This window comes from Bidens hawaiensis, unplaced genomic scaffold (genome assembly GCF_021521415.1).
Source record: "Bidens hawaiensis isolate Kalapana, Puna unplaced genomic scaffold, B.hawaiensis_p1.1 tig00033215_1, whole genome shotgun sequence".
Classification (NCBI taxonomy): domain Eukaryota; kingdom Viridiplantae; phylum Streptophyta; class Magnoliopsida; order Asterales; family Asteraceae; genus Bidens; species Bidens hawaiensis.
In genome coordinates this window covers 54,649-198,827 of record NW_027495693.1, presented here as the reverse complement: position 1 = coordinate 198,827, position 144,179 = coordinate 54,649, and positions in this window count along the sequence as shown.

Sequence of the window (144,179 nt, the reverse complement as noted above, 5' to 3'; positions counted from 1 at the left end):
CCTCACTTATGTATTGTTCATATAATCAAGTGAGTAATCACTCCCCTTTTTACTTATTTTAAACCTTTTGGGGACATATGCGTATTTACAGTATTTATCTATTATCTAGAATTCAAAAGTGCAACGGTTAATTCTTGTGTGTATACCAGTTTATACCTAACTTGCTATTTTCTTACTTGCTTTATTTTACCGCATTCGGAGAGGTCCATCATTTATAGTATGATCATACGACCGTCGTAGTGGCCAGTGACGGGTGGTCCATGGGACAACCCTTAAGTGATTTAAAGTCGTTATAATCATGTTTTAAATTGGTTTATTTTGTGGAATTAGTTGACTATGGTTACTCATATAATTGCAGGTAGAAGAAGATAGAGGATGTAATTACGAGAACGTGGGCGAAAACGGTGAAGAAAACGAAGTTGAAACGAGAAAGTTATGACGAAAACAAGGTGGCTTTGTTAAAAGCCACCGTAGCTTACGGTAGCCACCGTATAAGCTACAGTGGGACCTGATGAAAATGGTCATCGTAAGGCAGTTTTAAGCCACCGTAGGGTTTTTGGAAGCCACCGTAAGCTACGGTGGCCACCGTAGCTTACGGTGGGACCGACGCTGAAACTTGTAACAGCCTTATAAACTCGTTTTAGGGTTGGCTTTTGACATTCTTATCATTATCTTTCATCTAAGGATGACCTAAGGGCGATTTGGAGGTGCCATAGCTTAATTTTGAGTGTGGTAATCATTAGCAACTCTATTTTGATTCATATGCAAACTATAATCGAAGGGATAACGAACTGAATCATGCTTGGCTAAATCCCTTTGTGTTTTCCCTCGGATTGTAAGGTTTATTATGTTTGTTTGGTTGAATGTTTAGACAATTTCTGAAATAATATTTGATCTTATTGATTTCATTATTATGGTGTTTATGTATTGGTTGATAGATTGTTAGTTTATCGATTTTGTGTTCTAAACCGTCAGTTCTTGGTGCTTTAAGTAATCGAGATTAATCGGGAGGGATTCAGGGTTGGATAAACTAATTGGTTTCGAGTGATTATCTTGCGTTGTATAATCCAAGTACTTGATCTTCAATTATCGCAATCGTTTACATAAACACGAACTTTATCTATTGCTCATCTCAGTTAAACATTAACTGTAACATTCATGGAAACCTGAAACCGAGGGAAGACATATTGTCTCATATTGATTAAAACTCGTTTAATTGCTTTAGTTCTTTTTGTTATTCAAATCAAACAACCGAATCATAAATCAAACAACCGAATCACTGAATTTACTTTTCGCACTTAGTTTAATATAGTTTAATTATAAAGCTACTTAGTAACACATTTTCCACAAACTCCTTGTGTTTGACACCCGCTTATCGCTATCTAATTAGTTATAATCGGTTTATTTTTAAGTGAGTCTTCGACCTCACGGAAAATTTTGGCGCCGTTGCCGGGGAGTAGTGCGTAACGTGTGTTAGCTTTAGTAGTTTTTGTTTGTTATTTTCGAGTTTATGCTGGTTGTGTTAGTGTGCAGGTACCTACAGGTGTATGCATACTAGAGGCTCTAACAATCTTCTTGGTTCTGTAACTGCATCAAACAACAACATGGATTCACCAGCTCCTACAACCGCTTAGATGATAGATCTTACTATATTTTGCGGCTCTATTCCATGCATCTTGTGTAGGGAGCCACTTCACCCTTGTATTGGTTGCCACGAGGCCCGATTTAGACGGGAAAAAGCAAAATTTGAAGATCCACTAATGCCTTGCTATGAGAATCCTTCCCCTCCTTCATATTTCTATGATTCTGATACAAAGGTGGAGGATGGTTATTACTCTAACAGATGGGATCGTGACGAGGATGCTTATTATGAGCCAAGAATGGATGGGCGATGTTTCTGTTGCGATCGTGATCATACTTTTGATTATGATGTGTGCTCGGTGTATTTGGAAAATTCAAAGTATTGGAATAAAAAAATGATGGATGCGTACATCTCAAGACCGTATCAGGGATACCAACAGTATCATCCCGAGGAATATTCTTTGCCCGAAGGTGTCTATACTTATCAGAACAAGGAGGAGAAAAGGCTTGCTATGTTGGAAGTGATTTTGTCCAAACTCGAGCAGTATTTATCATCACCCAACCTTTTCGATGAAGATCGAATCAGCTGTCTAGTTTCCAAGTGTCATAAGTTAAAAATGAAGATAGAAATAGAAGAGCGTCTCTCACCATTACCTGATGATATTAGAGATTATTCTCACATGGAGGAGAAGGTTGCGGAGGATAATACCACAACAACAAATCCTTTATCTGATGAAGAGTCACGGGTGGATCAGATGGTGTGTGAAGATGATGAGACAGAGCAGTTTGATGAGATGAATGTGTATACCGAACCTCTTCCCATATCCATCATTCCAATTAACAAGTGTGGGGAAGAAGGTTCGGGGAAGAATATGAAAAGGGTGAAGCTACACGACATCGGTGTATATCTCGTGAAGTGGATCAGCGAAAACCGCAGGTGCTTTCTAAACATGCCAGTTATACCGACAAACTTATGGAGATGGCATGTAATTTTCCGGGCATTCATTGGAAATACATTGGGTAAGTGTGCACTGAGACCACCATAGCGTATATCAGGTACGGTCTGGCTGAAGACCTTTAAACTTAGCGCTCTCGGGAGGCAGCCTAAGGATGTAGAATAGTGTATTTTGTTTGGTTTTTGTTTTAGGTGTGTTTGTGTTTTGACAGGTTCTGCAATTCAATCATCATGGATGCAATAATTCAAGTGTGGGGATGTTTGCAATATTCCCTGTGAGATATCAAAGAGTCTATGAAATGTGTTCATTCCGGTTAAAGCACAACAGCCACATCATTACAAACACATGATCAGGTGCATGTGTTTATCTATCCTGTGTCTTATTTGTTTTCGTGTACTTGGTGGTGTGAAATTTTTGTGTTGGAAATGGTGTTATTTGTTGAGTTAATTAGGTTGTTAGCCGTTCATGGTTTGCGGGTGGTATTTCTCGAGTTTATATTATAAATTGCACCATACATTGTGGACAATGTATCCCAAGTGTGGGGATGAGGAAAATTCTGTTTGTTTTGAAAAACTTCGTTTTAAAAAAAATTAAAGAAAAAAATAAAAAAAAATGTGTTTAAAAGAATCGGAAAGTGGTAAGATGGCGGGGTAAAGTTTTGGTCCCTTTTCATGGTCACAATTCCCTAAATAACATGTGCCTAGTTGTTTTAAAAAAAAGGAGATTATGTAGTTTTCTAATCAAGGTTAGCATGCTTTCGGTGTAATAACTTGCATAACACGTTCGTTACACTTGAAAGTTGAGAAAGCAAGAATTGGTGAAGTGGTTGATATTCTCCGATAGAACTTGTACAATTAGTGCATTTCGAGATCTTATCTTGGCATGAGTGCAAAAGTGATAGAGGCACTTAGGTTAAGCCTCGTCTGGATGAGCGAGAGTGTGGGTTTTGGGGGGTTGGGGCCTCATACATTATACATATGAGGATGGTTATGTGAGGGGCGGAGGGTTGGTTCCTTTAGAAAACCTTATTGGGCCTATTCTTTTATTTAATCAACCCCGGTGTTATATTGCGAAACGATCCGACTTAATAGGTTTCTATGTAATTGTTTTAGTATTTATCAGTTAGAGATGTGAAGCATTATGTTTATCATGCTAGTATGTAATGTTCAAGTATTATATTAGTTCAAAAAAAAAAAAGAAAAGAAAAAAAAAGTTTGTATTAGAATTGTAATGTTTATGTATGCAATGTTCAAAGTATTATGTATTGAGTGATATAAAAAAAAGAGAGAGAAAAAAAAAAGAAAGAGAAGTTAGTGATGTTTATAGTTGTTTATTTTATTGTTTACTTAGTTTGTTTGTAATAAGTCGGATCAGATCACTTGAGCTACTTTCAATATTCCCTTCCATACCCTTACACTTGGCCCCATTACAACCTGTTTTAAGACCTCTTGATTTGTATTCATGTCAAAAGCATTTACATAGGTGGAGATTTGATGATTGTACAAGCGTATGCGAGGAGAATTGATTAAATATGAAATGTATGGATGATCACCAATAAAAAGGTTAATGTGTAAATGTGTTATGTATAGGTAAAAATCGAAAGTATGTTAGGTTTGGTTAGAAATCTATGGTTTAAATGGAAAGTCAAGTAAACTAGTGCAACCGATAAAAATAAGGGAATAGGGTATGACTTGGGACCGTAACTGAACCGGATTTGTGGTAAGATTGGTGGATACAAGTTGAATGTAATAGATAGTTTGTGTTGAGATGTTTCTTGGGGACAAGCAACGTTTAAGTGTGGGAATGTGACGGGTGGTCCATAGGACAACCCTTAAGTGATATAAAGTCGTTATAATCATGTTTTGAATTGGTTTATTTTGTGGAATTATTTGACTATGGTTACTCATATAATTTCAGGTAGGAGAAGATAGAGGATGTAATTACGAGAACGTGGGCGAAAACGGTGAAGAAAACGAAGTTGAAACGAGAAAGTTATGACGAAAACAAGGTGGCTTTGTTAAAAGCCACCGTAGCTTACGGTGGCTACCGTAAGCTACGGTGGGACCTGATGAAAATGGTCATCATAAGGAAGTTTTAAGCCACCGTAGGGTTTTTGGAAGCCACCGTAAGCTACGGTGGCCACCGTAGCTTACGGTGGGACTGACGCTGAAACTTGTAACATCCTTATAAACTCGTTTTAGGGTTGGCTTTTGACATTCTTATCATTATCTTTCATCTAAGGATGACCTAAGGGCGATTTGGAGGTGCCATAGCTTAATTTTGAGTGTGTTAATCATTAGCAACTCTATTTTGATTCATATGCAAACTATAATCAAAGGGATAACGAACCGAATCATGCTCGGCTAAATCCCTTTGTGTTTTCCCTCGGATTGTAAGGTTTATTATGTTTGTTTGGTTGAATGTTTAGACAATTTCTGAGATAATATTTGATCTTATTGATTTCATTATTATGGTGTTTATGTATTGGTTGATAGATTGTTAGTTTATCGATTTTGTGTTCTAAACCGTCAGTTCTTGGTGCTTTAAGTAATCGAGATTAATCGGGAGGGATTCAGGGTTGGATAAACTAAGTGGTTTTTGAGTGATTACCTTGCGTTGTATAATCCAAGTACTTGATCTTCAATTATCGCAATCGTTTACATAAACACGAACTTTATCTATTGTTCATCTCAGTTAAACATTAACTGTAACATTCATGGAAACCTGAAACCGAGGGAAGACATATTGTCTCATATTGATTAAAACTCGTTTAATTGCTTTAGTTCTTTTTGTTATTCAAATCAAACAACCGAATCACAAATCAAACAACCGAATCACTGAATTTACTTTTCGCACTTAGTTTAATATAGTTTAATTATAAAGCTACTTAGTAACACATTTTCCACAAACTCCTTGTGTTCGACACCCGCTTATCGCTATCTAATTAGTTATAATCGGTTTATTTTTGAGTGAGTCTTCGACCTCATGGTTATAGACATTTTTGGATTACAGGTTTTAACTTCCAACTAATATTATTAGACACATTTTTTTAACATCCTGTTTGTGAACATATTTTTTTCGTGTCAGTGTGTTATAATCGTGTCAGTGTTTATATTCAAGATGTAAAGACAAACAACCACAATTCTAATCTTAACTATCAAATTTAACAAAAAACAATATACTATAACTGTGCAAATTAAATCTAAATCAAAATAACCATAACAAGGACATTACCCAAGTTACCAGAATCCATGTTTTGAAACACCAAACTAAAAACATAAACCAAAACATAACTAAGAAGTTAATAATATCTCAAACCAGCAAATACATATTGAAAAACAAGGATAACACAAAATACCCTAACACCCATTTTGACTGTGAATTTATCCAATACTCCCATTCAAAACCATAGCCTTGGACATGATCATCTAGTTCTGCTTGTTTTCCTATTGGTTTGCCACGTGCATTAGTTTATGCTGAGTTGTAGCAACCATAATATGTGTCCACCTCCATCAGTTATCAAACTTGTATTCTAAGTGATTCTTGGACTTTTCCAAACTACACAAATCAAAAACTTTGTTTTACTAACACCAAACATGCTAACACACCAAACATCCTTCAAATAACACAACTAAATTTTGTGTTAATAACACGTATTTTGTGTTAATAACACCATACAAACAAACATACACCAAACGTCCAACAAATCACACAACAACACTTTATCAGTTCAACACACACCAACAAACACGATACAATGAAAGGTCTTCAACGTATTGTTAACGACTATTGTTAACATTCCATGCAAAATAACACACTCAAACAACAACCGATCACGTATAAATACCATCTTGTTAACTACTCAACAATAAACTAAAAACACAATAAAAAAAACACTAGAAATTGGGGGGTTTTCTTAATCGACAAAAAATAAACAAAAACAACAACACACCTTGCCCATTCATCAACCGGGTTAACGCGTTGTCGTTGATTCCTTCTCTATTATCTTCGAAAAAGAAAAGCGAACGTTGATAAAGTTCCGAAATAAGCAAACTATGTGTTAAAATATATGAATATAAAACACAATTAAGCATAAAACGATTCATTATATAAAACTCCAATTGTTTCTAAATGAAATTATTATTGATTTATTTGGGGGAGAAGAATACAACTTTGTTTGTCCCTCAAAATTGAAAAAGAAATCTTTATAACAGGTGATTTTATTTTAAAGGAATAGATATTAAAATTGCTAAAACTTAGAAGTTAACATAATTAAATAATCATTTGATGCACTTGCATGTGTTTATAACAATATGGACTATTTTACCCATGATTCTCAATAACTATGCCATTAAAAAATAACGCACCTAGATTTTAAACAACTTTTCATCTTGGCCATTAGATCACCACATCCAATGGTTAAGATCTCTTATTAAATTTCTTAGACACAATGCACTTTTTAGAATAACATCACCATAAATCACCTATATCACATTATTTATGTAAGGAGAAAAAACTCCTCAAAACCAAAAAATCAAAAAAAAAAAAAAAAAAAACTGAAAAGGATATAAAATTGAAAAAAAAAAACGTAGAACTAAAAAAAACTAAAATGTTTATCAAGCACCCCCATTCCAAATAAATAAATAAATAAATAAATAAATAATTCTCGGCTTAGCCTTTGGGTTTAGTCTAGTTTTTAGGGGGTTTAGTTTTTTTTAGCTGGGGGGATAACAATTTTCAATTATATTTTACACGTAAATCAAACAAATTCCATTAACATTTTACATGTATAAGAACAGTTTTGTAAGGCCCCGTTACCAGTGCCCTACATTGGACGTTGGATTTACTCATAAACACAGTTTCAAATATCATAGTTAATTAAAACTTTACGCAGAATATAAAACTTTCATAAACATTACATAATAATTCATAACTTGTCTTAAAACATTCTTGTCTTTCAAAATTTAAACATTAAACATAAAACAACTTGCGTCTTCAGATGCCCAGACTGTTATTCTTCTGCCATGTGTCCCCACTCAAGCCAGCTGTCTCATTCTACTCACCTGCGTGCATACTAAAAGTCAGCTACGCTGAGTGAGTTCTAGTTAATCGTACATCATACAATACATATACTTACCTTCAATTATGCATCCGAAGATACATAATAATTACTTACTAATTTACTTCCATTACATAATTTCATACATACGTTCATACCTTATTACTTTCATACTATATAATTACTGTCCACTCTATCTCATATATTATTAGGGTCTGATCCCTCTTTCCTTGTCTATCTCATTTATTATTAGGTTCTGATCCCTTTCTGTCTATATCAGATATTATTAGGGTCTGATCCCTCTTTTTCTTCTCTATCTCAGATATTATTAGGGTCTGATCCCTTTTTTCTCTATCTCAGATATTCTTAGGGTCTGATCCTTACTTCTTCATCTTCGTACGTACTGTCTTTACATACCCATATACTTTCTTTAATCATTTATACATATTCATATGTTGTACATATATATATATATATGTATATATTATACACATTCATCTTTCATATACGTACCTCCCTTGTCAATACGTGCAATATCCGAAGATCGTTCACGTACCGACAAGCTTTCATTCACATTCATAACATAATATCTATCACATAAATCATACATGGCATACACTTACCATTTAAGATAGGTGTATTAACTAACACATCGAGTAAGCACACAGCCTCGAAAACATAACAAGAAAATGGGGCTAGAAACTCACCTGAATGCGGTTACGTTCACCGTTAATGGTTATTCCTTTCTTGAGCTGTGTGCGACTAACTGTATAACAATTACACGTATCAATTAACTATTGCCACCCATCTCGCGTTTCTAGTCTAGTTATTACCCTCAACGAACGGGGGTCCGGGGGCAGCACCCCTGGCAGCGGGGTTGTAGGGGCGGCAGCCCCTAGCAGGGGGGCTGGGTTAAGCTGCCAGGTCAGCTTGGAAAAATTTTATTTACATTATCTGTCTTAACACATTTTCCATTAGGATTTTTAAATTATTATCTAATTCGTTAACTCATTTTCTATAACGAATTATGGCTAATTCGTTAACTGATTCGTTGTCTTTGATGATCTGGTCCGTTAGCTGATTCGTTATTCTGGTTAATTATCATAACATGGTCTGGTTCGTTATCCTAGTTCGTCATCTTGTCATCACCTGGTTCGTCATTCCGATTCGTTATCTGAACATGTCTTGATTCGTTACCTTAGCATAGCGAATGAGCATATAACGAATTACCATATTCATTATTTTATCTAACGAATGGATAGGTAACGAATTAAAGGCTCATTCATTATCAAGTCACACGAATGTGTCCCATTCGTTATGAACGCGCAACGAATGATCAACCATAACGAACTATCAATAGTTCTTATCCAGATCTTTGACTCAAGGGTCAAAGTCAAAATCGTCAAAAACAATAACAGTCAACACAAACAGGTTTAGCAATTGAACCTCAAATCTCAACGAAATATCATGAATTCGGTATCATTGAACTCGTTATACTAGCGCATACAAACCCCAAGAGTCCAATCAACCAAACATTTGCGTTTAAATGACGTATTTGGTTCGTTTATATACGGATCTTAAGGCTGTTGATTTGGACCATCAAATATTAACGAATTTCAACAAGGTTTGATTTGTTGGATTCGTTTTGACCATTTATACTCAGATCTAGGATTACTAAACGAATCCAAACATAGATGAACAAGTTTCCACTATAAACGTACCTTAAACGAGTCAGTTTACAAACACGGTCTAGTCTTGATGTAGGTTTGGCTCGTTACGACATTCCAGCACCAACAATCTCGGGTTTTCACCTTCGGATCTTGGCTCGGGTTATAGGATAGTGTTTGTGTGTGTTTTTGGTGGTGTAGAGATGGATAGAAATGGAAAGGTTTAGGGTTTAAGGGGTATTTATATTCCCTTAAGCCCATGGACCTAAGGCCTATTCCATCTTTTAAAGTCCAAGCCCATCATCTTATAGTTTATTTATCTAAACTGATAAACGACACACTATAAAATAAACGAAATTTACTTTGTTAATTCTTATCCAAAGTAGAATGTTACACGTTTTTAATATTTTTAAGATTTTATGTCACATCCCAATCTACAGCGGAAATGCCGGGGCGTGAACTGATTGTCACAACTCTCAAGGTTACTATCATGCACATTATAAGTTTTAATATCTATTTAATATTTCAAATAAAACAAATATTCATTACAAAATCCAAATAAATGAAGTACATATATCAATCAATAACAATATGCCTCATTAAGTTTTCTTCTAGCATAATCCTTAAGTGATCTTGTACTTCAGTTACTTCACATCAAACGATAACCTGCATATGCGTTGAAAATAAAGTAGTTTTGTCAAGACAATGTTGAGTGAGCAACACACCGGTTTTGATATACATATAGTATATATATAAAAATAAGTAGTGCAACAAGTCATATGAGAACAACAAATTAACCAAATGAGCAAGTATAACTGAGATGTCGAGAAACACAAAGGCTATAACGACTGGCGTATGATCATACTATTATGAGATTATGTTGGACCTCTCCGAATGCGGAAGCGTATAAAGCAAATAAACACATAACACAAGTAAGGTATAAGTTGTTAACACATAAGACAATAGTTGCAGTTTTAAGTATAAGTATATATGAGAAATATAATTTACGCATACGTCCCTAAAACGTGGGAAAAAGAGGGGAATGTGGTACTCGCCTCAATAGAAAAACAAAAGTGAAAAGGGAAGTATTAAGATTGATGAATCGCGGAAATCACACGTTAACGATAAAGCCTAATAAAGAAAATAGAATACGAAGATACTAAGTAAACGAAATAGATCGGATAAGAGGGCTCGATAATTATAATTATTATTACGTTAATATTAAATTTCTTTAATATAATAATATATATATAAAGATTTATTATATAAAATCATATACCTTTATCATATACTTATAATTTGTAATATAAAATTATTAGTTTGGTTTATATATAGGTAAAACACATCTTAAAAATATTACTATTAGTTTTAGAAATATATTTATATATATAGTTTACTTGATTTATATATACCAAAATATTAGTTTTAAGCATTTATATATATATACGTATATGCTTACATATACATATGAGATGAAAACGTGAGAAAAACATGTATTATAGAGTCGGTTTTTATAAAAAAAAGCTTTAAGTAGTTATTATTATTAATAATATGATTATTAAAGGTTCAAAAAAAATGAAAATAACATTAAAATCCTAAAAATCAGGGGTGGATGGGGTCGAACCCGCGACCACCACCCCGGGATTTAAGTGCCTTAACCAGTTGAGCCATCTAACAGCTTGCAACATAAACTAACAACCTTTAATTATAAGCAGATGCGACTAAACAAGATCCAAGAACAAAACCCTAACAACAATCAATCGATTTAATCCGTGATTGTTGATCAGCTTTATGTTAAGGCTTTCGTTTAGGGTACAATGACGATCGTAATCTATAATCAATTACCTCAGAGGATGCTTGATGATGGGTTAAATAAATGAGCAGGTGGCGGCCAAGGAATGACGACGAACATGATTAACCTGACAACTATAATTCAATTAACTATGGGGATATTGTAGGCGACTATATAAGGGCCGTGTACACCGATTCGATTGAACTATATGGTCAAGTTATTGTATAGCAAGAAACGGGTTTAGTCGGTTTGATTATTAAGGAAAAACGAATCAATTTTGATACAATTTACTCGTTTAGGGTGTTGGTTAAGGCTGAAAATACCAAAAATAGATGATATGCACGATCAATTTCATCAAATAAACATGAATTGTTTTCCAAGTTAGTGATTATAGAATTCGGGTTCAAGAAAACTAATATGGTTCGGGTTTGGGTATTAGAATATCCAGTAAGGAAAATGGGTTATAACAAGGATATTACAATCTGATCTTGTAGAAAGTAGATGGGAACACCCTTGGCTAAAAGTTTAAGTTTTGGGTTAAAAATGCCAAAACAAGAAAAATATAATTATAAATGATTAAATAATAATTTTAATAATAATATATTAATAATTAATTAAATTAGATAAACACAATACATAAAAAGAATTTGAAAATCGAACCGAGTCGTGTATTTAATAAAAATATAAATCCGGTAAACCCGAGTTGTTACATTTTACATGTAAAAATGAATATTTTACATGTAAAATAACATTTTTTATTAATATTTTACACATAAATTACAAATATCATTAACATTTTACATGTATGTAAACTTGTGATTAATATATGTAATCAAATTTTTTTATATAAAATATGATAAAACTACTCTTAAATAATGTTAATAAATAAAAAAAAATAAAAAATTGTTTGGTTTTTAAGGGTTTCTAAGAGTTCTTAAATTTTTTTAAATTGTTGGTATCATTTAAGAACTCTAAAAGAGTTAAAAACTCTTAGGAACTCATAACAACTGAACGTTTTTAAAATTTTTTTATACATTAACATTATTTAAGAATAGTTTTATCATCTTTTATATATAAATTTTTTATTACATATATTAATCACAAGTTTACATATGTGTAAAAATTATAACTAATAAATTTACATATGTGTAAACATAAACATAGACATGTATAAAAACTAATTTTCAAAATTGAATCATAAATATAGATATAAAAAAAATGATAAAACTACACTTAAATAACACGAACATACAAAAAAATTTATAAAAAACTTTAGTTTCCAAGGGTTCCTTCAAGTTCTTATGCAATTTAAGGGTTCTGTAATGATACTCATCATATATATATATATATATATATAAGATGAGTATCATTACAGAAATGTTAAATTATTTAAGAACTTGAAGGACCTTTGAAAACTAACGATTTATATAAAAAATTTTGTATGTTAATGTTATTTAAGTGTAGCTTTATCATTTTTTTATATCTATATTTACAATTACAATTTTGAAAATAGTTTTTATACATATCTATGTTTTGTTTTATACATATGTAAATTTGTTAGTACATAAATTTTACATATATGTAAACCTGTGATTAATATATACAATAATTTTTTTTATATAAAATATGATAAAACTACTCTTAAATAATGTTAATATGTAAAGAAATAAAAAAATGTTTGGTTGTTTAGAGTTCCTAAAAGTTCTTAACTTTTTAAGAGTTCTTAAATGATACTAACCACACACACACACACATATATATATATATATATATATATATATATATATATATATATATATATATATATATATGGGAGAGATAATTTGAGAACCTTTTGAGTTGCAAGAACTTTATGAACTCAATATGAACCACACAATCAATTAATGAGTATTGAATATGTGTCTGATAATAGATCTGATTAAAAAATTAATCAGAAGAGAGAATAAAGATTTTTGATAATTACACAAGTTTAAATGTTAGTTACACATGTGTAATAAGTCGATTCGATGTGTAAAAAATTACTGTAAATTTTTTTACATTACTTACACTTACGTACTACATATGTGTAAAAAATTCAAAAAAAATATTGTTACGTTGAGTTCTTTCGAGTTCTTAAAACTCAAAATGGTTCTCAAAAGAAATCAATTATATATATATATATATATGTATATATATATATATATATGTATATATATATATATATATGTATATATATATATATATGTATATATATATATATATATATAGGGTTGGTATCATTTAAGAACTCTAAAAAAATTAAGAACTCTTAGAAACTCTAAATAACCAAACATTTTTTTAATTTTTTTTATGTATTAACATTATTTAATAGTAGTTTTATCATATTTTATATAAAATTTTTTTTATTACATATGTTAATCACAAATTTACATATGTGTAAAATTTATAACTAACAAATTTACATAGGTGTAAAAAAAAGCATAGATATGTATAAAAGCTAATTTTCAAAATTGTAATTGTAAATATAGATTTAGAAAAATGATAAAACTACACTCAATTAACATACAAAAAAATTTATAAAAAACGTTAGTTTTCAAGGGTTCATTCAAGTTCTTAAATAATTTAACAGTTCTGTAATGATACTAATCATATATATATATATATATATATATATATATATATATATATATATATATATATATATATATATATATATATATATTAAAAACCAACCTTCGGTTATCTCACGGAATTTAGTGTTCATAAACATCAACAAATTATGTTTCACGCGTGTACAAGAAAATGTGAGTTTCAATGTAACGGTTATAATTTATTTATATATGTCTTTCCACACCCTCACCTAAAAAAACCTAACCCCCCAACCTGGAAAACTTAAACCCCCTAAAAACTTACCCCTAACAACTAAATTAAACTAAACTCGAAAGCTAAACCAATATTTGTTTTTGGTTATGGGGGGATGCTGGATAAAAATTTTGGGTTTTTTTCTCTTACAAAAATGATGTGATGTAGGTGATCGAGGTGTACCATAAGGACGTGGAGAAATGATCAAGGGATAGGAAGAGAGTTCCCCAGTTCCCCATTTTTTGGAGTTCCCCAAAGAACTCACCCCTATACACACGAGCATATATATATATATATATTCACACACACACACACATATATACTAGGGGATGGTTCAAACAAGAAATCATTTTAATACGAGAAGTGCGAGATATCAATCTAGGTTATTGATTTTTTTATTCAATGAAATATAATTATGATGCCAAATTTGTAATAAATAAAAAACAAAATATGGAATGTTTTATTGGTCCTGATGTATTTTAATTATTAGCATCTACAATTTACTCAAAAAAATAATGCACGTTATATTTTAATATTTTTCCAATCTCAAATTAGCTAATTCAAGAGTATTCATATTTATATTTATAAAACAAAAATTCAAGAATACCATATTGTGCGTAGAATGTATATTATAGAAGATTATTTTAATGATTTTATGTTTTTGTATGTGTGTATTATATATATAACATATTTTTCATGTAGGATATGTTATATCGTTGGTGTAGGGTATGATTAAATACTATGGAGAATATTTATGATTAATCTTGTAGAATATATTTTGGTTATTTTGTGATGTGTAGGACTACCGTGTAGGAATTATGTTTATCGTTTATGGAAACCTATGCAAGTACAAGTGTGTTACTCTCCACCAACTATGTAAGATTAATGTTTTGTTTAGTGTGGAAACCTATAAAAATACAATTGTGTATGCTTTCCTTATATATAATATGTTTCCCTTATAGGAAATGCTATATCGTTTGTGTAGGGTATGATCAAATAATGTGTAGGATACCTTCTATTAACTGTGTAGGATATACTTCGGTTATTTTGGATTGTGTAGGACGTGTAGGAATTATGTTTATTGTATTATTTTCATCAACTGTGTAAGATTAATATTTTGTTGATTGTGAAAACCTGTAAAAATACAACTATGTATGTTTGATGGTGTTTGTGTAGTATATTTTTGTAGATGCAATACAATTTAAATTCGTTTGAGTTGGTTATTTTGTATAGGGTTTATAAATTAAAGTCTAAAATTAACTACTTTGTATAATACTTTATGCTTGGTTTAAGTAATATATGGTAAAGTCAAAGAATGTTGCAAATTATTCGGGCGTTGTATAATCAAGATCTTGTGAAATTGCTAAAAGAAAATTGGATTAATAATCAACACTTTATATTTGGTTAAAATCTAACTATACTATTAAACCAATAGACTTTAAGTCAACTTGGCTTATTTCTATTGTCTGTTTTCTAAACTTTTCATCTATATCTACCACTTCTTTAATTTTCATTTGAATAAATAAATCAAAATTAAATTAAAATGATCTACAATCAATTATCTTTAATGATTAATAATTATAATTATTAGTTATAAATTTCTATTATTTATATTATTTCTATTATTATGTATTCATTTTTCATTATAACATAACTTAACCTAAAAACCCTAACCAGTTATCTCCTCTTTCACGCCTCCATCCTCTTCCACTGATCTCAACCTTCAATTAATTTATCCGGCCAATTCACCGTCTACCATCTATGAAGCTTTTCACCATCCAGACGTTTAATCTACAGCATATCGGCCTACCCATTACTGTGTTCACAAACCAAAGTTACCACCGGTTGTAAGGCCCCGTTACCGGTGCCTCACATTTGGACGTTGGATTTACTCATTCACATCATTCTAATAAACAGAGTTAATTAAAACATTCGCGGAATATAAAAACTTTCATAAAACATTTCATAAAAAACCATAACTTGTCTTAAATCAACATTTCATCTTTCAAAATAAACAAAATATTATACTTAAACGTCTTGAGTCTTCCGATGGCAGCCTCTTATTCAATGCCACGTGTCCCTTCAAGCGAGCTGCCTCATCCTACTCACCTGCGTGCATACTAAAAGTCAGCTACGCTGAGTGAGTTCTAGTTAATCACATAACATACAATACATTCATAACTACATACTTTCATACTTTCGTTTATATTATACATACTTACCTTCGCACTTTCTTTCATATACTTACCTTACGTTTTAAAGAGCATTACGCCCTATAACCTTCGCATATAATTATTAGGGTATGCAACCCTTTAACCTTCGCATATATTATTAGGGTATGCAACCCTTTAACCTTCGCATATATTATTAGGGTATGCAACCCTTTAACCTTACCTGTCATTATCCTCTCTGTTATCACATTCATATATATCTTACATAATATCATACATATCATAGTCATACATACTTCCTTATTCACATACTCATATCATACATACTACACTATACTTTCCTTAACAATACGTGTAATACCCGAAGGTCGTTCACGTACTGTCAAGCATATATTTATAATTTAAACATAACTATCACATTCATCATTAAGACATACACTTACCATTTAAGGTAAGTGTATTAACATTCACATTGAGTATGCACACAGCTCCGAAAACATAACAAGGAAATGGGGCTAGAAACTCATCTGGATCCTGTTTCTTTCTCTGTTAATCGTTATTCCCTTCTTTAGTTGAGCTCTGCTAACTGTATATAAGTTATATGTATCAAAACTCGTCCTATCGTATCAGATTACTTTTACTTAGTATTAAGCGAACTTAGTGTTAAGCGAACTTAGTGTTAAGCGAACTTAACATTAAACGAACTTAACATTAAGCGAACTTATTATCTAAGCGAACTTATAATTTAAGCGAACTTATCTTTTAAGCGAACTTATCTACAGTAGCGAACTTATACGACGAAGTTGATCAGTAGGCGAACTTGCTTGCAAGCGAACTTGCTTGCAGGCGAAGTTGTACAGTAGCAGTTTCGGGTTTGGTTTTGAACCCATAAACATCTCAGTTTTAACGTGAAATCCTTTGATACGATGTTAATAATTCCCGTGAACATTCCCATGGTCATTTTCGGATAAGACTCGGCCCGAAAACGCATAAAGTTTGGATCTTTAAGCTTAAAACGTTTAAAACTAGATCTAAGGTCTATTCTAAATGAGTCGTTCATATCCATGAGTTCGTTAAGTTCACTTTAATCTTCAAGTTTGCAACTTTACGATTTATCTAGACCCGATCTATCATCCTACCAATTTTCATATGAATTCGTTCATGAAAAGTAAGTCTTTTTAACAAAAACGTACCTTTGAGGTTTTTGTATGAAATCAATCGAGATGCTCAAAACCATATCAAACGAACTCCGATTTGAGTGATTCAAGCGGTCACGGAACCGTCTCGTCCCGATCTACAAGCCCATCAGCTCACCTTCGCCAGATTCCGCCGCTACAGTCATCGGAACAGCTGAACAGTCGCCGGAATCTTAACTTTTGAGCTGCTGTGGTTTTACTGATAACAACTGGACTTCTCGACCTCTGATCGAAGATCTTTTCAGTGGAAAACTTCATTTATATGTCAGGAATACTCGTTTAAAATTTGAAACCGATCCGACGGCTAGATCTCCGGGAATATTTGTGTCTTTGTGGGTGTTTTTCTCAAAAACGGGAATTGGGTTAAGTGTGTGTTTTGATGGTGTAGGCTATGGTGTGAAGATGTATGAAAATGGAAAGGATTAGGGTTTTAAAGGTTATTTATACTCCCTTAAGCCATTGGACCTTAGACTCATCTTTCCTTTTCGGCCCATAATTAATTCCATTTAATTAGCCTACTTACCCTTCCATCTTTATTATTTTATTTCTCTACTAACTTAAGTAAACTTTTCCATCTTAAATATATAATGTATTAATTATTTATTCTTAGAAATTTCGGGACGTTACACCGGTCACTTAATTCTTCAGGTTTTATTTTTTTTTATTTTGACTCAATTGAAACTATATTAATGGTAACAAATAAAAAAGAAATTATTAAGTTATTTTTGCACAGCTTATATCAATTACTTAATTATTAATTTGCTGATTAATTATATTATGTTGACTATTTTATAAATTTCAACCATATGATTAAGGTTTTAAATATATCATAATTTATCATAATGTTAGATATACGGTAATTGATAATTTGGTTTTCATATACGGAATTATTGAATTGATGATTAATTGTATTAATTTTAATAAATAAATTAGTAAGTTATTTTTCTACATTAATAATTTAATGTTGTAGGTTGAAATTATGGTGTAGATTTAAAGATATCAATTTTATTTATTTTGTATTTATAATATAATTTAAGAACATTACATTCAAGTATTTCAAATTTTGAAAATCCCCTAATTAATTCCTAATTTTCGTCCATAATTTATGCTAATTCAAAATCCATAATTTTATGTTTTTAATTATACATTTATAGTTTCCTTCTTTATTCAACTCTCCAAAAATTCAATCCTTTACTACTTATGTATAAATACTATGACTTTGACACAATAATTCTTACAATATCACACCATATTTAGCAAAAACGAATTTGTTTGTTTGTAAGGTTTATATTTTTTGTCGTGATTATATAATTCATTATGTTTTTTACTTTTTTGTTTAAAAGTGTTATTGTTCCAAAATTGATAATTTGTTTATTTTTAATTTGTTACCACTACGAAGATGGAGCCGACAAGCATCACAATGTTGAACCAATTGGATGCCCTAAACATTGACTGTGTGCTCAAGGTGTGTATTTTGAAACTATGGCATTCAAAGCCCGGAGAAGATTGGTCGATAGAAATGATTTTGCAAGAGGAAATGGTATTGTTACACATTCATTAATTTTACTATATTATTCATACAATTTTTGTACTAATGTTAATAATAATGTATAGGGTAACAAAATTCAAGCTTATGTAAGGAAGGCTTGCTTCCCCAAGCATGATGTGTGGTTTGGTGAGAATAGGTCGTTGATTGCTATATTGATGTTCCATTTACGCACACGAATATAAGTTTGGCTAGACGGTAACTTGGATATAAGCCGATGGCGGATTTGACGACAGGGTTGAAGAAGTTTGTTAAGTGGTATCTTTGGTATTATGGTCATGATCAAGGGAAAACTAAATCTGTACATTCATAGTTTTGATTTGTGTTTTAGTTTTATGATTTTTTTTAAATTTAATGAAAGAAATAAAAGATCTCATGAGCATGATTCTTTGCTTGAAATTAGGATGACTTAAAACAATATTCTCATTTTGTTTTTTCTAATTTACATTTGTAAGTTATGAACACAAGTTCCCCTTGATTAATATTATACATTTAATTTTATTGTGTTTATATATATTTTTTGTATGGATAATCAACATGACTTAGGTTGTCTTAATATATGTCAAATCTACACATTTATAGTTTTGATTTGTTTTTTTAATTTTAGGAATTTTTTGATGAGAAAATAAGGAAAAAATTTCATAACCATAATTCTTTGCTTAAAATCAGGATGAAAAATATTCTCATCTTTTCTAATTTACATTTTTAGATTTATACACATTTAATATGGTATTATAGAAACCAATTATTACTCATCTATACTAGTTTGCAAAAATTTATTATTATATCTTAGTCTAAAATATACAATTTATAATATATATATTTATCTTAGTCTAAGAATCTCATTATTACAATTATATAGTTTGACTTTCCGGTTAAAATGTAAGGCCCCGTTACCAGTAGCCCTACTTTCATGTTGGATTTACTCATAAACGCAGTTCTAATATCAGAGTTAATTAAAAACATTCGCGGAATATAAAACTTTAATAAAACATTCCATAACAATTCAAAACTTGTCTTAAACAACCACTTGTCTTTCGAAAACTAAGTAATTAAAACATAACACGCCCTGAGCCTTCCGATGCCAGTCTCTTATTCAACGCCACGTGTCCCCTCAAGCGAGCTGCCTCATCCTACTCACCTGTGTGCATATTAAAAGTCAGCTACGCTGAGTGAGTTCTAGTTAATCATACATTATTCAATACACACAAACTTATATTCTTTCATTCATACTTTCATACTTTCTTTTGTACTAACTTGCTTTCATATCTTACGTTATAAAGAGCATTACGCCCTACATTCCTCGAGTATTATTAGGGCTCGGTACCCTCCTTCCTCGAGTATTATTAGGGCTCGGTACCCTCATTCCTCGAGTATTATTAGGGCTCGGTACCCTCTTTCCTTGAATATTAGTAGGGTTCGGTTCCCTAGTTCTCGAATATTAGTAGGGTTCGATTCCCTCTTCGTTACCATACAACCATACATCATACCTCGAGTATTATTAGGGCTCGGTACCCTTTTCGTACCCATACAACCATACAACCATCCTTTCCTTCTTTTATTAACTTTATCATGTTCATACACATAAGCATACATATCATACTTACCTTATATATAGCGTTACAACCTGACAGTACGTGCAATATCCGAAGATCGTTCACGTACCATCAAGAAATCATTCATACATTTTACATTATTCACATAAGGCATACACTTATCTCTTAGGATAAGCGTATTAACAAACATATTGAGTATGCATACAGCCCCGAAAACATAACACATAAATGGGGCTAGAAACTCACCTGAACACGGTTACGTTCACCGTTAATTGTTATTCCCTTCTTGAGCTGTGCACGGCTAACTGTATAACAATTAAATGTATTAATTAACTATCAATACCCATATCGTGTTTCTAGTCTATTGTAATCCCACAACGAACGGGGTCCGGGGGTAGCGCCCCTGGCAGCGGGGTTCTAGGGGCGGCAGCCCCTAGCAGGGTTCAAGGGCAGAGCCCCTGGCTGGGTCGAGCTGCCAGGTCAGCTTGGAAAAAATTTATTTCCATTAACTGTCTTAACACATTTTTCATTAGGTTTTTAATTTATTTTCTCATTTGTTAACTCCAACGAACTTATCATTAAGTGAACTTAACAATAAGCGAACTTAACATTAAGCGAACTTATCGTTAGCGAACTTAAGCATAGGCGAAATTAGTGTTCGGCGAAGTTAACCCTAGGCGAACATATGCCAGGCGAAGTTGAGCATTAGCGAACTTAGCCTTAGGCGAAGTTATCATGGGCGAACTTATCACCAGGCGAAGTTACAGTTTGGTGAACTTGGCCTTAGGCGAAGTTAACCTTTACATCAAACTTATTGTGGCGAAATTGTCAGGGGCGAACTTGGCTGGCGAACTTGCTTGCAAATAAACTTGCTTGAAGGCGAAGTTGGCTTGCAGGCGAAGTTTTTCAGCATTCGCCTCTGTTCATTCGTAATCACCAGAATCACCCTCGTTTCATCGAGAAATTCTTGGATATGACGTTAACAAGTCCCGTGATCATTCCAATGGCCTTGTTTGGGTAAAACTTAGCCCGGAATGACGTAAAGTTTGGACCTTTATGGTAAAAACGTTCAATACTATGTAAACTTTAAAGGTCAAGAACATACCTTTTGTGCTCGTTCGATCTTGGTTAGCTTGTTTAGGAACTCTAGATCTCGTGTAGGACTCGAATAACAAAAATCTAATCACAACTAACGTTTACTCTCTCTCGGATCTTGCTCGTTTCTCTCTCTCGGCCGCCGGCCGTATATGGTGGTGTGGGGTATGTGTTTTAGGAGTGTGTTAGAGAATAAGATGGTAAGAATGAGTATTTAGGGTTTTAGGTTGGTTTAGGGGATATTTATATCCCTTAAAGCCCATGGACCTAAGGCCCATTCCCATTTAACCCACCTTAATTAATCCAAGTCCATGTTCTTTATTAATACTAATTAATTATTCAGGCCCGATAACTAAACACAACTTTCTTTTATTAAATACGAGAATTTAGGATGTTACAAGTCTTCCCTCCTTAAGGAGGTTTCGTCCCCGAAACCTAACTATTACTTAAACAAACTAGGGTAGAACTTGCGCATCTCATCCTCAGCTTCCCAAGTAGCATCCGATCATTTGCGATGTTTCCATATCACTTTTACCAAAGGTATAACCTTGTGACGAAGCTGCTTCTCCTTGCGATCAACGATCTCTATCGGTTGCTCGATGTAGTTCAATTGTTCATCAACCTCAATGTCTTAACTCCATGAGTGTTTTCCATCAACTCATCTTGCTGGCCATAAATCCTTTCTTTCTTTACTAACCCTTTATCTACTAACACCTCTGACTGCACCTTGATGATTTCTTCAAAAAGACTTGAGTTCATGATCAACTGGTATGACTTTACTGTTGCAAGGACTTCCTCATTCTTACGACTTAGCGCGTCGGCGACCACGTTAGCTTTACCGGGATAGTACTTAATCTCACAGTCATAATCCTTTATCAACTCCAACCATCTTCTCTGCCTCATGTTCAATTCTTTCTGCTCGAAGAAGTACTTTAAACTCTTATGATCTGTATAGATAGTACACTTAGTACCTTACAGATAATGCCTCCATATCTTAAGAGAATGCACTACAGCTGCTAACTCTAAATCATGCGTCGGATAAGTACTCTCATGGACTTTCAACTGTCTAGACGCGTAAGCTATCACCTTCTCTCGTTGCATCAACACACAACCTAGCCCTTGATGCGAGGCATCAGCACAAACAACTAAATCCTCGTCACCATCGGGTAGAGCAAGGATTGGAGCTTGCGTGAGTCTCTTCATTAATTCCTCAAAGGCTTCTTTTTGAAACTTTCCCCAACTGAATACTACCGACTTTCGGGTTATACCGGTCAACGGTGCGGCTATCTTGGAGAAACCCTCAATGAATCTCCTATAGTAGCCAGCTAACCCTAAGAAGCTTCGTATATCAGTCGGATTCTGTGGAGTCTTCCAAGTCGTTATCGCTTCAATCTTAGCTGGGTCCACGGTAATCCCTTCCGGATTAATCACGTGAACTAAAAATTGCACTTCTCTTAACCAGAACGCGCACTTCGAAAACTTAGCATACAACTTCTCTTTCTTCAGAGTCTCCAATACCTCTCTCAGATGCTCAGCATGGTCAGACTCGCTCTTTGAATAAATCAATATATCATCAATGAAGACGATAACCGACTTATCCAACATCGGCCGACACACCCTATTCATCATGTCCATAAATGCCGCAGGAGCATTTGTTAGACCGAATGACATTACGAGGAACTCGTAGTGTACATACCGCGTTCGGAACGCTGTCTTAGGGATGTCTGCCTCCTTCACCTTCAGCTGATGATAGCCTGATCTGAGATCTATTCTTGAGAACCAACTTGAACCTTGCAGTTGGTCAAACAGATCATCAATCCTTGGCAAAGGATATCTATTCTTTACCGTAAGCTTATTCAACTCACGATAGTCTATGCACATTCTCATACTTCCATCCTTCTTCTTCACGAACAACACTGGTGCGCCCCACGGGGAAACACTTGGTCTTATGAAACCTTTGTCGAGGGGTTCTTGCAGTTGGGACATCAATTCTATCATTTCGGACGACGCTAGACGGTAAGGCGCTTTCGCGATAGGCTGGGCTCCTGGTACTAAATCTATTTGGAATTCTATCTCTCGCTCCGGTGGCAACCCCGGAAGATCCTTAGGGAATACTTCTGGGTAGTCGCACACAATAGGAACAACTTTCATTTCTTTCATCTCGGCCGTAGCGTTGACGACATACGCCAGGTAGGAACCGCACCCTCGCCTTAACAATCCTTCGACTTTTATCATCGAAATGACATTAAGCCCATAACTTTCCTTATCACCATAAACCGTCACCACACTACCATCCAAGGACTTTAACCTTATTATCCTACTCCTACACACTATCTGAGCTTCGTACTCAGACAACCAATCCATCCCTAAAACCACATCGAACCCTCCTAAGGTCATAACATACAAAGTAACAGGGAACTCATGTCCCTCCAATTCTATCTTACAGTCCTTAACCATTTTCATTATTTTAACCGAAGTGTCACTAGCGGTTTCTACTATAAGAGTTTCAGACACTCGGCAACATTTCATTTTAGCTAGTTTACTAAATGGTGTGGCTACAAAACTTTTGTTTGCGCCCGAATCAAATAATACAGAAGCGGAAACACCGTTCACTAGAAACGTACCTGTGACGACATCTGGAATCTGCTTGGCTTGTTCTTGGGTCAGCATGTAGGCTCTAGTTCTTGGCCTAGCTTGATCGGCATCCTTCCTTCCACTACCTCCAGCTTCACCCTCGGTGCATTCTCTAGCAAAGTGACCTGTCTTACCACACTTGTAGCATGCAGGCTTAGAACTGCACTCATGAGCATAATGACCGGCCTTCCCACACTTGTAGCAAACATTTGACCCAACTCTACACTCTCCAGTATGCATCTTTCCACACTTATGACATGTATCCGAACCGTTTCCCCACCTACACTCACCACTGTGTGCCTTTCCACAAGTCTTGCACGACCTGTTCTCCCAAACTCTCGGCTGTGTAAGGCCCCGAACCCGGTAGCCCTACTTTAGCGTCGGATTTACTCATAAACACAGTTCTTACAAATCAGAGTTCATTAAAACTTTCGCGGAATATAAAAACTTTCATGAAACGTTACAGCAATCCAAAACTTGCCTTAATTAAACATTCTTGTCTTTCAAAATAAACGTCAATTACATTAAAACATCTTGAGTCTTCAAATGCCAGTCTCCTATTCGCCCACCGTGTGCCCGCTCAAGCTAGCTGTCTCATTCTACTCACCTGCGTGCATACTAAAAGTCAGCTTTGATGCTTTTGTGACAATTTGGCAACTCGTTGTCTTGTCCATCGAGTCCATGAGGCTCTCGATGTCTCAAGTCTCGTCTCGTCTTTCCAAGGGCTTCCTTTGATGCTTTTGTGACAATTTGGCAACTCTCTTAGCATATCTGACTACAAGCTCCAAGCGTGACTTCTTCATTACTTTTTTGCAGTTGGAGTCATGTTGTTTTCGTATATCGCTCTGCCTCAGATTCTTCTCGTGTCCGCCTCTTTTGTAACAGTCATCTATCTTACCTCTAAAGAAACACAAATGTTATCACTCCAGGAATTATTTAGTACATGATTTGTAAAGTAAGTAGTTAATGACGTTGATCAAGCGTAATTAACTATTTGCGTTACTCCTCAGGTTCTACATACTTCCCTTCATGATTTCACTTGTGCTTGTTTATACTCTTAAACAGTTAATCAGTTAAGATCAATTAATCCTATCCCTAACCTGCACTCATTCTTCATTTAGCAAATAAGCCAACATTAACATACACCATTTACCAAACACTTTACCTTTACTAAGCTTGCTTGAGTGACACATGGCTATCTTGAACTGGCATCTTCTTTCTTTCTCATTTTAAATCTCATTCTCTGTTCGAGTCTAAGCATGTTGGATGCTTAAATCTCTCGAACTTATGCTCTGATACCAACTTGTAAGGCCCCGAACCCGGTAGCCCTACTTTAGCGTCGGATTTACTCATAAACACAGTTCTTACAAATCAGAGTTCATTAAAACTTTCGCGGAATATAAAAACTTTCATGAAACGTTACAGCAATCCAAAACTTGCCTTAATTAAACATTCTTGTCTTTCAAAATAAACGTCAATTACATTAAAACATCTTGAGTCTTCAAATGCCAGTCTCCTATTCGCCCACCATGTGCCCGCTCAAGCTAGCTGTCTCATTCTACTCACCTGCGTGCATACTAAAAGTCAGCTACGCTGAGTGAGTTCTAGTTAATCAAGCAACTTATCATACAACCACTACATGCATCATATACGTGTCCGAAGACACTTAACCCACTGTCTAACCCGCTACTTCTCAACCACTTAATTATCCCTACAGCTTAGCCAATTAATTACCCCTACAGCTTAACCATTGATGCCACTTATGCCACTTTATGCCACTTGTGCCACTTTATGCCACTTGTGCCACTTTATGCCATTTGTGCCACTTTATGCCACTTATGCCACTTTATGCCACTTGTGCCACTTTATGCCACTTATGCCACTTGTGCCACTTTATGCCACTTATGCCACTTGTGCCACTTTATGCCACTTATGCCACTTTATGCCACTTATGCCACTTGTGCCACTTATGCCACTTTATGCCACTTATGCCACTTGTGCCACTTTAATAACGAAGACACGCATAGACTCACTCTACCACGTGCTCACGTTATGCCCCTAACTCTATTACTAGACCCCTATCCACTTCTATCACACTATACTTCTACTTGTCTATAACCCACTTCCTATCAGCACATTATTTACATACTAAGCAAGTAACATCAACAATCATACACACATAATAACGATGGCACGTACAGGCTTTCCCTATCACGCGCTCACGTTATGCCACTAACACCCTTACTAGACTCTTGCCACTTCTAACACACTCTACCTCTACCTGCCTATATCACACTTCATATCAGTTCAGTATTTACGTAATAAACAAGTCACATCATAACATTCATACACACTATCAACCACTTGGAATTTACTATCCTTGGCGATACGTGCAATATCCGAAGATCGTTCACGTACCGACAAGCATTATAAAATATATACCTCATATAACATCTATAGCATAAACTTACCACTTAAGGTAAGTGTATTCACACTTCACATCGAGTATGCACACAGCCCCGAAAACATAGCAAGGAAATGGGGCTAGAAACTCACCTGAACTCTGCTTCTTCCTCTGATAGTTGTAAATCCCTTCTTTAACTGTGCTCGGCTGACTGTATAAGTTACACGTATCAATACTCGCCTGATCTAATCTGGTGGCCTAGTATTAGCTTACTTTTACTTATCGTTTTAATCTATTCTCTAATCGAACTTGACTTTAGGCGAAGTTAAACCTTAGGCGAACTTAGCTTTAGGCGAAGTTAAACCTTAGGCGAACTTAGCTTTAGGCGAAGTTGTCGTCAGGCGAACTTGGCTTTAGGCGAAGTTGTCATCAGGCGAACTTGGCTTTAGGCGAAGTTGTCATCAGGCGAACTTGGCTTTAGGCGAAGTTGTCATCAGGCGAACTTGGCTTTAGGTGAAGTTGTCATCAGGCGAACTTGGCTTTAGGCGAAGTTGTTGTCTGCAGCTACTGTTCGTTCTTAAATCCCTTAATCACCTTCGTTTCTTAACCAAATAACTCGATTTAGGTACCCCACGGGATCGTCTGACCAGCGCCTACAAAACCCAACCATCAAATCGACCTAACATCGGTGTTTAAAGGGTGCGATTTAGGCATATAGGTTACGGGTTCTTTTTATCAATCGATTAACCCATCAAATCATAACCATTTTCAGTAAAATTAGCTTTGTTGGATTCGTTTTTACCATACAAACTCAGATCTATCATTTCTCAAATCAACCCGAACCTACACGAAGGATTTCTAATTATAAACGTACCTTGAACGAGTCGAACTACGAACACGGTTAAGCCTCGATGTTGTTTTGGTCCGTCACAACGTTCCAACACCAACAAGCTCGGGTTTTCGCCTTTGGATCTTGGTTCGGGACGTGTGTGTTTTGGGTGTGTGCGTATGGAATATGTGAGAAAGAGGATTAAATGGTGGTTAATGGTATTTATATTTAGGGATCATGGGCTTAATCCCATAGACTCTCCTTCCTTCTTTCATAACCCAAGTCCATAACCCATATCCATAACCCAACACTAGCCCGACCCATACCAACTCCTACTCTATTTATTTATTTCCCGATAACCCGAGTAAACTTTCCCTCTATTATTAAGTAATATAATTAATATCCTTTTGGAAATTTCGGGATGTTACAGGCTGCTTGTTCTTAGGGTTCCACATCTGGGTACGTTTAGCAGGAGCGACCCATTTCTTCTCTTTCTTCTCGTCTCCCACCACCACATCATCCGCAGCCAAGTCGGCATAGACCTTCTCTGCGAGTTCGACAGCAGAATCGAAAGTAGCAGGTTTACTTGTCCAGACTAACATGCGGACTCTCTGTGGCAATCCCCTCACATAACACTTGATTCTCTTAGCCTCAGTGTTGACCATATCGGGCACCAACCTAGACATTCGGTTGAACTCAGTGGTGTACTCACGATGTGTCATCGTCCCTGCTTTCAAGTTCAGGAACTTCATCTCCGCCCTTTCAACTTCTGCATCAGCACAAAACCTCTTCATCAGTAACTCCTTCAGATCCTCCCACTTCATGGCCTTGATTTCCTCTCGACTCCTTCTTTGCTCAATCGATTCCCACCAATACATTGCCTCATCTTCAAACGATTGGGTGGCATAACCGACAGCTTGATCTGGACGACACTCGCTAATGCGGATAATTTTATCCATGGCGGTTATCCACTGAAGAGTAGCGCTTGCGTCTCCCAACCCAGTCAGCTTCGGTGGGTTGCATCCCTTGAAGGACTTATAGTTGCACCCACCTTGGCCTCTCTTCCTGTCACTAGCTTTCCTAGACTTAACCACACTCGAGGCCTCCATCTCTTCTTCCTCATCTCTCCTACCCTCACCTCCTGCCTCTCCAGCAGTTCTTTCACGGCTTCTATCAGACCCTCCCGCAGTAATATTTTTCACAGCAGTGGCTACAGCTTGAACAATAGCTGCTTGAATTGCGGGATCCAGTTGAACCCCTTCGTTATTGACCGGACCTCCTCTAGCTGCACTCCCCTCATCTTCGGTGTTGGAAGCTGTCTCAACCGAAGGTTGCTGGACACGACGAGGCCTGCCGCGTCGTCCAGTGCGACCTCCAGCTCCAGCAATATCTCCAGTTCCAGCCATCGTATTCTAAAAGGGAAAACACAAACATCATCACTCAAGGAACTATTTAGTACAAGGATAGTAAGGCTAACAGGTAATAACAGTGGCCAGCTGTGATTAGCTGATCACGTTACTTTCCGTGTCCTATACACTTCCTTTTATGAATCCATTTGTGCTGATTCTACTTAAACAGTTAGTCAATCAAAACAATCAATTAATCCTATCCTTATCGATCACATATCCTTTCTTTATCTGTTATCATACATCATTTAGTCACACATCTTACCTTTGCTGAGCTTGCTTGAGCGACACATGGCATTCTTGAACTGGCATCTTGTTTCTTTTCTTACTTAAATCCCATTCTCTGTTCGAGTCTAAGCATGTAGGATGCTTAAATCTCTCGAACTTTGCTCTGATACCAACTTGTAAGGCCCCGTTACCGGTAGCCCTACTTTCGTGTTGGATTTACTCATAAACGCAGTTCTAATATCAGAGTTAATTAAAAACATTCGCGGAATATAAAACTTTAATAAAACATTCCATAACAATTCAAAACTTGTCTTAAACAACCACTTGTCTTTCGAAAACTAAGTAATTAAAACATAACACGCCCTGAGCCTTCCGATGCCAGTCTCTTATTCAACGCCACGTGTCCCCTCAAGCGAGCTGCCTCATCCTACTCACCTGCGTGCATACTAAAAGTCAGCTACAATGAGTGAGTTCTAGTTAATCATACATTATACAATACACACACACTTATATTCTTTCATTCATACTTTCATACTTTCTTTTGTACTAACTTGCTTTCATATCTTACGTTATAAAGAGCATTACGCCCTACATTCCTCGAGTATTATTAGGGCTTGGTACCCTCCTTCCTCGAGTATTATTAGGGCTCGGTACCCTCCTTCCTCGAGTATTATTAGGGCTCGGTACCCTCCTTCCTCGAGTATTATTAGGGCTCGGTACCCTCTTTCCTCGAATATTAGTAGGGTTCGGTTCCCTAGTTCTCGAATATTAGTAGGGTTCGATTCCCTCTTCGTTACCATACAACCATACATCATACCTCGAGTATTATTAGGGCTCGGTACCCTTTTCGTAACCATACAACCATACAACCATCCTTTCCTTCTTTTATTAACTTTATCACGTTCATACACATAAGCATACATATCATACTTACCTTATATATAGCGTTACAACCTGACAGTACGTGCAATATCCGAAGATCGTTCACGTACCATCAAGCAATCATTCATACATTTCACATTATTCACATAAGGCATACACTTATCTCTTAGGATAAGAGTATTAACAAACATATTGAGTATGCACACAGCCTCGAAAACATAACACATAAATGGGGCTAGAAACTCACCTGAACACGGTTACGTTCACCGTTAATTGTTATTCCCTTCTTGAGCTGTGCACGGCTAACTGTATAACAATTACTTGTATTAATTAACTATCACTACCCATATCGTGTTTCTAGTCTATTGTAATCCCACAACGAACGGGGGTCCGGGGGTAGCGCCCCTGGCAGCGGGGTTCTAGGGGCGGCAGCCCCTAGCAGGGTTCAAGAGCAGAGCCCCTGGCTGGGTCGAGCTGCCAGGTCAGCTTGGAAAAATTTTATTTCCATTAACTGTCTTAACACATTTTTCATTAGGTTTTTAGTTTATTTTCTCATTTGTTAACTCCAACGAACTTATCATTAAGCGAACTTAACAATAAGCGAACTTATCATTAAGCGAACTTAACAATAAGCGAACTTAACATTAAGCGAACTTATCGTTAGCGAACTTAAGCATATGCGAAATTAGTGTTCGGCGAAGTTAACCCTAGGTGAACATATGCCAGGCGAACTTGAGCATTAGCGAACTTAGCCTTAGGCGAAGTTATTATGGGCGAATTTATCACCGGGCGAAGTTACAGTTTGGCGAACTTGGCCTTAGGCGAAGTTAACCTTGACAGCGAACTTATTGTGGCGAAATTGTCAGGGGCGAACTTGGCTGGCGAACTTGCTTGCAAACGAACTTGCTTGAAGGCGAAGTTGGCTTGCAGGCGAAGTTATTCAGCATTCGCCTCTGTTCATTCGTAATCACTAGAATCACTCTCGTTTCATCGAGAAATTCTTGGATATGACGTTAACAAGTCCCGTGATCATTCCCATGGCCTTGTTTGGGTAAAACTTAGCCCGGAATGACGTAAAGTTTGGACCTTTATCGTAAAAACGTTCAATACTACGTAAACTTTAAAGGTCAAGAACATACCTTTTGTGCTCGTTCGATCTTGGTTAGCTTGTTTAGGAACTCTAGATCTCGTGTAGGACTCGAATAACAAAAATCTAATCACAACTAACATTTACTCTCTCTCGGATCTTGCTCGTTTCTCTCTCTCGGCCGCCGGCCGTATATGGTGGTGTGGTGTATGTGTTTTAGGAGTGTGTTAGAGAATAAGATGGTAAGAATGAGTATTTAGGGTTTTAGGTTGGTTTAGGGGATATTTATATCCCTTAAAGCCCATGGACCTAAGGCCCATTCCCATTTAACCCACCTTAATTAATCCAAGTCCATGTTCTTTATTAATACTAATTAATTATTCAGGCCCGATAACTAAACACAACTTTCTTTTATTAAATACGAGAATTTAGGATGTTACATAAAAAAACCGTATTTGAATAACTTAAATAGCTTAAATTCAAACTAAATCCATTTTAATGAAATATTTGTAACGAAAACATTACAATGTTTTTTTTGCATCCATATTATTTACATTACATATATTGTTCACAACATTATTATTATTTTAATATTAATATAATTTTTTTGCATTATTATTCGTTTAAGTTTTTATTCAATATTAATATAGATTGTTTTCTCAAGCTTTAATATGTTGATCAAGTCTCTATAATTTCTATAAATATAGATTACAGTTTTCTAAAATACATAATGATATTTTCAAAAACTTTCTATAATACACATCACCCACATTTAATACTATTAAATGTTAATCAATAATATTTATCAAAATATGCATCCAAGTTAATGACCCTTTAAATTTTAAAATAAAGGTGTATTAAACATTGAATAAGACTTTATTTTGAAGATCAATTAATTATTGTATTACGAAAGACAAAATTTAGATTTTAGATTATCATAATAATTTGTTTTGTAACATAAATTTAAAATATACTTATAACAAGAAATATCTTAGATATTGTTCATCTTTTAACTTTGTTGTGCAACAAATATTTAAATTGATGTGTAAATAAATACGGGTACCATCTTAGAGTAATAAACATTACGGTTATTGATGTGTAACAAATGTCTTAGATAAAGTTCATCTTTTGAATCAACATTGAGATAGAAGTTTTTGTTGAATCAAAATTGTAAAATTGTTTTGTTGATTTAAAGACTAATTTCTTTGTTTGCTTATTATTGTACTCATGATATAAGTTATAAAATATTTTAATTTTTCATTTATCTTTGTTAGTCTTTGTATGTTTTTGTATTTGATTCAAATAAGTTATGATGTCATGTAACATCCTGCTTTTGGTTATAATAATAAAATAAATTTCGTCTATTTTATAGTGGGCCGTTATCGGTTTAGATAAATAGAATATGAGTTGAGCTAGTGTTGGGTAAATGGATATGGGTTATGGACTTGGGTTGTGAAAGAAAGAAGGAAAGACCATGGGCTTAAGCCCATGATCCATAAATATATAAACCATAATCACCATTTAATCCTCATTCACACATATTCCATACACCATCCAAAACACACACTTAAGCTTTCTCTCTAGTTCTTCCTTTCTCTAAACCGAAACCAAGAAGGAAACCGAGCACCGACCCGAGGTAATGATAGTATTATATTGTATGAGCTTAAACCGGCTAGATATAGTCATGAAACGACGAGCAGACACCATTAAACCGTTTAATTCACGAGATCCGGGTGTAATCGGGTATTAACCGAACCTAAGATGAGCTTAGGGGTCACCCTAGCTCAGATCTGGATCCAACGGGACGAAAAACGGTGAAAAACGAGTTAAAACTCGTTTTTCCGACGAATCCGCAGTTTTCCGGCGGCGGCGCCGGAAAGGCGGCGTCGGAAATGTGTACGAGGAAAAGGGAATGTCAGAGAATGTCAGAACATTCTCTGACCTAACCCTAGTTTGCTAACGGGAAGTTAACGAACTAGAGGTGATTCGCTAAGCATGAGATAACGAACTAGCTTCTGATTCGTGATAGTCAGTTCGCTAAAGGAGATAACGAATTAGATGGACCGATTCGTTACCTGGACTGGTTCGCTATGGACTGATTCGTTAAGAGTCTAGTTCGTTAGAGGGTTCAATTCGTTATAAGAACCAGTTCGTATGACAACCCGATTCGTTAAGAATAATATAACGAATTTGAAGTTTAACATAATGACAAAAACAGTCCCTGGACTTAGAAAAGAATGATTTAATTACAAAGAAGCCCTTGAACTTTTTAAGTTAGCAAATTTATAATGATTCAAAATTCTAATGATAAGAACAGCTCGACCCCAGCCAGGGGCTCTGCCCGTTAGAACCTGATAGGGGCTGCCGCCCCTAGACCCCGCTGCCAAGGGCGCTGCCCCCGGACCCCCGTTCGTTGTGGGTTATATAAGATAGAAATACGATATGAGTAGTGATAGCTAATTGATACATGTAAATATTATACAGTTAGCCGTGCACAGCTCAAGAAGGGAATAACTATTAACGGTGAACGTAACCGCATTCAGGTGAGTTTCTACCTCCATTCCTTGTTATGTTTTCGGGGCTGTGTGCATACTCAATGTGATTAGTTAATACACTTATCCTAAGTGATAAGTGTATGCCATACATGTATTATGTGAAATGTATGAATGCTTTCTTGTCGGTACATGAACGATCTTCGGATATTGCATGTACTGCTAGGTAATGGTTGATGTTATATGTATGTTGTAAGATGACGAATGAATGATGTATGTATGTGAGAAACTTACGACTATGTATATAGGAAGTATTTTAAGGAGATATGGAAGAAAGGGTACCGGACCCTAATAATACCCGAGGATGAAGGGTGACCGGACCCTAATAATATCCGAGGATGAAGGGTGACCTGACCCTAATAATATCCGAGGTTGAAGGGTGACCGGACCCTAATAATATCCGAGGATGGAGGGTACCGGACCCAAATAATATCCGAGGTATGTAAGGCGAATGCTCTTTATAACGTAAGGTTGGTTATGTATGTGTATGAAAGATTTATGGGCAGGTTAAGTATGTAATGCGTACCTTCGGGCACGTATATGTGTATGTAAAGTAAGTTATGTGATTAACTAGAACTCACTCAGCGTAGCTGACTTTTAGTATGCACGTAGGCAAATAGGTTGAGGCAGCTCGCGTGATTGAAGACACATGGCATGGAATCGAAGATACTGGCATCTCGAAGAAATGTTGTGATGTTTTAAAGACTATGTTTTGTTTTAAACGACTATGAATGTTTTATAAGACAAGATTTGGAGGTTATGTAAGATATTATGGTTGAAGTTTTATATTCCGCGTAAAGTTTTAATTAACTCTGACTTGTAGAACTGTGTTTATGAGAAAATCCAACACCAAAGTAGGGCTACCGGTAACTGTAACGATTCCGACGAAACCAAGTATACCCTAACCGGTAGACAATAGTTACGTCGTATTTAATGTCGGGTACATGAATTACCATAGTAATTATACGAGAATACATGGTTCATTGTATTGATTGTACGTGAATATATAATTCACCGTATTGAATATGCGATCAATCGATCGATAGTTATTGAAACCCGAACGAATCGAGGGTTCAATTATAGAAGAGATATATGATATTTAGTGATGTTACGAAGTATTAAAGCTTCGGGATAAGTGGATTAAAGCACAGAAAAAGAATTTCGATTTAATAGTACGTCGGTGCGTTAAACGAAACCTTTAATACCAAACCAAGCAAGAGACGATCGATCAAGCCGAAAAAGATGCGCAATTATTAATAATATGACGTTTTAAGTTAATAAATGTCATGGTTTAAGTTTTTAAAGTTTTTAAATCGGTTTTATATAAATTTCATTTTTAAGCCGAAAAACGACCGTTTTAGCCTCGTTTTAAGCCGACTTAAACATTTAAACGAAAAACGAACTGAACCAGATTATCCAAAACATTATCCGGATATCCGAAATCCAAGTATGTGGCTAAGAATGAAGAGGTGGGTCCCACCCCACTCTCCTCACCCTTCCGATCGGAATAAGGGTTTACACCCATTCCTTCATTTCTTTTTTATAACAAACATCATCAAGATCCATCAATCCTCTCCAAAGTATGATTCAAAAACCGAGAGTTCTAGCAAGAAAAACGAGGTAATGATCGAGTTATGCATGTGTTCATCTTCGTTTCTTGAGTTTGTTTGCAAGAAAATGAGGTTTCAATGATGAAAACCGATTCTTGCATGATCAAGTGATGTATACGGGTTATACAAGGGATCTTGGTCCAAGAAAGGAGTTAAACGAATCAAAAACGAATTTTTACGGATAAATCTTTGTTTTTGAATCATAACCGAAACTATAGTGTAAGAGGCTTGATCGTGAGTGTAACTTGCTTGGTATTGTGGTATGTTGGTTGCAGGTTCTGTATTTAGTGGTAGATAAGGCGGAAAGACGAGTTTGTAGCTTGTAGTGGCGGAAAACGAAAGGTATATTCGGTTATGTTCGGTTTTGGGATATTTGGACAGATTATGATACGTATAGAGTTAGGTCATGAAAGTTTACAGAGGTGTTAGATACATGGAAATATGAGTTCCGTGAATTTTTGGTAATTTTTGGATAAAGGATGAATATTTGGTGAATTTAATGCTCGGTTTTGGCCAAAAATGGTGAAAAATAGTTAAATATTATGAAAAATTCTGAAAAAATGCAGATAAGCTTTTTATATCATGTATAAGGCACACACAAAATTTGAGGTCAGTTGGAGAAGTCTAAGTAGGCTTTTCAGTTAAACGAGTTCTAGGGTTTTCTAGTTCGGTTTTAGTGAAAATGGCATGTAAAAGAAGATTTTGGTTCTGGAAAAATTACAGGGGACTATGTGGATGGCAGGGGACATCCAGGAGAAATTTGGGATTTTTCTAAGATCGTTTGGATTTACGACATATTTAGTGTTTAATGGTGTTTAAAAATAGATAAATAAATTTTAAATATAAAAATTAATTCTGGAAATATTTTTATAAAATTCTCCACTGTCAAAAAGTCTTTTGTGCAAAATTTCAAGATTCGAGATTAAACGGATAATTATTTGTGCAAAAACAAACTTTTAAAGCTTAAAACGAGTGATCCGGTAAAGTTCGCTTAAGCGAGCTGACTGGTGTATAAAAACCCTAAAAATGGACTATTTTCATATAAATGAGTTAAACAAGTAAAAATTAATCATCCGAAAATAATTCGGATGATTTGAGTAATTTTAACCTATTTTAACAGTTTCCGGTACGCCAAAGACGGAAACGGGTTCCGCGGCCAATCGGGACGTCTAAACCGAGCTATAATTTCACATCTTTAATTAAATTATCAGTCAACCACTATTTTCGGGTCGTGTGTGACCAAACTCATTTTTGAAACATAAAAACGGATAACCGTGCTAGGCACGCAAAACGAGAAAAACGACTAATAGTAATTGTGACCATGGAACTCTAAACGATATCACAATCTGAGTCCGGAGAAGTATTTCGGGTACAGTACTGGGTTAACAGTGTCCCCAGATGTACTGGTTGATACGGTTAAAAGATTATATAAACAATAAGTGTATAATAACGATCGTAGGGATCATATTACAGATTGGACGTGTTAATTGATAATGATTGTTGTTACCTGCTTGCATGTGCTAAGGTGAGTTTCACGAGCCCCTTTTTCCTGAATTGTTTTTAAATATTTTCCCGAGGCGGAAAGCATGTTGTTACTAAAATGTTTAAGTACATACTGAACGCATGGATTTGCGTGTATTTATATATGTTTTATTGTACGGGAATCGTACGGAAATGTACTAAGATGGTAATTGTCTGGGTTACTAACATTGTAAGGCCCCGCAACACGAGTGATTAACTGAAAGCCGGTAGAGTGTGGATAGTACTATTGGTCTGACAAACCCAACTGGTCCGGCATGGATTTGCTGATGTTTCCCAGCCAGTTGCACATGTCTATATTGGGTGTTATATTTATTTTGCTATGTAATGTTAGGCATAGCGGTTTGGGGCAGTTCCGTGGGCGGGGGATATGCCACGGGTCCGTGGGCGGGGGATATGCCACGGGGGTTGTGTGTGATAGTCAGAGGTTTCACTTGTGGGATCAGCATAATTACATCGATAATATTATATTTTGATAATGGATTATCATGGTTTACTCGAATTGTGAAACTCACCAACTATTCGTAGTTGACCCGTTTTCTCACATGCTTTTCAGGTACAATTAAGATGAAGTGATTGCTTACGTGCTAAGTGCTTGATGTGTGTAAGATTTGCGTGCAGGATGTTTGGATACATTACAACAAATAGAATTGTGTATCGTATTGTGATGTGTGTATCACCTAGACGGTAATGAAATACAAGATAATGTAATTTGAAGTATATTAATGTATTCAGTTTTCTTTATAAACAATGTGGTTGATATCAGAGGTGTCTGTTGCATCCCGTTTATGTTTCCGCTGCGGTTGCGGGGTGTTACAGAAGTTGGTATCAGAGCCATTGGTTATAAGGAATTAGGATGTCTTTAAAAGATACCTAAAATATAACCAGTAGCTCAAGTATTATAGGATCTGAATATCAACTAATAAGTTATAGTGACGAGGTCTAGATGAACTTGGATGGACAAGTGAGTTATTATGGTCCGGAACATAATAACAGACTTGTCCGCACGAGAGAATTCAGGGGAAGTCACAGGGTACATTAATAGGTAAAAATGGCAACACATGTGTAAAGTATATAATATTATTTATGCGTGCTAATGTGTATATATATATATATGTACATATCTGGTGGATACATCTATTGAGAAATAGGACCCGGATAAGGAACCGGGGGATGAAATAATAAAAGTACCGAGGATGCTGAAATTTCTAGAGCATCGGTTGATAATGAGTCTGACTTATCGGGCCATAGTTATGATAGTACCAAGTTAGATCTCTCGTTTGACATTAACCAGAAATATCTAGTAACCGTCACACCCAACCAAAATTGATAAAGCCCTTACCCTACCAACACCGGTACCGTATATCCTAATAACCCCCTATGTTCACCCGAACCGTCGACCCTCACGTACGGACGGACCCGTACCTGAACCCATTCTTATTCCATTAAGGTAAATAAATAAATAAATAAATAAGATAAAATAAAATAAAGTACAATAATAATGATAATAAATTTGAGAATAAATGAGCAGATAAAATAATATATAGAAATATATATATGTATTTCTCACTCTCAAACATATGAGTCATACCACCTCCAGATTGAGAATTACCGATATTAGCGAACCTAGAACGCCTGAGGACATTGACTGAGCAAGTGAAAGAGTTTCCCATAATAGTAATTAATAATATTTGAAGGCAACCCATGTTGCGCGATTACCTTGAACCTTGCAACTCCCTATGTTAACCTTACATCCGTTAGATGCCTATACCCATGTATACTCGAATAGAATGATTACCCATACACAAAGAGGTGTTGGAATCATTATAGCATAGTTGGTTATTCGTTCGTAGGTGGTATACCGTGTATGCCGGATATACGAATAGACACGGATATTATAACTCCGTGGTACGTAATCGTTTGGTGCTCCGGTGAGTATGTATCGGTTATGCTGACATGCAGAAGGATATTGAAATCAAGTATATTAAACATTAATCTTTGTTGAGAAAGATCTATATGTCGGTTGGTGACAAGGGTTATGAAACATATTTAAACGTTAACCGACGTCAGGTTAAGTCCATATGTTATTATACTTGTGGGACATATATACTAGATACTGGTAGGTGTAATATGTATGATAATATTTGGTGTGTATGTTTACCTGCTGTTATGATTGAACTGGTAACGAGTTATACGGTGAGATTAGTATTGATTACTGCGTACGGGATGAGTACGGCAGAATGACATAAAAGAGTAACTCCAATGATGGAGATTGATATGATTCAGTTGATTGCTCAAAGATAGCAGATGATGATACCGAATGTCGTATCACAGATCACTGCTAGTGTTGATGCAAATGTGATCGTAGAATTATAGATCGAGCAATCACATGAATATGAATATTTCATTTCTTAGTGGTATTACTAAGAGTGATAATGTCCCGCAGAATACTATTATGACTACAAGTATTAGTTATAAACTAAACATGAATAGTAGTAGTAATGAATTAGATCCGGTATGAAGGATATGTTTGTTGGTTGTGTTAAGGAAATTATTGATAGTTTACTGATGGTAAAAGGAGGAATGGTTTAGCGAGTGGATAGAAAAGATCGAAGTGGTTAAGGATACTGGTAAGAGTCTAGAACATTGTGTGGTGAAATATGCTACAGATATGTTGGTAGATTATGTTGTATCGTGATGGAACACGATGGTACAAAATTATAGTTAGAAAATTATTACTCAGATGATATGGTCAGAAATTAAAATTCTTGTGCCAGAGCACTTTTATTTGAGTAATTAAGTTCAGAGATTGGAAATTGAGCTATGGAAGATAGAAATGTTGTGTGCTGATCACTTAAAACACGCTAATCGTTTGAAGGAATTGTCATGTCTGGTAACATGGCTAATTACTCCTGAAACTAAGCGAAGTGAGCGCTATATTGGGGACTAACTCCATCGAAAAGGAGTATAGTCAACCCTGTAAAATATACAACTTTTGGAAGGGTTGTGTCACAAGCCAGCATTGATATATTTAACTCTATGGGAAGCGGACTGGAAGGACGTTAGGTGAGACGTCGAGTGTTAAAGAAGAGAAATGATAACGGTATAGTGCAAGATAGACTTTTGAATAAGTAGGTATGTCCTACAACCCAGAATTATACTAAGACTAGTTCTGGTGTGAAAACATGAACCGCATGAAGGGTCCTTCCCTAAATGTGGAAAATATGGTTATCGGCAGGAAGAAGAATGTCGAGTGATAGTAGGCCACAGTGCCCTAATTGTAGAACCAATTGAAGCCATGTGAACCGGCAACCACAAACCATTCGTGTACAACCACTCCGAACCCAACAACTTCAATAACAATCCATCCAAAGAAACCAAATTACACCAAACAGTTGTACTTGCTATGAATGTGGCAGTACAGAACGTTTCAAGAGAAATTGCCCAAAGTTGAACTAAGGTGTCGTTGGAAGACAAACCTCATGACAAGCATCAACCTCTGATCAAGCAAGGAGCCGTGCTTTTGTGAGTAATTCGAATAAAGCACGTCATGATCCAAAGGTAGTATTAAGTACGTTGTAGTTTTAAATCAATAGGCTTCAGTGATATTTTTACGGTCGCCGATAGAAGTTAGTTCCTGTTAACCTCCTATCATTTGGAAAGATACCGATTAGTGAAACTATAGAACCCTATACTGTAGAATCGCTAACGGTAAGCCCCTAATGGTTAACTAAATTTTTCGGAATTGTCCTATTATTCGGAACGATTAACCTTTCCTTATTAACCTGCGACCAGTAAGGTTAAGAAGTTTTGACGTAATAGTTAACATGGATTGGCAAATTCAACTTGAAGCTGAAATCAAATATGAGAAGAAGATGATTAGAAGCTCTCCTTCGGATGATGAAGCGATTAGATACAGAGAAAAGTGTACGGTATTATGTTACCACTCTAATCTCATCTTGAGATGTTATAATATTTACGACAAGAAGACGTGGTGTATTTAACAAACGCGATTGCCAAAGTATTTAAAAGAAAACATATAGAAGATGTTTCGGTGATACTTAAATATCCAGAAGTTTTCCCAGAAGAACTTCCGGGATTACCGCCAACCCGACAGGTCGAATTCAGAATCGATTTAATACCTCAAGCTGGCCCTGTTGCTAAAGCATCTTACCGACTTGCGCCAACTGAAATGCAAGAATTATTGGATAAGGTTTCATACGACCTAGTTAGTCACCATGGGGTGCACCAGTGTTATTTGGGAAATGAAGGACTGAAGTGTTAGGATATGTATTGGTTAGAGAGAATTGCATAAAGTGACGATCAAGAATAGGTATTCACTTCTTCGAAGTGAATGATCTGTTTAACCAACTGCAAGGGGCGATTTATTTTAGAAAAATTGATCTTAGAAATAGTTATCACCAAATGAAAAATCCAAGAGGAGGACGTTGCAACAACAGCGTTTCGGACTCGTTACGGCCATTATGAATTCTTAGTTATGCCTTTCGGGCTAACAAATGCGCCGGCAGTATTCATGGACCTCATGAACCGAGTCTGTAAACTTTATTTTGACAAACGTGTCATGGCATTCATTGATGATATTTTGATATATTCGCAACGTAAAGAAGAGCACGAACGACGGTTAAGGAAAATTGTGGAAGTGTTAAAGCAAGAGGAGTTGTACGTGAAGTTTTCGAAATGTGATTTTGAATAAAGAAGGCATAATCCCTTGGTCATGTTGTAAAGCAACAAGGATTTCACATAGATCCAAATAAGATAGAAACCATTAAAATTGTGCCAAGCGCTGATTTTAAGTCTCCCCGATGGAGACGATGTTTTTGTCGCGTATTGTGACGCATCGCGTAGAGGGTTAGGATGCGTGTTGATGCAGAATAATAAGGTTATAGCCTATGCTTCCTGACAGTTAAAAGTACACGAGAAAAATTACGCTACTCACGAGTTAGAACTGGGAGCGGTTATCTTCGCACTTAAAACCTGGAGACATTATCTCTACGGTACGAAGTACACCATCTTCATCGATCATAAAAGTTTGTAGCACATATTCAATCAGAAAGAACTGAATATGAGGCAACGAAGATGGGTCGAGTTGTTAAACGATTATGACTGTGACATCCGTTATCACCCCGGCAAGGCTAACGTCGTAGCCGATGCCTTGAGTAGGAAAGATCGGGTTAAGCCATTGCGAGTGAAAGCGCTAGGGATGATAGTCCAGTCGAACCTTTCGGACCTGATTCGAGTAGCTCAACGTGAGGCGTTGAAAGAGGAACAATTGGAAAAGGAGGGACTTTACGGCAATGAGAAGAAATTCACGCGCTCAACGTGAGGCGCGTGGACGAAATTCTCTACTTCAAAAAAAAAAAAAAATCAGGTTTGGATCCCGACCCTCCATGACCTTCGTGAATTAATCATGAACGAAGCGCATAGATCGAAATATTCCATACATCCGGGATCGGATTAGACAATTGATGATACGAAAATCTGAAAGGATTTTATTAATGGCCTAGTTGGAGAAAGATATGGTTACGTATGTTGGTGAATATTTGAGTTATGCAAGAGATAAGGCTGCACACCGAAAACCCTAGGGAACGCCGCAACAACAGAAAATTCGCCAATGATAGTGGGAATAAATTACAATGGATTTCGGGACGCAAATTCCCAAGATATATCTAAGGCATGAGGTAAATTGGGAAATCACGGATCGATTAACCAATCCTCGCATTTCATTCCAATCCATGACGATTACCACAATGAATTCTCGCCCAAATTCATGATGGTGAAATGGTATCTCGTCGTGGAGTACCATTTTCCATTATCTCAGATCGAGATAGTCATCCTATTTCCATTATTGGAAGGCGGGGAAGGAAGCATCGAGAGCTTGAAGCTTTCTATAGGTGAAGTAATTATCACCAATTTGTTAAATTGAAAATGGGCGTCACTCAAGCCATAAGATTTGAATTGATTCGAGAAACAACCAATCGGATTTTATAATATTTAAGACAAGTTGAAAGCAGCGCGAGATTGGCAAAGGATTTATGCCAACATTCAAAGGAAACTATTGTCACTGGAAAGAGGTGACAAGGCATTTTTAAGGCATCACCTTTGAGAGGTGATATGAGGTTTGGCAAAACCGAAAATAGCTCCTTAATATATTGGACCTCATGAGACTATCTCCATGATTGGTCAATTAGTTTATCGATTAAAGTACTCCAGGGGCTAGGTACTATACATGATGTTTTGCCATGTATACGGATTGAAAGGTACCTAAGCGACGAGGCAACGAAAGTACCAGTAATGGAGGTACTCATAGAAGACATGCCTGATATCATAAGTAATTCCGTAGAGATAGTAGACGGGAAAACTAAACAGTTTGGACATACCAAGCTTTATTGATTAAGATTAAGTGGAATTCACAGCGAGGACCAGATTATACCTGGTAACGCGAGGGTGAATTCTGAAGGAAAAACCCCCCCACCTTTCTCTCGAAAGGGGATAGTGGGCGTGTAAAATTTCGAGGACGAAAACGGGGGGAGAATGTAACGATTCCGACGAAACCAAGTATACCCTAACCGGTAGACAATAATTAAGTCGTATTTAATGTCGGGTACATGAATTACCATAGTAATTATACGAGAATACATGGTTCATTGTATTGATTGTACGTGAATATATAATTCACCATATTGAATATGCGATTAATCGATCGATAGTTATTGAAACCCGAACGAATCGAGGGTTCAATTATAGACGAGATATATGATATTTAGTGATGTTACGAAGTATTAAAGCTTCGGGATAAGTGGATTAAAGCACAGAAAAAGAATTTCGATTTAATAGTACGTCGGTGCGTTAAACGAAACCTTTAATACCAAACCAAGCAAGAGACGATCGATCAAGCCGAAAAAGATGCGCAATTATTAATAATATGACGTTTTAAGTTAATAAATGTCATGTTTTAAGTTTTTAAATCGGTTTTATATAAATTTCATTTTTAAGCCGAAAAACGACCGTTTTAGCCTCGTTTTAAGCCGACTTAAACATTTAAACGAAAAACGAACTGAACCAGATTATCCAAAACATTATCCGGATATCCGAAATCCAAGTATGTGGCTAAGAATGAAGAGGTGGGTCCCACCCCACTCTCCTCACCCTTCCGATCGGAATAAGGGTTTACACCCATTCCTTCATTTCTTTTATATAACAAACATCATCAAGATCCATCAATCCTCTCCAAAGTATGATTCAAAAACCGAGAGTTCTAGCAAGAAAAACGAGGTAATGATCGAGTTATGCACGTGTTCATCTTCGTTTCTTGAGTTTGTTTGCAAGAAAATGAGGTTTCAATGATGAAAACCGATTCTTGCATGATCAAGTGATGTATACGGGTTATACAAGGGATCTTGGTCCAAGAAAGGAGTTAAACGAATCAAAAACGAATTTTTACGGATAAATCTTTGTTTTTGAATCATAACCGAAACTATAGTGTAAGAGGCTTGATCGTGAGTGTAACTTGCTTGGTATTGTGGTATGTTGGTTGCAGGTTCTGTATTTAGTGGTAGATAAGGCGGAAAGACGAGTTTGTAGCTTGTAGTGGCGGAAAACGAAAGGTATATTCGGTTATGTTCGGTTTTGGGATATTTGGACAGATTATGATACGTGTAGAGTTAGGTCATGAAAGTTTACAGAGGTGTTAGATACATGGAAATATGAGTTCCGTGAATTTTTGGATAAAGGATGAATATTTGGTGAATTTAATGCTCGGTTTTGGCCAAAAATGGTGAAAAATAGTTAAATATTATGAAAAATTCTGGAAAATTGCAGATAAGCTTTTTATATCATGTATAAGTCACACACAAAATTTGAGGTCAGTTGGAGAAGTCTAAGTAGGCTTTTCGGTTAAACGAGTTCTAGGGTTTTCTAGCTCGGTTTTAGTGAAAATGGCATGTAAAAGAAGATTTTGGTTCTGGAAAAATTACAGGGGACTATGTGGATGGCAGGGGACATCCAGGAGAAATTTGGGATTTTTCTAAGATCGTTTGGATTTACGACATATTTAGTGTTTAATGGTGTTTAAAAATAGATAAATAAATTTTAAATATAAAAATTAATTCTGGAAATATTTTTATAAAATTCCCCACTGTCAAAAAGTCTTTTGTGTGACCAAACTCATTTTTGAAACATAAAAAAGGATAACCGTGCTAGGCACGCAAAACGAGAAAAACGACTAATAGTAATTGTGACCATGAAACTCTAAACGATATCACAATCTGAGTCCGGAGAAGTATTTCAGGTACAGTACTGGGTTAACAGTGTCCCCAGATGTACCGGTTGATACGGTTAAAAGATTATATAAACAATAAGTGTATAATAACGATCGTAGGGATCATATTACAGATTGGACGTGTTAATTGATAATGATTGTTGTTACCTGCTTGCATGTGCTAAGGTGAGTTTCACGAGCCCCTTTTTCCTGAATTGTTTTTAAATATTTTCCCGGGGCGGAATGCATGTTGTTACTAAAATGTTTAAGTACATACTGAACGCATGGATTTGCGTGTATTTATATATGTTTTATTGTACGGGAATCGTACGGAAATGTACTAAGATGGTAATTGTCTGAGTTACTAACATTGTAAGGCCCCGCAACACGAGTGATTAACTGAAAGCCGGTAGAGTGTGGATAGTACTATTGGTCTGACAAACCCAACTGGTCCGGCATGGATTTGCTGATGTTTCCCAGCCAGTTGCACATGTCTATATTGGGTGTTATATTTATTTTGCTATGTAATGTTAGGCATAGCGGTTTGGGGCAGTTTCGTGGGCGGGGGATATGCCACGGGTTCGTGGGAGGGGGATATGCCACGGGGGTTGTGTGTGATAGTCAGAGGTTTCACTTGTGGGCTCAGCATAATTACATCGATAATATTATATTTTGATAATGGATTATCATGGTTTACTCGAATTGTGAAACTCACCAACTATTCGTAGTTGACCCGTTTTCTCACATGCTTTTCAGGTACAATTAAGATGAAGTGATTGCTTACGTGCTAAGTGCTTGATGTGTGTAAGATTTGCGTGCAGGATGTTAGCATACATTACAACAAATAGAATTGTGTATCGTATTGTATGATGTGTGTATCACCTAGACGGTAATGAAATACAAGATAATGTAATTTGAAGTATATTAATGTATTCAGTTTTCTTTATAAACAATGTGGTTGATATCAGAGGTGTCTGTTGCATCCCGTTTACGTTTCCGCTGCGGTTGCGGGGTGTTACAGTAACGGGGCCTTACATGTCATATAATTCATATAAAATTATAATTTATTTATAAATACAACATTTGTATTTCATTATTTATAAATACAACAACGTCATTATAGATATACAAGATGATCTTTTGATTGGCGATTCATTCGATCATATTTCTGATCTGATTGATTTTGTATATCCAACATTATTGAAAAATTTTAATGATATTTCATATTTTCAAGAATGGGCCATACTTGCACCTTTAAATGAGGTTGTCCAAGATATTAATGACAAATTTTTGTCTTTGTTTCCTGAAAAGAAGTTAAATATCTAATTTCTGATAGTATAGACAAGTCTGATAGTGTTAGTATAGGTTTTGATCCAGCATTACACTCACCGGATTTTCTAAATGGTTTGAAGATGTCTGGTATGCCTAATCATAGATTGGTTCTAAAAGTTGGTATGCCTATAATGTTACTAAGGAATATTGATCAGAAGAACTGCAACGGAACCAGATTACAAGTAATTAACTTGGGAAGACGTTTTATCGAAGTAAAAGTTATTTAAGGTACTAACATTGATTTTCACACTTATATAACCCGTAGTGGTCTAACTCCTTTAGATAAGAAACTGCCATTCATATTGAAACGAAGATAGTTTCCTGTTGCGGATGGTTTTGCAATGAGCATTAATAAAAGTCAAGACCAATCACTAGCAAGAGTTGGCATGTCTACACATGGTCAACTATATGTGGTTTTATCACCAGTGAAGAGTAGATACGATATTAAAATGCTTATATTAGACAAGGAATGTAAAGTTAAAAATAAAACTACAAATGTGGTTTATAAGGAATTATTTACTAATTTATAATTGTAAAATGAATGTTATTTTAGCTGAATTTAATGTTTTTTTAAATGATTTATATATCAGTTGATGCTAGAAACATGTGGATGTTACATGATTTATATTTTTCCACCCGTTACGCCCACGGGTTAATAATCGAGTAATATAAAAAACAAATTGATTAACTAAGATTTGTAACCCTTAATTAATTAGTAATAGTTACAAAAAAAAGAAAACTGCTTACTTTATCAATATACCTTTTAACCTCTCTACATTCTCTCAAGCTACCAGATTGCTTTATTTGTAAATGAAAGCTTCTCATTCATTTGACCCGAATTCATGGGTATGGGTCTCACCAAACCCAGATAGCCCTAAACGGGTTATAACATTTGATTAAATTAAAAATTAATCTCAATAAATATTTGATATGAATATCCTATAAAATAAGGAAATACTAAAAATTAGTATCCGATTTAAAACAAAAAAATATTATTTATAATTAAGAAACAATTTTATAATAAATGAATGTCTTACCAAACCTAAATAGCCTTTAAACCGAGTTATAACATCTCATTTATTTGCGAAATCTTTATATCATCAAATCCCAAGTATATTATTAACTTCCTTACAATAATTAAAATTAAATTCCGAAAAATATATAAATATTAGAAACTAATAATGTAAAAAAAACCCGTAATACGGGGGATAAAAACTAGTTAAATATATAAAAAAATTAATGATCGGTTGAAATGACGTCTCGCATTTCTCGCACTAAGATCACTTCTCGCATGAACTTAATCAGACACACACACACACATATATATCAAATGTCTATAACTATGGGTGAACAAATTAACCGCCATAACGGTTAATGTGACATTTGTCAATTTTTATTCGTATTTGTATTTGTATATGTATTCGTTAAAGCGACCCGTTGTGTCGTTTCAATGCATTCTTATTTTCAATTATCATTTAATATTAATTGCGAAGATTTATAGTTATTATTCATCATTTTCTATTTGTTTTGTTAATATAACAAAATTTTGGGATTTAAAGTTTATAAAATGATCAAACTCCAAACTATGCGGGTATAATATACAAATAATCCAAAAATACAAAATTTATATCAGACTTTTATAACATTTGAAAGTTTAAGTTTCATTGTGTAAATAAATTTTAATATATATATATATATATATATATATATATATCATTTAAATTATAATAAAATATTAAAAAGAAATCCAAACCCATCCCAGCCCCGTCCCTCTTCCTCTTTTTACCGGGCGGCTACCGGCGGCGGCTGCAGTGCAATTTACTCCGACCACCATTAAAATCCCGTTAAACTCGTTTTTCGATTAATTTATTCGTAGAATGCATTTCTCCACCAATTAGAATTGTTAATCAACTTAATTAGCATATAATAATAACTTAAATGACGGATTATAGTCTGGGAAACCGCCAAATTCCGGGCAAAATTATTAAACGACCAATTACTAGTCCTACACTCCAATTAACATTAAAAATATGACGCATAACACCAACTAAAACTGTTACCAACATCAATTAATACAAACAAACTCTTTATAATAATCAAATCACCCGTTCAAGCTCGTATTCCGGCCAAACTCCGTTCACCCTCTTTTTCTTTCCGACACCATTCCAGGTAATATTCATATGCATTTGAATCGTGTTAAGCCGCAAATTAAAACCCCTAAACTATTTTGATCAAACATGGAACGGATTAAAATAATTTAGTTTCTAACCCGAGTCACTGCAAGTCTTTGTTATATTTATTTAAAACCATTTTTATTATTAAAATAAACTATATATTTTCTTATAAATCATTATAAATCAAATAAAATGATTTTAAGACAAATAAAAATTTTTATAAATTATTTTTAGCTTTTTCATCCAAAAACCAATCTCCCAAAACCCGAAAACACTCGTTAAAAGCCGTAAATTATATATATATATATATATATATATATATATATATATATATATAAAGGGGATGGATCTTGCGAGAAGTGATTTTATAACGAGAAATGCAAGAAGTAGATCTTGACCATTGATCATGTGTAATCAATGGCCTATAATAAAAATGACACTCTTGTAATAAGTGGCACCTAATTAATACATGTTTTTAATAGAAAAGGATATTTGTGTCTTTTGTGTTGAGCTAATTAAATGTAAAGTCATCATTACTAACAAATAATGGTTACCATTACACATTCAATAACGTATCACTATTATTACATATTTATTATAATAGATTTTTTTTAATATTTACACATGACACGTTACATAAATAAATAATTGTGATTGTTGATTTTGAATAATTCTAGGCATAACAAAAACTATGAAGTTAAAGATAACAACGATGATATAAAATTTTATTTGAATTAATAGAATGGTGTATTATTTAAACATATTTGTTTATTCATGTAAATGTAATAGTTTTAATAAAATAAAAGTTTTTATTTTATCTGTGTAGTTTAATACAATATTGTGTATGCATATTTAATATGTTTCTACGAATACATATAAACTGTGTAGGTTATTAAAAGTTTGTGTAGGTATATGTCAATTTGGTTATTCAAATGCGTATAACCTGCGTAGGTACTTAAAAGTTTGTGTTTGTATAACTTACTCTTCGTTTTTCAAGTATATACAATTTGTGTAGGCTGTAAAAAAACACACAGATATATGTTGGTTGTGTAGTAAGCTGCTGTTATATAATCGTTCTCCAAGCATGTTGGTTGTGTATGAGTATGATTGTGTAGGAATACGTTGGTTGTGTATGAGTATGATTGTGTAGGGATATGCTGGTTGTGTAGGGACATGTAATTTAATAATCAAAAAAATCGAAATTCCCAAATACATATAAACTGTGTAGGTTGTTAAAATTTTGTGTAGGTATATGTCAATATGGTTATCCAAATGCATATAACCTGTGTAAGCATATAAAAGTTTGTGTATGTATATGTTAATCTTGTTCTCCATGTATATATATTTTGGTTGTGTAGTGATATGTTAAACACATCTACCATGTTGGTTGCGTTTGTGTATGATTGTGTAGGTATATATTGGTTGTGTAGGGAGATGTAATTTAATAATCGACAAAATCGTATTGTGGATATAAAAAAGATGGAATCGAATAATATGTTGCACGTTCAGTTAATGAGTGGTTGTCGATGATTTTAACCCAAAATGGCAATCATAATATTGTATCATGGGTTATGAAGTAAACATGTCAAAATAGAAGAATAAAAAAATAAGTAAACAACAACAGTAAAAATTAAACATGAAAAAGTAACAGAAAAAATATAAACGAAAGATTATTTCAATCACCTTATTTTAGAAATAATATATTGCTAGATGTATTTTAAAATGTCAATAGTTATGTATGTTAATTTAATTAAAGATAATAATAAAAGTTAATTATTAAAACCTTTTTAATTAATTATAACTTACGTAGAATTGAATGCATTTAATTACCAAAAATAAAAAAAAGTCATTTTACTATTGCACCCTCGTATTTATTTAATTCATAAATATAATAGAAATTACATGATTGGTTAGAACCTCTTCTCGCACTTCTCGCACTAAGAATTACTTCTGAAATGAACTAAATCCTATTTTATATATATATATATATATATATGTATATATTCTCGTCGTATACTTTATAATTCGTTAACATATTCGTTTCTTCCAAAAAATAAAATATACTGTTAACACCAAAATTCGTAAACATTATAACATTCAAACTTAGTATTAATTGCGTAATTAAAATAATATATATAAAAAACCGTTGAATTTTCGTTAAAGTTAAATATTAAAATACCTTAAATTAATAAAAGTACATATTTTAATAACATATATATACTGTCACACCCCGAAAATCTTAATTTAATCAGCGGAAGACTTTGACCAAGTCATTCGGGTGGTGACAGACGTTGTTTCAGCCAATCACATTTAAGTATTCATTCATAATAAAAGTTGAACTTTATTTAATTATCAGAGTCATTATACGTGTCATATTACACGATTTTTATTCAAATTACAAGTTTAACATAAAGCCAATAATTTTCATTCAAACACACGTCACTATTTTCCCGTGCTCTTCACAAAGCTTCAGTACTTCATTCAATTATCTGAAAAGCATATTAAAATAAACGTCAACACGAATGTTGGTGAGTTCTCTTTATTGAAAACAGAATGAAAATAAGGCAATCGAAATTTCAACATAACTCATCATGAAAGTCGTAATAAACAATATTATATCAATTTATCGGGAAATAACGTAAACGAATACTTATCAATCCTTTCCATACCATGGTTCAACGACCATTATTTTATCATAATCCATTACCATAAGCAACGGTGGTGGCCTTTTCCTACCGTTCTTTTAACATGGTAATAATGATATCTTTCACAATTCTCAATAATCGAACTTATCATAAAAACGAAGCATTTTATCTTTTAAACAAATCGTACTGTTTTAGACGAGCAAAGAATACAATAAGTGTATGACTATCAAAATTGAGAACTCGAACATTCCATACTCAAAATATTCCCATTTTTAACCCAACGCGATTGGAAATGGGGGGCGTCACCCCGATAGATTTACCAATATTTATGTGCCCTTATTAATTCGGTTAACAGTTATTTAACCAATTGTTGACTCATCCCACTTTTTACACGGTTTGTAAAATAAAATGCTTTAAAAAAACTTCAATATTAAATATGAATAAAGAATATGCCTTTCCCCAAAAACTGTAAGGTCCCGATCCCGGTGCCCTACATTTGCGTTGGATTTACTCATAAACACAATTTTAAATATTAGAGTGAATTAAAACTTTCGTGGAATAAATAAAACTTCAAACATTCATTACAATCATTCGATACTTGTCTTAAAACAAAAGATAAATAGTTTATTAAAAGGTCATGACAAAACTTCTTTGGATGCAGTCCCTTCAATCCTGCCATGTGTCCTTATCTAAAGCCAACTGCTTCAATCTATTCACCTGCATGCATACTAAAAGTCCGCTACGCTGAGTGAGTTCTAGTTAATACAGATAACATACAATACATTCACATACTTACATACATAGGCATCGGAAGATACATATACATACTTAGCTTTTTACCTCTCTTCATACTTTCATACCTTCATACATACACATATACAAACATTTCGTCCTATAACCTTCGCAGATATTATTAGGGTATGTTCCATTCATTCGCAGATATTATTAGGGTCTATTCCCTATATTCCCAGATATTATTAGAGTCTGTTCCATTCATTCGCAGATATAATTAGGGCCTGTTCCCAACATTCACATATATTGTTAAGGTCTGTTCCCTGCCTTCGCTCTACCATACTTTCATACTAACATTCATAAAATTTCGTACATACCCTGCTTTATCATTCATTTGTACACAATTACATATTCTGACACTTACCTCCCTTGGCGATACATGCAATATCCGAAGATCGTTCACGTACCGACAAGCTTTCATTCATATTCACATTATAATATCTATCACATATTTCATCCATGCATACACTTACCACTCAAGGTAAGTGTATTAACTAATCACATTGAGTATGCACACAACCCCGAAAACATAACAAGAAAATGGGGCTAGAAACTCACCTGAGTTCTATTACGTTCACTGTTAATGGTTATCCCTTTCTTTAGCTGTGCGCGACTAACTGTTTAATAAACACAATATTAATTACCGATCTAGCGATTCTTACTATCTAGTTAATTAATCTTAAGCGTCAAAGCCGGTCTTACTTCATTGATTCGTTAACCGGTTAGTTAATCGTTACTCGTTAACCTTTTAAAGGTATCTTTCATAAATTAATAAAGTCCAAGGGCTTCTATGTAATTAAATCATTCTTGCCTAATACTAGGGACCTTTCTGTCATTCTTTCAAACTTAATTCGTTATCCAGTTCGTTAACGAAAGAGGATCCTTCGTTATTTCTCTATTATAACGATTTGACATAGCAAATGGCTGCTTATTTGTTATTATTCCTTAACGAATGGACATAACGAATGGTTGCTCATTCGTTATTCTTCCTTAACGAATGGGTATAACGAATGGCATAGCGAATACAACTAATTCGTTAGTTTTCCATAACGAATTAGGGTTAGGTCAGAGAATGTCAGAAACATTCTCTGCACCTCTTATCCTTGTACGCCGTTTACCGGCGCCGGCGTCACCGAAAAGCAAGATGTCACCCGTTTTCCCCCCGTTTTCACTGTTTTTCATCCCGTTCGATCCAGATCTGAGCTAGGGTAACCCCTAAGCTCATCTTATGATCGGTTTATACATGATTCCATCCGAATATCATGACTTTAACGGTTGAGGGTGTCGGCTCGTCGTTTCACGACTAATCTAGCGGGTTTGAATCTATATAAAATTATATTATCATTACCTCGGATCGATGCTCAGTTTCTTCTTGTTATTTTGACTAGAGAAAGAGAAATATGAGAGAGAGATTAAGTGTGTGTTTTTGATTGTGTAAGGAATGAGTGGAAATGAATGGATTATGGGTTAATTAAGGTATATATATCATGGGTCATGGGCTTAAGCCCATGGTCTTTCTCCTTTCCTTATTAACCCAAGTCCATTACCCATATTACTTAACCCAACACAAGCCCATTTCATAACATCTAATAATATTATTTTATTAACCGAACAGGAAACGGGTTGTTACAAGTCTTCCCTCCTTAAAGAGGTTTCGTCCCAGAAACCTAACTATTACTTAAACAATCCCGGGTAAAATTTGTGCATCTCTTCCTCAACTTCCCAAGTGGCATCCGATCCTTTACGGTGCTTCCAAATCACCTTTACCAAAGGGATAACCTTATGACGAAGTTGCTTTTGTTTGCTGTCGACTATCTCTACAGGCTGCTCGATATAGTTTAACTGTTGATCAATCTCAATGTCTACTAATGGCATATGCGACATGTCATTAGCTAGGCATTTTCTCAAGTGAGAAACATGAAAGGTAGAGTGAATTCCTTCTAGCTCTTCGGGCAAGTCTAGCTTGTAAGCTACTTTAACACGATCTACAATCTTAAACGGTCCAATGTACCTTGGACTCAACTTTCCTCTCTTCCTGAAACGAATAATCCCTTTCCAAGGCGAGACCTTGAGCATCACACTGTCACCAACGTTAAACTCGATTGGTCGTCACCGCTTATCAGCATACGACTTCTGACGGTCTTGAGCATCTTTCATTCTTGCCTTGATCTGATCGAACCTTGACGAGGTTTCTTGCACAACTTCTAGGCTTCCAATCTCCTTCTGACCAATCTCTCCCCAACATACAGGAGTTCTACAACGTCTACCATACAATATCTCAAACGGTGGCATACCAATACTCGAATGGTAGCTGTTGTTATTGGAGAACTCTGCCAGATGCAGATGATCATCCCAACTTCCTACAAAGTCTAAAACACAAGCACGAAGCATATCCTCAAGGGTTTGGATAGTCCTTTCGGACTGCCCATCTATTTGGGGATGATACGCCATACTAATGTTCAATCTTGTTCCTATAGCTACATGGATCTTCTTCCAGAATCTCGAGGTAAATGAGTATCTCTGTCAGACACGATCGACAATGGCACTCCATGTTTAGCCACAACCTCTTTGATGAACGCATTTGCTAACGTTTATGACGAGATGGCCTCCCGTATAGGCAGAAAGTGAGAACTTTTCGTTAAACGGACCACAATCACCCAAATGGTATCATGATGTTTAGCTGTACGCGGTAGCTTAGTTATGAAATCCATGGTGATGTGTTCCCATTTCCATTCCGGTATCTCTAAAGGCTGCATCTTCCCATAAGGTTTCTGATGTTTCGCTTTGACTTGCAAGCAAGTTAAGCACTTACTGACATAATCTACTACATCATTCTTCATACCCGGCCACCAGTAGTCCCTCTTAAGATCCTGATATATTTTGGTGGATCCCTGATGAATCGTTTATCTCGACTTGTGAGCTTCATCTAAGATTCGACTTCTAAGATCTCCATGGCGTGGAATCCACATACGGTCGAATCTAGTCTTCACACCATGAGTGTTATCTATCAGCTCTTCTTGCGGTCCGAAGATTCTTTCCTTCTTCACTAGCCCTTCATCTATAAGCACCTCAGACTGTACCTTGATGATTTCTTCAAAGAGATCTGAGTTAATTATCAAGTTATAAGACTTCACTGTTGCAATGACTTCTTCATTCTTACGGCTTAGCGTGTCGGCGACCACATTAGCCTTACCAGGATAATATTTGATATTACAGGCATAGTCCTTTATAAACTCTAACCACTTTCTCTGTCTCATGTTCAATTCTTTCAGCTCAAAGAAGTACTTCAAACTCTTATGATCCGTATAAATGGTACACTTACTACCATACAGATAATGTCTCCATATCTTGAGAGCATGCACTACTGCTGCTAGCTCTAAATTATGCGTCGGGTAGGTACTCTCATGAACCTTCAACTGTCTGGACGCATAAGCTATCACTTTTCCTCGTTGCATCAACACACAACCTAACCCACGATGCGAGGCATCAGTACAAACAACCAAATCCTCGTCACCATCATGTAGAGCAAGGTTTGGAGCTTCTGTGAGTCTTTTATATAATTCCTCAAAAGATTCTTCCTGAAACTTGTCCCAATTGAATATTATAGACTTTCGGGTCACTCCGGTCAGTGGTGCAGCTATCTTGGATATGCCTTCAATGAATCTCCTATAATAGCCAGCCAACTCTAAGAAGCTGCGTATATCAGTCGGGTTCTACGGAGTCTTCCAATTCGTTATCGCACTCAATCTTAGCTGGGTCCACAGTAATCCCTTCAGGGTTGATCACGTGACCTAGAAACTGCACTTCGCGCAACCAAAATGCGCACTTTGAAAACTTAGCTTACAACTTCTCTTTTATTAATTTCTTTAATACCTCTCACAGATGCTCAGCATGGTCGGACTCGCTCTTAGAATAAATCAATATATCTTCTATGAAAACGATGACTGACTTATCTAACATCGGCCGACATACTCTATTCATCATATCCATAAATGCCGCGGGAGCATTCGTTCGACCGAACGACATCACGAGGAACTCGTAGTGTCCATACCGCGCCTGAAACGTTGTCTTAGGTACGTCTACCTCTTTCAACTTTAGCTGATGATAGTCTGATCTAAGGTCTATTCGAGAGAACCAACTCGAACCTTGTAACTGATAAAAAAATCATCGATCCGTGGCAACGAATATCTGTTTTTCACTATAGGCTTGTTAAACTCACGATAGTCTATACACATTCTCATACTTCCATCCTTTTTCTTAACAAACAAAACCGGTGCACCCCTCGGGGAAACACTCGGTCTTATAAAGCCTTTATCGAGGAGTTCTTTTAGTTGGGACATCAATTCTTTCATCTCAGATGGTGCCAGGCGATAAGGTGCTTTCGTGACAGGCTGTGTTCCTGATATTAAGTCTACCTGGTATTCTATCTCTCGTTCCGGTGGTAACCCTGGAAGGTCCTCAGGGAACACTTCTGGGTAGTTGCAAACAACAGGAACATCTTTCACGTCTTTCCCGTCTTGGCCATAGCTTTGACAACATAAACCATGTAGGCACCGCACCCTCGCTTTATCAATACTTCGGCTTTTATCATCGAAATGACATTAAGCCCTGAACTTTCTTTATCACCATAAACCGTCACTGTACCACCATCCAAGGACTTCAACCTTATCATTATACTTTTACACACTATCTGAGCCTCAAAATCAGATAGCCAATCCATTCCCAAAACTACATCAAACCCTCCTAAGGTCATAACGTACAGGGTAACCGGGAACTCACGTCCCTCTAACTCTATCTTACAAACCTGAACCATTCTCATTGTCCTAACCGAGGCGACACTAGCGGTTTCTACTATAAAGGTTTTAGGCACTTGGCAACATTTCATTTTTACTAAGTTACTAAACGTCGTCTATACAAAACTTCTATTCGCACCCGAATCAAACAGTACTGAAGCAGAAATACCGTTTACTAGAAACATACCTGTCACAACATCTGGAATCTGTTTGGCCTGCTCCTGAGTCAGCATGTAGGCCCTAGTCCTCGGCCTCACTTGTTCAGCATCTTTCTACTCACTTTTTCCAGCTTCACCACAGGTACAATCCCTTGCTAGATGACCGGTGTAACATTCGTTACTTTTCAAACCTGAAAATCCGACCCATTTTAAATTTTCGGTTTTGTTCTATTTAAATTTATATATATTTTCATTATATATATATATATACACATCTCAAGTTTCGTTTAGGTTTTGATGTTTATATTCATTAAGCGTACCCGTCTTGTTGTTTCAATGCATTCTTGTTTGTCATTTATCATTTATATAATATTCCGAGATTTAATATCATTACTTAAACGAGTCAAAAACTAGCCGGGTATAAGATGAAAATAATCCAAAACATATTTACTTGTAATACAATTATAAAACAATTCATAGTTCAACTTGTATATACACTTTATAATATGTTTTTTTTAAACTAATATGAAACATTGAGGACCAAAGGTGTAAATTATGATTAAAATATAATAAAATAATAATAACCCAGCCCCCTTACTTCACCCACGTTTTTCCGGCGATGCCCGCCGCCGGCCTCCGGCGAGGCTCGTTTCACCTCTGTTAACGTACTTTTACCTAATTAAACCTCATAAAGATGATTGATCTTGACCAAACTGTGCTAATGACCCATTAATTTGTTATTATAACTCGTAAAATAATATCAATCAACCAGTAACCGTCGACGAACGGTCTTAATAAATTAAAAACCAATTAACTATCATTAAAAGCTAATCGACCCAATTGACACTATAAATACGATCCTAAGCATCAACTAAACTTGCACCAACAATCTTCTTAGCCTCAAACACCCTCTGTAACTCAAAATCACTCATCAAAGTTTATTATCCGGCGGGTCTGGTTCTCCATCTTCCCGGCATGGTTTGAGGTAAAATTTATATGGATTCGTATTGTTTTTAAGCGACTAACAAAACCCCTAAATTAGTTTGGGCATACATTGAACGGATTGGGATAATCAAAACCTAGGGTTTTATAAGGAAGATGATGAACTTGAATATTAGTTTATATTCTTAAGTTCCTGTTTTAAATTCAACAAACAAGTTGGTCTGATGGTTTAGTCACTTGAGTATGAATGAAAGGGCCCGGGTTCGAACCTGGGTAAGGCCATCTTTGTTTTATTTATCTTTAAACCTTTTATTTGTTTATTTATTTATTTATATTAATTAAATAAATTATTGAAAACCCTTATAAATTAAATAATATATATTTGTTTTTAAAAACATTTAATAAAATTAGTTATAAGTTATATTTATCACTTGTCACCTAAAAACCGACTTTTGTTTTCATTAACGTTTCGTTAAAACCCGATTAATAGTATATTATTAAATATCATTCGTTAACTTTATAACACGCTAAAGTAATTGTTTTCAAGTTACAAATTGTGTTAAAATCAATATTCCATGAATGTTATAATATTCAAACTTAGCATTTATTTTGTAATTAAAACAATATTAAAATGTTACTTAATCGTTAAGAATTAGTTAAAGCATAAATATCAAAATGCCATAAAATAATAATATATATATTAAAATATTGTAAAATATCTAAACCAAGTTAATTAACTTTTATAATCCCGATAGCTAGTCTTTAATTTTTGTATTTTCAATTATAGTTCGTGAGGTTTAGTCGCTTCGTTTTCGTTAACTCGCTTTTGATTTTATTTCAAGTTTGTCTTAGATGAGTTTCTCACACCCCTTTTTTAGTCTTTTATTACTTTTGGGGGTAGCATATATATCCTATCAACATTTCAATTTCATTTATTCATTATTTACAAACTACAATTTGTTACATGGACTTGTGTGTTTATTTGCTTACTTGATCAAAGACTACGTGCTCATGGTTTCCTCATTAAGTATGATCATATGCCCCCCTATGCAATCAGGACCTAGATGTTTTGAGTGGAATAGGGACCCCCGATCTGAGTACATTGGTTGTTACCAATTGTAAAGGACACTTACTTGCGCTATTATCCGAGTACGTTGGTGCACAATCCCAACTGGAAAGAACCTTACTTGCTCATTTACACTTGTTCATGAAATTGTAGATTTTTACGTACATATATCAAAACTTGTGTGAACTCACCAACTATTCATTTAGTTGACTTTATTTTATATATATGCTACAGGTACCTTATGTAGAGTATGCTGCTGTGATGAAGACACTAGAACTTAGGTTATATTAATAAATGAAGAAGTTGTTAATTTTTCTTGTATTTTCTTTGTATTACTTGTTACAAACTTGTGTACTTGATGTGTAAATCAATTAATGGTAATATTGTCACTTAATAGTGTCACATGTGTTTTGAGCAATCTGTACGTCACACTCGGGCGTATTCCGCTTTAGCCGGTGTGTTACAACCGGTCTGACCGCACCTATAACATGCGGGCTTTGCATGAAAATCCTGAGCAAAATGCCCCATCTTTCCACATTTGAACAAGCATTTGACTCTAACTTGCATTCCCCACCATGGGACTTTCCACACTTGTGGCACATGTCAGAACCAGTACCCCATTTGCACTCACCAGCGTGCATCTCACCAGATGTCTTGCACAACATCTTCTCCTACATTATCTATCTGTTATCTCTGGGGTTCCATGATTGGGTACCGGGTCGCTTAGCATGAACAATCCATTTCTTCTCTCTCTTCTCTTATAACACCATATCATCCACAGCCAGGTCATCGTAAACTATCTCTGCGAGTTCGACGACAGAGTCAAAAGTAGCAGGTTTACTTATCTTAACCAAAGTGTGGACGTTCTGTGGCAGTCCTCTTGTGTAGCACTTGATTCTTTTGGCTTCGGTATTCACCATGTCAGGCACCAATCTAGACATGCGGCTAAATTCGGTAGTATACTCGCGGTGAGTTATCTTACCCGCCTTCAAGTTCAGAAAATTCATCTCAGCCCTTTCAACCTCAGCATCAACACATAACCTTCTCATCACTAACTCCTTCAGGTCATCCCATCTCATGGCCTTAATTTCTTCTCGAGTCTTCCGCTGCTCTACCGACTCCCACCAGTACATAGCTTCATCTCCAAACGACTGGGTGGCATAACCTACTGCTTGGTCAGGACGACACTCGCTAATTTAGATAACCTTGTCCTTAGCGGTTATCCATTGGAGAGTAGCTATTGCATCCCATAAACCAGTCAGCTTCGGTGGGTCACAACCTTTGAACGACTTATAGTTATACCCACCTTGGCCTCTCTTTTTCTCATCAACTTTCACAGATCGAACTTTACTTGAATCGCCTTCCCCATCATCAGCTTTCTTACCGTCGTCCCCTGCCCTCTCAGTGGTCCCCGCATGGCTTCCAGCAGACTTTTCAGGTTGCAGGTTCTTTACTGCAGCAGCTACAGCTTGAGCAATGGCGGCTTTAACAACAGGATCAAGTTGATACCCTTCATTTTGGCTTGGACCTCGCAGAGTTTCACTTCTTTATTATCTTGTGTTAACAATCAGTTCTTCAGAAGGTGGTCAGACAGTTCGTGGCCTACCACGACGTATCGTACAACCTCCTTGTCTGACGAACTTTCTTGCTCCAATCATTCGTATTCTATAAGGAAACACAAACGTCATCACTTAAGGAACTATTTAGTACAATGATAGTAAGGCTAACAGGTAATAACAGTGGTCAGCTGTGATTTGCTGATAACGCTACTCTCCGTGTCCTATACACTTCCTTTTGTGAGTCCACTTGTGCTAGTTCTACTTCTAACAGTTAGATAATCAAAAAATTCTTAAAATCATATACTCCTATCTCTAGAATTTAAGCTAACTTCTTTACACATTCTTACATTACACGTGAACCTAATCACATACTTTACCTTTACTTATGTAACACCCCGTAACCGCAGCGGAAACGTAAACGGGATGCAACAGACACCTCTGATATCAACCACATTGTTTATAAAGAAAACTGAATGCATTAATATACTTCAAATTACATTATCTTGTATTCCATTACCGTCTAGGTGATACACACATCACACACTACGATACATAATTCTATTTATTATAATGTATCCTAACATCCCGCACGCAAATCTTACACACATCAAGCACTTAGCACGTAAGCAATCACTTCATCTTAATTGTACCTGAAAAGCATGTGAGAAAACGGGTCAACTACGAATATTTGGTGAGTTTCACAATTTTAGTAAACCATGATAAATCCATATCATAATATAATATTATCTGGGGACACTGTTAACCCAGTACTGTACTCACTCCGGGGACAATGTTAACCCAGAAACACTTTTTGGAACCCCTGGGGACACTGTTAACCCAGTACTGTACTCACTCCGGGGGCAATGTTAACCCGGAAACACTTCTAGGAACCCCTGGGGACACTGTTAACCCAGTACTGTACTCACTCCGGGGGCAATGTTAACCCGGAAACACTTCCAAAGACATCTGGGGACACTGTTAACCCAGTCCTGTACTCACTCCGTACGATTCCCGTACAATCAAATATTTATAAATACACGCAAATCCATGCGTTCAGTATGTATTTAAACATTTTGATAGAAACATGCTTTCCGCCCCGGGAAAATATTTAAAACAGTTCAGTAAAAAGGGGCTCGTGAAACTCACCTTAGCACATGCAAGCAGGTAACAACAATCATTATCAATTAACGCGTCCAATCTGTAATATGATCCCTAAGATCGTTATTATACACTTATTGTTTATATAATCTTTTAACCGTATCAACTGGTACATCCGGGGACACTGTTAACCCAGTACTGTACCCGAAATACTTCTCCGGACTCAGATTGTGATGTCGTTTAGAGTTCAACAGTCAAATTTTCTATTAATTCGTTTTCCCCGTTTTACGTGCCCAACACGGTTATCCAATTTTATGTTTCAAACTGAGTTTGGTCGCACACGACCCGAAAATAGTTGTTGACTGATAACTTAATTAAAGTGGTGAAATTATAGCTCGGTTTAGACGTCCCGTTTGGCCGCGGGACCCGTTTCCGTCTTTGGCGTACCAGAAACTGTTAAAATAGGTTAAAATTACTCAAATCATCCCGAATTATTTTCGGATGATTTATTTTTACTTGTTTAACTCATTCATATGAAAATAGTTCATTTTTAGGGTTTTTATACACCAGTCAGCTCGCTTAAGCGAACTTCACCGGTTTACGCGTTTTAACTTTAAAAGTTTGATAATTAGCACAAATACTTATCCGTTTACTCTCGGATCTTGAAATTTTGCACAAATCACTTTTTAATAGTGGGGAATTTTATAAAATATTTCCAGAATTAATTCATATATTTAAAATTTATTTATCTATTTTTAAACACCATTTAAACACTAAATATGTCGTAAATACCAAACGATCTTAGAAAAATCCCAAATTTTTCCTGGATGTCCCCTGCCATCCACATAGTCCCCTGTAATTTTTACAGAACCAAAATCTTCTTTTACATGCCATTTTTACTAAAACCGAGCTAGAACACCCTAGAACTCGTTTAACCGAAAAGCCTACTTAGACTTCTCCAACTGACCTCAAATTATGTTTGTGACTTATACATGATATAAAAAGCTTATCTGCAATTTTCCAGAATTTTTCATAATATTTAACTATTTTTCACCATTTTTGGCCAAAACCGAGCATTAAATTCACCAAATATTCATCCTTTGTCCAAAAATTACCAAAAATTCACAGAACTCTTATTTTCATGTGTAGAACATCCCTGTAAAATTTCATGACCTAAATCTAGACGACCAATAATCTGTCCAAAAACACATACACCGACATAAACCGAATATACCTTTCGTTTTCCGCCGCTACAAGCTACAAACTCGTCTTTCCGCCTTATCTACCACTAAATACAGAACGTACAAACAACATACCACAATACCAAGCAAGTTACACTCACGATCAAGCCATTTCTTTCATGGTTTCGGTTATGATTCCAAAAACAAAGATTTAACCGTAAAAATTCGTTTTTGATTCGTTTAACTCATTTCTTGGACCAAGATCCCTTGTATAACCCGTATACATCACTTGATCATGCAAGAATCGGTTTTCATCTTTGAAACCTCATTTTCTTGCAAACAAACTCAAGAAAGGATGATGAACACGAATATAACTCGATCTTTACCTCGTTGTTCTTGCTAAAAATCTCGGTTTTTGGTTCTTGATCTTGAGAGAATTGGTGGATAATGTTGGAATGCCTTGTAAAAAAAAATGAAATGAATGGAATGTATGGGGCCGATCGGAATTCATGGGGGGTGGGGTGGGACCCACCTCTCCATTTCTAGCCACATATTCGGATATTGGAAATCCGGATAATGTTTTGGATAATCTGGTTCAGTTCATTTTTCGGTTAAACGTTTAATTCGGCTTAAAACGAGGCTAAAACGGTCGTTTTTTCGGCTTAAAAATGAAATTTATATAAAACCGATTTAAAAACTTTAAAAACTTAAACCATGACATTTATTAACTTAAAACATCATATCATTAGTTATCGCGCATCTTTTTCGGCTTGATCGATCGTCTCTTGCTCGGTTTGGTATTAAAGGTTTCGTTTAACGTACCGACGTACTATTAAATCGAAATTCTTTTTCTGTGCTTTAGTTCACTTATCCCGAAGCTTTATGCTTCGTAAAATCACTAAATATCATATATCTCGTCTATAATTGAACCCTCGATTCGTTCAGGTTTCAATAACTATCGATCGGTTAATCGCATATTCAATGCGATGAATTATATATTCACGTACAATCAATACAGTGAACCATGTATTCTCGTATAATTACTATGGTAATTCATGTACCCGACGTTAAATATAACGTAACTATTGTCTACCGGTTAGGGTATACCGGGTTTTGTCGGAATCGTTACAACTTACCTTGCTTGAGTGACACATGGCTTTCTTGAACTGGCATCTTCTTTCTATTCTTTCTGACATCCCATTCTCTGTTCGAGTCTAAGCGTGTATGATGCTTAATTCTCTTGAATTTGTGCTCTGATACCAACTTGTAAGGCCCCGATCCCGGTGCCCTACATTTGCGTTGGATTTACTCATAAACACAGTTCTAAATATAAGAGTGAATTAAAACTTTCGCGGAATAGATAAATCTTCAAACATTCATTACAATCATTTGATACTTGTCTTAAAACAAAAGATAAATAGTTTATTTAAAAAGTCATGACAAAAATTCTTCGGATGCCAGTCCCTTCAATCCTGACAGGTGTCCTTATCTCAAGCCAAATGCTTCAATCTATTAACCTGCGTACATACTAAAAGTCAGCTACGCTGAGTGAGTTCTAGTTAATACAGGTAACATACAATACATTCACATACTTACATACACACGCATCTGGAGATACATATACATACATAGATTTTTACATTACTTCATACTTTCATACTTTCATACCTTCATACATACACATATACATGCATTTCGTCCTATAACCTTCACATATATTATTAGGGTCTGTTTCCTTAATTCGCAGATATTATTAGGGTCCGTTCCCTACATTCGCAGATATTATTTGGGTATGTTCCCTTTATTCGCAGATATTATTATGGTCTGTTCCCTGCCTTCGCTCTACCATACTTTCATACTAACATTCATACAATTTCGTACATACCCTGCTTTATCATTCATTCATACACAATTACATATTCTGAAACTTACCTCCCTTGGCAATATGGGCAACACATACCAACAAGCTTTCATTCATATTCACATTATAATATCTATCACATATATCATCCATGCATACACTTACCACTAAAGGTAAGTGTATTAACTAATCACATTGAGTATGCACACAACCCCGAAAACCTAACAAGGAAATGGGGCTAGAAACTCACCAGAGTTATGTTACATTCACCGTTAATGGTTATCCCTTTCTTTAGTTGTACGCGACTAACTGTTTAATAAACGCAATATTAATTACCGCTCTAGCCATTCTTACTGTCTAGTTAATTAATCTTAAGCGTCTAAGCCGGTTTTACTTCATTGATTTGTTAACCGGTTAGTTAATCGTTACTCGTTAACCTTTTAAAGGTATCTTTTATAAATTAATAAAGTCCAAGGGCTTCTATGTAATTAAATCATTCTTGTCGAAGTCCAGGGACCTTTCTGTCATTCTTTCAAACTTAATTCATTATCCAGTTCGGTAACGAAAGAGGCTCCTTCATTATTTCTCTATTATAACGAATTAACATAGCGAATGGCTGCTTATTCGTTATTCTTCATTAAAGAATGGGCATAATTAATGGCTGCTCATTCGTTATTCTTCCTTAACGAATGGGAATAACGAATGACTGCTCATTCGTTATTCTTCCTAAACGAATGGGTATAACGAATGGCATAACGAATGCACCTAATTCGTTATTTTTCTGTAATGAATTAGGGTTAGGTCAGAGAAAGTCAGAAACATTCTTCGACACCTCTTATCCTCGTACGCCGTTTTCCGGCGCCGTCGTCACCGGAAAACCGAGATCTCACTCGTTTTTCCACCGTTTCACCTTTTTTCGTCCCATTCGATCCATATCTGAGCTAGGGTGACCCCTAAGCTCGTCTTTTAATCGGTTTATACCCGATTCCACCCGGATCTCGTGATTTTAACGGTTGAGGGTGTCGGCTCGTTGTTTCGCAACTAGATCTAGTGGGTTTGAATCTATATAAAATCATACTATCATTTCCTCGGATCGATGATCGGTTTCTTGTTATTTCGGCAAGAAAAAGAGAAATATTAGAGAGAGCTTAAATGTGTGTTTTTGATGGTGTATGGAATGAGTGGAAATGAATGGATTATGGGTTAATTAAGGTTTATATATCATGGGTCATGGGCTTAAGCCCATGGTCTTTCTCCATTCCTTATTAATCCAAGTCCATTACCCATATTACTTAACCCAACACAAGCCCGTTTCATAACATATAATATTATTACTTTATTAACCTAACGGGAAACCAGGTGTTACAAAAACACAATAAAAACATTTAAACAACAAGGGGTTGATAGAGAAACTCATGGTTTGAATTTTTAGTAAGTAATTGATAATTTGATCAATATTCTAAACTAATCTATAATTCAACCATGCATCCTATCTTAAATCAATTATGCAATTCATCACATATCAAACACATCCATGCCAAGTATCTATATCAAAATCAAAAATTTAACTTTTCAATAAATAAAATTTCCTTAATTGACAATTTTAACAATTTTTAACAATACTCAAGTATTAACTAATGGTTTTGTGAGTTTACTAGCATAAATCCTATCCAATTTCACTTAACTTTAATCCATATCACTTTCAATATTTCATTAATTCACCAAATTCATTAATTAATCCAAGAAATTCAAAAATCCCCAATTTACAACTATGAGCATGTTCATGTCAATTTCCATTATAATATTAGCAATTCTATGAATCTTGTTCATATCAAAACAACCAAAACAAGACCCACTTGTTTCTTTTTCTCTTTTCAATTTCTCTCTTACCACTTACACCCACTTCATTTTCTTACAAGAACAAGAACAATATATATCTTTCAATAATTCAAGAAATCAACTATCATGCTTTCTTATCATCAATAACCAAATATATCAAAGAATCATTAGGTTACAAGAGCTAATACCCATGGGTGTATGTATGTAGGTGGGCGTACGACACACCCCACACACACACACATTCACAATTCACCCAAGTTCCATTCTCTTAATATATATTTGTTTTGTGAGAATGTTTTCAAGCTTGCAAGAACAATCTTTAAACATCTATAATGGAAAAAATCAAAAAAATGGTTACCTTGGGTATTGGGTTTTGAGATGAAGAAGATGATGACGCTCCTAAGTTGGTGCTTAAATTCCTAAATTTGCTCCTATTAAACTCTAGATCTTTGTTATTTTTTAAAATCCTTGTCTAAGTGTGATGAGATAAAATATGATGATGGTGGAAGAAATGGTGGTGGTCGACTGTTTGGGGGCAGTGAGGGAATGGTGGTGTTTTTTTATATGGTGGGTTTATGGTGTAGAGTTTTGATGTTCTTGAGTTTCTTGATTACCTAATGGAGTTTTTGGATGATGAAGATGATGAGAGGAGGGTGGTGATGGTGATGTGTGTGTGTGTGGACGTGAGATATAAGAAGGGGGGGAGTAGGTTTGGTGAGTAATCATATGGGTAATGATTGGAAATGACAAGTGTTATGTACAACTCATCTAGGTAATGATGAGTAGAAGCTTCCATGAAAACCATGGATTGGAGAAAAAGGTGGGTGGGAAGGTGAGGTGGACGGCTAGGGAGAAGTGGGAAAGGGTTGGGTTAGTAAGTGGGTGTTTAAGCAATAATCTTAAGTTTTCGTTCTAACGTTTAACGAACTTTTGCTAATCAAACGAATCCCATTTCTAATAATTTTTTTCAGGTTTTATCCGATATTGAATTCCAGTTAATACAAGCCTAAGAAACTAATTTTATGAAAACTTGTTGTCGGGTCCTTACGGTGTCCTCTATTGGCTTTCGAACACTTATTTTCTAGTTTTCGCGATTCGAACTTTCTAAAATTAAGTTTGTATACTATCTTTAATATCCTAATATAAATTTTAATATTTCTAGGCCATTTAGTTACGTTTAAGATTTTATTCGTTTTTAAGTTGTCACCCGAGGTCATTTTGCGTAGTGTTCGCTACGCGACAAAATTGGACTTTTTCTAACTTTATTAATTATATCTCAAATATTTTTGGAGTTTTTGGAATAAAATAATATCCTTTGTTTATTATATAATTTTATTTACGTAAGTAAGGTTATATTAGTCACGGAATTAGACTAATTTTTACCCTGGTGTCACATTCTCCATCCTTTAAGAATTTTCGTCCCAAAAATTAAGGGGATGACACTGGTTTCGGACAGTTAAGGGTATTTATGTTTCATCTGGTCTTAGTATTCCCAGATGAACTCGGATTCAAGTCTTGAATTCTAGGGGACCTTGATTAACTTGATTCAGTTTCGCCTATACTTAGGAATGATCCTAATTAATAATTTATGCACCTTCTTTTATGAATCGAAAAACGGACTCTTGTTAATAGGAATTATTAGCGAATTGTCAGATAGGAATTTCCTTAGATTAAATATGTGTCACTTATTCTACTAACAACCGGAGGTAATTCGAGCCTACACACAATTGGACCAACTCGATTGGAAATTTTGAAAGAGTCCAATATAATGAAGACTCAATTTCCCTCTAGCTTAGCTTAGTAATGTGATGACTGACGAATTTTATAAGACTCCCAATGGTGGGATTGTAACACTGGAAAATAATTTCTTAAAGAAGATAAGCCAATGGTAGGCGAGTATTTCATAGATTCTTGGAGAGCTAACCTAATCCTTGACATAGAAAGCCATATTAGAGTTCAAATGCACCTGTATATTCACAATTATGTTCTAGAACCATAATTGTCAATTTACCTTGCAAGATTACTCTAGCATTCTTTCCGTCAAGAATCAATTATTTTTTCCATCTTATCTTTGTCCTAATGGTTAGAGAATGAACTAATCATTTTGCTATTACCTAGAGAGTCCCGTGCTTACTTAGGTGTTTGTGGGAATTCGTTTATGAATTCTATGATGAATTGAGCATTTAGACTTATGCGTTCGTCTAATACTAATTCATATAAATCTTCATATCGAGCATCTAATCTCTATTCAATCAGCTTAAATTTCTCTTTCTTCAATGCCTTGAACATGTCTAATCTAAGTGGTAAGGCATGTTTGTAACGTTAATCCCAACGTACATATATGTTAAGGCTTTTCTTTTCTACACAGTCATCAGCTACAATAATCATTTTACCAACGTGGTAACAAATATCACAATTATAATCATTGAATAGTTCTACTTCAATGGACTGCCCCATTTTGAGTTCTACAACACATAAAAATATCTCATGGTTGGTGTAGTTCATATACTTTCTTCTATAAAGAGGATTTCCTTAAGTCTTGAGAGTAAAGACGACAACTCCTAGCTCTAAAATATGAGTTGTATAATGTTTCTTATGCATATTGAGTTATCATGATGCATAGACTATCATCTTCGGTCTTTCTACATAAGCATGCATACAAAACCTAAGCGTGAAACATCACAACTACTATAAATCTATTTGTTCATTCTGGGAGGGGGCAAGATAGGTGCACTACACAATCTTTTGCTTAGTAATTGAGAAGTTTCCTCTTATCTTTTTGTTTCAGGCATATTTCTTATCCTTTTGGGTTAATATCGTCAAAGGTCAAGCTAATCTTGACTATTGTTGTTGCATTTTGTGACCGTCGCTATGCAATTTTGATCAGCGGAGACGAAGTGACGAAGTTAGAACAACTTCGCCATAGGCGAAGTTATAACATGAACAACTTCGCCTACAGGCCCAGGCCCAAGCCCGCGAAGTTGGTTATCTATATATATGTGTGTCTTGTTTAGGGTTTAGTATCTAGAAACTTAGAGTATTTTGTGTTCAGTTTAATTGTCTAGAGAGAAACAGAGAGGGAGATTAGTGTGGGACGGCCCGAGGTAGAGCTCACCTCGGGTCGGTCGTGTTTTTGTTTATGTTCGGTATATAACGTGTTTGGTTATTATATAAAGGATCTGCAGATTCGTTTATCCCAATCGTGTGTTTGTTCGTGTGTTTGTTTATGTGTAATCGTGTTCTTCGTCTTCTACACCATTAAACGAGTCTAGGAGGATTCCGCACTCCTAGACCTCGTGCGGATCTCGTATCGATCAGCGACGCCCCAGGGGGACTTACAAGTGGTATCAAAGCCTTAGGCTCTTATGCTATGGTTCGAGATCTGCGTTTTGGTGTTTCTGGCACGTTTCTGATGTGTTTTGGCCGAACAGCCGCCGTAGGCGAAGTTATTGGGTTCAGGCGAAGTTGTCGCTAAAATTTTAGGGTTTTGGCGAAGTTGACTTTTAGGCGAAGTTGACTTTTAGGCGAAGTTGAATTTCAGGCGAAGTTAAAAAAAATAAATAAAAAATAAAAAAAAATTGTTTGGAGTTTTCTTCCGAATGGCCAGGTGTACACGATTATTGTGAGACCGAAGACGTTGTTCCGGCAACGAGTGAAACTTGGTATCTCTTGGTCTTATGTGTGAACAAATACGGGTCAACTCTGGATATGGAGTTGAAGTTGTGAATGGGATATTGATTGAAACTGGATATTGACACATATTTGGGTGTTTTTGGGCAAAGAAATTGTTGTTGTTCAAGGTTGACCAACTGAAGAAAGTCAAATTTTGTTCCGGTTTTCGTCATTACTGGATTGCGGTCAGAGCATATTATTTATGTTATTTTCAAGACGTTCGAGAATTGGATCCTGAAACGTGATGCTTATTTATTAAAGTGAAAATTTTGGAACAAGTTGGATTTAATCGGGAATTAAAGTGTTTATGTTCTTGATCGTTATCCCTGGTGATTGAAGATGCGTCGGATTAATTAATGGTCATGTGTGTTAGATTCTGTCAAGGTGGTTTTGTGATGAAATTGATCACTTGATGTTGAGTAGTTGAAGATTGAACCTTATCTTACTATACAATTCCGACGTGTTAGTGAAGTTGTGTAGGGAGCACAACTTCACGTGTTGGTGAAGTTAGAAGAACTTCACGTGATTGGTTGAGATGATCAATTAGGCACGGGGATGCATGTCAAAGATCTCGATCGATATAGTCGGAGGAGCTTACACTGAAGGGGAGATCTGATATGGAAGACGTCGGGTGATTGGTAGATTTGTGAAGCTACAAGACAGTTTCAGACACGGCTGGTTGAAGGCAGGATGGATGTTGCATGTATATGTGAAGTTCAAGTTTGAAGATCACAGTGCAATCGAGTCCTACAAGAAGAAGCAAATAGAAGATCATCAGTTAAGGGGGTGTCTGTTGGTGCATGTTTTGTAACAGATGATCTTTTGTGTTTGTTAGAATTGAGAGCAACGGTCAAAGGGGAGTCTGTTGGTGCATTTTGTGACCGTCGCTATGCAATTCTGATCAGCAGAGACGAAGTGACGAAGTTAGAACAACTTCGCCATAGGCGAAGTTATAACAACTTCGCCCCATAGGCGAAGTTAGAACAACTTCGCCTATAGGCCCAAGCCCAAGCCCGCGAAGTTGGTTATCTATATATATGTGTGTCTTGTTTAGGGTTTAGTATCCAGAAACTTAGAGTATTTTGTGTTCAGTTTAATTGTCTAGAGAGAAACAGAGAGGGAGATTAGTGTGGGACGGCCCGAGGTAGAGCTCACCTCGGGTCGGTCGTGTTTTTTGTTTATGTTCGGTATGTAACGTGTTTGGTTATTATATAAAGGATCTGCAGATTCGTTTATCCCATTCGTGTGTTTGTTCGTGTGTTTGTTTATGTGTAATTGTGTTCTTCGTCTTCTACACCATTAAACGAGTCTAGGAGGATTCCGCACTCCTAGACCTCGTGCGGATCTCGTATCGATCCGCGACGCCCCGGGGGGACTTACAACTTTGCATCTCCAATAATTCCTAGTAAGGCCTAAAAATTGTCACACTTCGGTAGGAGACCTTGGTGTTTCCCAATCTTCAGTTGCTTCAATCTTTGATACACTCACATGTATACCTTTCTTACTGATTTATATGTCAACGAAAATGAATTTTCTAATTCTAGGAATCATACTTAGAGAATACAATTTTTCATCATCAATTCAGTTTAAAGTGTTATTCATGAATTTTCTTGGTTTGTGAATAAATATACTTATATCATCCAGGTAGGATTTGCATATCTTATTCATGAGATTCAGGAACATTGCGACTCATTTGTCAATCCGACCGGTTTGACTTATAAACTTATATGGCCTTATCATGTTTCTAATATGTCTTCTTCTATTGATATCTATTTGGTAAATCGATCTTTGGGTATGGATCAGGTCCACCTTGAAGCTAATCAAAGAGATCATCAATTCTCAACAATGGGCATCGAATTTTAATGGTCAGTTTGTTCAGTTCCAGTTCCTGGAGTTGTTTGAATAGATTTTGTTTTTCTAATGACGCCAATCTGTACGGAGATCTAGATATCGTTGCTAATCTTATACAAGATCTAGTCTAGACTTGATGTGTCTTGACGGGAGTTATCTAGGAAAATTTATGGGGAAAACTTCTACATAATCTTGAGTTGTAGGAATATCTCAAGGCGTAGGGTATTCTTCATGCAATAGCTTGTGTGTCTTTGTAACAATCATCAATTTGGTATCACACTGATCACCATGGATTGCTAGAGTTTCACCACTGGCGAGTGGTAAACATACTAGCCTTTTCGAACCCACGATCTCAGCATGATTTTTAGATAATTGGCCTATGTCTATAAAAAGGTTGTCTAATTCAATAGGTATATAGATCATTACAATGGTTATGGATTTATATCGAAAGATTAAAGTCACTAATGACTATAGCGGTTTTTCCATAAATAAACTTAATGAATACCCTTTTACCTAAGTCAATTGGTCTTCTAGCAAAATCCTAATCGTTTAGAAACTTAACTCGGCAATGTTTATTCAGTGATAACTAAGTGAATCCATATGGGTTTTCATGGATCTTTATCTAGCATTCTAATTTTTGAATTTGGGATAATCCTTTTTGGGTGTGTCTCTCATTTATCAAAACAACATTGGGCTTACTTATTGCTAGCTACCGAATTTCTTGTTCAACATTGGGTTTGCTTATCACTATCTACCGAATTTTTTGTTTACCTAATGTTCAACTTAATGCATACTATTGGGTTATAATAACTCTTGGAATCATCATAGACACTTTCAATCTTACTCTTCCCAGTGGATTTCAAATAATAGCTCCATTGCTAGTGTCTTTATTTGCACTGTCCTTGATTGTTGCTTCATTGTAGCGTTAATGTATTGTGTGACCTGTTGAACTAATTTTTTTAAAGAAGGTCGATAACTTAGATATTCTAATGGCAGGTGTTTGTCTTATTTTGGGTGGTTTATTGTCATTTCTATAATTTTCGAATAGCAGAAATACACAAAGGTCATTATTAATTATTGAAAGCGCGTGAATAAATATAGGAAATATTCACAATCACATAATAATCAATAAATCAACCCAAAAGATCATCGTGATAATGGGAAATTATCGTACTTGTTTAGAGTTACTAAAATAACTACTAAATTGGTGTGAATACGTATCAGCACCAATCACAAGTTTTTAAATGTTCTTTACCAAAATATTTAAGCTATATGATATCTAACTAGAGTAATAATATGGAGTTACTAGAAGTCTATGTATTCCATAAATAAGTTCTAAGAATTAAAACAACAACAATATTAAACGGAGTTATGCATCATGAGAATCTGAAGAGGTAAGGTCGCATCCTCATCCTTTAATTAGCAACGATTTCAAACGGATCTTGCGTAGGAAGATGAAATATGACCTAAGGTTAGTAGGAACTAGGCTCTACGTGTGTGTGTGAATAATTTCTCTAAATGGAATATTAAGATTCACAGAAAAGGCACTGGCGCGGTGCGAGATTTATGGCACAACAGAGGTCGTTGGGGGCGGTCCTTCGACCTACTATCGATGTGGAGAATCTTGATATTAGTGTGAGAATTAGGCTTTTGTAACATGTTACATAATCCATACTAAGTAATTGCTAGTAAATAATATATATATTATTTATTTATTTATATATTCATATAGCTAAAACTTAAAACTTAAAACTTTACAATTTTATTTATTTATTTAATTATTGTTATTATTTTTATTTATTTATTTATTTTTATATTTATTTTTAAAAAGAGATATAATCATTTAATTGTTTATACCTTTGCTTCACGAGGAGGTAAAACCGTGTGTTTGAATATATGGGTTATAGTTTAGAAATTTTTATCCAAAATTCTAATTCACTATAACCATTGGCTCTGATACCAACTTCTGTCACACCCCGAAAATCATAATTTAATCAGCGAAACACTTTGACCAAGTCATTCGGGTGGGGACAGACGTCATTTCAGCCAATCACATTTATGTGTTCATCTATAATGAAAGTTGAACTTCGTTTAATCATCAGAGTCATTACACGTGTCATATTACACGATTTTTATTCAAATTACAAGTTCAACATAAAGCCAATAATTTTCATTTAAACATACGTCACTATTTTCCCGCGCTCTTCATGAAGATTCAGTGTCAACACGAATGTTGGTGAGTTCTCTTTATTGAAAAAATATGTATAATTACTTACACACACACACACACACACACACCCACACACCCACATACACACACACACACATATATATAATAGAATGAAAATAAGGCAATCGAAATTTCAACATAACTCATCATAAAAGTCGTAATAAACAATATTATGTCAATTTATCGGGAAATAATGTAAGCGAATACTTATCAATCCTTTCTATACTATGGTTCAATAACCATTCTTTTATCATAATTCATTACCATATTTCACACAAAGTGACAATATTTATTCAACTCAGTTTATTTCATAAATCAGTGATCAACACATCTCGTTCACACCATAAGAAACGGTGCTGGCCTTTTCCTACTGTTCTTTTAACATGGTAATTATATCTTTCACAATTCTCAGTAATCGAACTTACCATAAAAACAAAGCATTTTATCTTTTAAACAAATCGTACTGTTGTAGGCGAGCAAAGAATACAACAAGTGTATGACTATCGAAATTGATAACTCGATACATACCATCTCAAAATATTCCCATTTTTAACCCAACGCGATTGGAAATGGGGGGCGTCACCCTGATAGATATACCAATATTTCTGTGCCCTTATTAATTCGGTTAACAATTATTTAACCAATTATTAACTCATCCCACTTTTTACACGGATTTTAGAATAAAATGCTAAAAACTTCAATAATAAATATCAATGAAGACAATAAAAACATTTCGAAAACGAATGGTCAATAGAGAGACTCACGGTTTGAAACTTTTTGTTCCAAAAATCTCGTGTCCTATATTAGTACATGTTTTGTTAATAAAACTTGGTTTGAGTTTTAGTTTATAAAATTCTTTAAGTTATTATTCCTAGTCTAATGACCACACATGCACATAAACAAGTAAGTTCCTATTGTTTTTTTAATAACTAAATAAATTAATAAAAAATAAAATATATAAATATAATAAAATATTAAATTTTCAGTTGCTGGAAAGTTTTATGAAAATATCAACTTATTATTTTTCATGAATCTTGTCGGTTTTGTCTTTTGTGTTTACAAACGAACCATTCGACTTTTTGTATAAAATTACCATTTTTAATTCTTAAAAAAAATACTTGTTACATATAAATTAGTCAAGTTTTAGAAGTTATTTTACAAAATATGTTATTTTTATTTTCATTAATATTTTCTAAAAATAGCAACTTTTTAACTTTTTTGTGTCGGTTTTCGCGACACGAACCCTTTAGGACTAAATTTTGTTTTCTTGTCATTTTATCATATATTAACTTATGCTATATATGAGTATTTTATAACTTTAGGGACTTTCTAAATAGTCCCTAATTGTCATGTCGGTTTACGTTTTAAAAACCGATTTTTCGACCGTTAAAGTTACCGAAAAGTAAAATAAGCCAAATAAGTTCACACCAATTATCCTATGAACAAAATATACAAATTATAACACAAAATGCATCCTTATTTCCAGATTTGATCACATAGTTTCATATAAAATATTTAAGTAAATTTTAAGCTTCTAATTCACAACTTAAGTTTATTAATAATGTCACTAATCAAGCTTATCATTACTACATATATTAAAAAATATCATATTAATACTTAAATGTCTAGGTTCAAATCATCATATCATCTCATTATTTATGTATAAGTTCAAGTAGTTCATCATTAACCAATCAATTTATGAATTTTCTAAGTGTTTAACTAACAAAGTTTTCTATTATAGTAACTTTTAATTTTTGATAATTCTATCTAATTCAATCTTTCAAATATGATTAAGTATGGATCTAAGTTTATCTCATTCAACTAGTTTGATAGGGTTTCATGCACCCTAAGTGTTCTATTCAAGTTTTGTTCTTTCACTTGATTAAGCAACAAAGTTTCAATTTCTAGTAAGTAATTGATAATTTGATCAATATGCTAAACTAATCTATACTTCAACCATGCATCCTATCTTTATTCAAGTATGCAATTCATCACATATCAAACACATCCATGCCAAGTATCCATATCAAAATCATAAATTTAACTTTTCAATAAATAAAGTTTCCTTAATTGGCAATTCTAACAATTTTTAACAATATTCAAGTATTAACTAATGATTTTGTGAGTTTACTAGCATAAATCCTATCCAATTTCACTTAACATTAATACATATCACTTTCAATATTTCATTAATTCACCAAATTCATCAATTAATCCAAGAAATTCAAAAATCTCCAATTTACAACTATGAACAAGTTCTTGCCCAATTCCATTTTAATATTAGCAATTCTATGATTCTTGTTCATATCAAAACAACCAAAACAAGACCCCACTTGTTTCTTTATCTCTCTTCAATTTGTCTCTTATCACTTACACCCACTTCATTTTCTTACAAGTACAAGAACAATTAACATCTTTTAATAATTCGAGAAATCAACTATCATGCATTCTTATCATCAAGAATGAAATATATCAAAGATTCATTAGGTTACAAATGCTAATACCCATGTGTGTATGTATGTAGGTGGGTGTACGGCACACCCCACCCACACACACACATTCACAATTCACCAAAGTTCCATTTTCTTAATATTTATTTGTTTTGTGTGAATGATTTCAAGCTTGCAAGAACAATCTTTAAACATCTGTAATGGAAAAACTCATAAAATGGTTTCGTTGGCTTTGGGTTTTGAGATGGAGATGGTGATGCTCCTAAGTGGGTGCTTAAATTCCTACCTTTGCTCCTATTAAACTTTAGATCTTTGCTCTTTTTTAAAATCCATGTCTAAGTGTGATGAGATAAAATATGATGATGGTGGTGGCCAATGGTTTGGTGGCGGTGAGGGAATGGTGGTGTTTTTCTTTATATGGTGGGTTTATGGTGTAGGGTTTTGATGTTCTTGAGTTTCTTGATTACTTAATGGAGTTTTTGGATGATGAAAATATAGAGGGGGGTGGTGATGGTGATGTGTGTGTGTGGCCGTGATATATAAGGATATGGGGAAGGAGTAGGTTTGATGAATAATCATATGGGTAATGATTGGAAATATAAAGTGTTATGTACAACTCATCTAGGTAATGATGAGTACAAGCTTCCATGAAAACCATGCATTGGAGAAAAAGGTGGGTGGGAAGGTGAGGTGGACGGCTAGGGACAAGGGGAAAGGGTTGGGTTTGTAAGTGGATGTTTAAACAATAATCTTAAGTTTCCGTTCTAACGTCTAACGAACTTTAGCTAATCAAATGAATCTCGTTTCTAATAATTTTTGTCAGGTTTTATCCGATATTGAATTCCAGTTAATACAAGCCTAAGAAACTAATTTTCTGAAAACTTGGTGTCGGGTCCTTACGGTGTCCTCTACTGGCTTTCGAACACTTATTTTCTAGTTTTCGCGATTCTAACTTTCTAAAATTAAGTTTATATACTATCTCTAATATCATAATATAAATTTTAATATTTCTAGGCCATTTAGATACGTTTAGGATTTTATCCGTTTTTAAGTTGTCACCCGAGGTCATTTTGCGTAGTGTTCGCTACTCCACAAAATTGGACTTCTTCAAACTTTATTAATTATATCTCAAATAATTTTGGAGTTATTGGACTAAAATAATATCCTTTGTTTATTATATTATTTTATTTACGTAAGTAACGTTATATTAGTCGCAGAATTAGACTAATTTTTAGCCAGGTGTCACATAAACAACAAAAACAACTTTATAATCTCGTTACTTAGTAATTCTCGTGTTTCTTATTTTAGCTCGCGAGATTCGATCATTCGGTGTCATTTAACGCGCTTTCGGTTTTTCCTTTCAAGGTAGCTTCAATTTAAAGGTGAGTTTCTCACACCCTTTTTATGCTCTTACTTTTGGGGGTAGCATACATATCCTACTCATATACTTAGTTTTACTTCTCTTTGTAAACTACAATTCATTATCATGAACTTGTGTGTTTATTTACTTACTTGCTCAAAGTTTACGTGCTCATGGTTTCCTCATGAAGTATGATCATACGCCCCCCTTTGCACTCAAGGCCTCTATGTTATGGGTGGAAAAGGGACCCCCAATCCGAGTACATTGGTTGTTACCAATTGGAAAGACATTGCCTGCGCTGTTACTATACTAGGTTTCATTGAATTGTATGTTTTTTATATACTTATAACAAACTTGTGTGAACTCACCAACTATTCAATTAGTTGACTTTATTTTATATGTATGCTACAGGTACATTCATTAGAGGATGAAATGACGAAGATACTAGAAGTTAGATTATTTAAATAATAAACAAAGTTGATGTTTGTTTTATTTCCTTCCTTTGTATTTTTTTTGTTTGATCAACTTTTGTACTTGAGATTTGAATGAATTAATGATATTATTGTCACTTAATAGTGTCATATGTGTTTTGAGAAATCTGTACGTCACACTTGGGCATTTTCGTTTAAGCCGGGGTGTTACAGATTGGTATCAGGGACGTGACTATAAGATAGGACATTAGACGTAGTTTTCTAGTTAGTTATAGTTTATTTGTTTAAATGTTTAAATTGCATGATTAGAAATTATGTGGGCCTTATTTGATTATTCAATGCACTTGCTTAATATTTTTTTATCAATTTATTTACGCCTCATGTACACAAAGCACACCCAAGTCCAAGGCTTATGCCTAAAAACAAAGGTTTTCAAAAATTTAAATAATCGATTTTTTTTTCGGCGTTCCGATATTTCTTCTTCTTAAATATGGTTCTATGTGGCGGGTATGTAGTAAACTGTAAGGGGGATGTACTTATTTTCCAAACTCTTGACACCAATGTTATTGAAACCTAAGTTTAAGTAATGCGTATAAATCCTAATCAGACGCGGGACATGGTTGCTAACCTGGAGAGTTGGGAAAGGGCGTGAAACCTATTAAGCCAAAGCACACAACTATACACACCATATGAATCACAACTTTAAAGTTTTCAAACGTATCCATGTTCTCTTTGCGAATAAAATATGGTTACACTCCTAAGGATGTCACGCAAGTCATGGTGGTTCATGAGACGTGTGACTTCGACCCTCTATGTTTTACAATGTGTTTTAACTGGAAATCTTTCAAGTCGTGGTGATACACGAATACTCAGCTTTCGGTTTGATTTGATTTTTGGAAAATAAGAGTCCATGGTGGTTAATGAAAACTCTAAAGTTCCACACAATGTTTATTTTCATTGTTATGAATTTTTATTTATGTATTTATTTATTTGTTTGTTTTTTAAAGCAAACTTTAACAAAGATTTTTATACCATACCCTATTCCGAGTTTCACGATTTTCGTTATCATTGTTCACAGAATGGCTTCCCGTCACTATAAGCATCGTTCTTCTGGAAACTCGAGCCGCAAGATGACTGGCCGGATAACCAAGCAACTAACCGCGGTCCTTATCGATATGATGACCCAACTCCATCATAACCTCATTGCTAGCATCAACTCCGCTTTGTCCGAGTCTAAGGCTCCTGTCTGCTCGTTTAAGAACCTCATTAGTGCCAAACCCCCAGAGTTTAACGGGACTCAAGGTGCCATTGCCCTACTTTAGTGGTACGAAAAAGTGGAAAGCATATTCCTCTACATTGAATGTCCTGATGACAAGTGAACCCGTTTTACTTAAAGTGTCTTTGCAAAAGGGGCACTTACCTGGTGGGTTAAGGAAAAGTCAACCCAAGGTGTCGAAACTGCCATGGCCTTTCTGTGGAAAGAATTGAAGGATTTGATGACCAAACAATTCTGCCCTCCAAATGAGCTCATGAACTTGGAGACCGAGTTCTGCAACCTCAAACAAGAGAGTGGTGAGCACTCAGCTTACACCTCTCGTTTCAACAAACTCAGTGTGCTGGTACCCCACCTTGTTACCCCATCCTCGCGTGCCATAGAGAAGTACATTTGGGGACTACCGAGACAAATCCAAGATAGCGTCTTGAGTAGTTCTCCCAAAGAACTTGGAGACGCGATTAATCTTGCTGCAACCTTGACTGACAATCATCTTAAAAACGAGACTTTGACATTGAAGGGATCAAAGAAGTATGTTGATAAACCAACTTCCGAACCCAAAGAATCCAAACCCGAGTCATCATCCCGCCACTGCTGCTTTCCACCAATACAGTCGTTGCAACCGTTTTGGGCACCTTAGCACCACTTGCCGTGAGACTGCTATTGTGCCAACTACTACTCACTGGTTTGCTCAACCCAATCCCTGACCTGTTCTGTATGTTTAACCATTAACCAGATGCGATCTTGCTATAACTGTGGTGACCCTGGCCACTTCTGCAACACATTTCCACTACTCGCGAATGTGGACTCGTTTCATCTTGATCCAGCCCCGCTATATCAGGTCCAGACGTACCAAACTTAGCAAGCTTACTAGCCACATGTTTCACCATTATTGTCTAACCAAGCTCATATTCAGCCACATCCAACCATTCTAGTTCATGCACCACAATGTGGTCAAACCGTTCAAGCTGCTCAAGCTCCTCAAGATACTCGTGGGCGTGCTTTCATGATTAACGCCAACCAAGCTCAGCAAAGCGTCAGCATGGTGAAGGGAACGTTCCTCGTAAACGACCACTTCACATCTATGTTATTTGATACTGGTGCCGATATGAGCTTTATGTCTTTTAAATTTGAACCTTTGCTTGCTAAGCCCCGATATAAGCTTAGAAACTCGTATTATGTTGAGGTAGCTAATGGTAAATCTGTATCAGTTGACTCGGTTTTTCGAAATTTCAAGTTAGATCTCGGTGGCCACAAGTTCTCAATCAATCTCATTCTTATGCAGTTAGGAAGTTTTGACATCATAGTAGGCATGGATTGGTTATTCGTTCATCGTGTTGAAATTGTTTGCTTCGAGAAGTTCTTTCGTATCCCGTTTACCAATGGTCAACTCATTCGTGTCTCTGGTTAAAAGCCTTTTCCCTCGAGCCTAAATCTTATCACTTGTTTCGGAACCCAAACGTAGTTATGCAAGAAGTATGTACCATTCGTAGCTCGTGTGGTGGAAAAGAAGGAACGAAAAATTGAAGACATTCATGTTCTTCGCGATTATACCGAACTGTTTCCCAATGATGTGTCTGGTCTCCCTTCTATTCGTGAAGTTGAATTTCGAATCGATCTCATGCCTGGTGCAACCCCGATTGCTAGGGCTCCTTATCGTCTTGCACCATCCGATATGCAAGAATTGTCTAATCAGCTCCAAGAACTTTCAGACAAAGGCTTCATACACCCTATTTCGTCTCCATGGGGCGCGCCCGTACTTTTCATCATGAAGAAAGATGGATCCTTTCGTATGTGCATTGATTACCGCGAGCTCATCAAGCTTGCAATAAAGAATCGTTATCCTTTGCCTCGTATTGAAGACCTTTTTGGTCAACTCCAAGGAGCCTCATGCTTTTTAAAGATTGATCTTCATTGGGGTTATAATCAACTACACGTGCATGAAGATAATATACCCAAAACCGCTTTTCGAACTTGATATCGACATTACGAATTTAGGGTTATGCCTTTCGGGCTAACCAATGTACCCGCAGTGTTTATGGACCTCATGAACCGCGTATACAAACCTTACTTAGATAAGTTCATAATTGTTTTTTTTGACGACATTCTTATTTATTCTAAGTCCAAAGCCGAGCTGAGAAACATCCTCATTCCATCCTTGATCTATTAAGGAATGAACAACTTTATGTCAAATTCACAAAGTGTTACATCTGGTTGAAAGAAATTCCATTCTTAGGGCATATAGTAAACGAAAAGGGTATCCACATTGACCCAGCTAAAATCGAAGCCATTAAGAAGTTGAAAACTCCAACCTCTCCTACTGAAGTTCGATAATTTCTTAGTCTTGCGGGTTAATATCATCGCTTCATCATTAACTTTTCCAAGATTGATTTTCCCCTAACCGCTTTTACTCACAAGGATAAACCTTATGAATGGGGGCCAAAGCAAGATGATGCTTTTCAAACTCTTAAGCGTGTGCTTTGCGATGCACCGATACTTGCTCTCCCCAAGGGAAATGAGGAGTTTTAATCTATTTCTATGCTTATAATAAAGGCCTCGGTTGTTTTTTTCATTATGCAATAAGGTAAAGTTATCGCTTATGCTTCGTGACAACTTAAGGTTAATGAAAAGAATTATACAACACGATCTCAAACTCGGCGCCGTTGTATTCGTGTTGAAAATTTGTTGACATTACCTCTATGTCACCAAGTGTGTGGTTGTCACCAACCACAAGAGTCTTGAACATATTTTCGACCAAAAAGATCTAAACATGCGTCAACAACGATGGGCCGAACTACTTAGTGACTACGACTGTGAAATTCGTTACCACCCTGGTAAAGCGAACATTGTAGCCGATGCCATTAGTCGAAAGACTCATGTGAAATCAATTATGCTTCAGAGCGTGACCGTTCAAACCAATCTCCAACTTTGTATCTTTGAGGCCCAACATGTATCTATCACTGAGGGCAACATGTACGATGAAATGTCATGTGGTGTTGAGAATCAACTTGAAACTAAGCGTGAAGGTTTGTTGTATTACCTCAATCGTTAGTGGGGTCCCTAATCGTGATGATCTTCACACAATCATAATGGACAAAGCTCATCAATCTCGATATTCCATTCATCCCGGTGCGGATAAGATGTATTTCGATCTATGATCCACATTTTGGTGGCCCAGTATGAAGAAAGACATCGCATTATATGTGGTAAAATGCTTTACTTGCACTAAAGTTAAGGCCGAACATCAACGAACACCTGGTTTGCTCGTACAGCCACACATCCATATTTGGAAATGGGAAGATATGTCTATGGATTTCATGATTAAGCTCCCGCTACTCGAAGCTGCCATGACGGTATTTGGGTTATAGTCGACCGTTTGACTAAGTCAGCTCATTTTATTTCGATTAACGGAAGTTCTCGATTGACAACTCGCTTAGATTAATGTCCAGCGTTTCGTTTTTCGTCATGGTATACCTTTGCATATCATCTACGATCGTGATAGCCTTTTTACTTCACATTTCTAGTCATCGCTTCAAACTGTGTTGGGAACTCGATTGGATCTTTGCATAGCCTATCATCCTCAAACTGATGGGCTATTTGAGTGAACAGTTCAAACGCTTAAAGACATGCTTAGGTCATGTGTCATGGATTTTGGTGAAAAATTGGGATTCTCATCTTCACTTGATTAAGTTTTCATACAATAACCGTTTTCATTTGAGTATCGATTTGACTCCATTCGAAGCACTTTATGGCCGTAAATGACGTTCTCCTGTCCGTTGGAATGAAATTGGTGAAACCCAAATCACCGGCCTGAAACTTGTTCAAGAGACTAGTGATCGAATCGCTCAAATTCGACAAAACCTCTTAACCGCTCGTAGCCGTCAAAATAGTTATGCTGATAACCGACGACGACCTATAGAGTTTAATGTTGGTGACCGTTTTCTTCTCAAAGTATCACCTTGGAAAGGTTTTGTCCATTTTGGCAAGAAAGGCTAACTATCTCCTAGATTTGTTGGACCTTTCAAGATTCTCGAACGTGTTGGAAGTGTGGCTTATACTCTCGAGCTTCCGCAGGAACTTTTGAACGTTTATCCGACATTTCATATTTCTAATCTAAAGAAATATTTAGCTGAGGTAAATCTCCACATACCACTCGATGAAGTGCACGCTGATGAAACAATGCCTTTGTTGAGAAACCGGTGGATATCATGGACCGCAAGGACAAGGAAACCAAACGTAGTCGTATACCTTTGGTAAAGCTTCGTTGGGAATCCTAGCATGACACTGAATTCACTTGGGAGCAGGAAGACCAAATGTGAACTAAGTATCCTCATCTTTTTTACACGAATTCCTCTACTTAATTTCGGGAAGAAATCCTCAAAAGTAGGGAATGTTGTGATATTTGTCAATTTTTATTCGTATTCGTATTTGTATTTGTATTCGTTAAACTGACCCGTTGTGTCATTTCAATGTATTCATATTTATCGTTTATCATTTCATATTAATTACGACGATTTATAGTTATTATTCATTCATTTTTAATTTGTTTTGTTCATATTACGAAATTCTGGGATTTAAAGTTTACAAAATGATCAAACTCCAAACCATGCGAGAATAATATACAAATAATCCAAAGATACAAAATTTATATCAAGCTTTTATAACATTTAAAAGTTCAAGGTCCATTGTGTAAATAAAGTTTAGAATTAATTTATATATATTTATAAAGTCGAGGGGTTTAAATTGTAAATATAATTTAAATTATAATAAAACATTAAAATGAAATCGCAACCCATCCTAGGCCCATCCCTCTTCCTCATTTTTCCGAACGCCCGACGGCGGCGCCATGTATTCCGACCACCATTAAAATCCCGTTAAACTCGTTCTTTGACTAATTTATTCATAAATCGCGTTTCTCCACTAATTAGGATTTTTAATCAACTAAATTAACATATAATAATAACTTAAATGAAGGATTATAATCCGGGTAACCGTCGGATTCCAGTCAAAATCATTAAAAGACCAATTACTCGTCCTACGCTCCAATTAACATTATAAATACGACGCATGAAACCAACTAAAAACTGTAACGAACATCAGTTTATGTCACAACCTGACTTAGGGCGCAGACGTGTTTCCAATAGTTGGTACCTGTTTTGTAAATATATCAGAGATGCGGTTGTTTAGCGAAAATCTTTATTTTAAAATAAAATATTAATAAATATTTTGAAACATTAATTTATTTGTAAACCTTTATTTATAATAATAATTTATTTAATTTATTCGAAAAGCTTCTTAGATAATAAATATCCAAGTGAATAATTTATAAACCTTGATTAAATATTGTTTGCAATAATTTAATAATTAAAAACTGAGCCATCTCTACCTTGCGAGCGTCTATCTTCTTGAATGACTCTAATTCCTTGTTACCTGTACTAACATGTTTCCTTGAAATGTTTGGGAAAAATATGTCAGCAATATGCTGTGAATCGTTGACTCTAAAAACATTTATAAATCTTTCTTTGGCTGACAAGATAGTTTTTTTGAACAATCTCAGCAGAAACGTCTCTTATTTATGGGATTTGTGCCACTTCGGTACTTCGTTGACTCTAAAAACATTTATACACACAATTACGGTTCTTCGTGAACTGATGCCCATCGGAGAATTTTTATTATGATCTCTAGTCTGCGGCCACGTAGCCTTGATTGAAAGATTAGATTAAATATGTTTGGATCTTGACACATGTGTACTAGGTCTGAGTTGTTTTTTATTTTCTATCTTGTAAATTAGGGATCACGTAATCTCTAAAAATATTTGACTGACTTTGTTTAAGATTAACAACCCGTTTATCTTGACTGTAAAAGGTTTAACGCATTCACCTGTGATTGTCTGTTATGAATGATGTGGTAATATCGTTTGAAAACATTTATGAATGAATGATTGATTAACCTATAACAAAATATGTTTATATAAATATGTAACATCCCGTTTTCTCCTTTCGGTTAATAAAATAAAAGATTAGTTATTATGAGTCGGGCTTGTTTTGGGTTAAGTAATATGAGTAATGGACTTGGGTTAATAAAGAAAGAAGGAAAAGACCATGGGCTTAAGCCTGATCCATGATATAAATACCATAATTAACCATTAATTAATTCATTCTCATCCATTCCATACACCACCCAAAACACACACTTAAGCTCTCTCTCTCATCTCCCTCTATCTTTAGCCGAAACCAAGAAGAAGAATCAATTCTTGACCCGAGGTAATGATAGTATGATATTGTATGGATCCAAACCAGCTAGATTTAGTCGCAAAACAACGAGCCGATACCCTTAAACCATTAAAGTCATAAGATCAGGGTGGAATTGGGTATAAACAGATCAAAAGATGAGCTTAGGAGTCACCCTTGCTCAGATCTGGATCGAACGGGACAAAAAACGGTGAAAACGGTGAAAAATAACTGAGATCTCACTTTTCCGGTGATATCCCGGTTTTCGAGCGATGACGGCGCCAGATGGCGGCGCCGGAGATGTGTGTACGAGGTTAAGGGGATGTCAGGGAATATTATGACATTCTCTGACCTAACCCTAGTTCGTTAGCGGAGACATAACGAATTAACAAGCAATTCGTTATGCCCATTTGTTAAGAAGGGATAATGAATTAGAAGCAGTTTGTTAAGCCATTCGTTAAGTGATTCGTTAATGGAGAAGTTACGAATGAACCCCTTGTTCGTTATAGAAGCCAGTTCGTTATAAAAAGCCAGTTCGTTATAAAGGTCCCTTCGTTAAGAGATAACGAAGAGTTAATTCGTTAAAGAACTGGATGATGAACTGGATAACGAATTAAAGTTTGAAAGAATGACAGAAAGGTCCCTGGACTTATAATAAAATTGATTACTTACAAAGAAGCCCTCTGAACTTTTTGAGTTAGCAATATAATAATAAATTAGATCACTAATGAAAAATGTGTTAAGACAGTTAATGGAAATAAATTTTTTCCAAACTGACCCCAGCCAGGGGCTCTGCCCCTTGGACCCTATTAGGTGCTGCCGCCCCTAGAACCCCGCTGCCCCCGGATCCCCGTTCGTTGAGGGTTATAATTATACTAGACACACGACATGGGTAGTGATAGTTAATTGAAACATGTAATTGTTATACAGTTAGTCGCGCACAGCTAAAGAAAGGAATAACTATTAACGGTGAACGTAACCGAGTTCAGGTGAGTTTCTAGCCCCACTTCCTTGTTATGTTTTCGGGGTTGTGTGCATACTCAATGTGAACGTTAATACACTTACCTTAAATGGTAAGTGTATGCTATAATGATTGATATGATAGTATGTATGAAAGTTATGAATGAATGCTTGTCGGTGCGTGAACGATCTTCGGATATTGCACGTATTGACAGGGAAAGTAATATGTAGTAAGCCTAGTATGAAATATTGTTGACCGTCGTTTGAGTCAATCACAAGGAGTATGTGGTCAATGTATTCATGTAATGGATTTCTAATTATGAAGTGACTGGTTTTTAGTGCTAATCACACAAGCAATTTTAGTAAATTTAGAGAACTAAGCAACGAACAAATAAACGAGTTGTAAGCAGTTAACAAAGCAAATCACACCCGGGAATTCAAGTAAGAAACCAACAGTATCTCATGCAACCTAACAAATTAATTATTAATGATTAACTGAAAACTGATCAATCTGACAAAACCTTAGACATCAACAATTACTTTACACACGGCACTGGTTATCAAACAGTCCTTTCCAGTGTGACTCAGTTAAGGGCAATTGTATGTTTTATCATATTCAATCTAACCAAACAGTTATATGACTAATTACCTAGCAACTGGTAACAGATCATTCAGACCAACATAAACCTAAACTGACCGAACACACAGAAATACCAAACATCAATAATCATATATCAATCATTAATAACAATACACAAGTATTCTTAATCACATGAGAAAAACTGTAAAAGGTTACAAACTATACATCCCGGGTGCGATTCTAGGAGATTAGCCGAGCTTAGACATCATCAAATCTTCGATACGAGTGATAGGAATCATATGCAGGGTCTTGGCACGAGCTAGGATAGTGAAAATCGCCTTCTTGGACTGCTGGAATCGCCTCTTGGTCGTCAAAACGGAGTTAGGGTTATTGTTTGATGAAGAATGAGATATAACCTAATTTTCCCATCTGCACACTCGTCGCGGTACGCGACGGGGTCTTCTATGGCCAATCGCGTACCGCGATTGACCAAAAGTCAATAATTAATTTTACACCCTATCGAGGTACGCGATGGGTACTCAGCAGGCCTATCGCGTACCGCGATGGGACCTGATACAACAATCTTCAATCAACTTCATCGTTTTGCGTGCTGGACATCCCGGGTCTTCATTCAGTGTCACAACAGGTCCAAATTGAGCACTTTAATACCTGTGACCTGATATCCAATAATACACGTATGAAGTATCGATAGTTCTAGAATAAACAGTTAAAACTAAACAATAAACGAACTGAAACATATACAAATTAACCGATCATCACATCCCCACACTTATCTTTTGCTTGCCCTCAAGCAAAACTCTAAAGCAAACATCAACCTCCATCATAGGTATGTAGATTATCGCCATTAATACTAGTAAGGTTTAAGGTCATACCCAGTTTCCCAGACTGACACTGTTTTTAAATTGACATCTCACAGATACAGTTTAATGCTATAATAAAAACAATAGATCACCCATACATGTGTACTTTGTTTCCGGTTAAGGCACACATGCTCATACCCATCGTAATATAACATCTCACCTCTCGGTTTAATTTATGGACTAGAAAAAGATGTGCCAGTATCACTCAGCTCTCAGTATCACTCATAAGTACATATTCATCCATCAAGCTGCTTTGGCACAAATGCAAATCAAGAGGTCTTTAAAGGGTTGTAATGGGGCCAGGTGTAAGGGTATGGAAGGAAAATATTTAAGTAGCTCAAACGATCCGATCCGGCTTATTACAAAACATCTAAATAAACAAAACTACTATACAACTAACTGACTGATAATATACATCTAAATAAGCAAACTAACAACATACTGATTTCACAAATTTTTTTTAACATAAACGAACTTTAACGAACTACAGAATACATAACTGAATATAAACAGACATCTTTTTGTCACTTTTCTCATTTTTTTAAGCATAATAACGTGATGCTTAATAGTGGAACAAGTACACATACAAAAACAAATGCAATTATAATTACAAATAAACCTAGTAAGCCGGATCGTCTCGTATCATAATGTTGGGGTTAAACAAACGAAAAATAAGTCCAAGAAATGTTTTCTAAGGGACCCAACCCCCCGCCCCTCACATAAACCATCCTCATTTTTATAATGTCTGAGGCCCCAACCCCCCAGTACCCACACTCACGCTCATCCAGACGAGGCTTAACCTAGTTGCCTCTATCACTTTTGCATTTTGCCAACTACGATCCCGTAATCAATGAACATCAGTGAAAGCTCTCAAATGACATGTGTGTATGATATATTATATGTGTATTATATATATTTGGGTCAACTCACACACGTACCGGAGGAATAGGGTTGACCTTATAAACATGTGTACCTGTCCCCGTGACTCGTTATCCCCGCCTAAACGACCCCATTTTCAACTTCTCGTTATAAAAACATTTGCGAGTAAGACAAATGAGACGCTGGCAAACCAACCATGACCAGAAACCTATGACTTGGCATTAATGGCAATAATTAACAGTTAACAACTTTGGTTTCTGAACACTCTTCGAGGTACTATCGGGCTAAAATTTTTCAAATTTCCCCCATCCCCACACTTGAGGTTTACATTGTCCTCAATGTAAGAACACTTAACATTTTCCTCAAAGTTAAAAATGATAAAACAATTAACGAACATTTGAGGGACGGGGTTGAAATTGACTTTTTGACTATTAAGCAATTTTAAAATTTCGGGGCTCAAATGTGGCGGTTCTAGTAACAATTATATAATTACACTTTTAACGTTTAAAGTAATAAAAACAAAATTAAATTATGAAACTGAAATCACCTGATAGCAATGTGACTGGAGAAGGACCAGTCAGCTCGTGAACTCTCATAACACTCGTATACTCTCGCCTCGTCCAATTACCAAACTGACAATCGAACCTGCAAAATCTCGAGATGTGTAGAAGCAAGCTTCTCACAAGTGTAAGACATAGGTCTTTAAAGAGTTATGAAAATGAATATTTGTTAAATTATATGAAAAAAATTACCGAGCCAAATTAAGTCGTTTCATAATAAATTATGTTAAATTAGTTAAAAACGTTAAAAGACCTAACTCACTTTTGTAGGAATCACGATTGAATTTAGCGTATGCAACAAGCCCTGTAAACCCCCCGGTAGCCCGGGAGGACCAGTGGGGTCTCATGAGGGTTTATTGTGAACTACACCCACAAAGTTTGATTACAACAAAATATACAGATAAATCAAACACAACAGCAATCAAAAGATATATAAACATAACGCCCAACCAGTTATCCATACATGAATCCCCAAAATATAATATAACACAATACAGACCATGATACTAATAAAAACAAAAATAAAGTGAAAAAGGGTAAGTGGGTAACCAAAAAGCTACTGTCCTGGTGGATCATCATCTGCCTTGTCTTGCGGATCCACTGACTGCTCCACTGAAATGATCAATGACCGTGGAAGTGGTACTTGCGAAGAAACAAATAATAAATGAAAGTAGTCATCATGGCGGGCCAAGTGGGCCCGCATCTCCTCTCGTTGTACCAGAATGTCAGGTCCCCAATTTCAGCCGGATCTTACTTTAATCATGTCATAACTCATACAAATAGATGTGTCGACAAGGGAGTTAATGACGGGTTGCTATATTTAGAAAGATCACCGTTTGTTAAAGGCGGAATCAATAACAAACATACGGTTGCTTAATCAGTATTCAAAGGTAACCAACACAAACAAGATTCACTCAAAAGATTTCTATTTATATAATATCAATCATACAAATGATAATCTATTTAGGGTTTCTTGAAGGAAGGTTTATCCGTACGAATCCTAGGACGGCCGTCACTTTCAATAATATTATTTCTTATCCAAAAAGTGTAAAGGCTCAAATCCGTAGGAGGCGTGCCCTAAATTATTCTATTTATAGGCCTGCCATTCTAGGACAGTTGTCATTCCTTCTAGAAACCCCAAACATTAATACATATTCAAATTACATAATAACAAAATATTCTAAGTGTAAAACAAATCTTCCGTGTAGGCTTTGCATCAATCTTCATTCTCCGAGTAGGCTGTGTACTTTGCCATCCTTCACAACTTGGTAACATAGAAGTGTGCATGGGATCAGTTTCCAGGTAGACTTTACTTGAAGAGTATTTTACCAAGTAAAATACTCACCGGGTATACTTCAGTCTTCGTGACTTTGCCAGACTTTTCCCGACAAACCCTTACGAGCAACCATGTTCTTCGATGGTCCATTTATCTCTTTGCTATAAAATAACTTATTAGCAAAGTGTACTCGGCAGTACTGTTCCTTGCTTGAGTAGAAACTTGCCCGATATTACTTAAGGATATTCTATTCAATCATCAAGCTTGTTTGGACCACTGTTATTAAAGAATACCTTGCCCGGTCTTCCAATTACTTTGCTTCATGGGCTTGGTTAGCCAAAAGCTTACTCGGTAGTGAGCTTTACTTAGTTCTGAAGAACAAACTTGCTTGATAAAGTGAACCTTGCCCGGATTTACATTAATTAGTGAACCTTGCCCGTCAATGCACTAATTTGCAAACCCTGCTCGGATATCCACTAAAGAAGACTTCTTGAAGATAACCTTGCTCGATAGACAAAATATCATACCCGGCTAAGTAAAAAGCTTGCTTGGAGGTCTAAGGTGTGCCCGGAACTATACTTAGCGAATTCTGAGGAGGTTGAGAAGATTCCAATCTTCAATATAGTGACACTCGTCAATTTCAGGTTAACTCCGTTAACTCAAACTCCGTCAATTCAAACTTAAGATCACTTGATCTATAACGCACATCTCATTTCATTTAAAATAGAGTTTTAAATGACGCTTGACAATTACTACATGTGTAGTCTTTCGGGATTGCACTGAAACGCAAACGAGTTGACGCAAATCATTGGTGAATAAACGAAAAACATCCAAACAATAATTATGTGATAATTATGTGTTAGGCTTATGTTTTATTTGATAATATTGTATAAAACGTTAACTCAAGATGCAAACAAGTACTTTATACTAGAAAAGTAATACTTAAAAGTTGAGGGACCATTGTGTAACATGTTATTATTTAATAATAACAAAACCCTAACTCTCCTTCTCCCTCTCTCTAACCCGATCGGCAGCCCCCCCTCCCCTCTCTCTTGCGATCGGCAGCCACACCCACACCCATATCACCTTCGTTTGATCTTGTTCTTCATAATCGGAGCATCCCACACTCGTTTCTAAGCATCTCTCACGTTTCTCTTAGTTGTTTCTGCATTTTTAAGTTATAAACATGAAACCCTAATTATTGAATATTATGTATTAAGTGTTCTTATGCTTGATTTATGCTAGATGATGATTGTTTATGCGTTGGTTATTGATTTAGATGATCATATGTGATTTTGAATGGTGAAAGGTTGTTAAATCATTGATTGTTTGTAAACCCTAGAGGGTTACTACTGATTTTTATGATTAATGATGTTTAATTGCATGTTGGAGATATGTCGTATGCTTAGGATGCATGTTAGACGATTGTTTGTGCTTGCTGAGTTTTGACAGCAGAGATTGTTAAACTTGAACGACATGTAACTTGTTAAATATAAAAGCAAACTGAGCTATTTATGAGTCTAAGAGGTATTACTCCGAGTATAGTTTCCAGAAAACCCAACCACGCCTAATTTGGAGGTGTTTTGCTTGCTCAAACGATTTAAATGTGATTAAAGGTCAAAACTGGTACTGGACAGATTGTAAGTTATGTTTAGACAACTGTAACTAAATGTTAATGTGGAAATTGGTCAAGGTTGTTAGCACTACAGGGTACTATGTGGAGTCTAGTTTCTATAAAGTCCAAGTTTGTAATTTTTGGACGAGAAAAGGGTAACTTTTATTATTTTACAAAACTAAAGTGCAAATATGAATTGTGAGACCTGCTGTTAACTTGTTTTGTAATTAGCATATCTAATGAATTACAAGACCAAATGGGTTGGTTCCACTTCTGAAAGTTAACATGTTTGGTTAAGAACCTAACCCAATTGGTTTTGCATTAGTTGGATTTTTCATTTAACAGGAATAACAAATAACATTCTGTTGCGCATGATTTTGACTGCTGTGAGTTTGCTGTAATGTTTTGATCATTGTGAGAAATTTATGTGGAATAAAAATACAATAAAATATGTTCTGGAAACCTAACTCATGTATGCTTTTGTGATGATTTTTGGTGAATTAATTGAGATGCTATGATCTGTTGAATAGAGTAATCTTTCAAGTAGTATTCTGTCTTAATGAAACTAGCTGCTGAACTTTGTGAAAATACATGAAACGTGCTAATTGCTAGATAATTGTGTATTTTGACCAAATTGCCCTTGTGGGGAATAATTGCTAGTAATGTACACTATCAACACTTGACACGTAAGTAGTTGTTCACACATGTAAAGTATCACAAATGTATTTGTTAAGTCACACACGATTCACAAACGAAACACGAAACGTATCTTGTGCATAGGTATTATGTGCCGAGTCTAGAGACTCGATAATAGTTCAGACACTTAGAAAATCTCCTTGTTGTTTTAGAACGCTAGTGAGGGTTTTCTGTGACACGCATCACTTGGGTGACTTGTTTTTGGAATTCTTCGCAAACAGTGAGTTTCACGTTTCCCCTTTTAACTCTTTTAAGCGCTTTTCACTTGGGGGAGAATACATACTCCGAAACGCTTTTAGATTTTGTTATTAGATTATATATCACTTGTAAAGGCTAAGTGGCAAACAAAACAACTGAAGTCCTTCACATCGAACCGTTTAGTATTGGATAATAGCGAGTCACTGTTGAGTAGTACTACTGGGTTTGACAAACCCCACCCAACGCTAAGCTCGACTGGAGGTCGAGTGGGTGTAATTTTGGCTAACACGTTACCATGGTCGGGATAGACGTGGTGGCAAGGCACATGATAAACAGTCAGCTTCGGTGTCGAACACTTAGTAATACTTTCTTTATAGGCTAGCTACCTATAGATATATAATTGATTTAACACTATCTGGTAACGCAAAACGCTAAACGCAAAACGCTAAACACAAACGTAAACGCAAACGCTTTATTTTATATACACTTGTGAACTCACCAACCCCGTGTTGACACTTTTAGTATGTTATTCTCAGGTAGCCGAGGCGGGCGCGCGGTATAGGATCATGCATTACTTTGAACGTTACTGTTTATGCAAACTTGTTTTAAACTATTATTATTGGGTTTTTAAGTTGTCCTGTGTGACGCAACTTTTGGTTAAAGGTTTTACGCTTCCGCATTTGTTTACACTTAAATATTTTCGTGGATTGAAAAACTTTATTTATGGCTTGATTATAACTAATGATTCCGATCCTGTTAGTTCACACCCTCTGACGGTAAAACTCCGTTAGTGGATTTTGAGGGTGTGACAAATATATCTCATTTTGGTCAAATCTTTGACTCAACAATCTCCCCCTAGATTGGAACACCTCAGCTGACCCAAAACATTCTATTGCTACTTACACTTAGTCAAAATACAAATCAGATCAAAATCAAAGTACATATTCATAACATAAACAAGTTACATAATCAAAATTTTGTCCAAAGACATTACATCACAAAGCCTATTCTATTAATCTCGTCTCTTCCTTGCATTATGGGCGGCTTGTCTTCGGTTGACTATTTCTGATGCAGCTTTCATTTTAAAGATATTAAGGATTCGGTAGTGAGTATGATTTTCTGGTATGACCAAATCCCTTATATCCATCAGATCCTCATCATGCAGGTAGGTCAAGTCTTCATCTTTCTTAATAATCCCCAGTATTTTTCCATCAGAGTTTCTTAGTACATAATGACCAACATTTTCTTTATACTCAATCTCAGCTACAATGCCATTCTTTTGTACTGTGTAGTTGGGGCGTATCATTCTTCTTTCATGACTTATGCATGTGTTCATGTTTGACAATGGATTCCTGTCTCTGACATTCATCATATAGTCTCTTTCAGCAAAGTCCATTCTTCTCAGTTTTTCTGTCCTTTTTGACATGTGAAGTTGAATCATTCTCCAACTTCTCTTTTCTTTTAAGAACTTGAATCCTTTGCCAGCTTCGTCTTTCAAAAACTTTGACAGATCATTCATCTGCCTTCCTGCCATCCTGTTTCTGTTTCTGTAATCATACAAATTAAGAGTGTCCATTCTTTCCAGTTGCTCTTTAGTATATTCACGAAAGTCACTTTCGACAACAATTTCTCTCAGTTGCCTACTTTCCATAATCACCTTCAGGGACTCAGTAACAGAATCAAAGTAGATTTCTCTTGGAAGATCCACATTTGACTGTGGTCTTGTTGTTCTTTGTGGTACAGACCTACTTGATTCACCTCTTCCACCTTGTGGATATCTTCTTGAAATTGGAGGCCTGAATGGAATGGACTTCTTTGGTTTGCTAGGCTCCAAATTAAAGGTTTTGATGTATATTGAAGTTACCATTTCTGGTGGTAGGTTGGCCAACTCAACAACATCCTGTCCTGCTTGTTCTTTGAGAGCTAGCAACATACTAGCTGTCCCAAGACTGTTTGACAGTCCTGCAGGAACAAATCTTCCTTCAATAAAGCTTCTAGGGTTATCACCCTCCCTCAAAGCTTTCTCCAAATCAGCCTTTTGTATGTAGAAAAGATCTTTCAAGTCTTGCTTCTCCAAGGCAGTGAATGAGGCTTCATCCATCCCCTTTGATTAATCATTATTCCCCTCAGAATGTTTATCATCTCTTCATTTTCCCAAGGGACAATGGGTTCATCTTTTGGTTCAGGTATGGCTTCTTGTGGGTTTGGGATTTCATCTGATCTGACCAGTTCTTTCATTTTCTCCCTCAACCTCTGAATTCTTCTTTTCTTTGCCTGAGGTTCATCAGATGGTTCAGATTGTTTGGTAGACTTTTCAGTTTGTGCCCTTTTCAGTTTTTCCTTTCTCTTCAACTTGTTGTATTGATCCTACACAGATTCTCTTGACAGGATTTCTACAACATCAGACTTTAACCCTTTCGCCAGTAAGTAACCACATATACCTCCATACTTCTTCTTCAAGGCTTCAATCTTTTCAAGCTCATCATTTTCTTTGACATATTTTTCTTTTACTTTCTCTCTTTCACTGTTGTAGAGTTCTTGAAGCTGGTCAAAGTTGAAGTGTGTCAAGTCCTTCTCTGAATAGTTATTTTTCTTAGATATTCTCTGAACTTCTGACTATCTCTGTTCTTTTCTTCCATCTTTTTTCTTGAAACCATCCCTCTCCTTGTCAAGTCTCTTTTTCAACTGATCATTATCAAGATCAGCGAAAGTTTCAAAACTTATGCCATACCTTCTCAACTTTACATTTCAGTAAAAAGGGGCTCGTGAAACTCACCTTAGCACATGCAAGCAGGTAACAACAATCATTATCAATTAACACGTCCAATCTGTAATATGATCCATACGATCGTTATTATACAATTATTGTTTATATAATCTTTAACCTTATCAATTGGTACATCTGGGGACACTGTTAACCCAGTACTGTACCTGTTCCGGGGGCAATGTTAACCCAGAAATACTTCTCCGGACTCAGATTGTGATGTCGTTTAGAGTTCCATGGTCACAATTTCTATTAGTCGTTTTCTCGTTTTGCGTGCCTAGCACGAATATCCGTTTTATGTTTCAAAATGAGTTTGGTCACACACGACCCGAAAATAGTGGTTGTCTGATAATTTAATTTAAAATGTGAAATTATAGCTCGGTTTAGACGTCCCGATTGGCCGCGGGACTCGTTTCCGTCTTTGGCGTACCGGAAACCGTTAAAATCGATTAAAAATACCCAAATCATCCGACTTATCTTCGGATGATTCATTTTTACTTGTTTAACTCATTTATATGGAATTAGTTCATTTTTAGGGTTTTTGTACACCAGTCAGCTCGCTTAAGCGAACTTCACCGGTTTACGCGTTTTACTTTAAAAGTTCGATAATTAGCACAAATAATTATCCGTTTACTCTCGGATCTTGAAATTTTGCACAAATCACTTTTTAACAGTGGGGAATTTTATAAAAATATTTCCAGAATTAATTCTTATATTTAAAATTTACTTATCTATTTTTAAACACCATTTAAACACTAAATATGTCGTAAATACCAAACGATCTTAGAAAAATCCCAAATTTCTCCTGGATGTCCCCTGCCATCCACATAGTCCCCTGTAATTTTTCCAAAACCAAAATCTTCTTTTAAATGCCATTTTTACTAAAACCGAGCTTGAAATCCCTAGAACTTGTTTAACCGAAAAGCCTACTTAGACTTCTCCAACGGACCTCAAATTTTGTGTGTGACTTATACATGATATGAAAAGCTTATCCACAATTTTCCAGAATTTTTCATGATATTTAACTATTTTTCACCATTTTTGGCCAAAACCGAGCATTAAATTCACCAAATATTCATCCTTCATCCAAAAATTACCAAAAATTCACAGAACTCATATTTCCATGTGTTTAACACCTCTATAAAATTTCGTGACCTAACTCTAAACTACCAATAATCTGTCTAAAAACACATACACCGACAAAAACCGAATATACCTTTCGTTTTCCGCCACTACAAGCTACAAACTCGTCTTTTCCGCCTTATCTACCACTAAAAACAGAGCCTACAAACAACATACCACAATACCAAGCAAGTTACACTCACGATCAAGCCATTTCTTTCATGGTTACGGTTATGATACTAAAACAAAGATTTAACCGTAAAAATTCGTTTTTGACTCTTTTAACTCCTTTCTTGGACCAAGATCCCTTGTATAACTTGTATACATCACTTGATCATGCAAGAATCGGTTTCATCTCGGGTTTTCACCCATTTTTCATTTGAAACCTCATTTTCTTGTAACTAACTCGAGAAAGAACTATGAAAACGATTATAACTCGGTCTTTACCTCGTTGTTCTTGCTAAAATCTCGGGTTTTTGGATGAGGATTGGAGAGAATGGAGAGGATTTGAGCTAGAGAGTTGTGAAAAAAGAAAAAAATGAATTGTTGTTGGATGAAGGGTGGTCCGATCGGACTATTGGATGTGTGGGGTGGGACCCACATGTTCAATCTTGGCCACACATTCAGATTACGCAATCCGGATAATGTCGTGGATAATCTGATTCAGTTCGTTTTTCAGTTAAACGTTTAATTCCGCTCAAAACGAGGTCTAAACGGTCGTTTTTCGGCTTAAAAATAAAATTTATATAAAACCGATTTAAAAACTTTAAAAACTTAAACCATGACATTTATTGACTTAACACATCATATTGTCGATAATTGTGCATCTTTTTCGGCTTGATCGATCGTCTCTGGCTTGGTTTGGTATTAAAGGTTTCGTTTAACGTACCGACGTACTATTAAATCGAAATCCTTTTTCTGTGCTTTAATCCACTTATTCCGAAGCTTTAATACTTCGTAACATCACTAAATAACATATATCTCGTCTATAATTGAACCCTCGATTCATTCGGGTTTCAATAACTATCGATCGTTTGATCGCATATTCAATACGGTGAGTTATATATTCACATAAAATCAATACAACGAACCATGTATTCTCGTATAATTACCATGGTAACTCATGTACCCGAGATTACATATGACGTAACTAACGTCTACCGGTTAGGGTATACCTGGTTTCGTCGGAATCGTTACATTCTCCCCCCGTTAAGAAATTTCGTCCTCGAAATTTTACACGCCCACTATCTCCTTTCGAGAGAAAGGTGGGGGGTTTTTCCTTCAGAATTCACCCTCGTGTTACCAAGTATAATCTGGTCCTCGCTGTGAATTCCACTTAATCTTAATTAACAAAGCTTGGTATGTCCAAACTGTTTAGTTATTCCCGTCTACTATCTCTACGGAATTAGTTATGATATCAAGTATGTCTTCTATGAGTACTTCTATTACTAGTACTTTCGTTGCCTCATTGCTTAGGCACTTTTCAATCCGTATACATGGCAAAACATCATGTATAGTACTTATCCCCTGGAGTACTTTAATCGATAAACTAAATGACCAATCATGGAAATACTTTCATGAGGTCCAATATATTACGGAGTTATTTTCGGTTTTGCCAAACCTCATATCACCTCTCTAAGGTGATGCCTTAAAAATACCTTGTCACCTCTTTCCAGTGACAATGGTTTCCTTTGAATGTTGGCATACATCCTTTGCCAATCTCGCGCTGCTTTCAACTTACCTTAAATATTATAAATCCGATTGATTGTTTCTCGGGTCAATTCAAATCTTATGGCTCGATCGACGCCCATTTTCAATTTAACAAATTGGAGATAACTGCTTCACCCATAGAAAGCTTCAAGCTCTCGATGCTTCCTTCCCCTCCTTCCAATAATGGAAGTAGGATGACTATTTCGATCTGAGATCATTGAAAATGGTACTCCACGACGAGTTACCATTTCAATATCATGAATTTGGGCGAGAATTCATTGTGGTAATCGTCATAGATTGGAATGAAATGCGAGGATTGGTTAATCGATCCGCGATTACCCAATTTTCCTCATGCCTTTGATATATCTTGGGAATTTGCATCCCGAAATCCAATGTAACTTATTCCCACTATCATTGGCGAATATTCTGTCATTGTGGCGTTCCCAAGGGTTTTCGGTATGCAGCCTTATCTGTTGCATAACTTAAATTTTCACCAACATACGTAACCATATCTTTCTCCACTCTCGGTCATTAACAAAATCTTTTCAGATATTCGTATCATCAATAGTCCAATCTGATCCCGGATGTATGGAATATTTCGATCTATGCGCTTCGTCCATGATTAATTCACTAAGGTCATGGAGGGTCGGGATCTAAACCCGATTTTTGAAGTAGAGAATTTCGTCCACGCGCTGTTCGAAATTCTTCTCAATGCCGTAAGGTTCCTTTTTTTTCCAATTGTTCCTCTTTCAACGCCTCATGTTGAGCGACTCGAATCAGGTTCGAAGGTTCAACTGGACTATCATCCCCAACGCCCTCATTCGCAATGGCTTAACCCGATCTTTCCTACTCAAGGCATCGGTTACGACGTTAGCCTTGCCGGGTGGTAACGGATGTCACAGTCTTAATTGTTTAACAACTCAACCCATCTTCGTTGCCTCATATTTAGTTCTTCTGATCGAATATGTGATGCACACTTTTATGATCAGTGAAGATGGTGCACTTCGTATCATAGAGACAATGTCTCCACATTTTAAGTGCATAGATAACCGCTCTCAGTTCTAAGTCGTGAGTAGTGTAATTTTACTCGTGTACTTTTAACTGTCGGGAAGCATAGGCTATAACCTTAATATACTGCGTCACCACGCATCCTAACCCTTTACGCGATGCGTCACAATACGCGACAAAACCATCGTCTCCATCGGGGAGACATAAAATCGGCGCTTGGTACAATTTTAACGGTTTCTATCTTATTTGGATCTTTGCGTAATCCTTGTTGCTTTACAACATGACCAAGGGATTATGCCTTCTTTATTCAAAATCACATTTCGAAAACTTCGTGTACAGCTCCTCTTGCTTTAACATTTCCACAATTTTCTTAACCGTCGTTCGTGCTCTTCTTTACGTTGCAAATATATCAAAATATCATCAATGGATGCTATGACAAATTTGTCAAAATAAAGTTTACAGACTCGGTTCATGAGTTCCATGAATACTGCCGGCGCATTTGTTAGCCCGAAAGGCATAACTAAGAATTCATAATGGCCGTAGCGAGTCCAAAACGCTATTGTTGCAACGTCCTCCTCTCGGATTTCTCATTTGGTGATAACTATATCTAAGATCAATTTTCTAAAAATAAATTGCCCCTTGCAGTTGATTAAACAGATCGTTCACTTCGAAGAAGTGAGAACCTACTCTTGATTGTCACTTTATTCAATTCTCTCTAATCAATACATATCCTAACACTTTCGTCTTTCATTTCCCAATTAACACTGGTTGTAACATCCTAAAATTTTTATATTGATAAATAAAAGAAAGTTATGTTTAGTAATTTCACGTTTTAGTTATTTAATGTCGAGTAAGGAACGGGTCTTGGGCTTAGTTATTTTATGAACTCGGCCTGTCTCGACCCGTAGGAAGCCAACCCGAGCCTAACCAAACCCGTAGTATATAAACGAAAGTTCTTGACACTTCCACCATTTTTCACCATCTTCCTTCACTTACACCCACCCAAACACTCTCATTTCTAGAGAGAGAAGCTAGAGAGAGAAAGTTCTCAAATCACAAATCCGAGTCCACAATCTTGTTCCTAATCGTTTTTGGTAAGTCCCTCTCGAAAATCATCCGTTTTCATAACCATTTTCGACCTCAAATCGAGCAAAAACTCCCATTTTCGTAACTTGAGTTTTCGGGTCAAAAACCGCCTTGTTTTGGTGTCAAAATGCAAGCTTTTGTGTTTAAAAGTACTAGGAATCGATAGCCCTTTCAATCCCGAGCATTTCCATGTCAAAAACTTCGATTTTGGGTCAAAAATCTGGAAAATCTGGAAAACCCGTGGGTTTCTCCGTCGCCCAGCTTGAAGGAGTCGAATCAGACTCATTCGATCGAACCAGTCGATCGAATCAGTCCATTCGATCGAATGCGTAGATCGAACAAGTCCAGTCGACCGAATAGGGAAGCAACCGAATGGTCTCCAACTCATTCGATCGAATGAGTTTTGTATTCGATCGAATGAGTGTTGTATTCGATCGAACGTGTTCCTGTTTGATCGAACGTGTTCCTATTCGATCGAACGTGTTGTATTCGATCGAACGTGTTCCTATTCGATCGAACGTGTTCCTATTCGATCGAACGTGTTCCTATTCGATCGAATCAAGCCAGAACCAAGCTGTTTCCAAGTTCGCCTAAGGTTTAACTTCGCCTGAAGCGAAGTTCGTCTATAAAATAAATTAAAAACCTAATGGAAAATGTGTTAAGGCAGTTATCGAAAATAAAATTTTTCCAAGCTGACCTGGCAGCTTAACCCCAGCCAGGGGCTCTGCCCCTTGGACCCCGCTAGGGGCTGCCGCCCCTAGAACCCCGCTGCCAGGGGCGCTGCCCCCGGACCCCCGTTCGTTGTGGGTCATATATAGATAGAAATACAAACGAGTAGCAGTAGTTAATTGATATGTGTAAATATTATACAGTTAGCCGAGCCCAGTTAAAGAAAGGAATTACGATCAACGGCGAGCGTAACAGGATCCAGGTGAGTTTCTAGCCCCATTCCTTGTTATGTTTTCGGGGCTGTGTGCATACTTGATGTGTTGTTAATACATTTATCCTAAGTGATAAGTGTATGCCATATGTGATATATGTGATATGTATGAATGATTGCTTGATGGTTCGTGAACGATCTTCGGATATTGCACGTACTGTCAGGTTGTAACGTTATAAAGCCATATGCGATATATGTGATATGTATGAATGATTGCTTGATGGTTCGTGAACGATCTTCGGATATTGCACGTACTGTCAGGTTGCAACGTTATAAATATGGCAAGTATGATATGTATGTTTATGTGTATGAACGTAATAAAGTTAATAAAAGAAGGAAATGACGGTTGTATGGTTGTATGGTTACGAAAAGGGTACCAGACCCTAATAATATCTGTGATGTTAGGGACCAGACCCTCATAATATCTGTGATGTTAGGGACCAGACCCTTATAATATCTGTGATGTTAGGGACCAGACCCTAATAATATCTGTGATGTTAGGGACCAGACCCTCATAATATCTGTGATGTTAGGGACCAGACCCTTATAATATCTGTGATGTTAGGGACCAGACCCTTATAATATCTGTGATGTTAGGGACCAGACCCTTATAATATCTGTGACGTTAGGGACCAGACCCTTATAATATCTGTGAGGTTATAGGGCGAAAGGCTCTTTAAAACGTATGATTATGAATGTAAAGAAAGTATGTAAGTAAGAAAGAAAGTATGTAAGTAAGAATGAAGGTATGAGTACTTATGTGTGTATAAAAGAAAGTTATGAGGTTAAGTACGTATGTATGTAACAAGGTATTGTATGGTAGTGTATGATTAACTAGAACTCACTCAGCGTAGCTGACTTTTAGTATGCACGCAGGTGAGTAGGATGAGACAGCTGGCTTGAGTGGAGGACACATGGCAGAAGACTAAAGCCTGGCATCTGAAGATCCGATATGTTTTATAAGTTACGTTTTGATTTTGAAAGACAAGAGGAATGTTTAAAGACATGATTATGAATTGATATGTAATGTTTTATGAAAGTTTTATATTCCGCGTAAAGTTTTTAATTAACTCTGATATTTAGAACTGTGTTTATGAGTAAATCCAACACGCAAGTAGGGTTACCGGTAACGGGGCCTTACACTGGTGCACCCCATGGTGACTAACTAGGTCGTATAAAACCTTTATCAATTAATTCTTGCATTTCAGTTGGTGCAAGTCGGTAAGGTGCTTTAGCAACAGGGCCAGCTTGAGGTATTAAATCGATTCTAAATTCGACCTGTCGGGTTGGCGGTAATCCAGGAAGTTCTTCTGGGAAGAACTTGTGGAATTTCGCGTACCATCGGGATATCTTCTATATGTTTTCTTTTAAATACTTTGGCAATCGCGTTTGTTAAATACACCACGTCTTCTTGTCGTAAATATTATAGCATCTCAAAATGAGACTAGAGTGGTAACATAATACCGTACACTTTTCTCTGTATCTAATCGCTTCATCGTCCGAAAGAGAGCTTCTAATCATCTTCTTTTCATATTTGATTTCAGCTTCATGTTGAGTTAGCCAATCCATGTTAACTATTACGTCAAAACTTCTTAACTTTACTGGTCGTAGGTCAATAAGGAAAGGATTAATCGTTCCGAATAATAGGGCAATTCCGAACAATTTAGTTAACCATTAGGGATTCACCGTTAGCGATTCTACAGTATAGGGTTCTATAGTTTCACTAATCGGTATCTTTCCAATTGATTGGAGGTTAACAGGAACTAACTTCTATCGACAACCGTAAAAATATCGCTGAAGCCCATTGATTTAAAACTACAACGTACTTAATACCACCTTTGGTTCATGACGTGCTTTATTCGAATTACTCACAAAGGCACGGCTCCTTGCTTGATCAGAGGTTGATGCTTGTCATGAGGTTCGTCTTCCAACGATACCTTGGTTCACTTTGGGCAATTTCTCTTGAAACGTTCTGTACTGCCACATCCCTAACAAGTACAACTGTTTGGCATAATTTGATTTCTTTGGATGGATTGTTATTGAAGTTGTTGGGTTCGGAGTGGTTGTACCCGAATGGGTTGGGGGTTGCTGGTTCACATGGCTTCAATTGGTTCTACAATTAAGGCACTACGTCCATCTTTACCACACCCGTGGCCTACTATCACTCGACATTCTTCTTCCTGCCGATGACCATATTTTTCACATTCAGGGAAGGACCCTTCATGCGGTTCATGTTTTCACACCAGAACTAGTCTTTGTATAATTCTGGGTTGTAGGACGTGCCTACTTATTCAAAAGTCTATCTTGCACTATACCTTTATCACTTCTCTTCTTTATTACTCGACGTCTCGCCTAACGTCCTTCCAGTCCGCTTCCCATAGAGTCAAATATATCAATGCTGGCTTGTGACACAACCCTTCCAAAGGTTGTATATTTTACAGGGTTGACTATGCTCCTTATCGATGGAGTTAGTCCCCAATATTGCGCTTACTTCGCTTAGTTTCAGGAGTAATTAGCCATGTTACCAGACATGACAATTCCTTCAAACGATTAGCGTTTTCTAAGTGATCAGCATACAACATTTCTGTCTTCCATAGCTCAGTTTCCAATATCTGAACTTAATTACTCGAATAAAAGTGCTCTAGTAAAAGAATTTTAAATCCTGACCATATCATCAGAGCAATAATTTTCTAACTTATAATTTTGTACCATCGTGTTCCATCACGATACAACATAATCTACCAACATATCTGTAGCATAATTCACTACACAATGTTCTAGACTCATACCAATATCCTTAACCATTTCGATCTTTTCTATCCACTCGCTAATCTATTCCTCCCTTTACGATCAGTAACTATTAATAATTTCCTTAACACAATCAACAGACATATCCTTCATACCGGATCTAATTCATTACGACTACTATTCATGTTTAGTTTATAACTAATACTTGTAGTCATAATAGTATTCGGTGGAACATTATCACTTTTAGTAATACCACCAAGAATTGAAATATTCATATTCATGCGATTGCTCGATCTACAATCTTGCGATCACATTTGCATCAACATTAGCAGTTATCTATGATACGACATTCGGTATCATCATCTGCTATCTTTGAGCAATCAACTGAATCATATCTATCTCCATCATTGGAGTTACTCTTTTTATGTCATTCTGCCGTACTCATCCCGTACGCAGTAATCAATACTAATCTCACCGTATAACTCGTTACCAGCTCAATCATGACAGCAGGTACACATACACACCAAATATTATCATACATATTACACATATCAATATCTAATATATATGTCCCACAAATATAATAATATATGGACTTAACCTGACGTCGGTTAACGTTTTAATATGTTTCATAACCCTTGTCACCAACTGACATATAGATCTTTCTCAATAAGGATTAATGTTTAACATACTTGATTTCAATATCCTTCTGCATATCAGCAAAACCGATACATGCTCACCGTGAGCACCAAACGATTACGTACCACGGAGTTATAATATCCGTGTCTATTCGCATATCCGGCATACACAGTATACCACCTACGAACGAACAACCAACTATGCTATAATGATTCCAACACTTCTTTGTGTATAGGTAATCATTCTATTCGAGCATACATGGGGGTAGACATCTAACGAATGTAAGGATAACATAGGGAGTTGCAAGGTTCAAGGTAATTGCGCAACATGGGTTGCCTTCAAATATTATTAATTACTATTATGGGAAACTCTACACTTGATCAGTCAATGTCCTCAGGCGTTCTAGGTTTGCTAAAATCAGTAACTCTCGATCTGGAGGTGGTATGACTCATATGTTTGAGAGTGAGCAATACATATATATATATATATTTCAATATATTATTTTATTTTACTTTATTTATTTACTCCTTTACCTTAATGGAATAAGAATGGGTTCAGGTACAGGTCCATCCGTACGTGAGGGTCGACGGTTCGGGTGAACATAGGGGGTTATTAGAATATACGGTACCGGTGTTGGTAGGGTATGAGATTTATCAATTTTGGTTGGGAGTGACGGTTACTAGATATTTCTGGTTAATGTCACACGGGAGGTCTAACTTGGTGCTATCATAGCTGTGACCCGATAAGTCAGAGTTATCATCAACCGATGCTCTAAGAATTCCAGCATCCTCGGTACTTTTATTATTTCATCCCCCGGTTCCTTATCCGGGTCCCATTTCTCAATACATGTACCCACAAGATATGTACATACATATATATACACATTAGCACGTATAAATAATATCATATACTTTACACATATGTTGCCATTTTTACCTATTAATGTCCCCAGTGACTTCCCCTGAATTCCCTCGTGCGGACAAGTCTGTTATTATGTTCCGGACCATAATAACTCACTTGTCCATTCAAGTTCATCCAGATCCCGTCACTATATTTTATTAGTTGATATTCAGATCCTATAATACTTGAGCTACTGGTTATATTTTAGGTATCTTTTAAAGACATCCTAATTCTTTTATAACCAATGGCTCTGATACCAAGTTCTGTAACACCCCGTGACCGCAGCGGAAACGTAAACGGGATGCGACAGACACCTCTGATATCAACCACATTGTTTATAAAGAAAACCGAATGCATTAATATACTTCAAAATTTCATTATCTCATCTTTCATTACCGTCTAGGTGATACACACATCATACAATACGGTTCATAATTCTATCTGTTATAATGTATCCTAACGTCCAGCACGCAAACCTTACACACATCAAGCACTTAGCACGTAATCAATCACTTTATCTTAGTTGTACCTGAAAAGCATGTGAGAAAACGAGTCAACTACGAATAGTTGGTGAGTTTCACAATTTTAGTAAACCATGATAAATCCATATCATAATATAATATTATCTGGGGACACTGTTAACCCATAAACACATTTAATAGCCTCTGGGGACACTGTTAACCCAGAAACTTCCAATAACCTCTGGGGACACTGTTAACCCAGAACACTTCCACTAACCTCTGGGGACACTTGTTAACCCAGAAACTTCCAATAACCTCTGGGGACACTGTTAACCCAGAATACTGTTGCGGGACCTTACAATATTAACAACTCAAACAATTACCATTTTAATACATTACCGTACGATTCCTGTACAATAAACATCATATAAATACATTCATTTCCATGCGTTCAGCATGTACTTAATCATTTTGATAGAATCATGCTTTCCGCCCCGGGAAAATATTTAAAACATTTCAGTAAAAAGGGGCTCGTGAAACTCACCTTAGCACATGCAAGCAGGTAACAACAATCATTATCAATTAACACGTCCAATCTGTAATATGATCCCTATGATCGTTATTATACAATTATTGTTTATATAATCTTTAACCTTATCAATTGGTACATCTGGGGACACTGTTAACCCAGTACTGTACCTGTTCCGGGGGCAATGTTAACCCAGAAATACTTCTCCGGACTCAGATTGTGATGTCGTTTAGAGTTCCATGGTCACAATTTCTATTAGTCGTTTTCTCGTTTTGCGTGCCTAGCACGAATATCCGTTTTATGTTTCAAAAATGAGTTTGGTCACACACGACCCGAAAATAGTGGTTGTCTGATAATTTAATTTAAAATGTGAAATTATAGCTCGGTTTAGACGTCCCGATTGGCCGCGGGACTCGTTTCCGTCTTTGGCGTACCGGAAACCGTTAAAATCGATTAAAAATACCCAAATCATCCGACTTATCTTCGGATGATTCATTTTTACTTGTTTAACTCATTGATATGGAATTAGTTCATTTTTAGGGTTTTTGTACACCAGTCAGCTCGCTTAAGCGAACTTCACCGGTTTGCGCGTTTTACTTTAAAAGTTCGATAATTAGCACAAATAATTATCCGTTTACTCTCGGATCTTGAAATTTTGCACAAATCACTTTTTAACAGTGGGGAATTTTATAAAAATATTTCCAGAATTAATTCTTATATTTAAAATTTACTTATCTATTTTTAAACACCATTTAAACACCAAATATGTCGTAAATACCAAACGATCTTAGAAAAATCCCAAATTTCTCCTGGATATCCCCTGCCATCCACATAGTCCCCTGTAATTTTTCCAAAACCAAAATCTTCTTTTAAATGCCATTTTTACTAAAACCGAGCTTGAAATCCCTAGAACTTGTTTAACCGAAAAGCCTACTTAGACTTCTCCAACAGACCTCAAATTTTGTGTGTGACTTATACATGATATGAAAAGCTTATCCACAATTTTCCAGAATTTTTCATGATATTTAACTATTTTTCACCATTTTTGGCCAAAACCGAGCATTAAATTCACCAAATATTCATCCTTCATCCAAAAATTACCAAAAATTCACAGAACTCATATTTCCATGTGTTTAACACCTCTAAAAAATTTCGTGACCTAACTCTAAACGACCAACAATCTGTCCAAAAAACACATACACCGACAAAAACCGAATATACCTTTCGTTTTCCGCCACTACAAGCTACAAACTCGTCTTTTCCGCCTTATCTACCACTAAACACAGAGCCTACAAAAAACATACCACAATACCAAGCAAGTTACACTCACGATCAAGCCATTTCTTTCATGGTTACGGTTATGATACTAAAACAAAGATTTAACCGTAAAAATTCGTTTTTGACTCTTTTAACTCCTTTCTTGGACCAAGATCCCTTGTATAACTTGTATACATCACTTGATCATGCAAGAATCGGATTCATCTCGGGTTTTCACCCATTTTTCATTTGAAACCTCATTTTCTTAAGAATTATGAAAACTATTATAACTCGGTCTTTACCTCGTTGTTCTTGCTAAAATCTCGGGTTTTTGGATGAGGATTGGAGAGAATGGAGAGGATTTGAGCTAGAGAGTTGTGAAAAAAGAAAAAAATGAATTGTTGTTGGATGAAGGGTGGTCCGATCGGACTATTGGATGTGTGGGGTGGGACCCACATGTTCAATCTTGGCCACACATTCAGATTACGCAATCCGGATAATGTCGTGGATAATCTGGTTCAGTTCGTTTTTCAGTTAAACGTTTAATTCCGCTCAAAACGAGGTCTAAACGGTCGTTTTTCGGCTTAAAAATAAAATTTATATAAAACCGATTTAAAAACTTTAAAAACTTAAACCATGACATTTATTGACTTAACACATCATATTGTCGATAATTGTGCATCTTTTTCGGCTTGATCGATCGTCTCTGGCTTGGTTTGGTATTAAAGGTTTCGTTTAACGTACCGACGTACTATTAAATCGAAATCCTTCATCTGTGCTTTAATCCACTTATTCCGAAGCTTTAATACTTCGTAACATCACTAAATAACATATATCTCATCTATAATTGAACCCTCGATTCATTCGGGTTTCAATAACTATCGATCGTTTGATCGCATATTCAATACGGTGAGTTATATATTCACATACAATCAATACAACGAACCATGTATTCTCGTATAATTACCATGGTAACTCATGTACCCGACATTACATATGACGTAACTAACGTCTACCGGTTAGGGTATACCTGGTTTCGTCGGAATCGTTACAATTATTTTCAGGCTCCTGTTGGTGTTCTTTTTCAGGTTGACTCTGTGGTTGAAACATGCTAATCACCATAGCCAAAGATTTTTCTACTTCCTCATCCATTTTTAACTTAATCAAGGCCTCAATCACCTCTTGATCAGCCATTTCTTCAATAACTTCTTTTGAAAACTTGGCTTGGTTGATCAAGGTTTCCTGCTCTGCCAACTCTACAGGGTCCATGGTTTGGGCCAGTATTTCTCTGTCCCTTGTTTCCCTCATAATGTTTTCATGTTCTCTTAAAGCAACAGCAGCTTCAGCATCATCTTTAAATAAAACATCTTTTTCTGGATAGGCCTTGACAAGCTCTTCTTCTGTGACTTTTGCTTTTCCCTTGTCCAATCTTTTCTTTAATTCTTCTTCACTTTCTGGAGGGAAATTATCAATGTCTCTATCAAGATCATCTATTTCCTCATAATACTCTACAGTCTTGGAGCATTCATGTTGTTCAGCTTCTGGTTCAGTGAGTATCAGCTCCTCAGTAGCAGTATCTCATTCATTCATTACTTCAGTTTCTACATCAGTCTGTATTTCAGTTAAGACATCAGTTGCTGCATCAGTCAAAATATCAGTAGCCACATCAGTGGTAGCTACATTTTCTTCAACATTTGTCTTATCAAATCCATCCTCTATCTCAAGATTCTCTTCATCCCTTTTCACATTTACTATTTCATCATTATAATCATAGTCATGTTCTCCAACATCTGATCTATCACCTTCATACTCATCATCCTCAATTCTCCTTTCCTCACTACTCTCCTCTCATTCATCATAAACATTCTTAACAATTTCAAACTGTCTGCAGTCTCTACAACTGCTCCCCCTGTTTTGGGGCTGCTGAGGTCTTCTCAACCTCCTGCTCCAGGGATTTGATTCTCATTTTAGCTCGTACCAACTTCTCTATCAACATCACATTCTCCATTGTCACCTCCTCATTCCTTCTATTCAGTTCAGCATTTTCTTTCAACAAGGTCAACAAGTCAGTGTCAGTGGGTGGTGATGTAGAAAATTGTTCATATTTAGGTTGTTCTGGGTGTGTGGTGTGAGTTTGGAAAGTGGATTGATGTGGTGATTGTGTATGAGGTTGGCTTGGAATAAATGGATCAGAATGAATTGGGCTAGATGTTGGTGGTGTTTGTGGTGTTGGGGATACATTGTTGATGTTTCAGGTTGGCTTATGGTTAGGGTTTGGGGTGGGGATTGAGTGGTTTGATGTGGTGGAGTTTGTGGTGGTGATGGTATAATGGGTTGGTCAATGTGTGGTGGTGATTGTGGTGGTGTTGGAATAGGTTGTTCTGGTTCCTCAGGTTGCTCCCTCTGATTAGGTGCATCAACATCCATAGTTACTCTAGCTCCTCCTTCATCTCCATCAATATCATCATCTCCATCATCAGAACCATCATCATCACCCTCAACATCATCTTCCCCTCCTTCCTCCTCTGAGCTCAACTCAGGTACCGGCATCACATACAAGTCATGGTCCAACAAACATGGCAAAATCTCAAACGGAATGTTTGGATTAAATCTATTGGCAACACCTGGATTTCTGATTCTGTTGTATGTGTTAGGATTCTGCAGTAGGTGTGTAATGCCAATAGTGGGTAGATCTTGTAATTCTTGGTTAAAGATTATCTGTAAGAATCTTGGATATTGAAGAAATCTGTCAACTTCGGCCTTCTTCAGGTTTCCAACCATGCCATCAAATATCATCTTAGAAAAATTGAAGGGCAGATCATATATAATGCCAACAGTGGCATTTGCTAAATCACGACTCATCAGAGTCCATGATCCTTTTCGTGGAGAAAACCCCTATATCACATGATGTATTAAAAATCTGTACAGCATAGGGAACATTCCCTTTTGAAATTGCCCATCATGTACCGTCCCCTGATATCCCATCGTCTGTTCAAAGATCCTTATCAGGTGATCAGTATTGAAATTTATAGGGTTATGGTCATCATCGTGTAACTGCAAGCATCGTCTAATCATTCTTTCAGTTACATGTATTTATTGTATTGCAATTGTTGCTTCGATTCTCCGAACATTGATATCATCAACCAGTCTTGCAGATCTCCAGAAATCTAGTGAATGATTTCTGTAGATGACAGGACTTTCAGTGAAAGCAAAACTGACATTTGATCGAGCCATCCAAGTAATCATTCTTGCCACCGGCTCGTTGTCAGGTGTGAGTTGTAAAAGTGCACACATATTGTGTTTCTTTTCAAAGAAGTACTTGGGTTTTTCTTCTTCTGCCATATCTGAACATCACAATCAAACATATTCAAAGTGAAATTAGTCATATAGTTCAGTACTTTAAGTAATTTCAAGGTATAAAATGAAGAAGAAAGAGAGAAAAATCATGAAGAACCTGTTCTTCGACAAATTTATAACCTAAACACAAAAACAGAATATTAGTAATCAGATACATAATCAAAGCCCATTATAGTCTAATCGTGAAAGGAAAACACATTATTATTGCTTACCGAGTCGGAATAGAGGGCTGATTCAAATTAGGGTTTGGATTAATAATGAATGCGATAAGTCGGTTTAGGTTTCTTTGTGTGCAGTGGAAGGAGAGAGAGGGAAAAGTAATGTTGAAAATTTTGCCTAACTCCCTCTTATATACCTTTTGAAAGTGGGTTTTAAATGCTTTTTGTCATTATGTGAATTATTAGCTGTCAAATAGTAGCATTATCCACTTGATATATTAAAAAAACATTTATTATCATTTAAGTTAATAAAACCATACTCGGAAAGTTTAATATATTCAAAGTATACTCGGTAAACTTCCACTTACACAAAGCTTACCCGAATGAAAACATCAAACCTTGCTTGGTAAAATTTTCATTTAAATTTACAAGGTTTGCCCGATCCTTTCTTTTCATTTACAAACCTTTCTTGGTCAAGCTAAGTAATTTAAAGTCAAGACACTATGAAGAAAGCTTACCCGAAATACTAGATTTCTTGAGAAATTAATCACAAGGCAAATAATCAAGTATAAAATATCAAATAATCATTCTTACTAGGAATCAATTAAGATCCTCATATAAATTTCTTGAATTCAAATTAATTGACTTATTCTAGCATGAACCCTAATGGAATAAGGATCTTAATCAATCAATTCATACTAAAAACATATACAATCAAGCATATTAAAAACATATTCAATCAAGCATACTTGGAAGCATAGTGTGCCCGAGCAACCTTCACAATGTTTTATCATGCCCGAACAACCTTCTTATGCAAAGTATACCCGAATAACCTTCCTAGAATACAAAGTGTGCCCGTAAAAGGACTTCTTGCAGACAGTGTACTCGGAAAGTCAAGTTTTGAAATTACCAAGTATATTGAGGGAACAGAAGTGTACCCGAAATATGAAGTGTGCCCGGAAAACAAAGTTTGCCCGAAAAGACTTGTAATTTCAAACGAAATCATAAACACAAATATCACATAGAATGCTAGGAATGAAATTAAAACACATAAACATTTAAGTGTGCTATAGTTTAAAATTCCAAAGAGCTTGCCCGAATACCCTATGTTAGCACTAAGCTTGCTAGGATACATATATTCAATCATCAGGTATGCCCCTACACAAGGGATTTAAACATGTCAAACCATACCCGAAAATGACAAACTTAAAAAATAGTATCTATGTATGCCCAGAAAGGTTAACAAACCTTTCCTAACAACATATTCACACAAATCACAAAGCTTACTCGGTGTACTAATCCTAAGTTCACAAAGTTTGCTTGAAATAACAATCAGCATATAAAATGCAAAGCTTTCCCGAAACAAGAATTTTTGTTAAAAGCTAGCTATAACACATATTCATCTCAAGACTTCAAGCTTGCTCGGGAAATGAGTACACCAGTGTACTCTACCCGGAAAGTGTAAGCACTTCAAAGCATGCCCGAAAATCATAAACTTAGTCAAAAATGACTAAGCATGCCCGGAAAGGTCATAAAGCATCAAACCTTACCCGAACTAACATATTAAAACATATTCAACTGTTTTGTGCCTGGAAAGGTTATAAAACATCAAACCTTACCCGAACTTACATATTCAACCTATTAAAGGCAAAATGCAACACTTTTTGACTTAAACGACTTTATCAAAATATATTTTTCATTTCAGATCATAGTTTAAGAGCAAATGGTGCATTTAGCGATCAAATTTCAGTTATATTTCTCTTCAAATCAGTTTCTTCTATTTTTTCTGAAAAGATCTCAAGAATGGGATCATATTGACTAAGTAGCTTTCTCAATACTTCATTCTCAGCATTATTATGACAACATAGATAGGTTAACAGCTGGTATTAACTTAGCATGAGTTTCATCTCTTTGGTGATATGATTAAGGTTCATTTAGTAGCATAATACATTAATGGTCAACCCTGTGCTATGATGCCTCATATATCTTCTCAAAGCTTATTTGGCTTTCCCCAGATCACCCCAATTTGACTCCAACCTCCTGTATTTGGTCAAAAACTTGTTTTTGTATGACATAACTTATTGGATCTTTTTGTATTTTTGATATTCAAAAATATATATAGAGGTTGAACGTTGGACTTATAGTTAAGTAACAGGACTTTCATTCAAGATGAGACAGATTTTGTTAACATCTTTGTAGCTCTTGTTGTAACCCTCTTGTTTGATAAAATATTTAAAACACTTATCAACTTTTGGTTGATTTATTCAATCTTCCCCTTGTTTTTGATATTTTCTCAAATTTTCTTAAACATGTTCTTTGTCATATTTAAATATGTTTCATTTTTGGTTGACCAAATAACAACAGGCTTGTGTATGACTGGGCAATCACTTTTCTGCCTATCATTTGGAGAGATTTATCTTGAGACATGCAAAGACAACTATGTATCTCCACATAAAGATTAACATATTCATTATGTTTATATCACCTTAGATTTTACATCATCATGGGAAAGCAACCATACATGTTAATGACTATACTAAGGTGCTTTTAGCCTATTAAATCCATATGATTGGTTAAGTAGTCAATGTACTATCATTTCCCAATTAAACACAGTTTAATATTCAATCACCCCAATATCTCTTAAATGACAGGTAAATGGCTATCCTGTTTGACCAAAAGTGGTTAACAGGACCAAACATACATATGAATATATGTCCTTTCAAAGTCAGAGCTATTGACATAGTTTTAAGTGAAGGAATAAGAAACAAGTCATAATTGCCCCAAATGCATTCAGTTTTCAGGTCAATGGCCATCCTTTGAATCTGTAGAGATTAAAGGACCAAACATACACAAGTGCATGTCCTTCCAACTGGGCAAATGACATAGTTTTCAGCAAAAACAACTACATGAGACTTTATATTAAGCTCCTTCTTTTAAGCTTCTTTAAAGCTTGAACTGAATAATCTTATCATATCTCAGCACCATTAATCAACCTGCTCATGTTTTTGACCAAAATAAAGTATTAATGCAAAATTCATTAGAAAACTTCATTTTATCACTTAATTTTGACATAAGACTCATTTTGATATAAACAGTTGTAACATAATCAAATCTTAATCACACACAACATTATCAGGACAAGCAAACAATATCAATATTCAAGTTTAAACCTATCCTAACAACATAAAGTGATCAGATAAAGCACATATTCAAGCAATTAAGCAATGATGTCAGATAAGCTTACTCTAACAATTAAATCATAAAAGAAACACTTATACTAACATCACAAATGCACATCAACTGATAATCATGCAAGCATATCAATTAGATCAAACATTTCAAAACTATGCAATCATGATCAGTTAAAGCACATATCAGTTAACATAACAAGCAACATAATCAAGCATATTTACTAATCATTCATTATGTGTTTCCTCTAATATAATAATTAGTTAGCACATAGAGGTACACAACTAGGCACACACCCTTAATCAGATCTCATCAGAGTTGATCATTCCCAGGGCTTTCAGAAGAAAGTTGAACATGGTTCTATCAAGTGGTTTGGTGAATAGGTCAGCCAAATTATCACTTGTATCAACTCTTTGCATTTCAATCAAACCCTTTTCACTGCAATCTCTTATGAAGTGATGTCTGATTTCAATGTGCTTAGTTTTAGAATGTTGAACTGGATTCTTAACAGTAAAATATGCAGCAGTATTGTCAATAAGAATAGGGGTGTTCAGAAAATTCAAACCATAGTCCAGCATCTGATTTTGAATCCATAGAACTTGTGTACAGCAGGCAGATGCAGCAACATATTCAACTTCTGTAGTGGAGATTGAGACAGTAGTCTCCTTTTTGCATTGCCATGACACTAGCCTTTCACCCAAAAATTGACATCCTCCTGAGGTTGACTTTCTGCTCATGTTACAGCCATCATAATCACTGTCTGTATATGCAATCAGATCAAAAGATTGGTTCTTTGGGTACCAAATTCCTAAGTCTGGTCTTCCCTTCAAATATCTGAATATTCTTTTAACAGCATTCATGTGGGAGACTTTTGGACTTGATTGGAATCTTGCACACACACATACAACAAACATGATATCTGGTCTTGTTGCAGTCAGATACATCAGAGATCCAATTTTGGCTCTATATTCATATTCATCCACAGGCTCCCCCTTTTCATCTGCAATCATCTTTTCTTTGGTGTCCATTGGAGTTGAAGCGGTTTTGTATTCATGACAGTTGAACTTGTTCAAGATGTCTTGCACATATTTATTTTGGTGAATGAAGATCCCTTCAGATTTCTGTTGAACTTGTAATCCAAGAAAGAAGTTCATTTCTCCCATAGAGCTCATGCTGTATTTGGACTTCATTACCCCTTCAAACTCCAAGCACATTTGTTCATTTGTAGATCCAAAGATGATGTCATCCACATACATTTGTAACAAAAGTAAGTCTGATTCCTTTCTTTTGTAGAAGAGTGTCTTGTCAATGGCTCCTCTTTTAAAACCATTTTCAAGAAGATGATTTGACAACTCATCATACCATGCTCTAGGAGCCTGATGTAATCCATAAAGGGATTTGTTTAGCTTATACACCCTTTTTGGTTACATTGGATCCTCAAAACCTGGAGGTTGAGCTACATACACCTCTTCATCAATATTTCCATTTAGAAATGCAGACTTAACGTCAAGCTGGAACACTTTAATGTTCTTTGAGACAACATATGCAAGAAAGATCCTGATAGCTTCAAGTCTTGCAACAGGTGCAAAGACTTCCTCAAAGTCTATTCCTTCTTCTTGAAGGCATCCCAGTGCCACAAGTCTAGCTTTGTTCTTAATCACAAGACCCCTCTCTTCCCTTTTGTTTCTAAAAACCCATTTGGTACCTATTGCATATCTGTCTATTGGCCTATCAACAATATCCCACACATGTAGGTCTCTAAACTGTGCCAGTTCCTCTTGCATTGCTTCCACCCAACTATTGTCTTTTAGTTCTTGAGCAATGTTCTTTAGCTCTATTTGGGATAGAAAGCAGGAGTAAAGACAGATGTTTGCAATTTCAGATGACTTCTTGTAACTCTTTCATGCAAATCTCCATTGATGTTTTCAGAAGGATGATTCTTTTCCACATAAGCAGTTTGTACAATCATATCTGTAGACAAATTCGTGTCAAGATTTGTTTCATTGAGATCTGGTTCTTCAATGATCAAATTAGTTTCTGCATCATGAAATTCTGGTGCTTCATCATTATGTTGTCCTGAAGTAGATGCACCATTGTTTTCTAAATTCAGTCTTTGAAATAGATCTTGAAATCTTGTAGTAGATGCAGCTTCTTCTTCACTTGCTTGGTTGCTTGTGTCTCCCTCATTCTGAACTGGATCATTCTGTACTTTTTGATTGTCTTGATTGTTCTCAGTATGATCATGTTCAGGATTGTGGTTGTTTTCTTGATCTTGTTCACCAACATCACTTGAGGATTTCTTCACAGAAGTATATTCCTTTTCTTTTCTAGCAACCTTCTTCCATAATTCTTCCAAGTCCAATGATTTCTTCTTTTTCTCTTCAATTTCACTGGTCTTGTAGGAAGATTCATCAAAGTCTTCAGGATAAATCTTGAATGACCTTATCAACATCTCATGATCAAACAGCCATGCTGCACCATCAACTATGTTGAATTAATTCTCATTCAAGATAATGTCAGATGATTCTATAACTCTCAAATAGTCTTTCACATATACTCTGTAAGCTTTTGAGTGTGTAGAATATCCAACAAAGAAACAATCTATAGATTTTGTTTGAAACTTGTTCAAATAATCTCTAGTGTTCAGAAGAAAACATTTACATCCAAAGGGCTTGAAAAACTTGATATAAGGCTTTCTGTTGTGAAATATTTCATATAGAGTTTTGTTATGCCTTTTGTTAACAAGCACCCTGTTGTGAACATAGCAGGCTGTATTTATGGCTTCAGCCCAAAAAGTGACAGGTAAATTGGCATCTGCTAACATGGTTCTTGCAGCTTCAATCAAGGTTCTATTCATTCTTTCTGCAATACCATTTTGTTCAGGAGTTCTAGGAGCTAAGAATTGTTTAAGTATTCCCTTTACTGTACAGAATTCTTGCATAACTCCATTCTTGAACTCAGTACCATTGTCACTTCTCATCATTTTAACTTTCTTATTCAATTTGTTATCAATCATTGTTACACAACCCTTAATCAACTCTGCAGTCTCATCCTTGGTACTTAGGAAATAAACCCAAGTATATCTTGAATAGTCATGATCACAAGACAATATCTTTTCTTTCCTATACTTGGCACACTTACAGGACCAAAGAGATCCATGTGAAGTAATTCAAGTACTTGATCAATTGAGTTGATGAGTTTTGGCTTATGAGTAGATTTGTGTTGTTTTCCCTTTTGGCATGAATTACAATGATCTTCCAATTTGAACTCTCTTTTAGGTAAGCCTATGACATGCTTACCTATGACAAGTCTATTCATGTTCTTTAAGTTCACATGACACAGTTTCCTATGCCACAATTTTGACTCATTTTCAGTGGCTTTGGACACAAAGCATGCACCTCTTCTTGAAACAGCTTCTTTCATATTCAATTCATACAAGTTGCCATTTATTGGTGCCATCATCATAATCATTTCAGGTGGAATCATAAACTCAGGTTTTAGAATGAAACAGTGTGAATCATCAAAACTGACTTTGTATCCCTTATCACACATTTGTGATATACTCAGTAGATTGTACTGAAGACCTTTCAACATGAAACACATTATCAAATGAAACTTTTCCATTTGTTAAGATTCCTTTTCCAACAATCTTTCCAACATTTTCATCACTCCCAAATGCTACAGGTCCTTCAAACTTTTCTTCATAATTGACAAGAGATCTCTTGTCACAAGTCATGTGCCTAGAACAACCACTATCCATATACCATATGTTATTCATAGGAGTGGACTGTTCCTGCACATAAGAAAAAGTTTGATTAGTTGAGTGATGAAGTGCAAGCTATATCAACTTGCAGCTCATCAGATGCAGTTTCAGAGGCAGCTTGGGAAGTGAGTGTTGTTGGTTCAGGATCTTCATGAGTGAGTTCTATATTGTCTGAGTTGTCTGTTTCATAACCACACTCTCTTGGGGTTTTAACAAATGAGGTTGAACCTAGACAGTCTTCTGATATAGTGTCACACTCCTTCACTACATAGCCTTTCTTTTCAGAGTAGTCTCTCACATCAGGAATTGTCTCAACTTTGGTTTCAACCTTAGGTTTCCAAATGAATCCTTCAGGTTCAAATCCATGTTTCATCAGAAACTTTTCATCATCAGTGAGTTATGTTGGCTTATTTCTAGGAAATGCATCTCTTCTTCTTGTCTTCTCACTTCTTGATGATCCTTGAGAACTATTAGATTTGACAGATTGAGTATCCTTTTAAGGGATTATTCTCAGGGGTTGAGAGCTCTTTTTAACATTTTTCTCATGCTTCACAGGAGATTTACCCCTTTTAACAGATTTATCCACATGTTTCTTGGCTTTCATTGAATGCCTTTGTCTCTCATTTTTCAGGATTTCCTCTTCACAAACCTTTCCCATACCCAAGTATTTTTCATACTTCAATTTGTAGGCTACAAAGTCTTGTCCATATTTTGTTTCATCTGGGACATGAAAAGGCTTGAATTTGAGTCTTTCATAACACGAATCTGTATGATGACCATACTCATCACACTTCTTGCACCAAACCTTTCCTTTGTATTTCTCATGTTCTTTTTCTTTCTTGAATCTTTCACTTGGTCTGGGTTCTTTGACTCCAATGGTCTTATTATTCTTTAGACTATCAAAGTTGATTGAGAAAGGGACAAATTCCTCAATCTTGACGTCTTGTCTTTCAGTCTTGCTCTTTACAAACACAATTTTTTGCATATTAAGTGGTTCTTCATCTTGATTTTCTCTCTCTATCTTGATTGTCTCTTCTCATATTCTTCCATAGTTTCCACTTCTCCAATATCATGGACTTCATGATTAGAGAAAATAGGATGTGTCCTTTGATTTACAACAAACTCTCCTTTGAATTTTCTTCTTTCAAATCTTTCTTTACAACAAACTCTCCTTCTTCACTCACCTCAACATTCTTATACAAATCCACAAGTTCTTCTTTGTCTTGTAAAACATCTTTGAATTGTTGTAGATAAGCATTTCTTTTCTCTTTATCAACTTTTGGCATAAAGTTGTTGTTGAAAGGTGGTGGTACTGCTTTGTACCTGTCTTCTTCCTTAACTTGGTTCAGAATTCCACAGATGTTTCCAGTGCTTTCAAAATTCAATATCAGCTTGCAGTTTTGTGTTCTGCACCTTCTCTTCTATAATCATTTTCTTCAACCCATCTATTTCAGTTGTAAATCTTTTCTGAGCTCTATAACTGTTTACATAGTCTTTTTCCAAACTTTTCATTCTCTCTTCACTCACTAGTTCACTTGCCTCATATGCATTAATGATACTTTGTTTCTTAAAACACTCACTTTCCAGCTTGCCTACTTTCATTTTTAAATCATTGATAACTTCATTTAAATCACTAGTAGGAGCAGAGTGTACCTGAGATGATGATCCAGTTTCTTTCTCAATTATGGCCATGAATGTCACATTAGCTTTCTTGATATCATCTGCTATGTCTTCTTCATGATTGCTCCAATCAAAGTTACCTTCATGCTGTGTTGTTACAGCAACATTTCCTTGATTTCTGATCTGATTTTGGTTGGTTGGAACAGTGTTGTTTGGAACATTTTGCAGGGTTTTGGTTGTTGTTTCTTTGAAAACCTTGATTCTGAGTCATTCCTTGATTGTGATTGTTCATTTGAGGTTGGAAGTTATTGAAGTTGGGATTATAGTTGTTGTTGGGATTGTTGTTAAAGTTGTTGTTGAAGTTGCTGGTGTTGGGTCTCTGCTGATATTGAGGCTGCTGTTGATATTGAGGCTGCTGATTTCTTGGTTGTTTCTGAAATTGGTTCACTTGGAAGTTTCTTGGCATATTACATTCTCTTGCAAAATGACCAGGCTGTTGACAATTGTAGAAAATGGCCTTTGACTTGTCAAAACCAATTCTTTCATTTGGCCCTGATAGGAGTGACCTACCAGTCCTGTTATATAACCTTTTGCTTCTAAGAGCCAACATAGCTGCTTGCCACTTCAAATCCATATCCTCCAAGTCATCAGCATCTATCTGCTCAAGATCATCTTGTACTACACTTGTGTGAATTAAATTCTTTGCAACAAATGCATTATATGACTCAGTAAACATTGAAAGAAAGGCCTGTGTATCACTGCTTTGACCATTTCCACCACTCGTGTGAGGAACATTCCCACTTGCCATAGAGGCAGAATCAGTGTCATCAATCAGCTGCACATTGAATCTTTGCTGGTTTCCATGATTACTTGTGCTACCACCAACAAATGATTTTGGAGTATCAGAATTAAGTTCAATAGGTTCTTCAATGATAGGAATCTGCTGTTGATTCTTGGTAGTCAAATTTCCCATAGGTGCAATCAAAGCATTTAAAACATTGAAGCAAGGTCTTTCTTCCCTAATCATCTCATTCTCAATCATCTCAATCTCTGCAGCTTGAAGGAAGCACACTACTTCATCCAATTTTATATCACTGAAGTTGTGCTTTGTAAGAATGAACTTGCAGGCAGTATACCATTCCTTTGGCATAGAGTTGAGCAACTTTGTATTCAAGTCAAGATCAGTCATGACATAGTCAGTGGTTCTGAGATCATTCACTATTCCCAGAAACCTTTCAAGGATAGATATCAATCTTTCTCCATCTTTATACTTAAATCTTTCTAGCTGTTGCTTCAGTCTCTACTTCTTGATGATTTTGAGCTCAACATTTCCCTCAAACATTTCAAGTATTGCATCATAAATTGCCTTGGCATTGGGATGATGTGCAACCTTGGTAAGTATTTCCCAAGACAGACCTAGCTTTAACATAGCTAAAGCTTTGTCATCTACTTTTCTCATCCTTTCTCTTACAGCAGCAGTTGCAGCTGTGTTTGCACCTTTCTCTTCAGTACCTTGTGGACCATGCTTGATGGAGTTCTACATATCAACATCATTATAGCAAACGGCTGCTTCAAACAAAACCTTCCATTTTGTGAAATTTTCCTGTCCATACAATCTAGGAATCTTGTTAGTAGACACTTCCTACTCCTCGTAACCAGATATTTTGAGAAATCAAAAATAGTTTCTTTGTAAAAACAGAGTTAAAAAATAATCAGATCTGAAAACCGTTTGTTAAAGGGGAAATAAATAACAAATATACGGTTGCTTAATCAGTATTCAAAGGTAACCAACACAAACAAGATTCACTCAAAAGATTTCCATTTATATAATATCAATCATACAAACGATAATCTATTTAGGGTTTCTTGAAGGAAGGTTTATCTGTACGAATCCTAGGACGGCCGTCACTTTCAATAATATTCTTTCTTATCCAAAAAGTGTAAGGGCTCAAATCTGTAGGAGGCGTGCCCTAAATTATTCTATTTATTGGCCTTCCATCCTAGGACAGTTGTCATTACTTCTAGAAACCCCAAACATTAATACATATTCAAATTACATAATCACAAAATATTCTAAGTGTAAAACAAATCTTCCGGGTAGGCTTTGCATCAATCTTCATTCTCCGAGTAGGCTGTGTACTCTGCCATCCTTTACAACTTGGCAACATAAAAGTGTGCCCTGGATCAGTTTCCAGGTAGACTTTACTTGAAGAGTATTTTACCAAGTAAAATACTCACCGGGTAGACTTTAGTCTTCTTGACTTTGCCAGACTTTGCCCGACAAACCCTTACGAGCAACCTTGTTCTTCGATAGTCCATTCAACTCTTTGCTATAAAATAACTTATTAGCAAAGTGTATTCGGCAGTACTGTTCCTTGCTTGGGACTTGAGCAGGAGCATCGCCACATTGGCCGGTCGCTAGCCAAGGATGGAATATAAGCACAGCAGATCTAAGTTGCTGCACTACTCGTGGCCCGAATGTCGGCCGACGAGAGTACAGAAAACGATCTTGTGAATGTAGCGATGGACGGGGTCCCGAATAGACGACTCCACAACAGCACTGGAGTGGGCCCCGTCGGCGATCTCCGCCCAATACTGGCCGAGCTGGGTCTCCGTGAGCCAGTGCTCACGGGGAGCCTGGGTATGTATCGTGTAACAACGTATACTCTGTAGAAAGGCAGGCGCCTGAACCTCCTCGGTCGTATAAAATCCAGTGGCCACGGCAAAATCTGGGACGAACGGTGGTGAAGTAGCTGAACGTCAATCTCCAGATCACGCAGCAATGCACAGTCAAACGAACGGTGGTGAAGTAGCTGCATCTGTCGAATCCTCTGAAGTCTCGTATACTCCTCCGATGTCAAGTAGAATCGTAGAACCTGATGAGGAATACGTCTGTCTCCCATAATATCCGCTAGCTCGATGCCCTCGACAATCTGCACCTCATCATTGTCATAGCGAATGACACGAGGGTCAGTCCGCTGCCTCTTGCATCGTGAAGACGCTTGTGTATCTGCCATATCTGCAAAATCAATCAAGCAAATTAGATATGTCAACGATCGATGTGGAGACAACCGTATAGCATTTCGGTCGCGGTCGTCCCACATAATAAAATAATATTAAAATATTAACAAAATATTAAAAATAAAAATAAATAAAGACAAAAAATTCAAGGACACCCTGTGCGTATTTCTAAAAACCAGATTAACCCGCCCGAATGGAGATTGAGTACGGGCGAGTAATCCATTAAAATTTCAAACTTATCAATTTTCAAACTAACAAGGTGGCCCCGAGACTGGCTTAACAATTCAAAAGAAAACGCGACTCGTCACTTGATAAACAGACTCTAAAAACAAACGGACTCTAATAGACAAGACAAAACACAAAACAAACCACTAACTCTAACCAGCTAAAACACAAAACTAACTGTCTCGAAAAACATGCCGAAACAACATTGAACCTGTCGGTTGACAACGGAAATGTGATAAATCGGGTTTAAGAATAAAATATTAACAAATTAAGTTCAAAATAAAAAATTAAGAATGAACTGTCACTCTCATTTATTTAACTAGAAAATAATGATTTGGAATTTTTGAACTTTTGAAAACCCGTTTGGCCACATATTCACGTTCAACTAAAACCGACATTCCGATTAAACGAACAAACCACCCCGATACCACTAACAATTAACAACGTTTCAAACCATAGGCTATGTACCCAACTAACCCGAACTCCAAAAACCCGGAAACTTGTCGATTCATACCCAGTAACAATTAATAAACCAAACAATTTCCCTTACACACCCAATAACCAAGTAACCAATGTCAAATCACACTTTGACATACTAAATTAATAAAATAATAAAGGTACTAACCTCGGTGTCGGACCAGAACAGAAGTAATAATAATAATAAAGGACGGCCGGTGATGGTGGTGAAGGGTGTCGGTGGTGACTGATGAAGGTTAGTGGTGGTGGTTGTGAATGGTGGCGGTGGTAACTGGTGGTGGATAGTGGTGGTGGTAGTGAATGGCGGAGGTGAGCGATGGGGATGATTGGAGATGAGCGGCGGGTAGGGTGTGGTGTAGCGGCGGCGACAGTGGTATGTGGATGGTGACAGTGGTGGAGGAGTGTGGTGGTAGTGAATGGTGTATGGTGGTGACGGGGTTTTGCTCGTCGGAGAAGAAGAAGGAGGGAAGATGAGGAGAAGATCGGAGAAGAAGAAGTGAAGGAGAAGAAGAAGGTTATAAATAATCGGGTCTGGCAGAGATCCAAGACCCATCGCGGTACGCGATGGGTCAAAATAGAGTGGGAGCGTACCGCTGCCCAAATTTGGGAAATTAGGGTTTGCGCCCAATCGTGATACGCGATAAGGTGTTTTGTGACGTCATCGCGTATCGCGATGACGTCACCTTCAAGGTATGCCACCCTCCATCGCGTATCGGATGGAGGTAAAAAGAATCCCATTGCGTACCGCAATGGGTTCTATGACAGAATCAAAATTTTATTAAAATGAAGCTTTTTGGCATCCCGACATCACCCTGGATACGTGCAAAACTCAAAATACCTTGACATACCTGGAATGACGTGTACCTAAGCAATGCTTACCGAACTTCTTCAACGTGCTCCCCCACACTTTGCGTTTACTGCACAAAAGTCGAGACAACACTAAGTACAAGACTCAATAAAATAAAAACAAACTGGACAGACACTTACAAACCCCGGGTTGCCTCCCGTAAGCGCTGAATTTAAAGTCTACAACTCGACCATTCCTCGAACTCAGTTATCTTCATAAACCGGTGAAGTCACAATAAAATTCACCGATTCCTCATCCAGCTCGTGTATGTCCTTCATCTCCAATTATGGCTTCAGTCTATAGCCATTTACCACTTGCCTCAGATGATCATCAAAATCTTCAATCTCGTACTGACCATGATTTCCGACTCTTACAATCAGATACGGGCCTGTCCACTTACTATTCAACTTACCCGGGAAGAGCTTCATCCTCGTGTTGTACAACCACACTCGTTGACCAACTTCAAAATTCTTCAACCGGATATTTGCATCATGAACTTTCTTCATTTTCGCCTTGTAAGCGAACGCGCAATCGTATGCCTCGTCTCTCAACTCCTCGATCTCGCACAAAGCCAATTTTCTCTCTTTACCTGCATCATCATAAGCCATATTAACCTGTTTAGTAGCCCAAAACGGTCTTTGTGCAATTTCAACCGGTAAATGGCAATCCTTTCCATACACGAGTCTATAAGGAGTGGTTCCAATTGCCGTTTAATTAGCGGTTCGGTAGGCCCATAAGGCATCGGTCAACTTAGTTTTCTGTAAAATTTGTTTAATTTTCCTATTAAAAACCTCAACTTGTCCACTCGTTTGTGGATGGTAAGGAGTTGCAATCCTATGATCAACACCATATTGTTTAAGCAATTTCCCGAATTTAAAATTCTTAAAATGAGATCCCCCATCACTTATGATGGTTCGGGGGACTCCAAATCTCAAAAAAATATTACTTTGAACGAAATTGCAAACGACTATGTGATCATTTGTCCTAGTGGCTATCACTTCAACCCATTTAGAAACGTAATCGATGGCCACTAGGATATATAAATTACCGTGTGAATTCGGAAACGGGCCCATGAAGTCGATCCCCCAAACATCGAAAATGTCAACAACTAGGATCGGGTTCAAGTGATTCTCGTACCGCTTAGAAATACTCCCGAGTTGTTGACACTTTAAACAGTGTGTCGCGAACTCATGAGCATCCTCAAACACTGAAGGCTCAAGAAACCACTCGTTAAAACTTTTCGAGCGGTTTTCTTGCCACTAAAATGACCACCACACGCAGATGAATGTGCGTGTTCCAACACTGATCTGACATCCTCGTTGGGTATGAATCGTCTGATCATCTGATCTGCACCAATTTTAAACAAATTCGGGTCGTCCCAGATGTACTGTTTAGCTTGGGACATCAACTGTTTCTTCTTTCTCCTTGGCCAATGCTCTGGTAAATCACATGCAACTTTAAAGTTAACAATATGAGCAAACCAAGGATTTTGTGAAACTGCCAGGATATGCTCATCCGGGAAGGACTCGTTAATGGGCCCATCTGAGTTCCCATTTTCCACCATAATTCGGGACAAGTGATCTGCAACAACATTTTCACTCCCTTTCTTGTCCCAAATCTCTAGATCAAATTCCTGCAACAACAAAACCCATCTGATAAGCCTCGATTTTGCATCCTTTTTATCCATGAGGTACCTGACAGCAGAATGGTCAGAATATATAATTACTTTACTACCCTAAATATAAGACCGGAATTTATCTAGAGCATATACTACTGCTAGTAACTCCTTCTCGGTTGTGGTATAATTTCATTGAGCATCCGAAAGGGTTTTACTTGCATAGTATATAGCAACGGATTCTTGTCAACCCGTTGACCCAAAACAGCCCCAACCGCATAATCACTTGCATCACACATTATTTCAAAAGGTAAACTCTAATCGGGTGATTTCAAGATCGGGGTTCAACTAATTTCAATTTCAAAATATCAAAAGCCTTAGAACATTCATTATTAAAGTCAAACGGGGCATCCGTAAGAAATAAATTACATAATGGTTTGGTAATGTCACTAAAACCCTTAATAAACCGTCTATAAAACCCGGCATGCCCTAGAATTGATCTAATGCCTTTGACATTAGTGGGATGAGGTAAAGTGGAAATGACTTGGACTTTAGCCCGGTCCACCTCGATCCCCCGACTTGAAACGACATGGCCCAATACAATTCCCTCTTGGACCATGAAATGGCTCTTTTCCCAACTAAGAACCAAGTTCGTTTCGACACATCTTTTCAAAACTCGAAGAGTTGGTCATGACTCGAAAGATGTTCCGAAAATCAAAAAATCATCCATGAAAATTTCCAAAGACTCCCCCACCATATCTGAAAAGATACTCATCATGAACCTCTGAAAGGTGGCGGGGGCGTTACATAACCCGAATGGCATTCGACGCGAATGTGCCATACGAACACGTAAACGTAGTCTTTTCCTGATCTTCAGGATGAATAGCTATCTGGTTATACCCGGAATACCCATCTAAAAAGCAATAAAATTTTTGACCAGATAGCTTTTCGACAATTTGATCGATAAACGGAAGCGGAAAGTGATCCTTTGATGTTGTCGGGTTCAGTTTACAATAATCAATACAAATGCGCCACCCGGTTACCGGCCGGGTGGCGACCTCGTTACCTGAGTCGTCCTTGACGGCTTGGATGCCCGCCTTTTTCGGTACTGTCTGTGTCGGACTCACCCACGTGATATCTGATATGGCAAAGATAATGCCAGCATCTAACCACTTCAGCACTTCCTTCTTCACCACTTCCCTCATGTTCGGGTTCAACCTCCGCTGAGCATCGTGCACGGGTTTCACAGCCGGATATGTTAAAATTTTGTGCATCACAGTTGAGGGACTGATTCCCTTCAAATCCACTATCGTCCACCCGATTGCTTCTTTATTCGCAATCAGCACCTCCATCAAAGCATTTTCATGTTCAAAAGATAAGTTAGAAGCTATAATAACAGGCAATGTATTATTTTTACCAAGAAAAGCATATTTTAAATGCTTTGGGAGCTCTTCAGCTCGACTTTCGGTGCTTCCAGCATTGATGGTTTCAACCCAATATCAATCTTCTCGGGAAGCGGTTCCACCTGAACTGACCATGGTGGACGGTCTCCTCGCATAGCTGCAATCTCCATTTGTCTTTCCTCCTCTTCCAGCAACTCGTCTGTTTCCACCTATAACCTGTCAAACAAAAAACACATCCCTGCTGTGCCATCCGAGCTGACGACAGAGTCGTATAGCAGGATGCACTCGTCAATGACATCAGCCATGAAGCACTCGTCATCGACCGGAGAATTATTTCCACGTGTGAAAACATTAATTCTCAGCTTACGACTACCGAATACCATGTCAACAGTGCCATTTCTATAGTTAATGTTGGCATTTGTGGTAGCCAAAAATGGTCTACCGAGGATAACCGTGGGCTGTTTGGTCCTTTCACCCGAAACATAATCGAGGACCAAAAAGTCAACTGGAAAGTAAAAATCTTCCACCTTGACGATAACGTCAGTCAATATTCCTCGGGATAGTTTTGGTGTCTGGTCAGCCAAGACAACCGTGGTGGCAGCCGCACGAAGCGGGCCAAACTCGTACTGGTTTTATAAACTGCCCGGGAGAATACTAATGCAAGCTCCAAGATCTAGAAGCGCCCGAGTCATTTTAAAATCACCCACTTGAATGGGTATAATGGGAGTTCCCGGATCTTGTAGCTTGGTGGAAGAGCACACGAAAGAATTGCACTCACATTATCGGTAAAATCAATCTGTTTAGGAATCTTATGACTCCTTTTCTGTGTGCACAATTCTTTTAAATACTTAGCATAGGCGGAAATTTGTTTAATGGCATCTAAAAGAGGAATGTTAATTTTGACTTGTTTAAACGTTTCCCACATTTCTTGTTGCGGGCCTCCTTTCGATGCCATCTTCGCCTTTGATGGCGCCAATAAAGCATCGGGATATGGAACGGTTTTCAACTTTTCCTTATCCTTAGAGTTGTTGGTGTCATCCTTCAGAACCGATTTGTTATTTTTAGTTTCACTTTTGTTAGATTTATTTAATTCAATTGGTTCCGGCTCGTCGTCACTGACGAGAGTCAATTTCTTCCACCACCCCATCAACCAATGGTGGTGGATCCCCAACCTTGTTATCATATTTCTTACCATTACGAAAAATACTTACCTGGTTGACGTGCTTTTTCGAACTTGAGCTGTGGTGATTTGTGTTAATTGTGGTGTCGCTCGGAAGTTGGCCCGCATTCTTTTGTAATTTCGTCATGTTTGAAGCGAGCTGACCAATTTGCTTCATCATTGTCTCTAACGATTTATCCCGTAACTCGAACTGTTGCTTCGTTTCGGTTTTATAATCAATCATGACTTTCAAAAACGCGTCCAAATTCGAGTGTACTGACTTATCCGAATTACCCGAGGACCCTTTCTGCTGTTCCTAATTACCCAAAGAATATCCGCCCCGGTTACCGTCTCCGTTATACCTCAGAACCCTGCTGATAACCGCTCTAGCGGTAATTACCCTTCGATCTGTTCTGGCTCGATCCCTGAAAGTTCTGGTTCAACTGAGAATACGCGTTCCCGTAATAAAAATTTGGGTGGTTCCTCAGGCCCGGGTGATATGTGTTCGAATTGAACTCTTGGCCTTTGGAATCCCCGTAAGCATAATTGACTTCCTTGGTATCATCTTCCTCGTTATCATAAAACTCGGGGCAATTTTCTGCCTTATTCCCGAGTTCACCACAATCTTTACAAACCGGGAATTTAACACCAACTTTCCCAACCTCTTTCTTCTTACCCTTTTTCAACTCAGCCAGTTCACGTTTCAACTCAGTAAATCTCGCGGACTCACATGCGACTAACTTAACAGATTTTGATGAATTACCCCGTCTTCATCTGTCAGCTGCTGCTTCTGCCTTGGAATCTTCACACATAAACTCTAAAAATTCCCAATCATCTTCCTCGGGCTGATTCAACAACTGGCCATTACACGAGGCCTTAAGATGCTTTTGGTCCTCGTATGTCAAACCATCAACGAAACACTTTACCAGTTTTCACAGTTCGATCTGGTGATGTGGGCATTTCCTGATCATGTCTTTAAACCTGGTAAAGGCTTCATGAGATAACTCACCAGGTAACTGTGAAAAGTGACGAATGTTTGAACGGGCCCTCGGTAGTCTTCGACTGTGAATAAAACTCATTTAGAAAAACTTGTTGCATTTCGGCCCAGTTTCTGATATTGTGCATCGATAGCGAATTAACCCAAAGTTTCGGTTTGTCTTTTAGGGAAAATTGGAATAACCGCAATCGGACATCATCTTGATCAAGCGTACCATCACCAATAGACCCGCAGATAGCCGAAAAATCAGTTAAGTGTAAATACGGGCTTCTGAAGCCATCCCGTTGAAGTGAGGAACGGTGTTGATGTAGGATGGCCGGGACTTGAAAGTTTGTTTTCCCGGCACTCGTTCCTGTGGAACCAACGGGGATGCTCCGTCTGAGATAGCCGGTCTGAACCGACTGTTAACACCATGAGCCGGGGCTATGTAATTTCTCCTAAGCCCACCAGGTTTCCCATACCGCCCCGGTTAACTGGAATACCACGAACTCTTTCGGGTCGTTCCGCCCGATTCACCCTTTCTCGATCCCTTCTGTTTCTGTTAACGGGTTCAGCCCGTCTTCGATTAACCGGATCCTCCACCTCAACTTCATAATTATTATCACCCTCAATCTCTGGTTCACCAACCTCGTTCTCGGGCTCAACCGCCCGATTCCTTTTAACCCATCGATCTACCTCATCATCAGCTGCCCGAAAACCTTCATTTCCATTATTATCTTCACCCTCATCCTCATCTTCAGTCGGAACACTCGGTTGAACATCATCAATATTTATCAGAACTCGGCGGTTGGGGTTATTGTTTGGAACTGATGGTCCTGCTTGGTTAAAGTTGAGGTTTAGGTTTCGGTTTTGGTTTTGGTTTGGGTTTTGGTTTCGGGTTCTAGAGGCACGAGCTGAATTGTTTTGGGCTTTTTGGTTGTTGAGATTTGGTGGGTCGGGTATGTTGTCTGGGTGAAACATGTTGGTTTGTGGAAGTGGATCTTGGTTTTGGTTATTGTTCTGGTTCTGGTTCTGGTTTTGTTCTTCCATCTCTGAGTTTCTGTTTTGTACTCGGTTCTGCCGAGCTAACCTCTCGGTTTCAGGGTCGTAAACTAACGGAGACTATCGGCCCGAATGGCGGGTGCGCATAAACCTGTAATCTGCACACTAACACAACCCGCGTAAAATACAGATAAATAAAAATTAAAAATAAAACTAAAATTAAAAATAAATTAAACACAAAAATCAATTAACACGAAAGAAACTAAGCGCACTAACTCCCCAGCAGCGGCGCCATTTTTGATGACCGTCGTTTGAGTCAATCGAAAACCTAATTATTCTAAATAGTTAGAGCAAGTAGGGTATCGTATTACAAGGAGTATGTGGTCAATGTATTCGTGTAACAGATTTCTAATTATGAAGTGACTGGTTTTTAGTGATGATCACACAAGCAATTTTAGTAAATTTAGAGAACTAAGAAACAAACAAATAAATGAGTTGTACGCAGTTAACAAAGCAAATCACACCCGGGAATTCAAGTAAGCAACCAACAGTATCTTATGCAACCTAACAGATTAATTATTAGTGATTAACTGAAAACTGATCAATCAGACAAAACCTTAGTTATCAAAAATTACTTTACACACGGCACTGGTTATTAAACAGTCCTTGCCAGTGCGAATCAGTTAAGGGCAATTGTATGTTTTATCGTATTCAATCTAACCAAACAGTTATATGACTAATTACCTAGCAACTGGTAACATATCGTTCAGACCAACATAAACCTAAACCGACCGAACACACAGAAATACCAAACATCAATAATCATATATCAATCATCAATAACAATACACAAGTATTATTAATCACATGAGTAAAACTGTAAAAGGTTACAAACTATACATCCCGGGTGCGATTCTACGAGATTAGCTGAGCCTAGACATCATCAAATCTTCAATACGGGTGATAGGAATCATATGTAGGGTCTTGGCACAAGCTAGGATAGTGAAAATCGCCTTCTTGGACAACTAGAATCGCCTCTTGGTCGTCAAAACGGAGTTAGGGTTATTGTTTGATGAAGAATGACATATAACCTAATTTTCCCGTCTGCACACCCATCGCGGTACGCGACGGGGTCTTCTATGGCCAGTCGCGTACCGCAATTGACCAAAAGTCAACAATTAAAGTCACACCCATCGCGGTACGCGATGGGTCCTCAGCAGGCCCATCGCGCACCTCGATGGGACCTGTTACAGCAATCTTCAATCTACTTCATCGTTTTGTGTGCTGGACATCCCGGGTCTTCATTCCGTGTCACAACAGGTCCAAATTGAGCACTTTAACACCTGTGACCTGATATCTAATAATACACGTATGAAGTATCGATGTTCTAGAATAAGCAGTTAAAAGTAAACAATAAACGAACTAAAACATATACAAATTAACCGACCATCAAATATGTATGTATGAAAGTACATAATGAGATGAGTATGTACGAAAGGACGACTGTATAAAGAAAGGTATGTATGGTTATATGACGAACAGAAGATATGGTTAAAAGGGGAACCGACCCTAATAATATCGGCGATGGGAGGGAACCGACCCTAATAATATCGGCGAATATAGGGAACCGACCCTAATAATATCGGCGAATGTAGGGAACCGACCCTAATAATATCGGCGAATGTAGGGAATCGACCCTAATAATATCAGGGCGGAATGCTCTAAAAAAGTATATGTATGAATTATAGGGCGGAATGCTCTAAAAAAGTATATGTATGAATGAAAGTATGTATGTAAGTATGAAAGAAAGAATGAAAGTACGTATGTATGTAAGTATGTAAGTAAATAATAAGGTATGTACCTTCATGTGCATATGTAAGTATGAGAATGTATTGTATGTCGTCTGATTAACTAGAACTCAGTCAGTGTAGCTGAATTTTAGTATGCACGTAGGTTAATCGATTTAGACAGCTGGCTTGAGGGAGACGCATGGCAGGAATTGAAGAGGCTAGCATCTAAATATTTGTCATGATGTTTTGATACTATGTTTTATTTATGTTTTAAAAAGACAAGATACGCATATTTGTAACAAATGGTTGACTATTATTATTATTCCGTAAAATTTTTAATTAACTCTGATATTTAGAACTGTGTTTATGAGTAAATCCCACACCAAAGTAGGGCACCGGGACCGGGGCCTTACAAAATACCCGGATCGTCTCTTAATCCGGCTATAGACCTTTAGTCTAGTTTTGATAACTTTGAACCTTGATTGATCATTTTTTGAATAAAATTTTTCGGAAATGAATTTCTTCTCATTATTTGCCAGCATGTGCTATGTTTCTTCTTCAAGAAGAAATGTCTATGATATGTAACGTAATTTGTCTATTAGCTTGGTATATAAAATCTTATGTTTCTTAATTATGAAGAAACACTATTTCTTGACTATACACTTTGTAGATAAAAGCTTATCTTTCTTGAATAATATTTAACTATATCCTCATGTATGTGAATCCTTATGTTTCTTAACCATGAATAAACTGCATTTTTGCTATAACCTTTGTTTATATAATTTTTTAATTCTTAATCAAAAAGAAATCTTATTTTAATTATTACCTTTTAATTTGATCAAGGTCTAGGCTATAATAATACTTAAATAATAACTTAGGCAGAACTCCTGAGTATACGAAGTTTATATACCTAAGCTTGAATGAGCAACACTTCTACTCTATATCGTCAACTAGAGTTTAATTCGTCAGAACTTCGGGGCTTGGAAAGTACTTCGAGGTTTGCACGTAAAAAGATGCTCGACACGCAAAATGAGGCTCGGCACGCAAAACGAGGTAGAGAGAGAAAATATTCTAGAGAGAGAAAGTTTTGGTGTGAATCGGAATGAGCCGTGACCCTTTCTATTTATGGCCGAAACTGGGTCCCATCGCGATACGCGATGGACCCTTCTCTACGGACGTCGTGTATCACGATGTCAGAAAATGACGCGTGTGCTGCTGACTCAGCGCTAGCGTCCACCACGTGTCCCCCAGTGGTGACACGTTTTTGCTAAGTCATAGTCGACCATCGCATATCGCGATGACCTTACTCTTGGACTCATCGCGTATCGCGATGGGTTCCTGGATACAATTTTTCATTTTTGTTCCCTTGTATTTTTGTAGCTTGTCACGTCTGGGTCTAATTCTCATTGTCCAAAAATACTAAGGTGGATCTCAAGCGGCGATGCGAGTGTGTGAAGTGCAAAGTGTGCCATCAAAGCGTCACGTGCAAAGTGCAAAGTGTGCCACTTCCTTATTTATACCCAACTGGAATGTTTCCACTTTCTTCCATCTTTCCATGTGGGATGGATTCTGTGCCCCAGTTTCTTTATATGGGTTGGATTTCTTTTATGGAAGATTTTTACTTCCTTTTTGTTTTTATTTTCCTTATTTAAATTTTCCCATTACTTATCTTGGGAATATTTTTGATACTTCAACTTTATTAAGTTGTCAAATCTAGATCAAAATTTTGGGGATGTTACATCCTCCACACCTTGGAATGAATCTCGTCCTCGAGGTTCTTTGTGGGAGATTCCTTGCTTATCGATTTGCTATCAGATTCTTTCTAATATGTTGCTTGAGCATAACTCGAACTGTTTGAAGGATTGCAATTTATGATTTGTTTTTAACTCACATCTTTAGGATGATGTATTTAGTTAATAGTTTAGATGTCATAAGTAATTGTTAATTGCTAAGCATAGTGGCCAGTTGTGTTTAACTATTTACCTTACATTTTGTATTCTAAATATTTTACTGATGTTAACTAGATTTTATCTTGGATTCAGTCTATAGAATCCTTTTGATTTATTCATCTTGATAACATTCAAGACTTTCACATTCAAGTAATGATATCCTTTACTTTATGTTCTTGATGGATTTCTTCCGTTTATTTCTGTCAATTAAACTTTTGAACTTTCAAATAGGATAATTGAGTTTCTTGGAGTAGACATATTCTTATGTCCTAGTTTAAGTTATTCTCTTTATTTCATATTTCTATAGATGATGATTAAATAACATAGTTCCTTGTATTTCGAAAATTTCTAAAGCATTCTTGTGTAAAGAAACGATCTGTATGATTACAAAATTTCTCGTTTAAAATGAGATTACAAACAGTTTACCGGAGGCAACTAAACTATTAGTTATTTCTAATGCCATCGGATCTTGACTTTCATTTGGCATACTCTTGTATGCTTCTATTCCTGATTGTCGGATGCTCCTTGTACGTTTAACATATTTATCTTAGCATTTCCTTTCTAGGAATCTCTTTTACTTGCGTTGCTTGTCTTATTCGGACATTCTGAGCTGAAGTGTCCGTTTACTTCACAACTGAAACATACAACTGTTTTCCTTTTGAAATTTTTTTCCGAATTACCGTGCTTCTTGCAAAAGGTGCATGTTACTAATGGAATATTTTTTGTTGGTCTTAAAAACTTTCCATGATGTATTTTGCCACAACTCTGGCAGATTAGTCTTGTGAATTTAAAAGACCCTTCCTCCTTTTCTTGCTTTTCTTTGTTTTCTTTTCCTCGGTTGTAACATCCTACTTTTGGTTTCAACAATAAAATAAATTTCGTCTATTTTATGGTGGGTCGTTACCGGTTTAGATAAATAGATTACGAGTTGAGCTAGTGTTGGGTAAATGAATATGGGTTAAGGACTTGGGTTAGGAAAGAAAGAGGGAAAGACCATGGGCTTAAGCCCATGATCCATAAATATATAAACCCTTAATCACCATTTAATTCCATTTCACATATATTCCATACACCACCCAAAACACACACTTAAGATCTCTCTCTAGTTCTCTCCTTGTCTAGCCGAACCAAGAAAGAGGAATCGATCCCGACCCGAGGTAATAATAGTATGATGTTGTATGAGCTTAAACCCGTTAGATATAATCGCGAAACGACGAGCCGACACCGTTAAACCGTTTAAGTCACGAGATTCAGGTGGATTCGGATATAAACCGAACCTAAGATGAGCTTAGGGGTCACCCTAGCTCAGATCTGGATCGAAAAGGACGAAAAACGGTGAAAAATGGTGGAGAAACGAAGAAATCTCGTTGTTCCGGCGAAAACAGCGCCGGAAAGGCGGCGCCGGAAAAGTGGTACGAGGTTAAGGAATGTCAGAGAATGTTCTAACATTCCCTGACCTAACCCTAGTTCGCTAAGGAGTAACTAACGAATTAGAAGCAATTCGCTAGCTGATTCGTCCATGGGAAAATAACGAACTAGCTTCAGTTCGTTAAGGGAAAAGATAGCGAATTACACTTGATTCTCTATAGTTAAAAGATAACGAATTGGAAGGTCCAATTCGTTACATAGACCGGTTCGCTATGGACTGATTCGTTAAGGGTCCAGTTCGTTAGAGGGTTCAATTCGTTACAAGAACCAGTTCGTTAAGGATAAGTAACGAACTAGAAGTTTAACAGAATTGCTGAATGGTCCCTGGACTTAAAGAAGAATGATTTAATTACAAAGAAACCCTTGAACTTATAGGTAGCAAGTTAATTAACGATTCAAAATGTTAATGGAAAATGTGATACGATAGTTAATAGAAATAAAATTTTTCCAAGCTGACCTAGCAGCTCGACCCCAGCCAGGGGCTCTGCCCCTTGGACCCTGCTAGGGGTTGCCGCCCCTAGACCCCGCTGCCAGGGGCGCTGCCCCCGGACCCCCGTTCGTTGTGGGTTATGAATAAACTAGAAACGCGATATAGATAGTGATAGTTAATTGATATGTGTAATTGTTATACAGTTAGTCGTGCACAGCTCAAGAAAGGAATAACCATTAACGGTGAACGTAACCGACTTCAGGTGAGTTTCTAGCCCTATTCCTTGTTACGTTTTCGGGGTTGTGTGAATACTCGATGTGATTAGTTAATACACTTATCCCAAGTGACAAGTGTATGCCATATATGTATTGTGTGAAATGTATGAATGGTTTCTTGCCGGTACATGAACGATCTTCGGAATTGCATGTACTACCAGGAAATGGTTGATGTTATATGTATGTTGTAATATGAAGAATGAATGACGTATGTATGTGCCAAATTTATGATTATGTATATAGAAAGTATGTTAAGGAGGTATGGAAGAAAGGGTACCGGACCCTAATAATATCCGAGGATGGAGGGTACCGGACCCTAATAATATCTGTAACATCCGTGGCAAAACCGAGTACACCTTAGTACTTACAAACTCGAATAAGCGTTAAACCGCTTATTGCGTAACGAACAAACGAATAACCAAACGGGTCTGGTTATGGTCCGGATATCCCAGGGTGCTATCTATAAGCGATATATGTGACATTTGTGACAAAACGAGGTATACTATATTCATTACGTAACAAGTAAACGATAAATCGGTTAATTCGTAGTGCTTAAACGAGTAACCGACCGATACTAATTATGACCCGTATATATACTGAGGGGTCATATACAAGTTATATATATATTATAGAGGCTAACATATTGATATTTAGGCCCCAGTACGTTTAAAACTCTTTAAACGAAAAAGGTTTTGTTTATCGATACGCTATAAGCTTAAACGCAATCGTTAATATCAAAACGAGCATTGTAGCATCCGTTAAGCCGAAAAAGATTTATAAAACACTTATATGACATGTTCTAAGAAATCCGTGAAAATATTTTGCATTTTTACAACGAGTCAGTACGTTTTTCTTATTTTACAAAAAGAAGCTGAAAAACACTCGTTTTCGCGCTGTTTTTCGCACTCGAACTAGTTTTCTTGCGAAAAAATGAACTCGAATTAAATTTTGGACCGACATTTACGTGTGGCACGAAAACCGAGGCACCATTGGGCCAAAAAGAGGCCCAATGGGCCTTATATACTTGCGGTCGCCCCCCTTACATTATTCTACCAAATATATTACCTTGAAAGCTTCTTGAATAAGCCACCTATTTTATACATTAAACATAAAGACCAGACCTTCTTCAGCTGTTTTCTTCAAGTTCAGCCAAAGTTTTGAGGTAAACCCTTTAATTTTCATTGATTTCACACTTAATTAACATAGTTTAAACATGAAAAATTAATCCTTGATTAGTTTTAAACATGTTTAACCATCCAAAAATCATAAAAATCATATAAAATCATATTTTGATGTTAAACATGTTTACAAACCAGGAACATATACTTTTTTGGTCAAAAACGCGGATTAGAACATGAATATAACGTTTTTACGGTTTGAAAGTTCGGTTTGAACCCAAAACCGAAACCCTAATTATCAAGGCTGTCACATGGATGATTTGTGCTTGGTTTGATGTTATATGATATGTAGATACACTGAGATTGAAACCCGAGACCCGGAAAGTCGTTTAAGCTAGCAAAACTCATCGAAATCCGACAAGGTAAACCCGTAACACTCGTTTAAGGGCTGTTTAGGTTAAGGTTGTGATGTGCATATTATTAGACCTTGAAATTTTTCAGGGACATCAGCGACCATGTCATTGAGTCCCTGTTAAAATTTGGTAATTTTTTGATCATCCGAGAATATTTAGCGAATTAATTACCGAATTGGGACGTTTATTTGGGAAAAATAGCTAAAATACTTCAAAAATTATGAATTTTTTCTGGGAACTCAGATTTAATTTATTTTGATCACATATGAATTTTGAGATCATTTGGAGAAGACTAAGGGTGTTTTGTACATATGCGTTCATGCGAATTTTTATAGCCGAATTTGAGCCGAAAAGAATATTGAACAGGCTTTTTACATTCTGGAATTGATACAGGTTGTTTTGGGACATGATTTTAGTATTCAAGAAATTTTGTGGAATTTTTGGAAATTGTTTGGGATAAACAGACGATTTTCAGGAGAAATATAGCTGATAAAATGAATTTTTATAAATTATTAAATCAGTAAATAATTCCAGAAATATTTTTATAAAAATCTACATATTTTAATTGATAAGTGACTAAATTTTCATAATTTAATGATTAACGGTTAATTCATTATGTTAATTTAAAGATTAAACAAATTCAGTTTTTATAAAAACCGGCAAGTTCGCGACTAACGAACCTGCGGGAATATCAAAACACCAAGAGTGATCAAAAATCATATTTTTGGACTAATTAAGTAAAAACGAATTTTTCTATGAAAAACCTGGACACTCCAGATAGATTGTGCGCGTTTATTCTTAAATCAAACTGATTAAACGGAAATGGACCCCGAGGCTAATCCGGTACCCCAGTATGTGATCCTTCTTTATAACTTAATCATTTTATTAACCAATACATTTACCCAAGCTTATTTTCCCATAACTGTTTTCTGAACGCGTAAACGAACAACTTGGCCCAGCTGGGAAAACGGGTATCTGAGCCAAGTTCAGTTTTAAGTATTAGACATTAAACAATATCACAGCCTAAGCCTATTACCACTTTCTGGGCGTACCAGCTATACCCAGATTAGTTATACAGCCCAGTTTAATACTGAGATTATAATAATATTAAAATATTAATATTATTATAATATGGACTATAGGGACTAAGTGATGGCAAGGGAAACGAACCCCGTGCTGATCTCGCACTGAGTGCCTACAAAACCGTGAGTTTCATGACCCCACTCTTTAAACTATTTTACGAACTTTTGGGGTGGAAAGCATGTTTATACACGTTATTTATCTAAACACGAATCAGGATATAAAATATCTGAACATTTATATATGAAAAGTCCCTTCAAACATAATGACTGACTTCCTGCTGATGAAAGATGATTATTATCGTTGATTGATATATTGAGTAGAGATAATACGAATTGCAAGACATAATGAAATTACACGTGACAGCATGTTTATACAAACACGTTATGTAATGTTAAACATAACTAATTTGGGAGACAACGTGGTCTGTAATGGCCATGGGGATAACGTGGTCTGTGATGATTATGGGGCTGTTGTGGGCAGAAGGGGGAGCCACAATAGTAACAAATTAAAGTTAAGTATGGCCTATGAGCCAAGTTCTGCTGCAACTTATAAACTAAAGTTGAGTATGGCCTATGAGCCAAGTTCTGCTGCAACTTACTAAACTAAAGTTGAGTATGGCCTATGAGCCAAGTTCTGCTGCAACTTACTAAACTAAAGTTGAGTATGGCCTATGAGCCAAGTTCTGCTGCAACTTATAAACTAAAGTTGAGTATGTCCTATGAGCCAAGTTCTGCCGCAACTTATTAAACGAACTAACTTGATTATGACATGAATATTAAGAAAATAATGTGATTATGCGTATAGTGGGCGGATGGGGAGCCACAGTATTTGGTGATACGTGATAAATACTATATGTGTATATGTGTCTATATACATGCTATGTGATTAGCCGTAGGAAATACTATGTGTAGAATATACTAATTATTTGCGTGTACACTATATAATGTTTGAGTTTACATGGAATCATTGTGGGTGGAAGGGGGACCACAGTGGTTGATGTTAACGCGGATACGTTGTGGGCGGAAGGGGGGCCACAGTGGTTGAGTTTATGTGGAACCGTTGTGGGAGAAAAGGGGGTCCACAGTGGTTGGTTAAACACGGAAATTGGAAATGGGTGGTACGAACAAACAATCACGATTTTACCGAAATTTCGAATTTATATTATAAACTTACATGTGTGCATATGCACACACAAGGATATGGCTGTGCATATTTATACAACTGTAAATATATATTTTTACATACGCGCGTACATACAAACTATGACTGTATGGTGCGCAGAACTGATTTCGTTAAAACTTATGAAACTCACCAACTATTCGTAGTTGACCTATTTTGACATGCTTTTCAGGTAATCAGATATGAGAAGTAATTTCCTGTGCGTGACGTGTCTGATTGGTGATTGATGTCGTGGGCATTTGAGTTAGAAGTAAAGTGATTGAAGAACAGGTTAAATTGTATCACCTAGTTTGTAAAAGATGATAGAACGATGTAATAAATTGTAAATTAGTTAGTAATGTTTCTTTATGAACAATGTATTTGATATCAGTTGTATCTGTTGCATTTCCGTTTTACGCTTCCGCAATTCGCTTAACGGGGTGTGACAGAAGTTGGTATCAGAGCCATTGGTTATAAAGAATTAGGTTATCCCATAGGATACCTATAATATAACCGCAGGCTCGATTATCACTGGGAAAGTTAATAATGAGTAATGATAGATACTGATGGATGTCGGGATGAACTCGAAGGGCAAGTGAGTTATTATGGTCCGGAACGTAATAACAGACTTGCTTGTACGAGGGAATTCGGGTAGAAGTCGCGGAACATATTGATAGGTAAAAATGGCAACATACGTGCATAAAGGTGATGTGAAGTATATATGACATGTGCATAAGTGCTTATCTGAGACGAGGTATAGGGATACGTGTACGTACGGTACTACGGATGACATTGAATCTTATCATAACCAATATTATATTCGGTTATAATCACTATTAATTCCTATTCTAATCAAAATTATATCTTACCAAAATTAATATTATATTTTATTGTAATTAATATTATATCTGTTCATAACAAATAAAATATTTTATTTCTGCCCTAATTAATAATATCTTTTGTACGGATCTAAACTATCGAAAAACATTCTCTTCTGATTAGCGATTGCACCGAAAGATGTGAGTAGTTTTACAATTGATGAAGAACCGGTGTTGCCCGTGAGTGAGAATACAAGAATGCTTCAATAAGTTTAAACTAAATCTGGTGATGTGACGGGACCACAAAAGGGGCCTAATATATAAGGCCCGGGAACGAACCGTTGGAGGTGTGACTTACATATAATAATTTCAAGAAGACATATATATATATATATAATACTCCACAGTTTGAATCCAATCCTATCTTATAAACTGGTTCCTTTGACATTAATCTAAACTATTTTCCGGTCATCCTTCCAATTCTGTTGTTCAGAAACAAACACCATCCCTAGGGGAAATACCTAGTGATGAGCCCGATTTATCAAATTATAAATATGATAATTACCAAAACTGAGTTTTCAATTATAATATGAGCAATCGTTACTACCAGTACATATAATGTACTAATAATATTAAGAAATATTAATAATAGTAATTTCCTTTACGTATCACCAGTACAACTAACTCTGATGAACCTCCCTAACTAGCAAACTCTTCGAACCATCTATGAAAGACAACCTCCAACCTCTCCTGTATTTTGCTATTCCAATTGGTTATTATAGGTGAGAAATCTCATGCTCACGAAATGATGACGTGCCCCGACAGGAATGGAACCTACTTACCTCCAACTAGTAAACTACTACTTTTATTAAGTCCGACATACCTACGAAAACTGAATGACCTGGCGAAAGAATATATTTTTACGATTATAGTTAACAAACATTCAGAAGTCAGGTGGAATGTACACGTGCATTCCCATTATAACGTACTGATTAAACTCGTAATGAGCAAATATCTACCTACAGGAGTGACCGAACAAAAACAGCTTCCCAATAATGGGATCGTATAGGAACAATTGTCGTATAAGTTGTGAACTATTTATAATTGTTATAACGCGTGCTTTGATAGATAAGGATAGTATGGTATTGTCGTGTATAGCTTCTGATACTCCATACAAGCATATGGTGGTGCGCTATGCTAATATGGAGGACGATTTGGGCATTTTTAATACAAACATTGACCCCTATTGGGTTAAAATTTCTTGTCATGAGATGACAACTTTTAATATATAAGTAAACTTTGGCGTTTGCTAGGCTAATTTTACATACTATCCTTAGTATTCAGACTCGAGAACAAACCAGAGTGATATATACGTGTTAATTGAAATACCTGATTACTTGTTATTGTAATTCTTTTTGTGATCATTAGTGTATGTGAATTTTGTTAATTGTTGGATAACTGGTTATTGTTATAGAATGGCCCCGAAGAAAGTAAACATGTTGTCTGAGGCAGATATAGCCGAGATGATCGCTTGACAACTACAAACAGTACTTCCGACAATAGCAGCACAATTCGCTGCTGGTATCCATACAACTATGAATACAAATCAAGTGTCGAACACTAACGCGGCCGTAAATACTAATTCCCCAACAAATACTAATACAACCACAAATGCTTCCCCGATAAATACTGATACTATCACAACTAATACTCCCCCGTTGAATACCAATATTACTTTCAATAATGATAATCTCCCACCGAACTTGAACAATAGTTGTAACAATCAAAATCCCCCGCAACACGGATATCAACTTAAGAACTTCATGCTATGTAAACCTATGGAATTTAGCGGTACTGAAGGACCAAATGGACTGGTAAAGTGGATCGAAAAGACTGAATCCATCATTAATATCACTAACTGTCCACCAGATTGTATTGTCAATTTGCTACTTCTACATTTGTAGAGCACGCGCTAATGTGGTGGAATACTGTTGTGCAAATTCGAGGACTAAAGGCAACCAATCGTATGTCTTGGACAGAACTTAAAAATATTATGATAAAACACTTTTGTCCGATAAAAGAAATTCAGAAATTAGAGCAAGAACTTTGGAATCTAAAAATGAAGGGTGCAGATCACTTGGAGTATACCCATCGCTTTAACGAACTGGCTCGTCTAGTCCCATGGTTAGTTACTCCAGAATCTAAACGTACTGAATGCTACGTTTGGGGTTTAGCCCCCGAAATGGTTAT